We start from the raw sequence: 104,521 nt of genomic DNA, 5'->3' as shown, positions 1-104,521 counted from the left end.
GCTGTTAGCATCAAGGGAAAATTGGGTAATCTTGGAGTCAAGCATATCACCAGCCTCACATTCCACCAATCAAAAGCCATTAGTTGCCGCCTCTTTGTAGTATAAATAGACCTCTTCGATGGTTCTTTTGAAATACACATATTAGTTAGTCTTGTGAAGTAGTGCAATACTAAAACAACTTAGAGATAGCATGCACTCCGTACAAAGTGATAGATCTTTTAGAGAGAGAGAGGGGGAGGGAGTGGTGACGAAACTCTAGAAACTTGGCTTGCGTGGTAGTACATGGAGATAGGTAGATATGTTGTCTTGTCAATTTATTTTATGGATTCTCATTATCAAGGTGAGTGGTTTATGTAATGTGTTCTAAAAGTTCTTATTTTGTGATCAAATATGAAAACCATGAATTTTCGTGGATTTGTTCTATTTACAAATATCTCTCTATTTCAAGTCAAGTATGTCTAATTTGCTACAATCTTTCACACTATATATATATTGATTGGAATATTTATGAAGTATGTATTATTCATGGAATATGAATTAATTTGGAAATAGTATTGTGTGTTTCCACTCGGTGCCATAGCAAAGGGCAATTACTATTCATTTTTTTTGTTTTTTTCGTAAATTTTTTTACCTCAATAATTAATTTGGATAATATTTTCGGATAAGATTTCCGGGTTCCTATGTATCAAGACTATTCATAATCGGATAAAATTTCTGGATAAGATTTTTGGGTTCAAATTTTGGATGAATTTAAAAATTCAAATTTCAGATAAATTTTTGGGTTCAAATTTAGATATATTTCAAATTTCAAATAAGATTTTCATCCAATCAAATCAAGCCACGTAGCATCTCTATCTTGCCAAAATTTTCTATAAAACCATAGGCTCAGCTCATACCTCTCACACTACATCTTTCTATATTTCCATTTCTCATAGTTTATAATTCATACTCCATTCATTCTCAATGGAAGAATTTAGGAGTTGCTTGGAGAGGCAAGAGCGAGAAACAAATGAGAGAAACCGTAGAGCAGATGAAATAAATATGTTGTAAAGAGAAGTCGATGAACAAGTTATCATAGTAGTGGCTTTGCAAGATGAAGAGAACCAAGGTCGCCGCCGTGGTTCACAAGTCAGCCATCGCCAGAATGTGGACAGACATAGACATTATCAGGGTAAGAATCTTTTGGAAGATTATTTTATCTCAATTTCTTTGTACTCTGATGTTGATTTTCGAAGGAGATTTAGAATGCAACCCCATTTGTTCAATAAAGTCATGCATGATATTTGCAATTATGATGCATACTTTGTTCAAAAGTGTGATGCTGTTGGGGTTTTGGGACTTCTTCCGGAGCAAAGCTTACAGCTGTTATGAATGTTGGCGTATGAAGCATCTGCGAATCAAGGTTGATGAGATTATCCGGATGGGGAAGTCCACTACGTTGGAGGCTTTGGTAAGATTTTGTGTTCCAGTTGAAACTCTGTACACTAGGGACTACAGGTAGACCTACTCCCAAGAACCTCCAACGGCTTCTACAAAAGCCGAAGCTCGAGGATTTCGGGTGAATGATTGGTAGCATTGACTGCATACATTGGCAATCACTAGTAAAAATACCCTTGCGCGACCAAATTTTGGACGAAAAATTATTCGTCGCTCAAAGTCACTTTACGACGATTTAAAATCAAAACTTCGTCGCTCAAAACCTTGCGACAAAATTTTGCGTGGCGACTTTGCGCGACGAAAAACTATTCGTCACTCAAAGTCACTTTGCTCGACGAAAATAATTCGTCACACAAAGCGACTTTGAGTGACAAAACAATAAACTTCGTCGCGCAAAGTCCTTATAAAAATTTATAAAATAAAAAATTCTTTTTAAAAATCTTTGCATGGCGTAATCCAAACATTTCATCGCCTAAACCAATTTATTTTTGTTTTTTGTTTTTTATTTTGTATGCATAACACTTAAGAAATTAAACAGTATATATATTTTTATTAAGTAGCTTCAAATTTATTATTTTAGATCGGATCAGATTTTTGTTAGAAAAATATATTATTGTTGTTTGGATTGGGTTTTTGTTAGAAAATATATTTTTTAAATTGACGATCGAATTAGTTCATTGTATTCATATAGGGTCAAAGAGTGTAGCTGTAAAAATCATCAAAATCAGAGTTAAAATAACCGTCTAATCGTGATTTTTCATTTATAACCGTCGAAAAGTTTTGTCCCATTACTTGATCTCTGAATATTTTTTTCAATTTTTGGCGTATATGATCTCAAGTATAAACAAACAAGTTTGATGGTTGGATCATTGAAACTAGTTTCGTAGAATGTGTATGCCATGAAAACAATATATTCACTAACAATTAAGAGTTTATTTATACTTTTGTTAAATATAACATAAGATTTTGTGGTATCCACTAGTGTAAATATTTTAAATTGAAGATCAAATATAGTCATTGTATTCATATAGGGTAAAGGAGTGTAAAGGTAAAAAATCATCAAAATCGGAGTTAAAATAACCTTTAAATCATGATTTTTCATTTATAACCGTCGAAAAGTTTTGTCTCGTTACTTGATCTCGAGCGTTTATTTTTTCGATTTTTGACGTATATGATCTCAAAGTATAAACAAACAAATTTGACAGTTGGATCGTTGAAACTAGTTTCGTAGAATGCGTATGACATCAAAACAATATATTCACTAACAATTAAGAGCTTATTTATACTTTTGTTAAATATAACATAAGATTTTATGGTATCCACTAGTGTAAATATTTTAAATTGACGATCGAATTAGTTCATTGTATTCATATAGGATCAAGGAGTGTAGCTGTAAAAAATCATCAAAATCGGAGTTAAAATAACCGTTAAATCGTGATTTTTCATTTATAACCGTTGAAATTTTTTCTTATGTTACTAGGTCTCTGAATGTTTGTTTTTTGCGATTTTTGGGGTATACGATCTTGAAGTATATACAAACAAGTCTAACGGTTGGATCGTTGAATGGTGTGTGTATATATATATTTATTTACTTATTAAGTAGCTTTAAATTTATTTATTTTGTACGTATAACAATTAAGAAATTGAATAGTATATACATTTATTAAGTAGCTTTAACCTTATTTATATTTTAAATCATAAATTAAAAAAAATTATGTTTTATTATTCATAGCAATTATTTTTATAAATATCGTACTACAAACCAATTTTTCGTCTCTCAAAAGTTTGCGTGACCAATAGTAAATCGTCGCAAGCAAAACTCTAAAAATTTAGGTACCAAAATGGGATGCGGGATGTTTTTTTAAACAATTTAGACTTTTATGACCAATATATATTTTAAATCGCGCAAAAATTTAGTAGTACCAAAAATGGGACGTGGAAGTTTTTTAGACTTTGCGTGACCAATATGTATTTTTCGTCAAAAATTTCAAAATTTAGTAGTACCAAAAATGGGACATGGAATTTTTTTTCACTTTATGCGACCAATATATTGTTCGTCACAAAGTGATACGGTTTTAAAATGAAAATAACTCCTCCACCATTTTCTCAATGTCTTCTCTACTCTTACCTCTCCTCTCTCTTTCCCTCTCCCCAAATCCCACCATTTCTCTCACATTCACTCCTCTCACTTAATCTCTCATCATCTCTCTCTTCACTATCTCTCACTCTCACTCACTCTCTCATCTCTCTTTTCACTATCTCTCACTCTCACTCTCTCTCTCATCTCTCTATCACTATCTTCTCTAATTCTCTCACACTCACTTCTCTCTCTCATTCTCACTCACTTTCAATCTTGCCAAAAGGTATATTCTCTCCAAATTTTAAATTTTTTTCATTAATATGTGTTTTTGGAGTTAGTTTTGAGTTTGTGTGGGGTTGGGGTTGAGTAAAGGGAGGATTGGAGTTTGGGTTGGATTTGTGGTATAACAATTTCAGGGCAGATTATCTTTTCTTTTCTTTTTTGTAGGGAATTTGATCACTATTTTTCATATGTAATTTTATTTTGAATATGTCAATTTAAATTAAAGTAATTTAAAAAAATCATACAATTAAATTAAATTTAAAAAGTAAAAATTTGAATAAATTAATATCAATTTCAATTAAAGTAAAGAAAAAAATCATACAATTAAATTAAATTTAAAAAATAAAAATTTGAAATAATTAATATAATTAAATTAATATTAAAGAAATAATAAAACAAAAAGTCAAAAACCAAAATATTTCGTCAGAAATATTTGCACGACATTAGTATTCATTGCGCAAAACTCTAAAAATTTGGGTGGGTATAAAAAATGGGACGCGTGAAATTTTTTTAAAATTTTCATCATAAAACTTTGACGACCTAATGAAAACTTTATCGCAAAAGTCTTTCTTCAAGATCTTTGCGCGACGAAGTTTCTATTGCGCTGAAATTTGTGCGACTACAATGTATTTTCGACGAAATTCTCTTCGTCGCACAAAGTGTAAAATGTAGTAGTGAATGGAAGAACTTCCCAACTGTTTTGCAAGGTGATTACGGAAATAGAAAATGCCAAAAAAGTATCATCCTTGAAGCCGTTGCTGGCTTCGACATATGAGTTTGGCATGCCTTCTTGAGTTTCCGGATCCCAAAATGACCTCAACGTACTTTGGGTTAATCCCGGTCTTCAGCGATGTTTTGAGGCGAAGGCCACGATATCACCTATCAAGTCGACAATACAGTCTACCAGACGGGGTATTATCTAGCTGACGACATCTACCCGAGGTGGACCACATTTGTCAAATCCATTCCGAATCCCCAATCCCAAAAGCAAAAATTATTTGCTACCTATCAAGAAGGATACAGGAAAGATGTCAAAATATGTTTTGGCATTCTTCAAGCTCGGTGGTTGATTATTCGAGGTGCGGTCAGTATGTTTGATAAGGAGATCCTCAGAAGCATTATGATGACTTGCATCATCCTACAGAATATGATTGTGTAAGATGAGTACGATTATGATGATGTAGAGGTCTACGAACCAGATCTCATGAACACAGTCTTGACACGAATTTATGAAAGACCCATGGGGCCAAGTGGAGAACCGTTTGAGCAGAATCGTTGGTGAGGGATGGTCGTTTCATGACCCGAATAATAGATCGATATACAAAGATGCAATCTTCGTATATTCATGAAATCGTCAACTTGACTTGATGGAGCATCTATGGGCGGTGAAAGGCAATGAAGATGAATGATGGAGCATAAATGCTTTGGTTATGTTTTATTTAGTTATGGTTTGGTTATGTTGTTTTTTATTTATTATGGTTTGGTTGTGGTTTGTTATTATTATTGTGCCTTGTTTGTAGTTTTTTATTTTGTTTTAATTATGTTTTGTTTGTATGGAATATGTTGAATAAAAAGGTATTTTATTGAATGCTTTCTTTATTAAATAAAGAAATCCAATACAAGTCATTAAGAATTACTACTACTAAAATAAAATACATGAATTACAACAACTTTAATAGAAAACATGAAAAATACAAATACATAAAAGGTATGCCAACTAATTTAATGGTTTTCATCATTTAACCAATCCGTGTTGCTAGGCCCATTATCCTGGAAAAGTCTTCTTCTCATAACATCCCTTCGTTCTAGCTTGCAAAATTGTTTTGTTTCAGGGGACATATGGCTTGTATCCATCGCCATGGTTTCCCGATCCGTCTTGTATATCTCTTTTTTGAGCAAATACTCTCTTTCTTGTGCATACTTGCCTCAATTGCCATCTCGTTCTCTTGGCGTTTCTGCTCCATTTAAATTATGGTTTGGTTCTGCCTTGCAATTTCCTCCAAATTTTTTGATGTATTATTGCTCGAATTACCCGTTTTCCTTGCTTCGCAGCCTTTCGCCCATGGGCCTCGGCTCCTTTTCGATGGGTGAGTCTTGACTCATAGGGGAATTGATAGGTGAATCTGATGTCATTGAATCACAGAGTGGCGTCTCGTTTAACATAACGGCGGGACCCTTGGGAATAATTCTAAAGCATTTGTAATTTTTCACCACCTCCCAACATTCAGGATGGTTGAAACTTTTTTTACCTTGCCCAGTTGCACCAAACCACATCTGTACTTGAATCATCTATTTAAAAAAATGGAAATGAAACAAAAATAAAAAATTGGAAATGCAATTAACCTTACAAATAAATTGGAAGTGCAAGAAATATTAAGAAACAATTGGAAATGCAAGAAATATTAACAAAATATTGAAAATACAATAAATATTAAGGAAATATTTAAAATGTAATAAATATTAACAAAATATTGAAAATGCAATAAATATTAACAAAATATATATATTAGGACATTAAACTTAATAAAACGAAAATTACAAAATACTTATCTCGTTACTACAATTTTCCCCTCTTCTATAGTTGTCCATCGCTTTTCCAAGACATCTCTCCATTTTCCCAACTCTTTATTGAGAATTTTTCACTTACTGGACAATGTCATTTCCGTACAAGTAGACCCCGGAATTTTTTCAGAAAATTTGGCATGAATTTTTTCCCACATATGAAAAAATTTCATCTCATTGCCTGACATGAGACAATGAAAAACTTGGAGTCAAGCCTCAGACAAGGAAACATCTTCCATGGTGCTCCACGCCCCTCTGCTTTCGATAGAAGAAGCCATAAAGATAAGAAATAAAAATACAAGGTGAAAGGGAGGAAAATGTTGAGTAAAGAGTGAATAATACTAGAAGTAGAATAAAATGTATGAGGATTGGTGTTGAAAGTGAAGGGTATTGATAGGTATTTATAGAAGAAAAAAAATCAGAATTTTTTAGTTTTTTTATAATAAAAAATTTCAATTTTTTTCCATAATTTTATTGCCAAAAAAATGCCAACCGTTGGATTGGAGGAGGAGAAGCAAATCGGAGCGCTGAGGGCGTGACACCTGCCTTCTACCCGTTAGAGCTTGCGAGGGCTGACGTTCCCGCACGCTTGTTTAAATTTTTAAATCGCGCGATGACATCACGCCTGGCATCATCAACCTCGAGCTCGAGCTAGGCTAAACCGCCTTCGCCAAGACGTCTTCGTGGGACCCACTCCCAACCCGACTTGGGTTCCTCGCTAGAGATGGATTTTGGCTTTTTTTTTTTCCCCAGCCCGAGGCGTGGTCATACCGCTAGAGTTGCTCTAATGGGTACATATGTTATTTCTATATGGAGCTAAGACATTGCAAATATATTGTAAAAACAATTTTCCTCCTTTGCACGGAAATAGAGATGTGTTTGTCATTTGGAGCTTCCTGCATGTGTAATACAGGTGTCAAGCTCGATAGAACAAGTACAACCCCGAATATGTTGTTAAAGTATTTTTTTTTTATTTTATCTAAATCTTATTATATCTACTTTAAAATATTATTTTATAGAATTAATGTACTCACTTCGAATTATATGTGTATTATTGAAATCGAGTGACTTAAATGAGATAACACATGAAAATAATGCGTTCATTTCGACACAACAAATCCCTAGGTACTCGGGAAAATCTTCATATTTCAGAAACATATGCCTCCATGTGCATTATTTTGTCATCACTTTATCATGTGATTGTTGAAATCATTATTTTAACTCAACTTACTAAGCCTTACCCTCTATAAATTACATAGAAGGGTGCCTTCATCAAAGTGCGAAGTGTTCCGAAGTTTCAGAAACATGGTGAAATCAAGGTCAGCTATGCTATTGGTGTTGCATCTTTTTGTCCTTCATCTTCAATATTCAGAGGTTCAGTCGCTTGCCAATACTTCTTCTCATGGTAAACTACTTCCTCCCTAATTCATAAAAAGAAAGGAAAAAAAGGCAAATGAAAAAGAAAACAGAAAAAAGTGTGTAAGAAACATGCTTTGTGTACGTAGATGCACAGCAAGAAGATGATGGAAGACTTTTCTGTTATACATTTTTTTCGCTTACGTAGATGCATGTGCTATACTTTTAAAATCTCTTCGTGTCTTGACATTTTCCAGATTTTAGTTACCTGAGCTTTGTGTACGACGCCACGGATCCAGAATTGGAAGGATCATATGACTACATCATAGTTGGCGGAGGAACAGCAGGATGTCCATTGGCAGCAACTTTATCAGCAAACTACTCAGTGCTTGTTCTAGAAAGGGGCACTCTTCCTACAGAATATCCAAACCTCTTGATATCAGATGGGTTTGTATATAATCTCCAGCAAGAAGATGATGGAAAGACACCAGTCGAAAGGTTCGTGTCGGAAGATGGTATAGATAACGTACGGGGCAGGGTGCTCGGTGGCACAAGCATGATCAATGCCGGTGTCTACGCCAGAGCTAACACCTCATTCTTTAATCAGACAGGAATTGAATGGGACATGGATTTGGTTAATCAGACATATGAGTGGGTTGAAGACACTATTGTGTTTGAGCCAGATTCACAAACATGGCAAACTGTTATAGGAACTGCATACTTAGAGGCCGGCATTCTTCCAAACAATGGATTTAGTGTGGATCACCTAGCAGGAACACGACTCACCGGCTCAACGTTTGACAATAACGGAACCAGACATGCATCTGATGAACTTCTTAATAAGGGAGACCCAAACAACTTGCGAGTTGCAGTTCAAGCAGCAGTTGAGAAGATCATCTTCTCTTCCAACACATCAGGTATGTTTCTTTCTATGTTAATTTGTCATTCTGCACTCCTAAATTAATATGTATTATTTAAATCATTAATATGAAGTTATTCATTAATGCAGGTGTGACAGCTATAGGAGTAATATATACTGATTCGAATGGAACGACTCATCAGGCATTCGTACGTGGTGAGGGAGAAGTTATATTGAGTGCAGGACCAATTGGGTCCCCTCAACTTCTACTACTTAGTGGTGTTGGCCCAGAGGCTTACCTAACATCTCTCAACATTTCAGTTGTTGCTTCACATCCATACGTCGGGCAGTATATATACGACAATCCTCGTAATTTCATTAACATTTTGCCCCCAAATCCAATAGAAGCTTCAACTGTAACTGTTCTAGGCATTACAAGTGATTTCTACCAATGTTCTCTCTCGAGCTTGCCATTTGATACTCCACCCTTTAGTTTTTTCCCTACTACATCTTATCCCCTGCCAAATCAGACTTTCGCTCACATTGTAAACAAAGTTCCAGGACCTTTATCTCATGGTACTGTCACGCTGAATTCATCCTCTAATGTGAGAGTCGGTCCAAATGTGAAATTCAACTACTATTCGAATTCGACAGACCTTTCTCATTGTGTTAGCGGCATGAAGAAGCTTGGTGAGGTCTTAAGTACAGACGCATTGGAACCATATAAAGTTGAAGATTTACCCGGTATAGACGGTTTTAATATTTTAGGAATACCTTTGCCAGAAAACCAAACAGATGATGCAGCCTTCGAAACATTTTGCCGAGATTCAGTAGCCTCATATTGGCATTACCATGGTGGATGCCTTGTTGGCAAGGTGCTCGATGATGATTTCCGTGTTACAGGAATCAATGCATTGCGCGTTGTTGATGGCTCCACATTCCCTTCCACACCAGCGAGCCACCCTCAGGGTTTCTATCTGATGTTAGGCAGGTATGTGTACAGACTTACTTGCTAAAACTAGAAAGTCTCACTAATTTATTTGGGTTAATGACTTGTTTTTTATCAACTCTGTTCCATATTGCTCATTTTCATCCCTTTCAATTTTTGTGCTTTGCCGCAGGTATATGGGCATTCAAATTCTGCAAGAAAGATCAGCTTCTGAGGATGCTATTCATAATTTAGGATTCCAAGAGAATATCTTGGATTTACATAAGTCAACATCATCCTTCGCTTTTTAAATTTGATTGATAAACCTGAAATCTTGGATTTACGTAAGTTATCATTTTCCTTTACTTTTTAGACTTAATTAATAAACCCATGAGTTCTGTCTCAATTGGGATTAGGGTTCGGCGGGCAAACGGGCTTAGTCTCTTTCCATCCGCCATGGCTAGGGTGTATCTCTTTATGTCATATGTAATAAGTTTTCCTTGTAATGTCGTGATTATCTAAAAAATAAATAAAATAAGAATATCATTTCCTAGAACTTGCCGTTGCAAAACCTGTTTCAAAGGAAACGATGCCCTAAAGCTTATATACCATCCGTCGATGTTCTATTATTTTTTTTTCAAAGCCAAGCCAATCATCCACTCCTTAAACATGCAGTGGGTCATCCCAAGCCAACAATAAACTTTCAACCAAAGCCGAGCGTTTTCAAAAACCATTATTTTCACCCATGGAAACCATCCATGGGTGCCTTGGAACCTCTTGGCACGTATATTGCTTTTGAGCGTTGGACATTTCTTTGCTGCCTTAGAAAATTTTTGGGTTTGGGCAGGGACTTTACGGGCTTTTTTAGTTTTTGAGTCGGGTTGAGCTTTGTCTCATCGGGCCTCAAGCTACCTAGTTCAGACCGCGGGCCAAATGATGATCTCTACTTAGAACCACTTGGCACCGTTTCTTTTTAAAGAAAGAGGTTTAATTATTGTTTTAGCCCTATGAACGGGCGCTCAGTCTCACTTTAACCCTTATAACTGAAAATGTCTCACTTAACTCCCAAAATCTGTAAAAATTGCTACAATTTTCTCAGTTTATCAATTCCGTCTGTTTCCATATATAAAACCCTTAAGTGTACTGACATGGCATGAACATTTTACTAATGTTAGTTACCTATTTGAAAGTTTTAAATCCAAATTAAATATTAAAAAATAGATTTTAAATATTTTAAACTTTTTTAGGGTTAACTAAACAGACCCATCCTCCCCACCCAGATCACCCTCATCCCTCCCAACCCAGGCTGAAAAACTCCAGCAATACACAAACATAGATGATAACAATATTAATAAAATAAATAACAATTTTTATACGTCTGGTCGAAGAAAAAAAAAACACATAGATGATGTATCAACATATGGGTCTATTTTATTTCCATTTTTTTATAGCTCAATTTGTGAGGTTCTTCATTGGGGTGTTGTGTTCCCTTAGTTTTTAATATAGGTTTTGCAAATTGGATGATTTTCATGTGATTTTGTTTGATTCTGTGATGTATAGCGTATTTTCTTTCGGCTGTTTGATTTGGATATGCATCTTTTTTGTTAATCGTATTATTAGGCATGGGTGGGGGCTACTGGATTTGGGTGACGGTGGCTAACGATGATTGGGAGCATAGTTTAAAATATCGATAATATCGACGAAATATAGAAGACATTATTGTTTTTTCGGATCACATATATTTTGGAACAAATCCCTACACATATCGTATACATATCGATAATATTGGAAAATATCGATGTCCATAATTTCACTCACACTTCAACAATATGTGAAGACCCGTATTTTTAAAAAATATATGAAGAATAAATATTTTGCTGCCTATTTAGTTATATATTTAAATTGATTATATATACAGTTGTTTTACCATTTTAATAATTATATGTATTTTATTATATTAAATATGTATATAAGAAGCATGAGGTGGATAACATAATTAAGCTGGAGGTGGCACTATTTCCTTGGTTGCTTAAGGGACGTGTAAACACATAAGGTTGTTGCCTTGCTATCCAAGTGGCTAGCTGGCTTTACTTCATCAAAATATTATCCTAATACCAAATGTTAACACTTATCCTCAACCTCCAAACATATCAACCAATGATAGACTGATAGTTGCCGCCTTTATTCTAGTATAAATAGAGAGCTTGCATTTACAAGTTGTTTAGTACTATATTTAGAGATAACCTGCATGCAATATGATATTTGTTAGAAAGGACCAAAGAGAGATGTAAGGAAATTTGATATTGGACGAGATAGGTAAATGGGTTGTCTTGCCAATTTATTTTAAGGGTTCTTATTATCGAGGTGAGTGGTTTATGTAATGTGTTCTAAAAGTTCTTATTTTGTGATAAAATATGAAAACCATGAATTATCGTGGATTTGTTCTATTTACAAATATCTCTCTATTTCAAGTCAAGCATGTCTAATTTGGAGCAATTTTTCACACTATATATATTTATATATATATATATATATTGATTGGAATATTTGTGAAGTATGTATTATTCATGGAACATGAGAACTTTAATGTTGGGGTATCCGAGGGATAGATGTACCACACGGAGACATAGGGCAGTAAGGCCAATAGGGGTCAAGTAGTTGGTTACATGCTATGAAGGATAACCGAGATATGAAGGGATGATGTTGTTAATGTATGGTTTTTACTATTTTCTTTTGGCTTCTCTTGACAACTTTGTAATAGGATGTGTAATGTAATTTATCAAGCTCAAGTCTAGATTAGGGAAAACTTTTATTGGTGCTCTTCTCTAATCTCTGCTCTATGGTGGCTCAAGCAATTTCACAAAGGTATTGAGCATTGCATATCATTACATTAAACAGTCTTCATAAAATGATGACTAGTCATCCGTTTCTCAGATGACTAGTCATCCATGCTTCCACCTGGATAACAAACTGTTTTGTCCTTTTATTCTTTTCTCTCTCAATTTGCCAAGTGGGTTGTCTGACCTAAGGAATTCGTTGGACATTAAAAGCCACGAGATTTCTCATTTGGCTGTTGTCTCTTTTGGGGAGGAAGTTTTGGAAAGATTGGCTTGCGATCTTTCTCTTCTTCTTCCTCAAGAGAAAACCAAATATTTCATCTATGAGTTTTTCCAATTAATATCTTTTTGAAAAACTGCTTTTGAAACCCGAAATCTGCATCTAGCTACTTAAATCATCTTTCATTTATATCTAGGTCAGATTCAAGATTGATTTCTTCAAGAGTATGGTTTCTTGAAGAAATTGGTCTTTCTCCTTTGAATCCAAATTGGTTTCGGTTTGTGTTGGAGCTTGCAAGCTAGTGCCATGGGATGAACGAGCTGGAGAAGGAGCTGCCATTGCCATGAAGGACTGAGCTTCAAGCTTTGCTAAGTTGGAGAAGAAGATTGCACAAAGGAGGTATAGCTCATCTTCCTAAATAGACCTAGGAATTTCTTGAGCTTGCTAGTGTTCTTTGTAAGAATCTTTTTCTACTTAGTGGATTGCCTGGTCGGTTGATGACCCCCAGTTTTTCCCAATGGTGGGTTTCTGGGTGAACAAATTCTGGTTTGCATATCTGTAAATTTTCTGGGTTTGTGTTCTTGATAGTTGACTAGTCATCTGGGTTCTCGCGGTTGACTAGTCATCTTTATCTGCTGTTTGATGTTTACATGATAATGATGATTTCACACACTTTCACCATAGTTGTTGCTAGCACAGGGGATGCCTAGATTGACGGGTCCTTCTGAGTGCCTAGGTTGTCACTAGTAATCTTCTAGGGTTGCAGGTACATTGTGGCATGCTCTGTGTGTTCTCTTGATTGTGATTGTTCATGACTAGCAGTTGACTAGTCATATGTGTATTTGGTCAAGGTTTAAAGTGTGTGAAGATTGCTGTGTTGTTGTGTCTTGTTTGTGTGATTAAATTTACCCCTCGTCACCTAAGTACCATTTTCAATTGGTATCAGAGCGTCAGCTCTTAACAAAAATAGAGAGATCCTAGGATTTGTTTTGGTGTTTAGGTGTGCTCGTTATGGAAAGGGATCGAGATGCTGGATCTTGCAACTCCCCTCCCTATTTTGACGGCAATAACTTCGCTGCATGGAGAGAAAAATTTGAGATATTCCTTGATGCTCTTGATGAGTATGCAAGTGGGTATCTCACAAAAGAGTGGGTTGCTCCGGTCAAGACTGTTGAGGGTGAGGTTGTGCCCAAGCCTAGGTCAGAATGGACTGAAGCTGAGGTGTTTGCTGCATATTCGAACAAGAAGGCCAGAAATGCCTTAGTTACAGCTTTGTCTAGCACACAATTTGCACATATACAACACATCCCTAATGCTAAACAAGCTTGGGATAAACTAAGGGTGGTTCATGAAGGGGATGACCAAGTTAGAACCCTAAAACTTCAGATGGTGCTTGCACAATTTGAAGAACTTAGGATGTCTGAAACTGAGTCTATTTCTGAGTTCTATGGAAGAGTTGAGATGATCACAAATGAAGCCATGAGTCTAGGTCAACCCATTGAAGAGCTTCTTGTTGTTCAGAAAATTCTTCGTGTTCTACCATCTAGGTTTAGAGCAAAGAAAACCGCAATCATGGAGGTCCAAAATTTAAATGAAATTAAGCTTGGCAAACTTGTAGGAAAATTGAAAACCTATGAGATGGAATTGAATATGGAAGAAAATGACTCCAAAAAATCAAAAAGTGTTGCACTTCAAGGAGTGCATGTTTCCTCTCCGAAAGGTGGTGATAAATCCTCAGGTTTTGAGGATGAGATGGCCTTGTTTGTCAAAAAATTTAGGAGAATTCTTAAGGATAAGGGAAAGTTTGCTAGAGAGGGAATCTCTGGGAGTGAGAAACATTTTAGACCATCAACTGATCGGTTTAATGAGAGGAATAAGGATGTCAAACCTTTCACGAAAGATTTTAGAAAATCTGTCAAGTGCTTCACATGTGGAGGCATTGGACACTATGCTACTGACTGTGCAAACAATCAGGAAAAATACTCCAAAGGAAAGGACAAGGCCATGAAAGTGAGCTGGAGTGAGAGTGAAAGTGAAGGCTCTCAAGACGATTCATCTTCCTCTGATGATGATGACCAACATGTTGCCTTTGTTGCCTCTGTGCAGCCCATGTCTGATGAATCTGATTCTGAGTCAGATGACCTGTCATACGAGTCATTAGGAAGAAAATATGATTGTTTGTTTAAAAGACCTTGTCCTTGAAAGAAGAGAGCCTCAAACTTGAGGCAAATAACCAAGATCTACAACATGAAATTCTCATCTTAAAAGAAACCAAAAAGGAGTTGAGTGACAAATTTGAGTCTCTAGAAAAAGAAATTGATGCTCTTGTGTCAATTAGGAGTAACCTTGAGAACCAAGTTAATGTGCTCAAGGAAAGTAACATTGGTTTCCAGAACTCAAACAAACAGCTCCTAGGTGAATTGAATAAAGCAAATATGAAGATTATATCTATGACCATTGGTGCTTCAAAAATTGACAAAATGTTGAATATGGGAAAACTTCATGGGGACAAAGGTGGTCTTGGATTTAATCACTTTCGTTCTAGTTTGTCTAATTCTACCACTAAGTTTGTCAAATCAGAAAATCCAGTCACGGTTCCTCTTGATGTTCAGCAGGTTGTCAAGAAACCTAAGTTTGTTCCAACTTGTCACAGGTGTGGGTTGACTGGTCATATTCGACCAGTCTGTCATATGTATAGCAAAGATAAGACCAGAAAATTGTCTCCAAAATCTAAAAGGAATTCCAGATCTTTGCAAGATCAAGTTGATCATTTGCTGAATGAGGTCACTAAGATAGCCAAACTTGTCTCCCTCAAAATGAGTTCTCCTATTGTGCCTAAGTCGACTTGGATTGCAAGAGGTCATACCAAATCTCTTGTTGTGCTAAATGCTTTTGCTGCTTCAAATATCAATTCTTGGTATTTTGATAGTGGCTGTTCCAAACATATGTCTGGGGATAAAAATGTTTTCTCATCTCTCAGCCCCTTTAATGGAGGCACTGTGACTTTTGGTGGAGGTCATAGATCTCAAGTTGTTGGAAAAGGTACTGTTTGTATCCCTGGTTTGCCCGAGCTTAAGAATGTTAGATTTGTTGAGGGTCTCACATCCAATCTCATTAGTGTGAGTCAGCTGTGTGATGATGGAATAGTAGAAGTTAGATTCTCCAAGCATGGCTGCAAAATCATTGGAAAAGGTGGCAATGAGATTGTGAGCGTGGCAAGGTCTAGGGACAATTGCTTCTGCATTGATGGTGTCAATGATGCAAAAGAAGTAGTTTGCAACAAGGTTGTAAATGAAACAAGTACTTTGTGGCATCAAAGGCTTGGCCATGTTAATTTTAGAGACTTGCATAAATTGTCCAAGAGAGAGTTAAGTGGCTTACCAAAGCTGGAAAAATCTGATGAGCATGTTTGTGAAGGATGTCAATTAGGCAAACAAGTCAGAGTGTCACACAAAAAGGTCAAACACATTCAAACAAATGTAATTCTAGAACTTGTTCACATGGACCTTGTTGGTCCTATCCAAACCGTGTCTCTTGGTGGAAAGAAATATATTCTTGTCATGGTTGATGATTTCTCTAGGTTTACTTGGGTCTCATTTCTACGTGAGAAATCTGAAACTTTTCAAAGGTTTAAGTCTGTTTGTCACCTTTTGCAAAAAGAGAAGATGACCAGTCATCTGCCTCTTGTTAGAATTAGAACAGACCATGGCTCTGAATTTGAGAATTCTCAGTTTCTGAAAAATCCTGTTCAACACTCTAGGACTAAGCATATAGACATTCGGCACCATTTTATTAGAGATCTTGTGGAAGACAAAATTTTATCTTTGGAATTTGTTCCCTCTGAAAAAACAGCTAGCAGATATACTTACAAGGCCTTGGACTTTCAGAAACATGGTATACTTAGGCAATCCATTGGCTGTTGCTCAATTGATTGATTAGCTTGTCTGCTCCTTGTCTTCAGCACACTTCAAACAGTTGACTAGTCATCTTGCTTGTAGTTGCCTAGTCAAGTCCAAAATTTTTTGTGTTTTGATGTTGATATGTCACTGTTCATATCACTCATCTCTGTTGGTGTGCATGTTGAATGTTTTTGTGCTTTGTTTGACTTGTGCATAATCCCTTTTCTTGTTTTTGAGCTGTTAGTTGAGACCAAAATCATGCTATCTTGTCCTCTTGGTGAGCCATGTATCTCGGCTTCATTTTGGACTGTTCTTGTTATTATCTCTTAGCTAGTCTCACTCTCTTAGCCAATCTATTTCAAATTTAAAAAAAACAAAAAACAAAAAACAAAAAAGGGAAGTGTGACCAATGTAGTCACGGCTCTAGGAAGGTATAAGGTGGTTTGATTGAAGAATCTAGAGCAAAGAGCCGTAAAATTGGGCCATTCAAAGCACTTATGTTCGGGATGTGCAAGTACCACAAAATAAATCATCAAATATTTTGTCAATAGAGAGTGCTGATTTTTTTGCTGTGAGCCCATACTATGATCATGTCTTAAGAATGCAGTGTATACGTGTCTCTCAAGAGAGATCAGATATCATCTCTTGTGTCCCTTGGCTCTAAACCTCCTTCTTTCCTAAATATGCCTTGTCTCTGAGCATGAATTGCATCTCATTGCCTGTCTCTCAGAGTTGATTGTCTATGTACACTGCATATGGTTTTAAACTATTCTTCTTTTTCATTCTCTTTTCTTCATGTGTTGAAGACTTGGTTTAGACTATTGTGCTAATGCAACTTTGATCACTTGATATATGTGCTAGTTCATGCTTTATTTTTTTTAAAAAAAATCAAAAAAACCAAAATCATGTCTTTCATAGGGTCGATATTATTTGGTGTTTGTCATAATGCTGGTTTAGTTGACTAGTCATCTATGCTTATGGTTGCCTAGTCATCTGGGTGTTTTGCTTTGCTGTTCTTTCTAATATTGCCATAGTTGACTGGTCATCATATTTATGGTTGACTAGTCATCCGGCTCTGCCTGTGCCAATTTTGCCTGGGTTGACTAGTCATCTTGCTTGTGGTTGACTAGTCATCCGCTTTGTCTCCTAACTGATGCGTCTTTTTCATTTTCATTTTGGCTGTTATTTTTTTTCCATTTTTGGTTCTGAGCGGTTTGTTTTTTCTTTTTGGGTCGTGTCGCTTGCGTCTTTTTCCTTTTTAGGTATTTTATTTTCCTCTTCTTCGTCAGTTTCGTTTGCCTCTTATCTCTCTCTCTGTTCTCATCAGTCCCGACTTCGTCTCCATTTCAGATTTTTTTCTCCCTCTCACTGCTCGGTCTCTTCGCCCTTCTTCCATTTGTTTTCTCTTCCAAATTTCTTCCCACTGCTGACCATGTCTTCCTCCAAGCCTCTCCACACTTACCACCGTCACTCCAAATCAAAATCCCACGATGTGAGGTGGATTTCAATCCGTCAATTCCTAGGGCTCCTAGAACCCGTCCCTCTTCCTCTGTTCCTGTTGGAAATTCCTCTCCTTTTGTGTCTTCTGCGGCTGCCTCCTTCTTTGATGAGGTTGTCTCAAAGAGAAAATTTATTCCTGAGAGGTCTTACCAGTTTGATGCTATTCCTTTGGCTGCTCAGGAGTTTGCAAATCAAATTTTGGAGCACTACCACCTTCATGCCCTAAACTCTCTCTCTGGTAAGTTTAATGCCTCTGTAATTCAAGAATTTTACTCTAACTTTCCTGCTGATCCTAAGGAGTCAAAATTTCAGATAATTGTTAGGTCAGTCCCATTACTCGAGACCATCTGTTATCAATCGGGTCTTAGGTTTTCGATCGTGCCCTGGTTTTGATTATGCGAAATTTGCTCTTGCTTCTGCTGATTACTCCATTGATCTTTTTAAATCTATGGCATACACTGATCAATCCATGCCTTTGACTTCTAAAGTCTGCCTATCAAGTCTTACCTGTCACTGTTTTATAAATTTTTGTGGGACTTTATCCGTCATAATGTTCTCCCCACTGGGAACAATTCTAATCCCACTCTTGCTGCCTGTCAACTCATGATTTCCATGGTGAATCATGATAAAATTCCCCTTGGTGATATCCTTTATAATGCCATTCTTGGAAAACCATTGGTCATGGTACCAAGCACAAGGGGACTCTTGTGTTCCCTTGTCTGATTCAGCGCCTTTGTGAGAAAAATGGGGTGGTATTTCATGATTCCGATCATTGGCATCCTCCCATTGCTCCTTATGGCAAGGCCTCTGCTGCCCTTAGCCAGAAAGTTTCAGAACCTTTCTCATACATGTTGTCTTCCTCTGAGAATGCCTCTCTCGGAGCTCATTGGCTGCCAAGGAGGAGTATATTCAAATTCTTTTGAGCCTCATTCCATCCACTTCGACTCCTGCACTGCCTGCCTGCTATGCAGATACTCACCGCCTCCACGACTGCTTTATTGAGGACTCGGATGACTCTGTGGATTCTGGTGGCTCTTTGGTCTTTTAGCTTGGTGTTGCTCTTGGTTGTGTCCTAGATAGGAAGATTAATTCTGGATAGGTTGTGCATTTTGATAGGGGGAGTTGTTTTGTAATCACATTGTGAGTAGTCTGTGCATTTTGCTAGGGGTGATTGTTTTTGTAAACACATTGTGGGTAGTCTATGCATTGTTATAGGGGGAGTTGTTCTGTCCTGTTTTGAACAACTAGTATTTGACTAGTCATAAATCTATGTTCTGTACTGTTTTTAAACAACTGTTGTTTGACTAGTCATCCATCTATGAATATGTGCTGTTGACTAGTCATAAATCTATGTTCTGTATTGTTTTTAAACAACTGTTGTTTGACTAGTCATCCATATATGAATATGTGCTGTTAACCTTGTTCCTATATGCCTATCACTTTGTCGTTAATCCCTTTTATATGCTGTTTCTCTCTCTCTGCCTTTTGCACTTTCCTTATCAACAAGGGGGAGAACACTCTCAACCCCACATTGCATATTGTTTTAAAATTTCTGTGATAATATGCTTGTTTTTGTGCCGGGAAGATTGGTTGTTCTTGCAGGTACTTTCACTTCATCATCTCACTAGTCTCGGTTTTGGGTTGAGTGTTCTTAGAGAGTGTGTTGTCAAGGAAAGCCAAAAAGGGGGAGATTGTTAATGTATGGTTTTTACTATTTTCTTTTGGCTTCTCTTGACAACTTTGTAATAGGATGTGTAATGTAATTTATCAAGCTCAAGTCTAGATTAGGGAAAACTTTTATTGGTGCTCTTCTCTAATCTCTGCTCTATGGTGGCTCAAGCAATTTCACAAAGGTATTGAGCATTGCATATCATTACATTAAACAGTCTTCATAAAATGATGACTAGTCATCCGTTTCTCAGATGACTAGTCATCCATGCTTCCAGCTGGATAACAAACTGTTTTGTCCTTTTATTCTTCTCTCTCTCAGCTGCCAAGTGGGTTGTCGACCTAAGGAATTCGTTGGACATTAAAAGCCACGAGATTTCTCATTTGGCTGTTGTCTCTTTGGGGAGGAAGTTTTGGAAAGATTGGCTTGATCTTTCTCTTCTTCTTCCTCAAGAGAAACCAAATATTTCATCTATGAGTTTTTCCAATTAATATCTTTTTGAAAAACTGCTTTTGAAACCCGAAATCTGCATCTAGCTACTTAAATCATCTTTCATTTATATCTAGGTCAGATTCAAGATTGATTTCTTCAAGAGTATGGTTTCTTGAAGAAATTGGTCTTTCTCCTTTGAATCCAAATTGGTTTCGGTTTGTGTTGGAGCTTGCAAGCTAGTGCCATGGGATGAACGAGCTGGAGAAGGAGCTGCCATTGCCATGAAGGACTGAGCTTCAAGCTTTGCTAAGTTGGAGAAGAAGATTGCACAAAGGAGGTATAGCTCATCTTCCTAAATAGACCTAGGAATTTCTTGAGCTTGCTAGTGTTCTTTGTAAGAATCTTTTCTACTTAGTGGATTGCCTGGTCGGTTGATGACCCCCAGTTTTTCCCAATGGTGGGTTTCTGGGTGAACAAATTCTGGTTTGCATATCTGTAAATTTTCTGGGTTTGTGTTCTTGATAGTTGACTAGTCATCTGGGTTCTCATGGTTGACTAGTCATCTTTATCTGCTGTTTGATGTTTACATGATAATGATGATTTCACACACTTTCACCATAGTTGTTGCTAGCACAGGGGATGCCTAGATTGACGGGTCCTTCTGAGTGCCTAGGTTGTCACTAGTAATCTTCTAGGGTTGCAGGTACATTGTGGCATGCTCTGTGTGTTCTCTTGATTGTGATTGTTCATGACTAGCAGTTGACTAGTCATATGTGTATTTGGTCAAGGTTTAAAGTGTGTGAAGATTGCTGTGTTGTTGTGTCTTGTTTGTGTGATTAAATTTACCCCTCGTCACCTAAGTACCATTTTCGGATGTGATATGATCTAGATTGGTGTATCTTTTCATGATATTTTATAAAGTGTAAAACAACATTGCTTGACTGATATATTACATAATCTATTCACTGAGCGGTGGTTGTTTATCCCTCACCCTGTTTAATTTTTCAGATGAATTAGTTGGCAAGACAAGGACTAAACCAGTTGAGACTGCATTATATGAGAGTGAAAGAGCTTTATTTATTTATTTTAAAGTTGTAAGATTTTGGATCTATTTTTATAAGATAAATTTATTTTAAACTCATGTTTCGGCTTCTTTTTATTTTATTTTACTTTTCTCACGCATTGGGAGCGAGGTTTCCACCGACCCCCCGGTCTGAGCGTGACACAATATTTTTTCAAAATATTGCTATAATTTTGAAAATATCGATGTAATGGGAAAATTGAAAAAAAAAACACAAAGCACACAAGCAAAGGGGATTCGATGTCATTTCACTCCTCCAACGCCTTAACCACTATGTTGCTTATGTTTTTGTGATAATACGCAAAGGGAAACTCTATGTAGTACTAAGTCACTCATGTATCTTACTATGCAATGTATAAAGTGTCAAATACTGTAGTAAATCATTATATATAAATAATTATGGTATGTTTAATCTTCTTTCATTATTTACTACATATTTTCTACACTTCGCAGTGTTTGTCAGCTCACTATATCATCAACTTAAATCAGTTAAACTCATCATGCAATGTATTTTCTTTCAATTTTTTGTGATAAATTAATAGATAATTGACTAAAAAAAGCATCCTTCAAAGTTTCAATAAAAAAATTTCAAGTTTTTCTTACATTTTCGTGGTTTTTATTCAATTCTTGTCGATATTGATAATATCTCGGTAGTTCCATCGAAATTTCCGTGTTTTTGGACTATCGATATTTTAGACCTTGATTGGGAGTGGGGGAGGGATGGGTTTGGGGTGATGGGTTTGTGTAGTTAATTAACCCTAAAAAAAAGTGTAAAATATTTAAAATCTATTTTGTATGTTTAATTTGGATTTTAAACTTTCTAATAGCTAAAATTACTAAAATGCACATGTTACGTCACCACATTTAACGGTTTTGTGGACAAATATATATGGAAATGGTGAAGTGAGAAAATTTAAACAAATTTTAGAGATTCTAGGGGTTAAAGTGAGAAAATTTTAAATTCCAAAGGTAAACTAAGATTGAATGGTCGTTCTTGGGGTGAAACAATAATTAATCAAAGGCCTTGCTTTGGCCTTGGAAAGCCCTCGTGGGTGCAATGGAACCCCTTGACACCCTCCCTTAAAAGAAAAGACAAAAAGGTTAACAGAATTTTACCCCCACGAGATTTCAATTTTGTGAATTTACACCCCAACGTTTTAATATTCAACTAATTTACAATTCCGTCAATTTGACCGTTTGGTCTTTTGTTAAATTGATGAAGTGGCATAATCTAACCCTTTTTTTTAGAAGAGATGCTTTATTAAAAAATAATAAGCACCATAAGAGTGTACAAAGATAGCACTGAAACAGCTAATACTATCCACAACCCAAACATGAGAGACACGAATAAATGCGTGATCTTATAAAAGATTCGTGCCTGAACTGGTCTGAAGTGGTTTGTATTCAAGGTTTCTTGCAAAGATCTCAAAATGTAAGGAAGGATTTGTATTCAAACTTTAATTTAATATTTGATGTTATGGCAGAACAAAGCTAATCTATTTGTAGTAATTTTTCTATTGAAGGTAATTTAAGATACTTCCTAAAATGTAATCCCAAGGATCCGTTGGTTGTATGAAAGGTATCCTGCAGAGAGCTCAAAATGGAAAGAAGGATTCTTATTCAAACTTTCATTATAATATTTGATGAAGGGCTCGCTTTACAAACGATCAGACAAAACTTTGATATTCAACTTATACAAGAAGAGAATGAAAGAATACAAATTCTATCAGTTGGGAATCTATTCTTTCACGAGTTGTTTGCCCTTATCCTCATCGCTGTGGTGTTGATTGCTCTCAAAGCTTTGGCATTGTATATGTGCTGGAGTGTGAATTGCTCTCACAGCTATATTCACAGCGTTGTCTTAAATGCTGTAGAGCTCTGTGTGAATTTCTCTCACAAGTCTTATCACCGCTGGTCCTCGCAGCTGTTTGTGTGAGGCTGGAGTTGGAGTATGTGGTAGTGAGCTCAGTTTACAGATAATGTCCACTAATGAACATGAACAAACAGAGTATATTGTGTAGGAAAATTGTGGGCAACTATTAAGTGGCGTGTCAATGTGTTAGTGTTCTTAATCCATCCAAATTGTAAAACATGGTGACGACCAGTGGCGGAGTCAGGATTTCATGTGTGGAGGGTCGTCTCATAAAATATATATAAAAATTCAAACTCACAATACATGCCAAAGTAACCAAAGCGATCAAAACATCATATATATGGATATTACAACATTTTTCTTTTGGTAATCTACACATAAATTGGAACACCCATTAAACTCAATGGAGAGAATAAATCAAATTTCTGAAGGGTCTCATTTTGTGCTTTCATTGCCAACACTAAAAATCCCTATGTTCGACCTCCATGATGAAATCTTGTGATTAGTGTACGACAACACTATATGACAAGTTAATGCATTCATGTGATAATGCTTTCTGAATAGAATCACGTGCTTTCATCTCAAACATCAAAAAGCCCTAGAACGTAAAGTCTTATTCTCTATAAATTCCCAAGAAGGGAGAGCTTCTACGAAAGTGTGAAGGTGTTTTGAGTTATCAAAAACATGGAGAAATCAACAATGTCAGCTATACTGTTGGTGTTGCACCTTTTCGTCCTCCATCTTCAATATTCTGAGGTCCACTCGCTTGCCACGACTTCTGATCATGGTAAATCACTTCATCCGTAATTCAAAACACAAAAAAGGCAATAAAAAAGAAAACGGAAAAAAGTGTAAGAAACAAGCAGATATAGACTCCTGAGTAGATGCATGTGCTATATACTTTTGAAAACTCTTCGTCTCTTGAGATTTTGCAGATTTTAGCTACCTGAGCTTTGCATACGACGCCACTGATCTAGAGTTGGAAGGATCATATGACTACGTTATAGTTGGAGGAGGAACATCAGGGTGTCCATTGGCAGCAACTTTATCAGAAAAATACAAGGTGCTCGTTCTCGAAAGGGGCAGTCTTCCGACAGCATATCCCAACGTCTTGACTGCAGATGGGTTTGTATATAATCTCCAGCAAGAAGATGACGGAAAGACACCCGTCGAAAGGTTCGTGTCCGAAGATGGTATTGATAATGTACGGGGCAGGGTGCTCGGTGGCACAAGCATGATCAATGCCGGTGTCTACGCCAGAGCTAACACCTCAATCTATAGTGCATCAGGAGTTGATTGGGACATGGATTTGGTTAATCAGACATATGAGTGGGTTGAAGACACTATTGTGTACAAGCCAAATTCTCAATCTTGGCAATCTGTTACAAAAACTGCCTTCTTGGAGGCTGGTGTTCATCCAAACCATGGATTTAGTTTAGATCATGAAGCAGGAACTAGAATTACCGGCTCAACTTTTGACAACAAGGGAACGAGACATGCAGCTGATGAACTACTTAATAAAGGAAACTCTAACAACTTGCGTTGGAGTTCATGCCTCAGTAGAGAAGATCATCTTCTCCAATGCAGCAGGTATGTTGCATCATGCACTCCAAAATTAGTATTTTATCATTTTAAAACACTAGCAGGAGCCAAGGTCTGGAAGTACGAATAAAATTTCATTATTTTCCTTGGATTTGTTTGTTAATGATTATAAGCTTTTCTGTAATGTAGGTTTGACAGCTACAGGAGTCATATATAGGGATTCTAACGGAACGCCTCACCAAGCATTTGTACGCAGTAAGGGAGAAGTTATCGTGAGTGCAGGGACAATTGGGACCCCTCAACTTCTACTACTTAGCGGTGTTGGGCCAGAGTCTTACCTATCATCTCTAAATATTCCAGTTGTTCTTTCCCATCCTTACGTCGGACAGTTTCTTCATGACAATCCTCGTAATTTCATTAACATTTTGCCGCCAAATCCAATTGAACCCACAATTGTAACTGTTCTAGGCATTTCAAACGATTTCTACCAATGTTCTTTCTCGAGCTTGCCATTTACAACTCCACCCTTCGGTTTTTTCCCTAGTACATCTTATCCCCTGCCAAATTCGACTTTTGCTCACTTTGCTAACAAAGTGGCAGGACCTTTGTCTTATGGTTCTCTCACGCTGACATCCTCTAATGTGAGAGTCAGTCCAAATGTCAAATTCAATTACTATTCAAATCCGACAGATCTTTCTCATTGTGTTAGCGGCATGAAGAAGATTGGTGAACTCTTGAGCACAGATGCATTAAAACCATATAAAGTTGAAGATTTGCCGGGCATAGAAGGCTTTAATATTTTGGGAATCCCTTTGCCAAAGGACCAAACAGATGATGCAGCCTTCGAAACATTTTGCCGAGAATCAGTAGCCTCATATTGGCACTACCACGGTGGATGTCTTGTTGGAAAAGTGCTTGATGGTGATTTCCGTGTTACAGGGATCAACGCATTACGCGTTGTTGATGGCTCAACATTCCCTTACACACCGGCAAGCCACCCTCAGGGCTTCTATCTGATGTTAGGGAGGTATGTTAAATACACTTACTTGCAGCCACTACAAATTCTCAATAATTATTTGGTTGAATGGCTTGTTTGTAATGAACTCTATGCCTCATACTCTCCATTTTTGTGCCATGGGCAGGTATGTGGGCATTAAAATTCTGCAAGAAAGATCAGCTTCAGATCTGAAAATCTTGGATTCCCTCAAGTCAGCAGCATCCTTTGTTTTTTAAACTTGATGAATAAACCCATGCGTTTGGCTACCAAACGGGCTTAGGCTCTTTATATCCCCATGGTTGGTTGTACCTCTTTATTTTGTATGTAATAAATTTCCCTTGTAATGTCGAGACTATCTATAAATAAATAAAATACGAATCCCCTTTTGTAAAAATAAACCCATGAGATCTGACTCAAGTGGGATTAGGGTTTGGCTAGCAAACGGGATTAGGCTCTTTCTATCCCCCATGGTTAGCTGTACCTCTTTGGTTCCTATGTAATAAATTTCCCTTGTAATATCGAGACAATCTATAAATAAATAAAATACGAATGCCCTTAGTAAATATGTTGTTCAACGTGGGATCAAAACATAACAGTACGTTCAAGATTCAACAACAACTTTATCTAAATGAACTTACTCGTACGCTTATGAAGCCTAGGATGTTCCAAATTCCAACTCTAGGCTGCCTTTTTCTTTTCTTTTCTTTTTCTTTTTTGGTAATGACAGGCATTGTTTTTGTAACAAGCGTCATGATATTGGTAGGGAGTGTCATATGTAAGGTTCTAGACACTTAAATAAAGCGTGATGAATTCCTTTGCTAAGATTTTCTCTCTCAAAAGTGTGCAATTTTTGCCTTAAAGCTGAGATGGTGGGGGATATCCCTGTGTTAACCTACAAGTAACAATACAGTATAGTTTGCAATTTGCCTAGAACTCAGAAAGCACATAGCCCTCCACTGCAAAAACAAAAGCAATAAAAAGGCTAATTAAGTACTTTGGTTTTTCAAATAATTAATCTAACAATACAGATCGATGAGACAAACACGATTAAATCACTCATGAAAGTCTGAATTGAGATTCTCCAGTAAGTATATTTGAGTTAAGGATTGGTTACATTTTTCTAATCTTAACTATTGGATTGCATTCATTAGATGTGTAGGTAGATTTAATATGCAACATACATGCAATCCAACGGTAGAAATTAGAAATAGATAATCAATTCTTAACATAAAATACTTATTGGAGAATCTTCATATATATATATATATATATATATACATCTGTATAGTATATTACCATAAGCTTGATATGTATGATGTTAATCGAAGTAGCAACATTAGATATCTAATTGTGATGAACAAAATCGACAATTCCTGTGGCTCAAGACAACTAAATCAAGCATCGATTGAGTGGTCAAATGATTTTGGATTTAAATAATTTTTTGCAGGATTGATCTTTAAAGGAATGACTAGAAAATAGACTATTTGAATTATGAAAATACAACGTGGATAGGCCCCACATAAAGTGTTCTTATCTGAGAAATTCATCAACAAAGCTCTTTGTATATATACATATGTATATTTATAAAATATATTACCATAAGCTAGCTGTATGATGTGAATCGAAGTAGCAGTATATAAGCAAAGGACTCTTTCTGTCTTGTCTTTCCTACGACTCAGAATAAGAAAAAAACAGCTCCTCACCGTGAAACACATTGCATGTGTAAGCGTCCACTGCTGCTATAAATACAACCAAATAAAACAATGCACGTCTTTTACTCATATGTTTCATTCTTCTCAACCTCTTCAAGTAATAAATGATGCAACTGAAAATGATGGGGACTTCGATCTAGTTAGGTCTCTTTCCATGCAACTGTTTCATCGTGATTCTTTTCTTTTCTTTTCTTTTCTTTTTGCATTATTCGAAAGTGAGTTAAATTGTAAATTTTGTGTAGGGTTTTGTAGGAGGCTCCTATCTCAATGTACTAGGGTCACCAACTGGGCGGTCTATTGATTTTGGAGGCGCTATGGAGTAAAAAGTTGTGCCCTTTTACGGTGAGCACTAAGCTGCTTTTGTATAAATAAATAAAAATTAAAGTTTCACGTTTAGGTGAAGTGGATTAGTAGTTCAAGTAAAAGATGTCCAATATTAAAAGGTAAAGAAGATAAAAAAAAAACTTTAGAAAAAGCATGTGTCAAACATTCAAAAAGTCTTTTATGCTTCTGTAACTGCTAAACGAGGTATGTTTCGGAGGAAAAAAAATATTGACTTGCAGATCAATAGTCTCATCTCAGGTTCAAACTTCTTGGTAATATGTATGTGAGAAAACCCCCCTCCCAAAATATCACTTACTTTTTTTTCTTTTTTTTTAAATTGTTTTTGGAGTTGGACAACTGTTACATTGTTGAAATAACCAACTGAATAAATTCCACTTTAAATCATAAAAGCCTTTCCGAAGTGGAGGACGGCAAGATGAAATGTCGTTCTCTAAACACAGAAAACAAAAATATAATATACTGTTAGTGTGTGAATGAACATTACAAGAATGAGACTTTTGAAAAACACAATCTAGTTGATGTTTTGGATAATGCTCTTTTGTGTTTTAAACTCAATTCTATGTATATGTGGGTTAGACCAATCGGCCAAGGGAGTGTGTCCATCCCTTGTACTCAAGTTCAATCCCCCTCTCCGTACATTAGAGTAGAGTAATTTAGAATATCGATTCGTCAAAAAAACAAAAACCAAAAACTCAGTTCTGTTATTAGAGATCGGAGTTATGCCTAATTTCATTTAACTGGAAATCTTATTAAAAGCAAACATGGTCTGCAATATAGTTAACTATGTCATGCAAATAACTTCATTAAACATTTTTATATAAAATAAAAATATATATATCAAAACTACACCATCTTGATCCCCGTATTGAAAGTGAAGCGGAAATACACTATCTTAATCCGGATAAAACTTGCACTTGCCACAAGGTCATCTAGATTTACTATTTGTCCAGTTACTTGTTTTTCCAAGGAAAATTATGTCAACCATTAAGAAAATAAATAAACCATTACCAAATGGTCAATCTAGCAGGAAGAACATATTCTTGAACAAGACATATGAAGCTCAAGTGAGGCCCACTTCTATTAGAGAGGTGGTCTAATAGAAGTGGTCATCAACGTGGCTTAGGATACTGCTTTCCTCCTTCCCTGAAAGGAGTCATTCTTACTTTCAGTAAATTACAGTTTGACATGCAAAAATAATTCATCAAAAACACACACAAAAATATACGCACACATGTCAAACTGTGATTGATAGGAAAGTAAGAGAGCTCCTACTTCCGAGGAAGGAGGTAAGTATTATCCGTTTATAAATGTGGTAGAAATAGCATTATTGATTATTTAAATGTAAGATGTCATATCAATCACTTAATTATACAACTTGTAATTTATGTCTGCACTATGACAAAGCCCTAATTAATAAAGGTGACAACCAAGATATAGTTCGCCTCTTCAATTTTCAGCTAACCAACAGACTTGTTAAACAACGTCCATGTCCAAGGCCACCGCCCAAAACAAGAACTAGGATAAGCAGCTAAAAGTAAGGAACACACTAAACTTACAAAATTAAGAGCCAAATAAATATCAATGATGAAAAATTTTACATGTATATCAGCGGTTTACTCCAAAATCGGAACAAAAGAAAACCAGAGAAGATCAATTGACATAACTGCACTCTTGAATGATATTTTCGATCAGAAAGTCATTCCCCCCATTCTGACCTGGCTAGGCAGAAATAAGCTTTTAGATTTCCCAAAACCAATAAATTAGCCTCCTCCAGACTTGAGTGTGTTACTCAACCTACAACAAGAAGCATTTCATTCCACTAGGTTTTAGAAACCAAGGAAAACAATTAAAATATTTAAAAATAATGAAAGATAGTGAAAAACAAAGACCTAACAACTCTTTCATCACTACTAACTGTACAGAGTCTTAAAAGTACCTTTACACACAAAAAGAATAAACAGATATATCTATAAATATATAATCATGTATAAATTAACTGTTCCGGACAGTGCTAGCAAATTGTTCAAATAGCAAAAGTCAAACAGAACACATCACCAAGCAGGACCCAGGAATGTCTTACAATCATAGATTCTAAAAGGGAGTATCGATGAAACTTTTTACATGTATATCAATGATACTCGAGGTTTACTCAAATCGTTATCTACACCGTGTTAACTACTAAACTACCAACTAATGCTTTGTGGGACATGTGGCTGCAAATAATGGACTGAGTTGAATTGAGCACATAACCCGACAAGAATTTGCACAAATTTTTGCTCTTCATAAAGAAGTCAAGGCAATATGAAATCACTTAGATCAGTCTTATCTAGATTTAAAACTGCAGGAACTTTTTTTAACTGTGGATCAAAGTACAGTACATAAAAATATATAACTAAAGTGGAAATTAAACAATTGGAAAAAAATATTCTTTTACCAACTGAAATTTTGACATTTTGATGATTAGTAATGCATACCAGTCTAAGCCCTCAAATAGACCTTCCCCTTTTATGGCAGAAGTTTTAAAAATAGCCCACTGACGGTTTTTTATCTTGTGCAACTCTAAAGCCTCAGTAATTGCAGCATCATCAAGCGCACCAGGTAGATCCTACATAAACCAAAAGAAATACAAAAAGAATCACAAAGAAATGAAAAATTTATTGAATATATTTGAACTTACATAGTCTTGCTGTAATAGAAAAAAGCTTCACTCCTAGAGCCATAGGATGTACGCACTGCCCCTTAACTATTATTAAAAACGGTTGTTCTTTCTTTAACAAAGGCTTTCATACAGTGGTCAGCTTGTGCATGCATTTTTTTTTCCTGATGATTAAACAGGAAAGTTTTTGCCCAACCCGCAATTCTTTGTTTTTTTTTGGTCTGAACCACGCAATTCCAACAGACAATGGTACTAACCTGCTTATTAGCAAAAATGAGGACAACCGCACCTTTCAACTCTTCCTCCTGCCAAAGGATTCAAAAGCAGTAAGATGACTAATCAAATGCGCTTACAGACAAACAACACAATCAATAAGTAAAGCCAAACAAAATGGGAGGGAAAACAGAGGAACCAATCATAAATTTGACAAATTTGATATTAAAAGAAAAGGAAGAACACGAAAGACAGTAGCACTGTTCCTGAACACTTCAAACATAAAACTAACAAGGGACTGTGAGTATAATTTTTCAATACCAACCCAACACCCTTAGTCCTACAGAATATTCTATTAGAAAACAAGATGAGAAGAAGGGAGGGGTAGGAAGGGAGGGAGGGTGAGAGAGAGAAAAAGATGGAACAATTATGGAATCAACATCCAGGCAAGCAGTTTGATGTTACCAGAAGTTTCTCACATTACAATCAATGCCAATTCATTATTAAAATGCCCAAAAGCCCCGAGTAGGTCTGTTTCTATCCCCTAAATAATACTGTTTATTTTGATTTGATTTCCTTATCTTTCACATATACAGCCACAGAGAAATTACTATAATTACAAGGATATAGATGCAAGGATAAATACATAGCGCAGAAAAGGCCAATAATTGAAGCACCCAAAATTCACACTAAATTTGCCAATAATTACTTTAAATATGCAAATGTAATCCAAAACTAGTTACCTCTAATATTGCATGAAACTCATCTTTCGCTATTACCAGCCTGTCAGTGTCGCTAGAATCGACAACATAGATTATGGCCTGAGTATTTGGAAAATAGCATCTCCAATATGGCCTGTGGCATGAAACCATATAAGAAGCTGGTGAGCTTGTGGTTAACTTAAAAGTCAATGGGAGAAACAATGCAAAAGCAATCCATAGTGGCCCAACAGAACCTATACCTCAAAATTTGACAAATAGAGATTCAGTACCACATGGTAGCATGCTCAAAATGCACATCATACCAAGAAGTTTATTTAAAAATCCTTTTTCGTAATGTATTACATCCCGCGTATGCTCTGCTTATCGGAAAGAAATTCAAAAAAAAAAGAAAAAAAAAAGGGACAACAAACCTTGACCTAACCTGTAAGCTATCATGCATACTGCTAATAAAGGGGATTCCCCTCTTTGATGCCCATTTAATGAAAAGACTACAAAAACTCTTAATAACAGTAAAATTAAAAACAAGATGTTTCCCCACCAAAGTTTACTTACATATAAACCTACCATCCTAGTAATTATCTACCCCTTTCTGAATGTAAAATAACTCCACTTTTAAGCTAAAGAAAATGGCTATTAAAATATATGCCCTTCTTATTCATTGTCAAACCCTATTGTACAAGGACAATTACATATTTTGCATGAAGTTTCTAACAATGTGTGGTTGACATTAAAGAACTCTTAAATTCGATTAACTTGGATTGAGAAACAATATGTCAACATGTATTTACTTTTAAACTAACAGAATCCATCAAAATGTGCACATATTTACACAAAGAATTCAGGCATACAGAACAATCAAAGTGATGTACTAGAGAAACCACACAACAAATGGAAGATCAAATGGTAATCATACAACACAGCACCATATTGTATCGTAAAACTTCAATCAATCAATCAATCAATTAAAGTTCACAGGGAGTTCGGAAAGTAAATCCTGCTCATGTAAAATACAAGTGCATATTTGCCTTTGAAACTGTAGTAAAGATTACTATTAAAAAAGTGGTCTAATCAAGATTCATTTAGTATATCAGAACATTACAAGGTGTTATCAATTATAATTCTCTTGGAAATAACACAGAAAAATAATATTAGTATTATCACAAATTAGACAACCATTTGGTCAAAGAGAGAAATACCTGATACTTGTCTGTCCACCTGTATCAACACAAAGTACAAAACTCATCAGAACAAGATAAAATCATGACCCATCTCTTTGAATGAAAAAACAGAAATGACATAAGCAAGAGGTCAGTTGAAAACAAAAATTTTAAACTTATCACATAAAATTACATAAAAGCCGTAAGAGTTATTTTCCACCATCCGGCAGGATATATGTGCCAAAAAGATGATGGCCGTGGCAGACGATGTAGCTTAAAAGAAAATTCTACAACATAAAATAAATTCAAGAAGCGTGAATAACTTCTGAAGGAACAAAAGTAGTGTAAGAAAACTAAACAACAACAAAACGGTGCCAGACCTTAAAACTAAATAAATAAACCCCTCCAGATAATAATTCTATTCAGTGGTCAAGCTTTTGCATCCTCATAAGCTATCCATCACATTCCATAATAAATAAATAAATATGGAGAGTACACTTTTACATCACAAAAGTCAAAGTGCATACATTTTCGACTTTATATCATTCATATCAACTTATAAGTTTGTTTTCTGTAAGGACAAGCAGCAACCAGAAAGAGGGAAAAGGGAGGGGGCAGAGTGGGGCAGTGATCAAAGTTAGACCCACTTCATTTAATAACTAACCAATACATTGTTTTGCACATTTTGATAAAACCATCCTTTTATAGTGGTTGCATAAGAAAGCATCTAAGCCAATTATGAATAGCTTGAGTTCAACTCATGCTATCCTTCAATCCAGTTCATTAATTCAAGGCTTAACCGTTCAACAATTCAAGCTGAAAGTTGTCCCAGTAACCCAGGTAGACTAGTAGTAGCTTTTATTTCACGTTAGTATGCAAATAAAATCCATTAATCACAGTGATTTTAGAAATTTTACAACACCAGTGCACTAATAAAACAGTTAGCAAGGTAAAACCAACTGCTTTGGATTTGGATCTGGTTCTTAGGATCCTCTCAACATGCTCACCCCCAGCATCTGCTTTTCCTAACCCAGCAAGGATACATATTAAAAGGAAAATTAGAAGTGCTGGGGACTTAAACTTGAGGGGCAATACATTTAATGGTTGGATTTGGCACAAATGTTGAAATCAATAATTACTTTAAGTGAATCCAGCCATTAAATGCATTCTCCCTCAAATTAAGTCCTCAGGGTGAGCACTACTCCATAGGCAACGCCCCGTGAATGGGGTGCTGCCATGGCAACCTTAGTTCTTTTTCTTCTCAATATTGTTCTCCTATGTAATTTCATGCAAGGACACAATTGTAGGTAATTTTTACAAAATAGGGGTGGGGTGAGCATTTTGGAGTGGCAATATCACTCTCAATTAGCAATTAGAAGCATCCGCACAAAACTGAAAAAAGAAAACAAAATGGTTATCAAGCAGGCCTTAAGAACAGTCCTGTGATCCAGATTTAGAAGTGGATCCTATAGAATTTGAAGGATTTCTGGACACTTTGCTTCAAATCTGGCCTGGTAATGATTTCCTTATCCACTACGTACCCAAATTTTACATCATAATTATAAAGATAAGACCTACTAAGATATTAGATAATTATTCAAGTCTTTTACCTCATACAGAATGTTCCCCCTTAAAATTCATACTGACTCTTTAAAATCAATCAAATAAAAGTGCATCCAATTTCTGACTTCAGGTATATTCTTAATATAAGTCACTGTTCTCATACAATATAATAGCAAAGTAGCATATTTCATGTTGTGCCAATTGAAGATACGGAATAGGGAATATAGCCATACCGAGATCCCAGACTTGGAATTTGATGTTGTTATATTGCACTGTCTCAACATTAAATCCAATGGCTGCATCCAAGTAAAAGAATTGATTCAACAAAATATTCCAATTTTTAAACTGAAGAACATAGTAAGCTGCACAAACTCTCTAGGCTACCATTTACTTGGTAGAGTGACTTCGTAAATCAACAAGAACTGTCAAATATTCAAATTTTCATCATTCTCAAAAGTTGGGAGCAACCAAATACTTAAAAATCCATAAACTATCAAAATCAAAGAAACGAAAAGGAATACCAACTTGGGATCGTGGAGACAACCTCCCCCATCTGGAGCCGATCTGCAGAAAATCCAACAAGTAACCCCAAATTAACACAAACCAACTCCAAAAAATCAAAAATTATGAATATGGTAAGCGCAGAATGATCGAAATCGTACAGAGAATAGTAGTTTTCCCAGCATTGTCCAATCCAAGGACAAGGATCCGAGCTTCCTTGTTCCCAAACAGGGAAGAGAACATTTTAGTAAACAAAATGCCCATGTTCGTGTTGCGATTTGAATTCCCTCAGCGCATGAATGGGAACAGAGATCAACTGGGTTTGAGCCTTTGAGGGGTCTGAGATCGGATCTCGAACGCAGAACCCTGTACCTCCCTGCAAAACCAGCAGAGTGTGAAAAGTGTGATCCTGTAGAGAGCGAGGGAGAGAGTCGAGATTTGCATACCTGGGAAAAAAGGAGAGAGGGCCTGCTGAAGAGAATTGTTGCAAATTTGAGGAACCACTAAAAAGTGTGGTGGAGTGGAGATAGGAATTTTTTTTTCTATTCTTGCTTTTCAATTTTCTCTGAAAAACGAATCGAAATTGGGAAACATGAAAATTGGAAGAAACGCGGTCTGGACTTTGGAGAAATAATTTTGTCCGGTACTTGAAGCGCAGTACATAATCCTTAATTTCCAGTGGGACCGAAAGGCTTACGTGGCAAAATTCTACTGTGTGATGATCATGGAATAAGAACTTTTTGGTTTTCAAGACAAAAAATAAAGACGGAGGTCATCTATAGCCATGGCTATATCCCAAATATAAAGCCCTAAGACTACATTTAGCCGGTTTTGCCTTAGACCAAATTTTTTGTGGGTCTCATACATGTGCTTTTAAAGAAAATAAATTATCAAATGTAGGCAAGAGCACGAATCATCTCATGCAAATACATATCCAAAAGCTAACTATAAAAGAACTGACGTTGTGAATATATTTTTAAAAGCCTTTTAAATGTTTTTAATTCGTGTTGTATAAGAAAAATTTATAAAAAAAAAGTATTGGTCATCACCATTGGAAGTCAGACTATTGAAACCCATCTTTTTTTTTTTTATATTTATAAATGTGTAGTCGTGACTGTTGGAGGTCAGACCATTGAAACTCATCTTTTTTAAATGTTTTCAAGTGTTGTTTAAAAAATTATAAAAAATTATTGGTCATGGAATATTGTCTTTAAATAGTAGATTAATTAAATTAAACAATACATAGTCGTGGAATGCATGAGTGTTGTACCATAGTTTTTCTCAAAATAATAAAATATGAAGGACCCTAAAATATCTCTACATGGCTGGAGATGGAAAAATTTAGCGTTACAATATTCTTCAAAAAATTAATATTTTTGAGGGCTAAATATTTAGCCCTAGACTACATTTAGCCCTATGACGATGACCTAACCACATTATACTATAGGTTTGGGAGCTTTATTGAAATGGTTATGAGGGTTTCAATTTCATCAATGCATCCCAACGTTTTAAGATAAGTGTTGTTAAACAAACTCTAAAATTAATTAAGTACACTCTAATTTAAACTATTTATTAAATTACTAATTTACCCTAATATAAAATGACCAAAAAAAATATATTGAATTGTGAAACAAATGTAATTTTAATAAGTATATCCTACTCACTATATTCAAACGTCAGCGAAAAATCCTACTTTCAAAAACCTTAGTATTAACTCCAACAATTTGTTTCATGTTATTTAATAATCCATTGATGCAAACAAGTCTCATGGTACTTTCGTGAATCATAATTTATTTTTGGGTGGAATAGATACTGTTAAGATAGGAAGACTGTTAAGAAGAAATATGTAAAACAAAGAGAGCAGAGAGAATTTCAGAGATAGAGAAGAGACTTAAATAGCTCAATTGAGCACAACTACAGACTTTATATCAGCTGAGTTAAAGCCTTGTTCACGTGTTTTCTAACCTCTCTAACATCTCTAATATCAATACTAACAGTTTTCCTAAACTGCCTAGTCTAACAATATCTCAATCTTCTTAGCTTTATTTTCAATCTTCTACACGTGGCAACTAGGCATTGATATCTTTACATCCCCTCAAGTGCTTGAGGAGCCAAGCATGTACAATGCTCATGAGAATGTCACCGCAAATTAGGAGCAAGCAATATCCAAATCCGAAATACCGAAATTGTACAATTGTTATACAAACAAGATATCAGAAACACTGGATATGTGTTTGAGTTTCACTAAAAACCACCAGCTAATGCCAAAATGAAACCAATGGTTAATGGAACTACTACTGGCATTGTAATCATTATCATGCTAGCACATGATTTGTATATCCTGGAACTACGTTGAGATCAAAATGGAATGCGATCAAAGTGCAATTAAGGCCACCGAAGGAATGCGTTACTAAAGATAATTTCACCTTCATGAGAAAGGCCTTGCCATCATGTAAGGTCATTGCCTTTTTGAATCAAGCACCATATGCATGGCCCACAAAACGGCTTACTATATTCCGAGGCAGCCATCTGCAGGAGCAATTATTTCATCTTAAAGTGGGAGTTTAGAAATTGGAGAACCAATTGGAGACAAGTGGAGTCCTCTTCAGAAATGCATCCCTACTGTCTTTGATTGGTAACAGTTGATGCAGGATCTCTTGATGCCTATCGATTGTGGGAACCACATTCGAGGATAACGAGAATAGCTCTAGGACTGTGATGTGGTGAACCTCTATATAAGCATGACAGAATGAACAAGCATTATTTCTTTTTGTTCATTAGCAAGCATTATTTCTTCAGTAAGCAATTGAAGCTTGAATGAGAGCATACTTTCTTCGCATAAAATAAAAGTGTTGTATTCTGCAAGTAAACCATGAGAGCCAAGATGATAATGTCTTCATTGCACGCCAACACAAGATAGCTGATCTCTTGCATCCATTGAGCTATAGAATCCGAACCTTTCTTCATATAGAGACAAGTCTTCAGAAGAAAAATACTAAGCTTGGTTAATAGCAAACCTTTCTTTCAAAGTTAACCACATCTCCCTAAGTGAAATAGCAAAGGCAGACAAAGTGTTAATAGCATCAAAGCTTTGTCATGTAACTGCCAGACCTTATATGCTTCAATTTCCTCATTTCCTAATTAGAACCAACAACAAACACATGGATGGGAACCAGTCACAAAACCAATATGCCATGACATTCCAGCATCAAGTTCATTTTATTGCAAGTAATTAGTATCATCCAATTTGAATGGACATTACCATAGGAACTAGTGATGCAATAGAAGAGTGAGGAATCACTAACTGAGAGGCAGTCACATATTTGGAACAAGAAAGGAAATATAAATGAGATGAAAACCCAGAAATCCAAGAAAACCCAGAAGAGCAGAATGAAGAAGATAACCTGAGGAATTGTAGTCGTGGGCTAGAAATGATCGTTCTTGAACCATAATCGCAAGAATGCAACTCAAATGTCAGAGGAAGCAGAAAAACAAAGGAATGTAAGGTTCCCAATCGAATTTCACCATCGTGCCTTACTTCTCAATTGTAATTGTGCTATTTCAAGATTCAGCACAGGAGCACGTTGAAGAGAGCAAGAAGAATAATTAGAAAGGTCAATTTTGGAGAAAATCAAGACTAGGATTTCATTGGAGCAATTTTGCAAATAGCCTATAGGCAAAACTATTCTTTAAACTTCCAAGAAAGAGGAGTAGAGGAGAAACATGAAGAAACAGAGGTAATGAGAGAGGTCAAAGGTAATCCTGAAGTTGAGTAAGATAGGAAGAAAAGAGAAGAATTTAGGGTTGAGAAAGAAGAAAGTTTCAGAAAAAGTATTTTCAATAAGATCAAATCAAACAGGTAATAGGCAGAGGAAAGAACACGAAATTGGTTGATGTGTTTGTGTGGAGAAAGAAGCCAGAGAGAAAAACAAAGAGAGAGAGAAAGAGTGCAAAGAGGAAGAGCTAAGTAAGTAAGAACAATTCAGGATGATCCATTCTGATCATGTTGTAGGAAGACTATATTAATAGCAGAGAGAATTTCAAAGATAGAGAAGAGACATTGTATTTCTCATGCTCAATTGAGCAAGTCTCAGCTGGTACTTTCGTGAACCTTCTCTTATCAATTTATTTTTGTCTAACAATATCTCAACAGGTGGCACTAGGAACATTGATATCTTTAATAGATACCAGTGCAACTACAATGACGTGGGCGCAATGGCAGAGTAGAAGATCGTCTCATGTCCCATGTCATTGTAGTTGCACTAGAAACATAATTTATTTTTTAGGTGGAATAGATACCGATTGATGAAAAAAGCCCAAGAAGAAGTTAGAAGATGCATTGGAAACAAAGGAAAAATCAGTGAACGAGATACAGATGAGCTTCAATACCTCAAGATGATAATCAAAAAGACCCTGAGATTGCATCCTCCAGCTCCAATGATTATTCCAAGAGAAACCATGTCTCATTTCAAAATCCAAGGTTATGATATTGACCCCAAAACACTTGTCTTTGTCAATGGCTAGGCAATTGCACGAGACCTTGAGTCTTGGAAAGACCTAGAAGAATTCATCCCATAAAGGTTTGATGGCAGGTTCATTGATTATAAAGGGTAGCACTTTGAGTTTTTACCATTTGGAGCTGGTTGAAGAATTTGTCCTGGGATGTATGGGAATAGCAACACTACAGCTTGGACTTGGAAATCTTCTCTACTGGTATGATTGGAAAGTGCCTAATGGGATGAAGGAGGAAGATATCGACGTGGAAGAAAATAGGGTGTACCATCGGTATTTTTGGTAATTAAATAAGATGTACTTAGTTAATTTTACATTTTGATTTAAATATTATGGTGTACTTAGATCATAAGGTGTAGTCAGTTAATTTTAGGTTCATTTAACAACACCCTTTAAGATTTGTTCAATTTACACATTTTGTCAATTTGACAGTCTGATGTTTTGTTAAATTGATGACGTGGCAAGTGAGGGACCCCCTTCGTGCTGATGTGCCAATAAAAAAACAATAAAAATTCCTTAATTTGGTTAATGGGTTAGTGTTATTGGAGGGGTTTGGGTGGAATTGTTAAAGCTTGGAGGGGTTTGCTATGGACCCTGTTTGTATATGTGAATTTGCGCAAATCGTATAGGCAGCCTTCTCACCATCACCATCATCCACCGCATCTAACTCTTACGGGTGGAATAGGGGATGATCCAATAGCCATGGCAATGGAGGAATGGTGATCCTTTAGAGCACTTCCACCAGTTTGTCCTTTGTCATGGCAAGGGAGGACTAGGCAGCTACTATTCATGTGAATAGTGCTGCCCTTGCAAAGGTTGTGGGCCCCACCTCCCGCCTGGCACCCCTTGTTGTTGGAAAGCGATTTTGGGCCTAACTCCCCACCCTTGTTGCCGTAACTACTCTTAGAGGCCTCATAGTACGAACAAGGTCAAGTTAAAGCTATATGTTCCATCCCCACTGAATCAACCTTCGATAAGCAGTATAATGGCTTCAGGTAGTGTTTTAATTAACACAAAGATGGGTTCCTCACTTGCCACATCATCAACTTAACATAACATTAGACGATCAAATTGATAAGATGTGTAAATTGAACAAATCTTAAGATGTTAGGGTATAAATTGATGAAATTGAAATTTTGTGGCCCATTTCGATAATGCCCCAAACCTATAATGGGTATAATGTGGTTAGTCTAAAAATAAAAGAATAATTGCAAGATACCAAATTTTATACCAAATTTGAGTCTCAAATAAGATATCATATACCAAATAATCAGTTTTCAATTAATTAATTTCCAGATGCATTTATTGATGATTAATTTCATTCCAAAGGAAAAATAAAAAAGATATATTGAGTTAACACCTTAATTAATCCAAAAGTTGAAGAACTCATTATCCCACACAACCTGAGCATGTTTGGTATTCTATTTAAATCCAACTTTTTAAACTTAAAAATAGAATTTGAGTCAAAAGCTCAAAGAAATCTATTTGATAATAGAGGTATCAAACAAGGCCAATCTATTTATGAAAATCATCAAGCTTGGCCTGACCCTACTACCTTAGTCCATATGGGACCAACCTGGGCTCGTGTCGGGTCACTAAACAGGCCGATATGGGCCCTCGCCAAATTTGACTTACGTATTGCTTTTTTTTGACATCGTTTCAATTTTTTTTTTAATTATGTATATACTAACAAGATTTATTATTTGTTGGAAAAAGAAGCTAGCCAATAACTTTATTTGAAGTACATGTTAAATATAAAATAGCTAGATTATTGTTCAGGTTTAAAAAATTGAAACTTCATAAACAAAATCATTATTTTATTAGAGAAAAAAAATAGACTTGAGTTTAAGATATAAATATAATAATATTAAGTATTATTTTTCTCTAAAACAAATATAATTTAATAAATGAGCTTTAAACAGGCTAGCATGTCCCATTTGGCCGAATTTCCTTGTCCCAGTTCATCCAAAGATACTGCACGTGAGGTGTCGAGCCTTACTTAATCGTATCGTGCTCAGGCTGGCCTGGTCCGTTTGACACCTCTATTTGGTATGCCTATATTTGAAAACCCAAGAGACTTTTTGTGGGGCCTTCTAGGACATGGTTACTAGGTGATTCCCTCTTCAAACTCCCGTCAGGCTTGGCCTCTTTTTTTTTTTCAATTTTTTTATACAAGCGTTTATATTAGGAAAGGAATAATCGACCCTAAGACTTCGAGTACATAGTAAATATTGCTGGATCCCGAGCTTCTACATTTAAGCACTATGTATTTACCGCATTTTGCTCTATTTGAACCATTATAATAATCTAATGATTCAAGATATGACACATCAATTTTTAAATTTTGACACCCATCTATATAATTAATTCCAACTTAACATCGTTAAGTTTAAATAAATTAAAATTAATAATAATAATGAATAATAAATAACTATAAACCTCTTTGCAGCCACCCATGACATGCCCCGCCCTACCCTACCCTACCCACGGCAACCACTTTCCTCCTCACAAGCACAACCAACCTTCTCTCTATTTCTCTTCTCTCTCTCTCTCTCTCTCTCTCTCTCTCTCAAGCGTAGGTAGGATGACGCTAGGTTTTTAATTTTTTTCTTTATTTTTTTAATTTTTTTAATAATTATGTTGAGTTAATTGAATAGATAGGTGCCAAAAGTTAAAAACTGATATGTTATATCTTGAGTCATTAGATTATTAGAATGGTTCAGATCTTGCGAAATACGGGTAAATGCATAGTTGCTAATATAGAGGCTTAGGATCCAATATTGTAAACCACTAAAGCTACAAATTCCTTATAGAGCCGACCTTGTTTAAATTGATAGATAGGTGATCAGCGGTAGAGAAATATGGTCATCTTCGCATTACTTTTTGTCAAACCTTATTTCGAAGTCACCCTCACTAAGAAAAGTTCATGGCAACATCCATGCATGAGCCCAGTAGCTTTCCTATCTTTCAATGCTCGCACCAAAACCAACTACATCTCCATTGTCATAGATGTGCTACCAAGTAGAGCTAAGCTAGGTTTGGGTTGGGTTTTGAGCCCAAACTGAAAGCTTCGGTGGAGCACTTTCCGAATTGGCACCAAATTGCTGCACCATAAAACTGATGGCGTTGGTGTACCGAATAGACGTTTGGTTTCGATTCGATCAGGTTTCTAGGGGAGAGTTAGGTGATGAGGCTGTGAGATTTAAGGAGATACTTGTGAAAGGAGAAGAAATGAAGAGAATATGAAGCAGCGACGGTAGAGAAAGAGTGACAGTGAAAAGAGAGCGTGGAATAGAAGAGAAAGAGAAAAGAGAGAGGGAGACAAAGAAGACAAGAGAGAGATGAGGCACATCAAGTAGCAAACATAGACTTAGCCAAGTTGGCTAGAGCGAATGTGATCCCCGCTCTACACTTGATTTCAAATCCACCTCTTTATAGTTTAGATTAATTTAAAGTAGAATATCGTATGTGCTTGCCTCCCAAGATCTTCAAGATCGTGGTTTTCTAGGCACCGTTGGATCCTACGAGGAGGCATCAATTCTTGACATTGAGTGTAAGGTTGAAGTCCTCGATCAGAGGCTTAGAGGCCGGCGAAGGATGGTCATTGATCCCTCGTTAGGTGAATTTTAGGCCTGGGGTGGTTTTGGGGGAAGGGGGGTTTGTGGAGGGTTTGCAAAAATGGTTGAGAGAGGGTTACTAGGGCTAGGAATTTTTTTGTTTTTTGTTTTTTGGTTTTAAAAATACTATTTTAAAATTATTTTTAATGTTTCTTTTTCTTTCCTAAAATGCACTTCACGTGGACTAGTTGGACTGGCATGTTAGGATCTATTGTGGGTCCTGCAATTGCCATAGTAGCATTTAACGTTTGACCATACAATCAATCTAAGGGGAAGTGTGAATTGGTCAGATTTTAAAATGTTAGGTATCAAATTGATGAAATTGAAACCTGAAGTCCCATTTCGATACGACACATAAACCTTGATAGAGTAAAATGTCGTTAGTCCAAAAAATAAAAATAAAAACCCTCATTGTACAAAGATATCACAAGAAAAGTGATTACCATAATGGTAAGTTGGCTTAATGCGCAGCTATATGTCATAATTTTGACTCCCCTTGGCGTACTAGGTTTTGAAATATTTGATTATTTCCAAGCAGCCGAACGAACCCGCCGTTTGGCAATATTCAAGTTGTGAACAAGATTGAATTATTTGGTTTGGTTTGGTTTGGTTTGAGAACGAATTTTCAAAATAATTATTTAAAAACCAGACCGATTTGACTAGTTTCTCAATGAATATGCCCAACCCTATTACTAGGGGATTCATATTCTTTGCTCTGATTTTCTCAGCCATGATCTCCTTGACTTTCGTTCTCCACATGCCACCTCATTAAAATTTAGGGTTTTGTAAGGTGTGAAACTTTCCTTCCACAAGTTAACGGTTTTTTTTTCTTTTCATATTTAATCATGAGTAAATTGGGTTTTTATTTTAAGGATGATGAGTCCAGTTCAAATTCTTTAGATTAAATTTTAATGAGATGACATGTGGAAGACGAAAATTAAGCAGATCATGATAGAGGAAATCATAGCAGAAGATCCATATCATACTACAGGTGGGCATCGAGACTAAAAACCGAACACCGAGCGTAAGGAAAACTAGAAGAAGAAAAACCGTGTTGACTAAAAAGTCACAAATCGGACTGATCTATTCAAATCGACATAAAGGTGCGGTTTCACACCTTACAAAAGCAAACCAGACCAGGTGTGTATTTTTAAATTTTTTTTTAAGTCCAATGCTAAATTTCTAATTCCATAAATAATATTTTCCTAAGCCCAACTTCAAAGCACCTCTCTTTTCTAAACCCAATCATTTATCTTTGCATGAAATTGAGTCATTTGTAAATTTTCAAGCCCAACAAATAAAATTTTAATTGGAATTTGTATAAAATAAAATAAAATAAAATTTGAAATATATATTTAAAAAATCCGGTCCAAAACCGGAAAACTAAAAAACCGCACTAAAATTGGTTTAAACCGGACTGAACCATATCCGTTGAGTAGTATTGCTTCTGATTCCAGTGTAAAGTGAAAATTATTGGACCGAACCGTGTCCACCCCTACCAACTACCAAGTACCTACCCTTGACTAATTTTACATGGGACACAAACAGCAGCCTGCCTTGTTGAGTTTGGTAAACTTATTTGTTCAGAAAAAGATTAATTATTTCGACATAATTTTTCTGCTCCTAGTTGCTCTATTAGTCTGTGTATTTGATAATAAGCTAATAATACTGGCCAACAACAAAGATCAATAATCCACTCCATCGACTCTATGGGTCACAACTCACAAAAGGTTTTCTTCAAGGGCTTTCTCTTGGTTAACCATTTACTTTCTAAAGCTTATGCATCTTTCTCTTGGTTAAAGCAGTATGCAGGTGCTTGAGTCACTGAATCTGGCAAAACTGCACCAACCTCAAATGTCATCACCTGACTAGATATTCCTGCAATATGTTATCAAATATATATAAGAATAATGTTCTCTTGCTAGATATGTGCAATGTTATGTTCTCATACGGTCAATATAGCTACATACGTGTTCATAGACTCTCTGTATACATCTAAAAAACTAAACAAATACAAATAAGGTAGTATTCTCTTGTCAGATGTGTAATGTTATCTTATAAGACTGTCAATCTAGCAACATAAGTGTTAATAGCATTTCCTGGAAATAAAGGGAAAATGTAAACAAACATTGCAAGTAATTAAGATGAATCACATGCGTACCATCATAGAAATCCCAGCGAACTGGCCTCCTAGTGTAGACGTCCTCATAATACCAAATAAAATCCACCTTCTCCCACACATTGCAAAGAAACCCATCTGTGACTTCAGTCCCAAGATAGTGTGCCCCATCAAGAAGAAAATCAGGCCTAGGAATGCCAACTTCAAACTCCATAACCTCACATGCTCCATTTTCCCCTATGGTGTAGTAAAACGACGTGCCGTTGTTCCACTCTACGTCATACAAAACCTCACCCAGCTGCTTCTGAAATATATTGACGTTTCGGCCCTTAGGCCAGTCGTACCAGAGGTCACTGAGCTGCAGCTTTGTTGTGCTCAAGTTCATAAACAAAAGTGCATGGAATTGGTCTGGCCATGGGTTGGGCGTTGGGGTTATGTTTGAGCAAGTGACTAGCTGTAGTATCAGAGAGGTCGTTAAGCATATTTGTAGTGCCAGATTGAGCTGCTTCATCGTTCTCTCTCTGCTTCTTCTGGTGCTGGACCTTTTTTTTTGTCTTTTTTTTCTTTTTGGGGTTCTTATTTAGAGTTTTGAGTGAAGTGGATAATACAACTGAGCGGTGGAGAAGCAAAGATGTGTTCGCTTTACCCATAAACAAGAAGGGGCCCATCCTACATTAGTGTGTTCTTTTTCTACGGCATGAATTGCAGCTCATTGGGTTACATAGAGAATCATTATTTGTTTATGTTAAATTCTCTAAGCTTAGAACTTCAACGGTTAATTGTGTTTTGTTAATAATGTTTACTTACACGGAATGAGAATATTCCAATTTCTGACTTCCTAGAGTAGTTCATCCAATTCCAATTTCTTGATTCTCTTATCTAAGTTCCTCGCTCAAAATATATCTTTCCCCATTCCTAATAAGTAAACATGACATAAACTTAATTACACTCATAACTTTACTTGCATTTACTAATAGAGAAAAAAAAATTGTGATTTCCAAATTATACATAATCAAATATCTGAAAAACGAAGAATTAAATTGGTAATGATAGTTCATATCATACTATTCCTTTAATCCTAATCACAACTTCCCCAAGTCATGACTTAACCGATTTTAAGTAGACATGTTCCGAATCCACCAAGATTTTCTTTAAGAGGGTTTAAGCATATGCTAAGATCATCGAACTGCACATACTGGTCCAGACCAGAGAGATACATGCCAAACTACGCTCCATTTCATGCACTAGATATTTCTTGAAATAGAAAGGGGGAACTTCAACAGCAAATGACCAAATCACAGCTTAAAAGCTCAATGTCAACGCTACCATGGACATGCATTTTATATCATCCTATGCAAGCAAAATATGCAAGTTCTAGACGGTTACAAGGATCTGAATCAACTGGTTACTTGTATGTTTTTCGGAAACATAGAAAAGAGTGTCCTTTATTGGTAATGATTACAATATATATTATTTTTGTTATCCTACACTACGCTGCATGTCTACAAAACCGACTGGAAAAGCATCTCCGCAAGTTCCTGAGAGATTCCAAAACTTTATTGTTACATTGTATCTCAGGCAAAAATAAACAATCACTGGAATACGTAAAGGAAAGTTCTGTACTTCATTGATCGAAGGAATTGTTTTAAACAAAATGTATATTTCAAATTACCTGCTTGGCAGAAGGAACTTTGGGTTCACCCCATTCTATGGCCTTCTTCTCAAGATACTCAAAATCACCCTTACCAGCCTGTCCAAGGTGCATTACCGTGCATTAGCCATCTAGGCAATTTAAAACCAACAAATGAGACGAAGTGTTTGAAAATTGTTACCTCTATATGTGCGCCAATTTCTGTATCGAAACTCTCATACCGCTTGCGAACAAGCTCATCCAGAGAACCATCCTTAATGTTGTAATTCACAAAAGAAGAGATATAATACCATGATTAGCAAGTAGAAACAAACATAAGATTCGTTGAGATGTACATAACGGAGAGTCTGCACACACACAGGGATGCACACACTACCTCAATGAGCTTCACAACATTTCGGAGCCCACGCGCCAGGGTATCCATTCCACTAATATGAGCAATGAACAAATCCTCAACGTCTGTGCTTTCTCTCCGTCTAAAGAGGTGAAAAAGCAAAACAATATAAGAGGGCACTTAGGTACCAGCATAACAGATATCACAATATGCAAAGACAAATCAAATGTAAAGACAGAAACTGACAATTTTGCATCGAAGTTGAATCCGCCTGGTGCAATTCCTCCCTGTGATAAGGGGGAAAAAGAAGGAACACACACAGATTCAGCTCATGAAATTGCATGCCCAACTGATCACAAGTTCTTAAAACTTAAAACATTAAAGTGAAAAAGATTCATCTCTGACATACATTCTTTACTACAGTGAGCATAACCAGAGTTGCCTCTGCAATATCTGTGAGAAATTGATCTGTATCCCATCCTGTGACAATGACAAAATGACCATATTATAAATTTCATTCTTAGATTGGTTCAGTACCAATAAATTCAAAAAAATAATACAAGTATGGTATACCAGTCTGAGGATCTCCAGTGTTTGCATCAATATTTCCTAATAAACCATTGAGTCTTGCAGTTTCAAGCTCATGGTGACAGCTGCAAAGAACACAAAGTATTCCAAATTTTCTCATGTGTTCACAAAACTTTAGGGAGAAACATGAAGTAAAGATTTGCTTCAGATGAGGTAAGACACAAGCTGTGATGTACCTGTGACCAGATAGCGTGGCATGATTGCACTCAATGTTAAGTTTAAATTCTCCTACAAAAGGAAAAGGGATGCCAAGGTTGAGGATTACTTCTGAAAAATACCTTTCAATGGGTTTGCACTTCCAGTTCCAATTTAAGGAAGGATACTACACTGTTAAACAAAACTTTAACATAAATAATTCAAATAAATGGAGTAGGGTGCAAAATGGCATGTCCGACAGGAGTACAAAAACCAAATACAAAACACCTATTGTACCGTATGAAATTCCACAATTCATCTCATTCATACAGCCAACTCTAGAGCTGAAACAAAAACTAAAAGTAACAAAGTTAAGTGACTCATGAATATAGAGGGTATGTGAAAAATTCACCTATTAGGCCATATTTTCGAAGGAAATTTGCTGATGTTGCAGCATCCCAATCATACCTAACATAATCAACTCATAGGTGTAAACAAACAGATGAGTGTAAACCATATTAAATTACTAAGTAATCAAGCAAGCAGCATACTGGTGTTTGGTAGGTTCTTGAGGCTTGGGTTCAATCAACAGTGTCCCTGAATGGCACCGAAGGGAGAGAAAAATATAAGCTCTCGAAGCAAAGCAATTCATGAAAAAAAAATAAAAATTAAACAAATAAAAATTCAAAAGGAGTGTTGAGAAATCATTCATAAAATTTTCAGTAAATGTGAAAAACTAAGTCAGTTATAAAACTATCTGGTATAATGCATTGGTATAAATTTAGCACAAGCATACCATTGTATCCAATTTTCTTCTTGTAGGCAACTGCAGCTTCAAGAAACCGTGCCTGTAAATACAAACAACAGCTCATGCTAAGTAATGAGGGAGGCATCATTATGAAAACAATGAATAGATCACAGTAACATGGGAGCATAAATAAAACAGATCCCTTGGTCATTATGAAAACAATAAATAGATCACAGTAATATGGTAGCATAAATAAAGCAGATCCCTTGGTAGGTTTGCACTACAGTTGCCAAAAGATGGTTTACTCAAGAAAAGTTGAATTCTTATCGAGCCAAAAAAAATAATAATAATAAAAGAGACAGAAGATGAATGCATAAATGAAAGGAAGCTCATAGTTTAAAATATCTGCAAATAAAACACACCAGATGATCAAGCTCTCGTCCCATGTCAGTATTCAAGAGACTCTGGTAACCCTCACGGCCACCCCAGAAAACATAATTTTCGCCCCCTAAATAATGTGTGACCTGCAGGATATGTAACACATCACAGACATTTCAAAGAAATAACAACATTAAAAATTTACATACATGCAAACAATTAACTTTATTAATTGTTATTACACACACCAACACCCACCTCAATGGCTTTCTTAACTTGAGCAGCAGCATATGCATATACACCTACTTCAGGGCTGTAAAGCATGTTGAGTGTATTAGTCCATGCAATGAGTCCAAGAACAGAGTATATTAAATATTTAATACAAAGATTACCTTGTAGCACCACCATGCATGTAGCGAGGATGCAGAAACAGCTGAGCTGTGCCCCACAAAGGTCGAATTTTGCTTCCCTACAGTCACACAACAAGGAATTTAAATGAGGGAGATGACTTCTTATACTTGAAACATATGTGCACAAACAAGTTGGCATCTATAGAATAGACAAAGGTGTTGAAAACAATGAAAATGCTAAAATAAGAATGCTGGTTTTGTGAATACTTAAGACATTTTACATTTTTCACTTCACCTGGTTAGCAATTAAGTATAGAAAATTTTGAATACCAATGGGTTTTGGAGGTAAAGTACAATTGACTCCATTTGCAAAGTAAAGTGACTAGAAAAGGAACATCAAACAACCTACGAGCCCTGGCTAAATTGCAGTCAAAGATTTAAGTATTTCTGTCACGTCTTTAAGCCTTTGTAACAGAACTCCAATTTGCATGAAAAAGGATTTCCTTTATAATTTATGTGAATTGACTCATATAATCAGTTCCTGATACCTGAAGCTCCTTAGCAAGGGCCACCACTTCATCCAAGTTTTTGTTAGATTCCTGTAACAATCATACAAAGTAAATGAACACTTTCCAGTTTTGTGTCATCTGTACTTTCTATGGAAAAAAAAAATTGTAATCTCCCATCTCATACCTTCTTTGCTCGCATTCTAAACAGTGTCATAAATTTCAGCAGTAAAGTAACCTTAAAAATTGACTCACCTCCAAGGTTTCTCCATCAGGAGCTATATCCCTGTCATGGAAACACCACCTATCGACTCCAAGCTTGTTTATGAACTCAAAGTTGGCTCTCACTGCATTTTCAAGTACACAAATATAAATATTTCTTTAGTTGATATATTCCTCAATGCCAAATGCAGAAGATTTAAATAACAGAGAATACTCTTACTTCTTCTTTTGGCCATAGCCACAGAATTAGTTCCATCCTCCCATGGCCAATTCTTTGTAGGCGCACCAAATGGGTCACCTCCTGTTCCACGGAATGTGTGCCAAAATGCAACACTAAACCTCAACCAATCCTATGATTGTCAAAAAATTCAGTCACAAACCATTAACTGCTTGATAAATTAAACTTATTAGAGAGAAGAACCAACCTTCATTTTCTTCCCTAGAATTTCCTCTTCCGCATTATACCATTTGAAGGATAGGGGGTTCTTGCTAGACGGGCCCTGAAAGACGAAAAATATGTATGGTGTATATTTGGTGGAACATAACCACTAAGGTTCGGCATTCATAAATGCAACAGCTTTGTAATGAAAACTTTCTTAAATTAATAAGAAACAAAATGAAAATTTGGCCAAACAAAAACAATAAAGATATTTTTTTATTAAGAAAAATCATAAAGAAATTCAGATGCAATCGTTCCTCAAAATCAAGTTAACTGAAAAAATGTATGACTTATATGAATCTCATGTGTATAGGAGGAAATTATTCTAAACAAAAAAGGTCTATAAAGATAAGAGAAATGTTTCATAAGTCTTTCTACCTCATACTTAATTTTGGGAATTCCAGGGAAAAATTCCCCTTTCCATTCCTCAGAATCACTACACCCACTTTCAAGATCCGATGCAGGACATGTTTGCGGAACAGCAATCTGCGTTGAAGACAAAAGGGATGACAACAAGAAAAAATTTCTAGTGGAAATAATGTTTAAACAAAAAATATATACGTATATATATAAGAAAATATTGTAGGTAGAGGAAGACGGTTTACCACTCCAAAGGTAACCACATTCAAACAAAGAAGAAGCAACAATATCCTCCCAGCCTTCATTTTCATTGTCTCATGCAAATACCTCTGCAATATACAAAACAGACCAACCAATTGATCATTTACCATAATTACGAATATACACACAAATCATAATTGTATTCTGGGAAAAACCCATTATCAGTTTCACACAAAACCTCTCTCTCTCTCTCTCTCTCTTTCTCACCTAGAGACCCCATACAGAAATTTAGTGAGCCCTCTGTGGAGAGTTCAGTCATATAAAGTCAGAAGGACGACTGATCACCACCCATCAATTAATAAACTCACACTTTCCATGAGAAATTTTGGGGAGACCCACAATCATAATAACACAGAGGCAAACATTTATTCAATTATAATGGAGACCCATCATCAAAATCAGCACATAATAAAAAGACGGGTTTCCACCAAAACTTAAAAGATTTGATCTTCAAAGCAGAAAGGTTCAAACTTTAAAGTACCCAAAGCCTAGACTACTCACTTGTTCTTAATTATCATATCCAACAGTTTCATCGAAAACAAAAAGGCAGTTGAAAATCAACCACACAAGGCTCAGAGTATTGTCTACAAAAACAGAGAGTGAGAAGAAACTTACTGAATGAGATGGGCTCCCGGCAAGTGCTAAAAAACCAAAGTCTCTGTGTGTGTGTATATATATATATGACTGGTTTCCCAAAATAAATGCAGAAATTTAATTTCCAATTAGTTCCAAATGGGATTAGATTAGCTCACCCTTATCCTTCCATAGCATTCAGGACGGTTCAAACTTCCAAACCATTTGTTACATGTGTTTTGATTTACCAGTTTACCCTTCTGGTTGCTGCTTATTAGAGATAATAACAGTGGCAAATGTGTCACTTGACAAATTCTCGAACAAAATCAGGATACCATGCCAATAAAAACAAAAAAGTACAAGGATTATCTGAATATGTATGATAACATTACACGTGAGGAGGTAATTGTATCACAGGCAAAATTTCATTGGACAGCTGCTTTTATTTCTCGTTGGTTATCAAACAATTGGTCTTATCGTAAGAGTGATCCGTTTTTATCTTATAGTGGCAAGGATCATTGTCTGACTCAGCGGTGACGATATCAAATTATCAATAGCCAAAACAGAACGCTAATTAATTTGATGATTTTGCGGCTTATTTAGCAAGCAGTTATTTTCTTTTTTTAAATTAACGGTAGGCACGGGTTTTAAAGACTGTTTGTTTTAATATGGCCATGCTTGTTAAGATTGAATGGAGATTGATCCTGGAGTCCTTGTTTCGTTGGCTTATGCGTGACAAATAATTTGTCGATGAAGGCAGGGAAGTAGCTCCTTATGAGGAGGGACGACATGTAACAACCTGATCTTTAATTAATTTTTAATTTTTAATTTATTCTATAGGTATATTAATAATTAAACATTAATTAAGAATTGGATTGTTACACGACAAGTATCTTGTACTATAATGAAATGGAGGAATGGGTTCTTATTATTCAAGTGTAGGTGACAGGTTACATACTAGAAAGATAAACTCTATGTTTTCTTACAAAATGACTCACACTTGAAATTTATAACGAACTCTCTTTGGCACATCTGAGGCTAAATCCCTCAATAACCCAAATCTACACAATCTTATCTCTCTATGTGTAACCCCTACAAAATCTCTCTCTCCCTCTGTGATCCGCCCTCACCCTTCTTAAACGTGTGTTTTTGTGTACCTCTTGGAAGATGTGTTGAGCTCTTACTCAGGTGCTTGCTGCAACACCTCCTTCCTTTCTTAGGTTGCTTGTTCATTTTGGCTACGAGTTATGTTTTTGGCTAAAAGTCACTTTTGGTCCCTGTAGTTTGGCACTTCAACCATTTTTGACTGTAGTTTCAATTCCATCAATTTTGACCATGTAGTTTCGTATTTGTAGCAATTCAAGGACAAGTTAATACTCCTGTCAATTTCTTTGACGGTGCAAATGGCAATTTACTCAACCCAAAATCCTTGAGCATAGAAGCTCGTCTGAAACTCCCCTGATTTCATATTAGGCTTGAAATTGGTCATTTGGATTTAGGGTTCTTCAAAAATTGGGATTAGTGGTTGAATTTCGAGACCTAATATGAAATGGGGAGAATTTCATACTAGTATTTACACTCAAGGGTTTTGGGTTGACGAAATTTCCCCTTGTATCGTTAAAGAAATTGACAAGAATACAAACATATCCTTGAATTGTTACAAATACGAAACTACAATGGCAAAATTGACAGAATTGAAACTACATGGTCAAAAGTGGTTGAAGTACCAAACTATAGGGACCAAAAGTGACTTTTGACCTATGTTTTTCCATAGTTGTTTTTCTATTGCTTGCTCATTCATATGGGTGCTTAGGTGGTTTCCTTCATACCCCAAAACTTGGAGTATGACATGTGTAGTGGATTAAATTGGTTATTAACTGAACATCAAGTGACTAAGTATGAAAGAGAAACATATCACACCAAGCAAGAACAACTTAGTAAGTTGTAATTTACAGACTTAAAATATTCTAAGCTACAAGTACACAAAAGGACTTGCAATCCCCTAACACAAACACCATAAATAGAGTACCAAACCACCTCATATTTACACCCTCAACAAAGTAGTTTTGCAAGTAACATAACAAAGATGTCAAAAAAAGCTGGATCATAGCAAAAACAGCTAGCAAAGCAAAGTCTCCTGGCTCAGCTCCTTAAGATAGCTCAGGGATACTAACTAATTCATCCCTTTGCTCTTGTCCTGAAATGATAAAATAGGGTGAGCTTCACAAACTCCGTAGGAATAATAAAGTGGATCCATTAAAATCAAGATTCCAACACAACGTACAACTTTGAATGCATTCAAACAATTCAATGAATCAAACCAAAATCATGTGTTAGTACTACTAATAGGAAAATTAACAATATAGTGTAAGAGATAAAGTATGGGAGTTCCTTCTTGTTTCAAATACACAACACTCAACAAATGCCTTTTCTTGATAACCCAACATCGTATTCAAAAGCTCTAGTCATCGGTCACGGCAACCGCCTCGAATTGTGGCCACCGAGTAGACCACAAACTAACCCTGATTAGGTTTAGGTTCTTTCACCCTAGGGAGACACAATTCCTTCTTATTCCATTCCTTATGTCTAACCTTCTCAAAACGCTTTAAAACTCACAACAGTTCAAATTACTCCTTTCTCCAAAACCTTTTTTCCTCCCAAGCCTTTGAAGTACTTTCTTTGATCAAAACCACATTAAACTTGGGCTTATAAAACACAAACCAATACCACAATTTTCAAAAACTTCATACAAAACACAATCATCTTGAAAAGTAGACATAACACACATATAGGGTCAAACTAAATGTATTGCGGAATTATAATCAAAATTATAACAAATCCTTTATTACCCCTACCTCAGAGGTTTACAAACAGCTGCAAGTAACAACATATAGCAAATCATACCCAGAGCTCTTTCTTGTTTCCTTCCAACCTAATCACATGTCTTGAAGTTATAAAGGGATGAGAGAATGATAGGTTTTTCTTAAAGAGCAAGAGAAAAGAGAAGATAAGTGGAGCAGTTTCTATGTGAAGAAGAAGAGAAATGGTGCAAATGAAGAGAGATAAGGATCTCAACATAATAAGAAACAAATAGCTCAAGAGTTCCAAAAATTATTCTCACCTCCTCAAATCTTTCCTACCATGAGTTGCTTGATAAATAAACATGACACCTAACCAAGTAGGTGACAAGGATGAAGTTTTGAGAATTTTGTAACTTAAGCACATAGGGGATTAGAGTTGGCTTTTGACCACATTAAAATATACTTATAAGCAAACATCTCAATCATGGAATTGTAAAACTAAAACAAAAACTCAATGAAACTTAGAGCATCTCCAAGGCATATGTTATATCCAACGTGGCACTTTTAACATGTTGAAAAAACAGCTGAGACTCACTTCAACCGAAATGTTAAATCCTACGCATGGTGGCATGGAATAACATTTCTCTCTCCTGCTGTTATTTTTGGTTGTTTGACTTTGTGATGTTATTTCATTATTTTATTATTATTTTTTAATTAATGTGCTTAGAAACTAATAAACCAATAAATATTGTAATAAAATAATATTTTAATTTGACATAACAGGTGGAATGTAAAACTCTATTATATGTCAAATTGCCACATCAAATTCAAATTTAATGTTTGATATTTGACATCTCTAAGCTCTTAGTATATTACACACTCAAATAGAAATTAAGCAAATAGAATGCATGAGCAATATAGTAGTAGTCATGTTACCAAAAACAAGATATGCCTAAATTTCTCTAATAGAATCTTATTGAGCTTGCTTTATATGCCCATATTCTATTTTTTCAAGTTTATTGAAACTTGCTTTCATGTCCAAAAAAAACTTATGAAAAACAATAAGAGTTTTGTAGTTTAGGTGGTCAAGAACTTTTACCCATGCACTTGAAGTCCTAAGTTCGAATTTCCCTTTCTCTAATATCGCTTGTATAAAAAATATATATATACTTATAACGAACAAAGGCCCTCATAAGCTCCTAACGTGGCTAGATAGTTGTAATTGGGCATAAATTCAAAGCTCATTTGTGTGGGGTCGAGAAATCCCATTTGGCCCACTTGTTTAGTGGCTTAGGGTTTTGAAGTTATCCATTTGTTCATGTATGTAAGTATTTATTCTCATTTTATGGTGTGTGCACCTCAACATTTGGTAAGAGAAACTCTTTCTTTTGTTTGGGCATGGAGATCACCATTTGGAAACATTTGAGAGAGCTATAAGCATCTAAAGCGAAGGCAGTGTGACTCACATCATTTGAAAGTGACAAAAATCTTCTGTTTTTTTTTTCTGGATGAGTACCACACTATCTCTTATTTCTCTTTGGTTGATTGTTTGTTGTAGCATTTTGAGAGAAAATATCATTTTTCCCCTTTTGTTTCAGCTACTGCAAAATTTAGTGTTGTTCTCCTTTTTGATCTTTGGATTTGTGAGCAAGAATTTGAACTTTGCTCTTGGCTCATTTGCACGAAAGTGATTTGGATGTTTGTGGGATTCAAGTTTTTGAGAGTTACACACTCTTTTGTAGTCTCCTTTGTTATTAGTGCAATTTCCTTGCAGTCTTCAAATTGGACCTCCTAGGCTAAAAAGCTAAACCATTATAAACCTCTATGTGTTGCAGGTTCACTTGTTTTTGTCATATTTTGCCTATACTTGATATCCATCTTATACCTGACGCTTCTAATTCCACACAACATAGGTCCTCCATCGAGAACAGATTAGCAGATGAGAAAACCAAAGAAATATATTGACTCTTTTCCTTTGTTGTATGTAAACAACATCAACCATACACACGAGAAAAAACAACATAAAGCCCATTTGCTTTATATGGATGAATAAACTTGGCTTTAGGCCTTTCGAATCATATTCTTTGAACTGATTGATGAGTCTTATTGATCATATTGGATTTGATTTATAATTTTTGTTCTTTCGCCCTTGCTATGCTCTTGGAACCTGTTTGGTTAATGAAAACGAATTGATGGGAAATAGAAGATTCTTTCCCATGTTCAATTTGTGGAGGAACTGGAAACACATTTTGTTTAGTTTTTAATTTATACATGTAAATTAAAAATATGCAATAAAAAATTTAATTAATGCAGGTCTTGGTATTTTTAATTGTTAATAAGGCAAGATTTGTCATAGAAATTGTTGATACCAAATATGAATTGGGCCTGCCCAAAAAAGCTCATAAACAAAGTCTCTCAACTTAGGAAAGTGGATGGGCTCAAAAGGCCAAAAACAAGGCCCAAGAACCTCTTAATACTCATGCGGTCGGGCCCTAAGGACAACATGTGGAATAAATTGTCCATAGCGAGCCTAGCGCCTGCGTGCTTCGCCTTACAAGCCCACGTGTTGCTCCATTAAAGCTTCCACCCAAAGGAAATGGCTATTACTATTCACATGAATAGTGGTTTGCAAAATATGTTTCCATCCATTGCTATGACAAAAGGCAAATACTATTCACTTTAACCTTTTTTTTTTTACTTAAGCGATTAATTTAGAGAAGATTTTCGGTTGCCACATGTCAATATTTATTATAAAAATTAGAATGAATTTTTTGAATAAAATTTTTGGATGAGATTTTCTGTATGAGATTTTCACATAGGATTAATTTTATTTATATGTATGAAATTAATCAATATATATAAAGTAAAAGACAAAGAATTGTGAAACATTCAAAATACCAGAAAATGCCCTTAGTTAATTCAAACATTAAAAATTAAAAATATTAATTAAATGAGGATAATACAGTAAATTCACATTTTTTTCATATTAAAAAAATTAAAAAAAAAATCAGATAATATGTCATACTTTTATAAAACATAACTACTCATATTATTTTTCTTAATTCTAAAATACATAATAAAATAAAACTAATTGGCAAGGGGCTAGTAATAATAAAATTGCTAGGTATGTATAAAAAAAAATGTTTCTGAATTTTTTGGAATTTTTCAGATTTCTTTTCGATGTTTTTGAAAAAAAATTTACATTGCTAATGTCAATCCTGACGTCAACTAGCCCAAGCACAAGTTCGGGCTCGTTTTGCCTTTAGACATGTCCAGTCACGTGGGACTCACTAATTGCCTGGACAGCTGAAACCCACTGGAACTCGCGGCTGGGGCTCCATGAAACCATGACTATTCCACTGAAAACTGAGCGCCTAATCCAACCGTTTAACATCTCAATAGCCAATTCCCTGATTTAAAGATAACAAACTAACATAATAATGCCACGTTTCACAGTCAAAACAACGGTACTTGAACCAATGAACACACGCCACCTCTCATAAACAGCATGGCATCATACCATAGCTCGACTTCGACTAGGACTCACACTTGACATAGTCCAAAACAAGTTAGATTCCAATTTCGCTTTTTTGTTGATTAGTCTTCAAACGGACTAATATTGTTTTGTTTAGAAACTCATTATTTATAAGAGGAAGCTTTCAATTGGTCTCCTCTGATATTATAACCAATCAAAAGAAAAATATTCAACCATTAGGATTAGGATATGAGATCATGCAATTTGATTTGGTTTAAAGTTGGACTTGTGCTTGTGGTACCCCGTATGCAAACAAACAAGCCAAGTCATCCAAGTCTCCTTCGAGGCATGCGTTGATAACATCAGCAACAACGTAAGGGGTTTATAACTGAAGTGGTGAAAATGAGTTATTTATGCATCCAAAATCTCCTTCTTTCAGCATCGCTTGTGTTATTTTTTTTTTTTTAAGGAAAACAACATATTATCTTACTATATATAAAAAAAAAAACATATTATCTGACTAAGGAAAATAACGTATACATGCGATGGTGACTGGCATCTTTGTAAAAAATTTATCTTCGCAGCTAATGGCTTCCATGGTCCATGGCCCTTGAAGCTACTTCCCAAATGATCCGTGTCCCCAGTAATTGACTAGAAGGTTGATTAATTAACTAATATACCCCATTTTAGAGATAAAGAAACAAAAGAATAAATTAACAAACCCAAAAAAAACATTATACCATTTTATTTCTATAAACAAACTCCAAAAAAACCTAAAACTGACAGCAAATACATTTATTTAGCTCAATTAATGAGATGAAAAACCTTCATTACCCTTTTAACATTAAATTAGTTATCAAATTTTCCTCTCTTTTTTTTATATTTTTATATTTTTTTATTTATTTTTATGGCGTTCATATCATAAAAAGTCAAGGAGGTTCACGCCCGCCTCCCAGCCAACGCTGCTACGCCGCCCAACATGAGCATGACCATGAGCATGACAAATTGTTCTTCAAAATTATGGCTTCCTCTCTCTCTCTCTCTGCCTAATTTGCAGAGGTCTTGTCTAAGTGTATTGAATTTTTTTCAACAACCCAAATTTGCTTTGTTGTGAATTTAAAGGCCAAAAATAGCTTCTCAGTGGATAGATGCTCAGAGAAACAAATGCATCAAAATTAAGACTGGCATTATTTGTCAGTGTGTAATTATTCCTCCACAGTGAGGGGAATTGGACTTTCTTCCCTTTTTTTTAAGTAAAGACAACATTAAGGGGGTGTATTCAATTTAGATTTTAAAAGATTTTAAGAAGTTTAGGGGGCGTTTGGTATCCTATTCAAATAGGAAACTCAAAAACTTTGATTTTTCTTTTAAAACAAGGAGTTCTTAAATATATTTTTAAGATTCAAAAACGTGTTTGGTATGCAACTTGAAAACTGTTTTCAAGTCTTAAAAATTTGAGAACTTAAGTGTTGTTAAAAAAAACTGAAAAAACAAATATTTTTTGTTTTTGTTTTAATAATTGGGGTGTTTTTTTAGTTGTTCTTGAGTTTGAGTTTTTAAAAATAGGGCTACTAAACAGGTTTTCTTTGTTTTAGACTCAAATTTTGTTTTTGAGTTTAAAAAGTTGTATTCAAGTTGATTACCAAACAAGCCCTTAAAAGTTTAGGTGTATTCAATCATGATTTTATAGAAGTCTATTATGAGTGTATTCAATTTAGACTTTTTAAACTCCATTCAAATTTGGATATATTCAATCATGACTTTAAAAGACTTCATTAAAGTTTGGGTATATTTAAAAACTCATTGATTTTAAAGGAAATACAAAAAGTGGTGGATTTCGTTTGATAATAGACTAATTTTAGGCCTGACAAAATCTTTGCTTCCCCATAGAGATTTTGATAGATATATTATTTTTATTCTCAAGATATGATTTCACCACTTCTACTAATCTTATCATGACTATCACCAGAGCCGCCCTGCCGCCACCACCACAATAATCGTTGTCCCCTGCCCCCAGCGCCACCACCACCCATCGTTGCCCCCACTACTAGCCCCACTATCACCACCTCCACCACCACCCTTACCCCTACCTCCATCACCACTACCACCTCCACTATCAGCCACCGTCATCACCACCACACCACTGCCAGCATCATCACTATCACTACTCTGACACCGCCACCGCCACCATCTCCACCACCTCACTCCCACCACCACCATCACTATCACCCCCACCTCCTCCACTACCTCACTCCCACTGCCACTGCCACCACCACTACCACCCCCACCCCCACCTTCTCTACCACTACCTCCCCCACAAAATACCATCACCACCATCACCATCACCATCACCACCACCCCATCGCTATAAACTTCATTAAAATCAATAATAAAATTCTAACAAACTTAGTTAAAATCTATACACAAATTCAATCAAAATCTATATGGAGTTTGTAGAATTCAATCAAACTCAATTAAATTCAATTAAACTCCATCAACTTTATAACTCATTTAAAATTTAAATTGAATACACCCTCCTAAAATTCCCATGAAAACAAGACTATACCTATCATGATTTTGACAAATCTTTCACCTTATGATAATTCTAAAGACCCTCATCATAGCTTCATCAGCAAAACTCCGATGGTTGGAATAGGCTTAGAGTGCATGCAACATCATGATCAGTCAATATTCTAGTTAAGGTCAACGAAAAGGAAAATGAGACCATAGCTCATAGCCTCATACCTCAAGATATTGCGTGTTGGAGGTATGAGGCTACTGGTCAAACATAATTACTGAGTCTTAGGCTTGTGGGGACGTGCTTGATGTGAAGTTGGGTAGGTAGATACATGCGCATATGATTTTTGTTGGTGAGTTTGCGACGAATTTGTATGTAGGAAACATCATGATTGATATACATGTGATGTGTGGTTTTTTCGGATTGTGGGCGCATGGTGTTTGATGAAATGCTTAATAGGGATGTGGTTTTTTGGACCGAGTTAATTGTTGCTTATAATAAGGTTGGGGATATGGGATCAACTCGGGAATTGTTTGAGGGGGGCATGGATGGCAATAATTCCTAGTTATGCCATATTAATTAAAAAAAAGATATTAACATACATATAAAGGGCTCGTTTGGTACGTCGGACTATATACTATATGATTCGAAATAATATGAGGAAGAGAAGTTCAATATAGGATACGTTGGTTAATTCATGTTAGCCAACGAAAAACATAAACAGTATGCATAAAATGATGAAAAGAAAAAAAAAATCGAAGACTAAAAACAAAACAAAACGAATCTCTCTCTCTCTCTCTCTCTCTCTCTCTCTCTATATATATATATATAATATTATTCTTTTCAATTGTTATCTTAGTTTCTAGTTCTCAACAAAGTGGAAAAGTGGAAAACAACAAACAAAAATTGGAAACATGGACAAAGAAAAAATTCATAACCTAATTTCCACAAAAATTTAATAAAAGATGAAATATATAAAAAAGAAAGAAGAAGCATATTGGAGAGAGTGAGAGATGGATACCTGGAGAAGAGTGAAGAGAATAACCCGTGGAGAAAAACCCTAGGGAGAATAAGATGAAAAGAGCGTCTAATTTTTCTCGTAGAACGCGTGTTCATTTTCCTTAGCTGTATAATTAAGCGTGTATTATCTAAACCAGGGTGTGTGGGTTGTATTAGTTAGTCAGGTAAGGAGAGTATTAAAAGCCCAACTCGTATAAAATAGTCGGGTAATTAAATAATACAAGTTGACACCAAACACCTGACATGGACTATTTACTCATATCCAGAGTCTAATACGCTGTACCAAACGAGCCCAAAGTGTATTAATAGTTATAAAAAGTGTATTAATAGTCATAGAACGTGTATTAACAGTTATGAGAAATGTATTGACATTAAGCTTGGGTTGCGTGATTGATATGTGTATTACCAGTCATGACGACTCCTTGGATTGCATGATTGATTGATTTTTCCCATTATTAATTTTTTTAGGCTTATATACTGTAGTACCTCTTGAAACTTCAGTCAAATCTCACTTTACCCTTCCAAAGTTAAAGTGGCTCCTTAACCCCCCTTGACCTTGATTTTGTGTTCTACTTTATCCTCACCCTTAAAGCCATTTAAAAGACCGTAAAAAATGTTGACGTGGCAATGTCATTATGGTAAAAGCACCTACGGTAGCCAATTGTTGAGTGCAGTCAACTTCCTATGTGGCATAAAAGACCCCACAGGCTTTTAAAATCCAAATACAAGCAACTCAGTTCGTAGATTTGTCCAAAAGATGAAGCTTCTCAGTCGAAATAATTTGGGGATTAGGGTTTGGAGTGTGTAATCGGGAGAGAGAGAGAGAGGGAGTAGAAAATCTGAGGAGTGAATATTGCAAAAGAATCAAAGAAGAAGAATCAAAATCTTGGGATAAGCGAGAATATTAGAGAGATTGAAAAGGACAATGACGGTGCCAAGAGAGAAAGAAGGTTCTCAACTCGTGTAGAGTAAGTGGCCCTTCTTTTTTGAAATGGAATCGACAAAAGGGAGAGATTTACAGAGTGTGGTCCAAGTTCAAGCTTCTTTATTGTCTTCTTGCTTTGTTGGATAGGGCACAACAAAGGTGTCTTCTAGACTACATAAATTTGTTAGAGATATATAAGTATGAAAAAGAGCTTGGCTACTCATAAGTCCATAAATTTACACAGTTATGTACTCTTTATACTTAGTTTTTGTTGGAGAATTTTATTTTAAAATGACTAATTACTTTATTTTCTCAATTTTCAACTTTCCAAAGCAAGTAATTGGTTTTCAACGAAAATATGATTTTTTGGTGGAATTTTTGTACAAGACTAGTTAGAGATGAAAGCTAAGATCTTGAAGATGATTGTGAAAATTTTCTAGAATTTTCGGAGCAGCCAATGAGAGCAATCTTTGAAGTTAAGTCAGCATAAGGTCCAATCTTGTCAAAACTGTGCTTCTGTGGAAGAATGATTATTTGAAAACTTTTATGATTTTTCCTCAAGGCGTGCGATATATGGTTAGAAAGATAAGACAAATACCTACAATTTACATATTTTTTTCAAATTTTCTTGAAGGAGGAATGACCCCAAACGTGCATTCAAAAAAACTGACGTGTTATCCCAATCAAAGTAGGAAGAGGAGTCAATTACTTACCCATTTTAGATTTATGTTTAAATTAGGTTTTTCTTTATTTTTGGGCTGTTGTCAAAGCCCAACTAAGGTAAGAATAGATGTGTGGTGTTTTATTTAAGCATGAGAAACAACTCCTTTGGGGTCATGCAAAGACTGGGAGAAATTGGAGAGGCTAGAAGAGTACCTCAATCGACTAAGTTTTATTTTGGAAGAATGATTATTTGAAGACTTTTTTATTTTTTTCTCAAGGCGTATGATATATGGCTGGAAAGATAAAACAAACATCTACAATTTACATATGTGTTCCAAATTTTCTTGGAGGAAGAACAACCCCAAACGTGCGTGCAAAGAAACTAACGTGTTATTCCAATCAAAGTAGGAAGATGAGTCAATTATTTACCCATTTTGGATTTATGTTTTAATTAGGTTTTTTTTTTTTTGGGCTATTGTAAAAGCCCAGCTAAGGTAGAAATAGACGTGTGGTGTTTTATTTGAGCATGAAAAACAACTCCTTAAGGGTCACGCAAAGATTGGGAGAAATTGGATACGCTAGAAGAGTACCGCAATTGACAAAGTTTTATTTTTTTCTTCCTCATGTTTTTGCTTATGCTGAATTCTATGATTATGTATAACTAATTTTTTGTTGCTAAGGCATGATGTAGCCCTAGTATGATAATCTAGTTTTCTTATTTTACCTATCTATTGATTGCCGTTTGATGTTGGATTCTTAATCACTGTGCTTAATAACTTGGTTTATTATCTTGATGCGTGATCACCGCCTACACTTTTAATTGAGTTAATCAGATGTAAATTAGAGTAAATAACATACTTAATTTGAGGCTTGCTTCTTGTGATTAGGATTTGTAATTCATCTAGGGTAAATACCATACTCCTAGGGTTTACATGCTTGTTGGAGGTTTTAACTAATCTTAATGAGTTTCTATGTGTTGATATTTGACCTAAATACCATAGGTGAATTGCATGTAGGAATATATGAGTTAACCTAAATACCATAGGTAATTCATGAAAAAGGAAACTAAGCGGCGACATCAAATGGTTAGTTAATAGGTAGGTGAATAAGAGGCTAGATTGGATTACTAGTGGTGAATTCATTGTCCTAGTGCTTTTATCAATTTGAATTTCTCATCTTGTGTTTCGTGACTTTCTACTTGTTTTGTCTTTTAATTTCGTTGTTAATTAAATTGTTCTTTCAAAAAACCCTTTTGTGTTTACGTGAGTATGCTATGTGTTTAATTTCTTGTTTATATAATTAGAGTAGTTAAAGTATTTTTTGAAGTAAATTAGGTTAGACTAGTTGGAAGTTGAACTCAATCCTCGTGGGAATGACCTCGTATTTTCCATACTAAATTACGATTGACCTTGTGCACTAATGAGTATAATTTGTGTTTAGACTAATCTTTATAATCTCCATTTTTCAGGTTGTCTAAAATTCACAATACGATTTTGGCGCCGTTGTTGGGAATTGTCTTAATCAACTACGATTTAGTTCAATCTTAATTTAGCTTTTCAATTTTCTTTTTGTTTATTTATTTTATTTTATTTATTGTAAAATTTACTAGAAAATTTTAGATTATTGGAATTGATTTGTGTTTCTTGTTTGTCTTGTTTATTAAGTTTGGCTTAGTGTATGATTGATAGACGCTCTCAAGGTCAAGACCTCATACTGTTTGATCCTGAGATTGAGAGAACAGTTAGGGAACGAAAAGACAAATTCACTCACTCACTGGAACATCAAGAAGGCGGAGGTTCCATTGAAAATATAAACGAGAAGAGTGACAAAAACGTTGGGGAACAACAATTAGCGCAAGAGGAAGCAATTGAACGAGCACAACTTTCTTGAGCTATGAAGGAGTACTCCATCCCAACTATTTCCAACACTTCATCATGTATTGTAGTACTAGAAGTCAAAGCAAATTCATTTGGACTCAAGTCCAGAATGATTCACTTGTTATCATCTTTCTATGGCAAGTCGAACGAAGATCCTAACATGCATATTCGGGAATTTTTCGACATTTGTGACACCATCAAGATCCTAAATGTCTTTGATGAAGTGGTTAGGCTGAAATTGTTCCCATTTTCATTAAAGGATAGAGCCAAAGCTTGGCTTCACTCACTGCCAGCTGAATCCATTAATTCATGGGAGGGATTAGCATAAAAATTTATCCAAAATTTTTTCCTATGCAGAAAATGAATAAGCTTAGAAGACATATGATGTGTTTTACTCAAGGAGAACAAGAGCCATTCTATGAAGCTTGGGAAAGATTTAGAGAGTTGCTGCAAAAATGCCCTCATCATGGCATTATTGATTGGATGTAGATGCACTTCTTTTATGAAGGACTTACGACTGCAAACAAACAAATGGTTGACTCTGTATGTGGAGGTGCATTGATGGAGAAGACAACTCAAAAGGCATTTGATCAATTTGATTTGCTTGCCAATAATAATCAACAATAGGGCAGTGAAATGACAAAGAAGGTAGGAATTCATGAAGTTGACACAAAAACTACGGTTGCTGCTCAAATTTCAAGCCTTGAGAAAAAACTTGAAACTCTTATGAGCGTTGATATTCCACCTTCCCCACAGCAAGTTTGCGCCATTTGTTTTGACCTAACTCATCTAATGGAACTTTATCCATCTACTACGCAAGGTTATGAGCAAGTTCGCCAAGTTAATTCGTTTCAACGACCTCAGAATGATCCATATTCGAACACTTATAAGTCGGAGTGGAGTAACCATCCAAATTTTTCATGGAGCAACTAGCAACAACAAGCTAGTTCTAGCCATCCCTTCCAGCAGCAAATGCAGCCTTCAAGTGAGCTTAAGAAACCAGCGTTGAATGACTTAATTGCACAATTTGTACAAACTTCACAACAAAATCAGAATACTATGCAAGTGTCCATCACTAAGTTAGAAACTCAAGTAGGCCAACTTGCAACTATTGTGCATGAGAGGGCGTAAGACAAATTCTTAAGCCAACCCGAAATTAATCCTTGAAATGTTGAACATGTCAAGTCCATTAGAACTCTGAGAAGTGGCAAGTCATATGATAGACGAGAAAAAGCCACGACAAGTGCTGGAAAAGAAAAGGAAGGTATAGAAGAAACTAAAGGACTACTTATAACACCTACCCAAGGCAAACCAGGTGATTCCGAAAGAACCACTAATGATGATCAAATCGCCCCTATAAAAGAAAGGATTTATGTTCTCCTACTTTAATTTCTAGCAGCCCAACGAGTCCATAAACAAAAGAAAGATCAAATGGATATTTTGGAGATGTTCAAAAAGGTCCATATCAATATTCCATTGTTGGACACCATCAAAAAATTTCCTTCTTATCCAAATTTTTTGAAGGATGCATGTACAACAAGAGGAAATTCGCATCGTATGAGAAAGTGTTGTTAATTACAGAGTGTAGTGCGGTGTTGCTCAAGAAATTGTCTAAAAAACTGAAGGACTTATGAAGTCTTACAATTTCGTATATTATTGGTGATGTTCAATTTGATAAAGCATTTTCAGATTTAGGCTCAAGCATTAACCTTATGCATGTTTTTCCCTCGCAGCATTCAAACAAAAGTTCCATCACAATCTCATAATTTATTGTCCAAATTTCAATAAAATAGCAAATCCAAAACCTGCCTCTGACTTTGGACACATAAAGAACCTCCGAAGTAGGTTGAACTCTGTACAAGAAGTCTGCAACCGAGCAAGCCTCCCACAGTAGCAATGAGGTGTAGTAACAGCCAACTCTTCTTCTTGTGAAGGTTCTTTCCTCATCTTCACACCCTTTAATTGAAGAAAGATGGCGATTTTTTTTTTCTCTAGGTATAGAACCTTAAATCCTTCAAATGGTGGTAAGTAATTTTTATGGGTTTAGAAACCCTTTCATCGAAGAAGAAGAGAGTGAATTGTTAACTGGGGTCCACTTCACCCCTTCAGCTGCTAAGATTTGGATTTTAAAAACCGGTAGGATCAACTATGCCACAGAGGATGCTGACTATGCTTAGCAATTAGCCACCGTAGGTGCTTTTACCATAATGACCCTGCCACGTCAGCATTCTTTACGGTCTTTTGAATGGCGTTAATTGTGGGGGAGGAGGGGAAGGGAGTAAAGTGGAACACAAAACTATGATCAAAGGGATTAAGTGGGCTACTTTAACTTTGGGGATAAAGTGAGATTTGATTGAAGTTTTAGGGGGTAATAAGCCTTTCTTTTATTTTCGTTTGGGTTTTCTTTTTTAAATGTAGGCTGAGCTTGTTTTGAGTGTTTTGGGGTTTTTTGTTGTTGTGAGTTTTGGGGTTGGGCTTGTTTTAAGAAAATTGATGACAATTTTGTAATGTAAATGAGCTTTGGATGTGTTTCTAAAGTACATGTCATATATGGGCTTTTTATAATTTGTGCCATTATATTGGGTAGTGAAGCTCCCTTTTATTTTTATTTTTTTCATTTTGTAAACGAACAATTTTAATTTTCCTATTTTTTTTATTGGCAAAAATATTATCTTCATATAGCACCCACAATCAGTGCCGCCCCTGGACAAGGATAGGTAGTGCGATTGCCCTAGGCCCACTATCTAGAGGGGGCAAAATTTTAATTTTTTATTATTATTATAAAGAGGTATATTATATTTATTATGTATAGTTTTAATATTTTTTTATTTTAAAAAAAGTAACATGAGTTATTTCAACTCTTTTAAGCTCTAATTGATTACAAATTTGAAAATTTTAAGTTTGTTGTTGTGGAGGGGCATTTCTCAAATTCCAAGTTATGTTGTTCTTTGTTTATTATTTGAAGTATTAAGGGGGTGTATTCAATTGAGATTTTAATAGATTATAATTACATGATTTTAATGTAATAGATTTCAGCATGATTTGTAATTACATGATTTTTCTTATGATTTTAATAGATTGTAATTACAAGATTTTACTTATGATTTTAATTAATCTAGGACTTTCTTGTATTCTAAAAAGTAGATTTAACCGAAGTGTGGATTAGATTCGGGTTAGCCATCTTTCATCCATTAGTTAAAGGATGCCAAGCCTTTAAAGAAGCAAAAAGTTGAACTTACACCAATCTTAGCTCAAGTTATCATTACTATATGTCATGTATGGCTTTCTTCAAATCATCCCTGTTCTAGAGCTAAAACCATAGTGGTCCCAAACTTCAAACATAACTATCATTAAACTAAAACCATACAACTATTAAGTTTTGGATAAAGAACTTGGTCTGGAGCTGAGAATTGACGTAGGAACAAGCTACAAGAAGGAAAAATCTTGAATTAATTGAATTTATAAATATTACAACAGACAAGTTAATTGAATCAATTCAAATAAGAAATTAGACAACTGAAAACAAGTCAAAATGGTCCAGTTATGACATGATACTAGTACAGAACACTTGTCACTCAAATTGATTCCACAAATTGACTAAAGAAAGACAAATAAATCAAAGGAAATAAACGAGCTGAAAATCTATTGAGAAAAATGCACGCATATTGCATAAATATGAACAACTATTGAAAGCAACGTATCAGAAATTATTGTTTAGATATTTGAAGGTAAGCCATCTGAGTCACCTTTTTTATTGGGCAAAGAGATTATCCATAAGATCAAGGCAAACAAACAGTATAGACATGAAGCCAAAAGAAAGGCAGGAAACACCTCTTGCAACCAAACAATCAGGAGAAAAAGAAAACAAGATAGACTAGAGAAAGCAAAGAAAACAAAAACAGCTATCTGAGTCTATCCACTAAATACAGAAGGATCGAGTCTGGTTAAACCAAGCTCTTGTAAAGCATGAGTACCTTGTTTATCTTCATTTGTTCATCTTCCCCAAAAACAAAAAACGTGAGAATCAGGCATAGGAGGGTGGGATTTTTTTATGGGGTTTGGTATTTATATCACATACTCAAAAGTCTCACACAACACACCATTTAACGAAATACCTCAAAATTGGTAAGTTTTTGAATACCGCCGTACTTTTTCTTATCTTTTTAAAGTCTTAATTGAATACCACAAGACTTGGATTGATTATTTAAAAATCTTAATTGAAATACCACCAAATTTTTATTGATTACTTTAAAATCCTAATTGGATACCACTGGACTTTTAAGCTTCAAAACAATCTATTAAAATCTCAATTGAATACACCCCCCCTAAAATTTCATTAGATTTCCTTGTACTATTTCTGATTTCAAGTAGCAATGATCCTTGAAAAAACAACAATCTGAAATCCAAAAAAGAAAAATAAATGATTGAATTGTTACAAGTATTTATCTTGTTTATGCATTAGATTTGAATGTATCAAGCATAGCCTCTTATTTTAGATTTTTATATATTGAAGTCTGAATTGATAAAATTTATTTGTCTTGAATGTTAAAATTTTAATTAATTCGAACAAGTTAAATCTAGATTGAAAAATGAGAGTGAGTCTAGCACTTAAGTGAATATATATATATATATATATATGTTGCACTGATACTCCTAACTAGAGGGGTATACTCATATTTGATACTCAGATACTCGTATATGATATGCCAATACTTGTATCCAATATACCGATACTCTCATCAAATTTGCGGATATTTGTATTTGATATGCTGATACTCCTACTATCTTCCGATATAGTTAATTTTAAAAACTCCATTTGTAAAGACCCAACCTTTTCTTCTTCATAGAAGCTAGGTCTTCATTTCATTTGAGAGAGAATAACCAGAAAAGTAGAAGAAATAGGAAGAAGGGATTAAAAGCTATCATATCTACCTCTGGTGATAATGATGAACGAAGTTACAGATTTAAGAAGGGCTTCTGAATGTTTTAATTTATTTTTTTTTTGCTTTTTTTTTTTAATGATTTGAACAATCCTATGAGACTTTTATTTTGTGTTTTGTTTATGTAGACTTGTATTTTGTGTCTAGTTTTATGTTTTGACTTATGATGGATGATCATAACATGATGCATGCAATATTAATTTTTGCTATTTATATTATTTTAATCACCGTATTGGGGCCATATCCGTAACCTAGTTTTTAGAATTTTTCCATATCACATCGTATCGGTGTATCCATACTAGTACCTATACCCGTGCAATATAATTTAAGGGCCTAATTTTTTTACATTTACCCTGGACCCTAAAAAATTCTGGAACGGCCTTATAACAATATTATTCAACTAGTTTGGTGGTTCAAAAAATATTTTGATTTGAAACTAATTTAAAGCATGCTAGCAGCATGACACATGATGGAAGTTACTCTATATGGAAATTATTGGTAAAAGAGAAAAGGTGTTAGGGGGTGAGATGGAGAAAATAAGTGTGTGAACTTTAAATTATTGCAAAAAGAGAAAAAGTGTTAATGGGTGAGATGGAGAAAATAAGTGTTAATTTGTACACGTTTCATGTGGTTAAACTTATTGAACTTTTTGATGTCTCACGTTTCATGTGGTTAATTATATATATTTTATTTCTTTTTGTTTTTGTTTTTGTTTGGCAGGAGTTGATGATGGTAGTGGTAGATTTACTTGGAAAGCGTCTCACATTCGAAATTTTTCTTTATGATTCTCATGGATTTGTTGAGGTGCCCTGTTTAGCTTTTTGAGGAATCATTTCTCATGTCTTTTTCCTAAAGAATGGAAAATAAAAATTACTTTCCTATATTTAATTTGTGTGGAATTGAAAATCAAACTTCATTTAGTTTAAGACACGAAGCTGCTATTTGTACTTTATAAAATAAAATAAAAATCATCGTTCACCCACACTCAGTCATTGAATTAATTTGTGGTATGTTTACTAATCCGTAATTGGATTATAAGGAATTGAATTGAGGAGGAGTTGAATTGAGGATAATTAGATTCCGGATTTCTATTGAAATTTTTTACTAAACCATATAGATTGAGGTGAGTTAGATTCCGAGTTCCTATTAAAGTTGTTTACTAAATCATATGAAATTGGGGTAGGAGTGATGTTAATTACTAAAATGTCCTCGTTGTTAGGTTAAAATAGATGACAAATTTGGAATTTTTAAAATTGTGTGAGGATGTAATGGGTAAAAAAAATGAATTCCTAGTGGGTTAGTTCTTCAGGAATTAGAATACCACCTCCCATCCAAGAATTGAATTCCTCCAAATTTAGAAATTTAATTCCTAATTTTGTATGGGTCCTATTTACTTTTCAATCCCTTGATGTGAAGTAAACGTATAAATCCTCCATACGTGAAATCCAATTCCTGATAAGTAAACATACCATAAATGTATTATGATAAATTAACACAAGAACTCTCTTAAGATATATATCGAAGATCTCATATGACTGTTAGTGTTGAAGATGATTTCATGGTAATACCAAAGTGAGTTGCTGTAAAGGTGTAGTAAGTGACATTCTGAGAGAAGGTTTTTAGAAGGTCACACTATAAAATTGGGTTATGATAGGGAGATCAATTTTAGATACCACCTTGTGTATCATCTCTTTAATAGAGGTGGAACTCACCAATACAATAGATCCCACGCTCTATTAGAAAGATAGTACACAAGTTGGTATCTAAAATTGGTTTCCCTAGTATTTTCCATATAAATAAAAATTTATATTCCAATTATTGCTGCGTATTAATTGCAAGTAATCAAAAGCCTAAAATTAGTTGACACTCAAGGGGTCACATGCAGCATATTGATTTAGATCCAGAAAATTGCTTCCGATACCAAATGAGAAAGACATACGTGTATCACACTCAGCAAACGCCATACAATAATTTTTTCTCCAGCACATATAGATTTCTAGGGAAACGAAGTTCTAGAAAAATAATCCTATAGTTTTGTTGGTTAAGAGTATTTACTCCTGCATTCGAGGTTCTAGCTTTGATTCTCTCATCCTTTAATATAGCTTGTATAAAAAAAAACGACCCTATTTATTTCTTTTTGATATATATATTTCAGATATTTTCTATACAGAACTAATTAAATGAGTGAAATAATTTAAAAGCAAGTTAATAAGCTAATATTGCATTATATTATTACCAATCATTCACCAAGTACAGTCTGTAAACAAAACTTGGTGCTCACACTTACAGACGAAAAAAATTCATAAAAATGCTTGCACTTTATATAGCTGGCAAATCAGGAAGTACTAAGAAATAAATTTTCCATGTGTTAAAAGAAATGCCACAAAGACATGAGCTAAAATAATGCAATCCCCCCAACATATGATGCTGAAAATGCTGAAAATGAAGCCCATGTCATGTGTATACAAATGAGATTTTTCCTGCAAATTAATTAATGAATTAATTATTACTTGTTATGTAATGCCAAATTAATCAATCATAATTAATAAGTAACACTCTACCATGTGGATGGAAACCCAAATTTGCTAGTCTTAAAGGAAGTTGACATTCAAAATCAATTGATAATGAGGAACTAAACTCGGACTGAGTCCCATAACTTTTTAACTTAGGCGAACATTCTCAACAACCCTTGGTGGGGAGAGACAATCAAGTATCTACTGAATTTGAGAATTAAATGCACTCAATCAGAGATCCTTCAACAAACTCCCATAGTATCTACCTGCAAATTTGTTATTAGTATGAGAAGAGAATTAATTTGTATAAGTAAAAACCCATGACTAGGATCCAACTAGTTACCTAATTAAGCATAAAATCTGATTTATTGTACTTTTATTTCAACTAAGCCATTATTGCATTTTGTATATTAATGTAGAATCAATATGAAAACAAAAACAGATATGTCTTTTTTTTGAATTAATTTTGAAACATTTTAAAATTTAACAATAAATTCAAATTTAAATCGGTTTGTTTAATAAAATGTTTATGTTATTTTCTTTTAGATACCTAATCAACACAACTCCCATCAGGTGCCAAATAATGTACAACATTTACAATACCTGTGGGAAGTACCTATATTTTATTTAAATTATTGTTACCTGTAGCATGCATGCATATCTTCCATATTTTTATTTTTATTTTTGTAATTTTACGAGATGTGAGAGGGAATGACAACTAAAAGAAATGGGGTGGTTGATATGCTATTAATAGGGAGTATATTAATTACAATTATGATAGTTAATGAAATGCTTGAAATAAATTATAAATAAAATATGAAGTTTGGTGGCAATGATGTAAAAACATAGAAATACTACAACCTCTTATATCCTACCCAAAGATTTAAAAAAGGAAATAGAAATGATCTATATTAGCTCTTATGACAAATATGAGAACTTCTGTCAAGAAAATGGGAAAGTTCGTATTGTGTTCCAAAAAAAGAAGATAATGCTTTCCTCGTTGTTTATTGATGTTGTTTAGTCACAATCTAATACGCGTGTTAAACAATAATTAAAATGAAAAATAAATGCACTTTTGAAAAAAAAAATAAATGTTAGTTTATGGTTGAGTCACATTAATTAATAAATAACGTACGTGGTCCAGGAAAGATACATGGTCCAAGGAAGAGCTGATGTTTATCTAAAAATTAAAAAAACCTCAATTTCAAGGCTGGTTAATTATTTGCTTGGGATTGGGACTTCTTCAAGTTGTATGTATAAATTGATGAAACATCAACGTTGTCTGCTCCATCTAGCTGTTGTCATTCATAATTATTCCAACGGGTCTAGTTCAGAGATAAAATACAAAGTCAAGCCAGAAGCATTCACATTCTACATTTCAACACTGGTAACAAATCAAGAGGCTACAGTTCTTCCACATACCCCAAAGAAAAGCCACCTACGATTATAATATGTAGTAATGAAGTTCACAGATTTTTCTTCCACAAGATAAACAATCATATAAATTCCTAAAGTCGAGATCACAGTTTTCGTCCATGAAAATAATGATAAAAGTTTCTTTCACGTGCTTAAAATCAAAAAGGTAAACGTGTGGTACGTGATAGTTTTGCATATTGGAAGAGATGGGCTTGCCTTCAAATATGACCATTTCTGTACAAATGGTGCCATGCACAAACCCCTAATCCTTGCAAACTTTTTTTATTTTTCTAATCTAAACAACGGAAATGGGATTTAAATTCAGATGCAGAGTAGGAATTCGCTTAAGCCAACTTAACTAAGCTAATATATGCCGCCCTTGTAAACTTTATATAATAGAAAACTATAACTATATACTTGATTTCATTTCATATGGATGAGAAACAACGGTGGATTTAGCTATGAGCTAGAGTAGTGCTAAATTTGGTGATGAAAAAATTGTATTAACCTATATCCAATGGGTTTTTTAATATTAGTAAGTTTTTCTCTTAATTTTTGTTTAATTTCCAATTTCAATTGTTATTGTTAGCTTTTTATGATTAGGGTTTGGGTGTTAAATTTTGGATTTTATTGATGACTTGTCTTTTTTTTGGTTTAATCTATTTACTTGATCTCTGCTTTTATATAGTTTAGTTGTCTCTTGGTTTTGTTGAAGCTTGTGATTGTGCAATTGTAGATCTATATGATTGCACTCCCTACTTCTATTTGTACTCCCATAAAATTTAAAAATTATTAATTAAAGAATTGTTGCTACCACTCATTTCCTTTGCATATAAAAAAAAAAAAACCTATAGCCTATAGTCAATTAACCATGTAAACCTGTTATGGATTTCCTATAATAAAAAATTAGCCCACCCCTAAAAAGTTTCATGGGTCTACTTTGATGACAAATCTTCTGCTCCAAACTTTGTCTGATAAGAGTACAAATAGAAATTCGATTTTTCACAAACAAAGCATAAAATTACATACTAATTATCTTATAAAACATAAAGAATGATTAAAATAAGATTGAGACACGACTCTAATTTGAGTATAAACACCATATCAACATATAAATCGTATACGCAAAATCCTTCATTTGGTGGTCAATTATAATATATAAGCGCTGTGCAGAGGGCAAATTTGAACATGTGTTTGAGTTTAAGGATATTAATATGGGTTAGGCAGCTTAATTTCCTTTGATAATTAACAACATTGCATTCCGCAATTGGGCTTTGATTTTCCTCACCATCATTCTAAGATATTTAACAATATTGATATTGTCCCTTTTCTCCTTGACCATATCTACTGGAAAAACCCTACTTATCAACGGCTACCTTCCATTCAAAACACGTTTACCGTCCACGGTCCATACCAACTAGCCAACTAGTCATTGAACTTTCCAAATTCCATGCAAGGACTGACTCTGTGTCTCTCTCTCTCTCCCCACAAACACACCAAAGGAAAATGAGTTCTCTCAACTGGTAGGACTCAGTTATTAGAAACCACATGTGCTCTGTCAATTGTAGCCCTCATATATAATCACACCACCTCAGCCATTACGATGGCAGCTAATAAGCACGAGCTACTTCCTGAATTCGATCGAATGTTTTTTGTTTTCGAACAAGATTTACAACAGCCAGGATATAAGGAGCATTTGCAGGGGATTTAGGAGGAACAGAGATATTGTTGGAGAAGAAGGCAGGGGATTTGATTTGTTATTTGGCTTCTCTCAGAGTTCAGAAACATGGGACTTGCCAGCAACATAGGGAAGTACCAGCTCGGGCGGACGATTGGAGAAGGTACTTTTGCCAAGGTTAAGCTGGCACTGGACAGCACCAATGGCAAGTATGTTGCCATCAAGATCCTGAATAAGCATATGGTCATGGAAAGCAATCTCAAGAATCAGGCAAAACTCAAAATCAACCTTTTGATTTGATTTGTCCGTCTGTTTGTTTTCTTGGACAAAAAGAAAAACTGAACAAACTTGGTGTCCCCAAATTTCAGGTACAGAGAGAAATTAGAACCATGAAGCTTCTAAACCACTCCAACATTGTGCGGATACATGAGGTATATATCTTTAGCAGTTACAAAAGTTTGGTATATACAAATTTTGAGTTCAATGAATTTAGAGATTTTGTTTCGAATTTCGATTATAGGTGATTGGTACAAAGACCAAAATTTACATAGTAATGGAATATGTATCTGGAGGTCAACTCTCAGACAAGATGGTGAGACTCATCTACCCTTCATCTCTGATCCAACGAGAATTTTTTGGGTAGCTAGCTTTTTCATGTGTATGGTAATTTGAATTTCTTTTGTTTTTTTTTTTTTAAAAAAAAAAAGATGTATGCCAAAAGATTTAGTGAAGGAGAGGCAAGAAAGCTTTTTCAGCAATTGATTGATGCAGTGGACTACTGTCACAACAAAGGGGTATATCACAGAGATCTAAAGGTGAGCAAAAACTAAAACACAACCATACGCATCATTTTGCGAAAATTCTAGACAGGAGGTCCAGGAACTGACAAGGACTATGGCATATTATACAGCCAGAAAACTTGCTTTTGTGCGGTAAGGGGAGCCTGAAGATATCCGATTTTGGACTAAGTGCATTGCGTAAGGTAGAGACAATTTTGCAAATTCCTTATGTTCTTGAGCCATTATTTATTTACAAGTCCTAAAATCTGTCAATAAAAATTGGTGCTTCGCTGAAATTCTGATGATCAACAGCCTGGTGACCTGTTGTCAACAAAATGTGGATCTCCAAGTTATGTTGCTCCTGAGGTATGTAGTAAATCGAATTACGTTTTGTGAAGTTGTGCATAGAAAGAAAAATTATCAGCTCAAAATGACTAACCATTGTAATGTACAAAATTCATACCTGAATTTCACTTCGTTATGTGGTTGATCGCTTTCATTATTCATGAACAGCTGCTTGTCAATAAGGTCTACGACGGAGCAGCTGCAGATGTTTGGTCTTGTGGAGTGATTCTTTTTCGAATTACTTGCTGGTGATCTGCCATTTGATGACGCTAGCTTGATGAGTTTATATAGAAAGGTATACTTCAAAAGCATCCAATAAGCAAATCCCCATTTCGAATACAAACAAATTACCTGTATCTGAAACTTCTGCCCATGGATAGATTTGCAGAGCCGATTTCACATTTCCACAATGGTTTACAGAAAGCCAAAAGAAGCTGATCTCCAGAATACTTGATCCAAATCCTGAAACGGTATAGTTCTGCCACATTTGTTCGACGCTTTAAAGCATTTTTCGTTGAATAATGCAACATTTACCGTGTTGACTGATTATATCTTTCATAGAATACATTGTCTGATATGCTTCCTTTATCAAAGCAGAGAATAACAATACCAAAGATCATGGAAAATGAATGGTTTCAAAAGGATTATGTGCCTTCATGTGGAAACAATAGTGACGATAAAATACACTTAGATGATGTCAATGCTGCTTTTGATTCAACTGAGGTAAGCTCCACCATAATTGCACTACAGAGGAAATGCTATAATCACACTTTTAATACCAAATGTCATATTTGTGTTAATGTTGTTATTTGTTCCTAGCAGGAGAATGACATGGAGACAAAAATCCCAAAATCCGCAAGTTTTATAAATGCATTCCAATTGATAGCCATGTCAAATGATCTCGATTTGTCAGGTCTTTTCGAGGAAGAGGCAAGTCTGCAATGAAAAGAAATAGATTTGCTATAATATCTATCCTGCTTTTTTTTTCCTTTTTTTTGGGCGTATAATGAATATTGTTGAACTGCAATCTTAGTTTAGGATGAAAACAAGCAGAAAACAAGGATTGGATCCAAGCTTACGATTAATGAAACCATAAAGAAAATAGAAGCTGCTGCAATGGATGTGAGCCTTACGGTAGAAAGAACGAAAAACTTAAGGGTACAGGAAACTTATATTATTGCTTTCTTTTTCTTTCCTGTTTTCACAGTTCCTGCAAACTAATGATTTCTTTTCATCAGATGAAAATGCATGCAAAGCAGATTATGAATAGATGCTCTAGATCATATGTTGACATATCAGCAGAGGTGAGTAATTGTCATACATTTGTCTGACTCATATGATATGAATGAAGGATTTTAATTTCAATCTTTTGTATGCTGACGAACTCGAGTGGAAACTGGCAGGTGATTGAAGTTGCTCCGACTAATTGCGTCGTAGAAATATCAAGATCTGCAGGGGAGCTCAGAACATACAGAGAAGTATAATGACCATATCCATGAGCTGGTTTTTGCATTTATAATTAAAAAAAATTGTTTACTTACTCAGATAACATTATGTTGAAAATGTTCAGTTCTGCAAGAGTTTATCAAGTCAGCTGAGAGAGGAACCTGCTGTTTCATCACAAATGCAAGAGTCTGATGTGGTCAGCATTCAAAGCCAAAGTATCCCCAAAAAAGAAAGGTATTATTTTGCAATGATCACTACAAGTATATAGCATAGATTGCTGCAGCTGGCTGACAAACTATTTTTCAACCATTATATGCAGCTCTGAGAAGACAAATTCCAGAAAAATTAAAGACCACCGTGGCTATTCATCGTCTTGAGTAGCTTCTTCTTTATTTTTTTGTTTTTTGTTTTCTCAAGACCAAGTTACTGTAAATGCAGATTAATAAGAACCATAAAAAATAAGCCTGATTTCTGGAAAGCTTTTTTGCTTGCTGGCCGGAAGAAAAGAAGAGCAGAACGTTTTGATTGCTTTCAATTCTATTGTGTATTAATTTTTATGATTTTTACCCCTTGTACTTCTCAGACAAAATATGTTACCTGAAGATGACAAGAAATAAAATTTACAGTCACCTTGATTTGTTGAAATCAGATTTATATATTTGTCCAAAGATAGATTCATATTCAAGCAAAAACAGCTTTCTTAAACGATCCAAAAGCACTATTCTCTACTTGTTTACAAAACACGTCACAATCCAAATGCACTATTTTCCTGCTGTGACGAAGGCAATTTTCGAAGATTTATAAGTTCTTGCCTTGATTTTTTTTTTTTTTTCCAGAGCAGATTTGATTATTTATCTACAACGTGACTCCATATTCAAGCTCCAAATATACTTTCTTCAACAATCCAAATCAATATAGCTTAAACTAGTTCAGCATAACAGATCATATTTTAAAACCACTATACCCTGTTTTCTCCATTAACTAATTGACCTATTGTATCCCAAACTAATAAATTTATATCATAATCCAAAAAACAATGCAAATCTTAATACAAGCATGAAATTGAAGTGCCATGTTGGTGGTGGTGCATGTCAGGTATGGGGAATGCTGGTGGTGGTAGCAGTGGCAGCTGTAGATTGGTTCCGGTGGTGGTTGGTTTTAGTGTTGAAGGTGGCAGTTACGGTGGTGGTGGGGCCCTTTTGGGGGTGGCCACAACAGCGTGTAGGTGGAAGGGTTGTGATGGTGGCATGGCATTACCAAGTGGTGGAAGCAAGGGAAAGGTAGTGGCAACGGTGGAGCCAGCAGCAGAGATGAGCGATGGAGAGGGGGTGGCGCGAGTGGTGCCAACTGGTGAGGATGGTTGGTGCCGTCGCAGAGGGCAGTGGTGATGGCAGCCGTGGCATGCTTATGGTAGTGGTTGCAGTGGATGTCGTCTGTGCTTGTCATGGTGAATATGACTTCTTTAATTAAAAAAATTATCCTATTACATAGAACTCTTTTTTCCTCAGTTCGGTATAGTTTCTACTGCTGTAATTGGTTGGTTCTTAAGAAAGGGTACTGGGACCATACAGCCTCAAGGCTTTCCAGTCACTGAGTTAATTCCTACTAACGTTAAGAGCATGATTATCTTCACAACTTCCTCAAATGTGGCCAAAATTTTTGTGCCAGACTAGACTGGATATATTCAATTAAAATGGACATGGGTACAGTCTGTTGTTTGGTGGGCTTAAAATACATTACAGACTGGACATGGCTCTTGGACACCAATCCAGAATAACAAGGGACTCCAAACCCATCGATAGACATGGGTTTACAATGAATCTAAGCGCCTCGTCTCCCCAGCCTCCTTCGCATCGTCTGTACTCTGTTATCTAGTGGTTTGCCTTCTTCTCTCTTCTATCCTCTCTCACCTCTCATCTCCACTCTCCCCTTGCATTCGTCTGTACTGTTGTGATTTTTGCATCGAATTTTTTGTTTTTTCATATAAAAATTGATATTTATTATTATCTTGATATGAGATTGGGTAATGGTTAGATCTTGATATAAGTTTCAGTTTGGATTCGATGCCATGGGTTCTCTTTTCGGTTTGGTATTGTGAGATTTTTTGTTTTTTCCTTGTCTCAAAAACTGGGAATTGTTATTACTCTGAGGCTACAATGCATCAGAGATCCCTCTTGCATTCAATGTCTAATCCAGTCCATTGTTTGGTGCAAAAGTGAACTGCAATGGACTTAAAATCCCAGCCAATCCAATCCAGTACTTACATGTCAATCCTAACCAGTCCAAGCCAGCCTACCAAACGAGGCCCTCAAGTACAATAAGAATAACACAGCCAGTGTGACTACTTTTTCTAATACAAAGTTTATCAAAGTTTCAAGGGCCAAGGAGATCAATTACAAACTACAAATATAAATTGAAGGCTGAAATAATTCTTTAAGAGTACATTTTGGTTACACCGCAAGTTACGTAAATCAACTTATAAATGAAGTCCAGCACAAACTCAGACTCATCTATTCCTGGTTTCAATTTAATTACAAAAGGCCAGTATAAGGGTTTGATTACAAAATAAAGGTATTCATGCAGAAACTAACAACTTGGACATGGCTTGCAACAATAATGAGAGCTTACATACATCTCTGCATTTACATTTGACAAATATACATCACAGTATCTTCATAGGTGAAAATGTACATGACAAGCTTTAAAATTGATAAATTTAATAAAGCAGCAGCCTAATCCATTGTTGAATCACGTATTGGAAGAAATAAAAAATCAAACTTAAAGAAGACTTAGAGAAGGAAGTAATCTATCATATGGAAAACCACATCTGCACCATCAGAATTCAACCAGTAACTCTTCACCTGTATGGGCATGAGGGAGTGGATATATATAAGAAAAAGAAAACACACAACACCAAATCTTCTCTATGACAATAAATTTGTTACTAGTATAGTTCATTAGGAACTTGGACAAGTTCTATGACTTAAAAGGGGTTAAAATCTAGAAACTAACTTCTACCATATAGCAGTCTGCCTATATATTTGCTCAAAAGTTAAAATGCTTCCTTCAGTATTTTGTATAAAACAAAAAATTATATGTGTACATGCTTAGCCTTCAGTATTTTGTATAAAACAAAAAATTATATGTGTACATGCCACCAATTAGTCATAGCCATAGAGCCAACCAAAACTTGCCTGAATGGTATTATGAGCAATATATCGTTGTCGACTTTTTTGAAAGCTGACATCCACACGTTCCCAAGGTATCTGAGTAAGGCCTCTAATCATCTCCTCTATACACAAGAAACGAAAAATACTATTTAAAACTGGAAGTAAACCAGAAAAGAATTTGAATATATAACATAAGACAACCTGAAATCATTGTAAGAAACAGTACTCTGTCCTGAAGTCAATTATGAGGGAAAAAGAGAGAACATGTGTAACAGGCGGTAAAAAGCATGTTGGAAAGGAAAATTAGTATGTATCTGGCACTGCTGCACTCAGGCAACTCTGACTTCAGGTTTTGAAGTGTTGTTTAAGGACACATGAGTTATGTCATTCTCATGGCATATAAACCCCAAATACAGTAATACAGCAGAGCCTAGAACCAGGTGAATTGCGCAGACAGCTGACTCCTTTTCATCATCTGGCCTGGTCGACCCAATCATGATATTGAAGGATGGGACCTTTTCTCGAAAAACGAAATATTATAGTTATAAATGATGAAGAGGTTGTAATTAGTTTCCCCTTCTGTGTCTCCAATGATGACCACTCCTATTTCTCTCCTTGTCCAAATAACCGTGATTCCAGTGTCTATTAACATGATAGCGTGCAGAATGCATGGTTCAACAAGAAGTATCTATGTACGTTAACACAATATAAAGACTACTACAGAATACACCACTGATGTCCTACTTGCCCATCTGCTAATTGTTTTACCATTTCAAAAAAAATGGCCCATGTCTCTGCAAAAGGCCCATTGCTAGGCACACAACTTAAACAGTTTTGTCCTTATTGGGTGGAAAGACATAAACTTAGGACCTAACCAGCCACACAATCTGGCCCAAAGCCCAGGTCCCTGAGTTATTCCAATAGTTAAACACAACCAAGCAGATAAAAGTTTGACAAACCTTCCAAGTCTATTTTTTGGTCTTGAGCACATGAAGAGGCTTTCATATGAATATCATCAAATGTTTCTTGCTTGACATATACAATATGCGGATATCTCTCATTGGTTCCAAGTAGATTGGACTGCAAATAAGCAATGAAGAAAAAAGTACTGGAGTGAGTTTGGAACATAACCGATATATAAACTGAACAGGCATGACGTGGAGAGGGAAACAAGGAAGCCTTACCTTCGGAAGTTCATCTTGACGCCGGATTGAAGATGTTCTCCACCCAACCATATCTTAAAAATCAGTGAACTTAAACAAGACATTCATGGTTTTAAACATATAAACAATGTATGAGAGATATCAATATTTTCAAAGCAATATAAACCCGAAAAAGGATACGATCGTAATTTGCATTAGCATATGCCACACGGCGCTTAAATGCACGTAATGCTGATCTGCGCATGCCAGAGAAAAATATTGTATTACCATTGACAAAACTGATTATAATTGAATGTTTATGAAATCAATGAGCATTATGGACATAGTATTACTAACATGAATTTTAGGTCATCAGAGTCATTAACCATTCGAAGAAGAAGAGGAGGTCTGCCATCATCATCATCTGTTAGGAAGAGATGCTTCCCGGATCTCCCAGCAATAAAGTGTGCAGTTTGAGAAGCTCTTCTCTCAAGAAAAGGAAGACCACAGAGAAATGGGAGCTGTGGAAACAAAGTTAACAAAACAGAGTTAAAGTTCACAAAACAAATGTGATAATCAATTAGAAATAGAGGTGTATGATAACAGTGCACAAATTCTCTACATTTACTGAGAAGATTCTCTAATATAGAATGGAAGTAACAAATACATTAGGAAGCCTTCAACAACCAGCCACTTGTCAACACTACATATTTCAATGCTTATCTTATCAGTTTTCAAACCAAGCATATCCTTCAAATCCCAAAACGAATTACTAAAAATCAATAGTAAACAATTGAATGATAAATAAGAATGTAGAAACTTGAGAATGTAAATAGAATATAGAAAATAACTAAACATATAGAAAAAAGAAGGCTCTTTCTGTGTCTCTGTCCGTCTCTGACTCTCACTCTTCCACACACAAGCACACACAGACTCTCACACACACTATGAAAGGTTCCCTAGCCAACACCTTTGTCCCTCTCCCTCTCTCTCTCCCTCTCTCTCTCACACACACACGCACACACACACACACTATGAAAGGACAACAGATTTCTAGCAAACACCTTTGTGTGCATAAATGTTCAATTTTTGTTTATCCATAGCAAACACAACAATTACTTGATCTACCTGTTTATTTCCACTATGAAAGGACAACATCTTTCTAGCAAACACCTTTGTGTGCATAAATGTTCAATTTTTGTTTATCCATAGCAAACACAACAATTACTTGATCTACCTGTTTATTTCCACTATGAAAGGACAACATCTTTCTAGCAAACACCTTTGTGTGCATAAATGTTCAATTTGTGTTTATTTCCATAGCATGTTCAATTTGTGTTTATCCATAGCAAACACAACAGTTACTTGATCTACCTGTTTATTTCCCCTTGAACCAAGATGTGGTGTTGCGAACGTTATAAAGTTCATTGGTTCCAGTCCAGCAATTGTACCGTGGTGAGGCTGGTCAAGGGATTGTGTCAAATTATTTGTATGCCCTTCAATTAAGCAATTACCATTATGACCTGAGGGTTCAGATTTTGGACAACGTTCGTAGAGCCTCCCGATGGCATACCTTGCAACCAACCCTCCTAAAGAGTGAGCCACAAATGATATTTTCCGCACCTCAGACCTATTTCTGACAACAGCTAATACCTGCATCACATATTATTCTAGAATTCAAGATTTGAATAAAGTTCAAATAAAAACTTTCTAACATTGGTATTTGTCTTTGCAGTTTTCTTATATTGGTGAGTACTATACATGTCATTTTCATTAAAAAAAATACCCATTTGAGGATAGTTTCACAAACCAAGGGAGCTACGCTAAAACATGAGGACAAATATGCTATTTCCAAATACCTCTTCAGCTAGCCTTTCACCCATCATGTCAACACCATCAAATGTCATCATTGAAGAGTTACATTCACTGCCTGCAGGCAAAATACCAAGTCACAAAAATCATGCATTCTGGATAAGAATGATTCCTACACTAAATTTGCAGCAAAGGAGGAACTTGTAGAATTTGAATGTTTTGATTATTAACAGCTTTTATACCATATTACAGCATCAATAAACAGATATCAGATACAGAAGAGCATCGACAATTATTATTATTATTATTTTCAAATGAAAGACAGAAGCCATCTTGCTTTAACTTTGCAAATTATTATCTCGCTTTAACTATCTCAAATCAAACTTTGTTCGGATTTCCTGGTTTATACAAGACTATAGATGGGCTAAAACATAACAAGGTTTAAGCAAGACAGATGTCATCTCAGCGAACAAATTCAAAATTCCTCTCCCATCTTGAAACACCAAAGTGTCATCGAAAGGAGCCTCAAGCATTGTATTCAAATTATTTGATTTGAACTTTGTGTTGTAAATTTGTCTGTGTGAATGTTGGCTTGTTTAACTCGAAAGGTTCAACTCAACTACACCTTTGATATAGTTTCATAATTGGAGTAATTGGGAGTTGGGGGGATAGGGGTACTCTAAGATGAATTTTCAAGCATGGACAGTGGAGGCAGGGCCAAGTTGCAGATGGTGGATGGCCATGCCCAATTCATTGGGAGCCAAAGATAATTCATTTAATTGATTTCATCTTTGATTTATTAATGGAGAATGCTACTTATCCCAACTTACATGTCCCAAGAAAAGGTGCCACACCCTTGCTTAAAAAAGAGAACAATGTGTAAACTCTAAAGTGAGCATACCATGAGTGCTGGAAAGGAAACGTTGGGAATTAAAGTTGGGTTGTTTACCATTGTCCCTTATTTGACCTTCACTGACACGTTCAATTCGTATGAAATTTAGTATAAGGTGGATGGAGGAAACTACTGCCAGATGTATCATGTAGTTCAGATTCAGAACAGACTTAGAAAGAGGGTTCTTAATCATATTTTTCATTCAGTTTTGCCTAGGATTTTAGTATACGCAGTCAAATCCAAACTTGACCTTCCACCAATTAAATAAATGTTTACAAATAGAAAAGAATCTAATATATTTAATTGCTTAGTATATTCGGTGCACATGTAGAGAGGAAATCATAAGTGACAAGAAGCACTCACGGTGCACAATTACTTTATCAGGAAGCTTGTTCACAAACTGTTCTGCAGCATATCTCCAGTCTGAAGCACTGAAATCACAGAAAAATTTCAAATGAGATGCAGCAAAAGCATGCTTAAAAAATGACAAACAGCATGATTAGTCAGGGAAGGACAACATAAGAATTTAGAATATTTACAAAGCTAAACTGGCATATCCGTGCTTCATAGAAATGAGCTAAACCAAGCCAAGTGATGGGGTGTTTAGGCTTGGCTCGACATAAATGTACTCGAGCTTAGCACAAGCTTGGCTTGAATATTTCTTTCCAAGGTTGAGCTTGGTTTGGTTTGTATGTGGGATGTGCCAAGCTTGAGCTTGTCTTGGCTTTGCTTGGACATAAGCAAAGGATGAGTCTTACCATGAGCCATCCGGCACTCAAGTCGAACTCAAGTGGCCTCGTTGTGATGAAATTTGAACTGCTCACAAGTTTTGCAAATCAAGCATATCAAAGTTAAAAGCTTGATTTGTATTTTTTTTAACAAGCTTAATATTTTGCTTGATTTTGGCTCGTCTCTTTCACAGAGTCGAGCTGCCAAAAAACAAGCAGAGCACAATACAAAACCGACGTTTCTCTTAGTCTACAGAATAAAGCATTGAAGGCAACCTTAATTATCTTTTAGATTGCTTCATTCCAATGAGGCATACCATTTCCAATTCTACTTTAACAATCACATATATAACTATAATTTTACACATATCACCACATATACTGAGATTAAAAAAAACAAGTACATTTTATCAACCCACAAATTATAATGGGAAAGGCGAACCTGCCGATGATTCCATTGACCATAATGACAAGATGTTCAGGCACAGCGCCGCCCTTGGGGTGGGAGGCGAAGACATCCTCGCCGCCGCTGTCGATCTCCACCTTAATCTCCCGGCGGCTGGGGTCCCTGAAGCAGCCTCCGCCGCCTATAATTCGGTTGAGCAACTCCATCCGGGTCCGGTTTACCCACCGCCTACGCTCAGAGGACCGAAACCCTAGGTTGCCGCTGCAGCAGAGGGCCTCGCAAGAGCGGTGCTTTCGGGTCGGGTTGGCAGCGTGGACCGTGGTTGCGGAATGGAGGGGAAAAATGGCCGCGATCATGTGTTTTAGAGAAAGAGAGAGATGGAAGGTGCTGTCAATGAAAAAGCGTTGAGTAAAGTATGAGCAGTGAAATGGAAGGTGCTGTCAATGAAAGCAGTGAACGAATGTAGGCGCGGAGATTACCGGTTTTTTCCTTTTTTGTTGGTATATTCAGAAATCAAATAAAAAATTATTTAATATTGATCCTTTTTCTATTTTTGTTTTGATTAAATCAGCTTTGCAAATGGTCTGTTCATATTGTGAAAGATCAATCCAGTAATATAAGCACGTGGTCTTGACACGTGGTATTATTTTTGGGCATTTCAGTCAATGATGACCCAGCTAAGCGCCTGCTCTGCTGCTGCGTTTGTTTGTTTCTTTTTTTTTTTCTGTTTTTAATTTTTTAAAATTAAATCTTTTAGTTAATTTTTAAATTATTTTTTTAAAGTTGATACACTAGTTTTAGGTGATTTACAAGTTAATTGTTGACGTGGCAAATGTAAACGCTCCACTTTATATGATAAATGTTTTCATTGTTTATAAGAAGATAACACTTCGGAGAGAGAAATCGTACTTATCAAAAATGGGCTTCATAGAAATCGGCTTATGTCGAACCAGCTTTGTTTCATTTAAAAAGGGGCTTTGATTTAATAGTTAAAACTACTTTGTACCATAGCATTTTGATGGACACTACTGCATTTTTAGTAAAAATGTTATGAAGGCTCTTTTGAATAGCATTTCAGAAGAAAAAAATGCCACTGACACTGGAGCAGAGGTTCCATTAACCACTGACATTGTTTGATTTTCATTAGAAGCTTGAAAATCATGTACACATTGTTTGTTATTTGCCATATGGTCTGTAGTGTGAGGACGATACAGTGCAAGCGCATTCCACATACTTTTCATTTTTGCTAGATGCTCAATGAAGGATTTTCCATGGTGTGACATCCCAGCAATATCTTTTTGCAATTGAAAGACTCGAGCAGCATTATTTTGATGTCCATACATCTCCTTGATAGATTCCCATAGGTGAAAAGCAGATTCTGAAAAAACTGAAAATTTCTGCAATTTGAGGTTCTGTGGAATTCAAGATCCATGACATAACAAGTTGGTCTTTAGAAAGCCAATCCTTGTACTTTGGATCATCAACATTCGGAGCTGAAATTTTACCATTTATGTAACCCAGCTTTGACCTTCCTCCTGTTGTGCGCAGAAGCGTCAAGTGACAAATATGAGACCGATGACAAAATTCGAAAAGTCTGCCTCTTCTAATAGCTATTCAGTATGGATGTTAACTTAAGTGCTTTCAACAACATACTCACATCCATGATGGCTCCAGCAGCCTCGGTAAGGGTCGGCGATATGTCGAGCAAATCACGCTTGCGAAAGTATATGAGTTGATGAAATTCTTTCTCATTTTGCCATGGTTTCTCGAGAAGCAAACACACAGAGCACATACGAAATACAAGAAGAAGAAGAAAAAGAAGAAGAACAAAGCAAGAAATAGAGAGATGAAGATTACCACTGAAATTTCTATTCCGATTTCAAGAAACCATGCGAATAGCGAAACGATATATATATATATATATATATATATATATATATATATTTTAAAAGAGTATAGACGGGTGGCAATACTCTTTAAATATTTGAATTTATTATATGTAATGCGTAGAGCCGCTCAATATTTGAATTTATTATATTTAAAGAGTATAGCCAAACGGCTATACCCTTAAAAATATTCGAATTTATTATATCGTCATGAGTATAGCCGCCCGGCTATACGCTTTAATACTCGAATTTATTACATTCAATAGTATAGCCGCTCGGCTATACTCTTTAATTTTTTCCCCGGCCTCTCTTCTCCCAGATATATTTCTCGGATTGAGTCTCTTTCCCTCTCCCAGATATATTTCTCGGACTCTACAACTAGAAGAAACTATGGGAAAGTTATGTTTCTGTTGGGGGTTAAAAAGAATAAATACCAGCGAGACTTGTTTTTAGGACATGGAAAATTAGATTCATGGATTGGCCTAACATTTTGGAACACTAAAGTCAGAAAGAATGACTGAGAAAGCTAATAGATGGAAATCATTAGAATGGGAGGTATCAGAAAGAATTTAAATTCTCCTTTTCCAATATCTCATGTATAAATAATAAAATTAAAGAAATAACTCAAAAATATTTTCAAGAAAACTTAAAACAAGGTGTAAAAGGTGATATAACGAGGTTTAATCTCCTTGATGAGGTGTATAAGGTGGTGATGTGGGGGTTATATCCCATCCAAAGATGTCAACATACAGCCGATAATTAGAGCACATAATAGTTTTAATTTTGTTTAAAATAAATTGATGAAGCCAGTATACGGTTTTATTTGTTCAATACATTCATTGACAATGTATATAACATCTATGAACAGTTTTCCAAAATGGTATAGTCATGCCTTACTAGCTCTGTTATTTTTTTAATTTTCTTTTAATACATTGTGATATATATAGTCCCCTTCTATTGAGGGACACCCTTTAGGGTCCACTACGAATTTTTTTTTCAACAATCCAAACAATCTATTTTTAAATTCTACATTTATAGATCATCCTTGCAAAAAATTAGGCAAATTGAAAACTATTTCGACATGCAATTGTGTCTTACAAAATCAATGAACATGGTGCTTAAAGAAAGTAATAAAATTTCAATAATTCATTTGAGTGGTTAAATGATATCAGATTCAAGTGATTTTTTGTAGAGATGATCTTTAAATGAATGTCTACAAAATATACAGTTTGGATTAGTAAAATACAATACGCAGTGGGCTCTATAAGGGTGTCCCTTAAATAAGTTTATTTGAAAGATCCCTCAATAGAAGCTATATATATATATATATATATGCATGACTTGAAGCTATATATATATATATATATATCAATCCCTGATTTTCTTACTTGAGAATTCCTGCTAGATGCACAATGGCACCCAAAAAAGATAAGCAAAAGAATCAGCAAAACAACCCAAGCCATCCCTACGCTCCGAATCCTCCCCCATCCATGAGTCAAAATAAGCCGAAACACCCAAACAGTTGGTCTTTTCCTTGTTGCCCTCCAATCTCAGTTGCCACACCAATATCAGTTGCTAATAGATTCTCTAGTTTAGGTTCCGATTGGCCCAAATTCGCCCCAGATTATCAAATCGACCTTAATCTCGCTGATCCTTTTGATTGATCCTCAACCTGGTCCCTCGCCTGCCTTCAAAAAGACATCTCCTATATGCCCAAAAGCAATTTTCACATGTTTGTTGTTGAGCCTGTTATGATATTAATTCTGATCCAGTTGCCATAGCCATACACTATTTTCCCCGGGATTTCATTATATGCGCCCAGTCCATACAAGTCTCTCAAGTATTATAGAGATATATTACTTGAAACTCAGTCAGTTGAAATTAAGCCGATAAAGGATCGTGATCACCCTGAGATCATCATTTATCATTCCCTCTATATCCACAAAGTCATAAGTCAAGATTCTTTCAGTAGCCACCCCTATGAGTTGAAAACCCTTTAGTCAAAATTGCAATATAATTATTCTGATTATATTGAAGCCTGGTATTCTATTTTCCTCCACCAGGACTTTAGTCATTCCTGGTTTATAAATTTTGACAATAAGTTCAAATGCTCCTTTCCCTACTGGTTCCTCTATTGGTGGGAAAAACATGGTCTAGTTGATGAAATTCTGCTGTTTCACCATGAGCTAATTCGCCATTTCACTAAAAAAGCCAAGTTCTCCAAAGTTGATTTATTCTTCCCAAAACAGTTGATTTATTCTCCCCATACAACCCTATATATATATATATATATATGCATGACCCAAACACTGAACGAGGAGTGGTGAGATTTTCAAAAAAGATCAAGTTCATGGGAAGGGATTTGGTAAATACAACTTGGTTAATAACAATTGCGAAAACTTTGCCAGATATTGCAAAATTGTAGTTAGGCATCTGAGCGAATTTAGAACAAGTTTATTTCCAACGCTTAGTTGCTGCTTTTTCTTCTTCCAAGTCTTCATCATGCCTATGCGTATATGTTAAGTTAATATATAATTGGTTATTGCGTGTTGAAAATGATTTTTTATTTCTTTTTACCTTGTTTTTCTTCTTCATAAGTTAATGTTAGTTTTTGTTGCCAAATTAAGTGTGGCATCAAATGATTCACCTCTTTCTTAGAACGTGACATTTCAATACCCAAAAAGAACTTAAGGTTCCCAAGATCCTTGATGCGAAAATGGGTATGAAGGAAACGCTTTAAGGGAATTGATGCCAGCAAAACTATTTCCCCTAATCAGTATATCATCAACATAAATCAAGAGAGCAACAAAAGACTTCCCTCGTTTGTTGGTGAATAAAGAATAGTCTGCTTTAGAGTGAGTGAAATCAACAGCTTGGATGGCTTCTGCAAACTTAGCGAGCCACTATCGGGAAGTCTATTTGAGACCATACAAAGATTTGTTGAGGCGACATACTAGGTTCTCCCATTGGTGCTAAAGACTTGGCGATGGAGTCATATAAAGTTCTTCATGGAGATCACCATAAGGGAATGCATTGTGAACATCCATCTGGTGAAAAGTCCAAGAGTGGGCAGCGAAAATAGCAAGAAGACAACAAACAATGATCATCTTGGCTATGGGAGAAAAAGTAACGTGGAAATCAACCTCTTCAATCAGTGTAGCCCTTAGCAACGAGACACGCCTTGTACCACTCAATAGAACCATCAAAATTATGTTTAATTTTGTAGACCCAACGACAACCAATGGGATGCTTGCCAGCTGGAAGAGGGGTGAGAGTCCAAGTATTATTAGACTCCAAAGCATCAAGTTCAAAAGACATGGCCTGGCGCCAATTAGGATCAAAAGTTCTGCAGCATAGGTACTCCTGCGACGTAGAGATTAGTAATAAAAGCAAAGTGTGCTGATGTAACACCCCGACTCCAAATTTATTGCCCATTTTAATTCATTTGAGCGAAATTACGAATTTACGTGAGATAGGGGTATTTTAGTCATTTTCTTATTGGAAGGAATTTGGGAATTCTGCCATTGCGTTGAGTCTGTAGATGCGTAGTAGGCTTGAATCGAGCCGTCGATGGCACAACTATAAATATTTGAAAAGGGTTTTGTTAAAAGTCAAAAATAACCCTCAGCTCTCTCTCTCTCTCTCTCTCTCTCTCTCTCTCTCTCTCTCTCCCGCTCTCTCTCTCTCTCTCTCTCTCTCCCCCCTCTCCTCCCTGCTCGGACGCCACCGCAGCCGGCCACGTTTTGGCCGGCTATTCATTCATCCGCCACCACTCGGGTTGGGACCGGTCCTAAAATGACCGGACTGGCCCCACCCGTTTCCGCGTGCGATCCGAATTGCGAAGAAAAACGGCCTTTTTAACTAGATTTTCCGGAGCTCGTTCCGGCGATTCCGGCCACCAAATCTTGCGATCAAGGTATGCTTTCTCATCTATTTTCCGAGCTCTAACTGCCTATTGGGTAGGAATTGATCAATTTGTAGCGTAGTAACTCGATTTCTGGAATTGGGTTTCGCCGGATTTCGAGGGGAGATTCGCCACTTCCGGTTAGTTTTTGGGGTATGCCCAAGAACAAAAGTGACGCCAAATTAGGTGTATTACCTAGGGTAGGAGTCTTGGCTCTTGATTTGGAAGTTTTCCGGCGATGCAATATCGTTTTGGACACACGCGCTGCCGGTGCGTGTGGCGCACGTGGGCACCGTGAGTTGAGGGGAATTTTGTCCCACTGCGATCCTCTCGATGTCACGAGCGCGTATGTGTGCTCGGATCTCATTTTGGATACCGTTAGAGTCCCGAACGGATATCGCATATCGCGTATTTTCCGGGTTCGCTAGGTTTGGACCGATGGATGGTCCTGAAGTTATAATATGTTGATCTAGGTATTACCAGGATTGTGTAGATTCAACGGATCGTAAAATGGAGTCCCGGATACTCCGGAAATGCCAACCCTAAGGGTAAGGTTTAGTAACCGTCCGATCGTGCGATCGTGAGCGATCCGACCATCCGATCTAGACCAAGCTTGTAGGACGTATGTCCTAAACCTTGTAGAACCTATAGGAACTGTTATATCTGAATTTGGAGGTTGTGGGCCCCTCGGGCCTGTTTGACCCTAGGTTGACCGTGAGACTTCCGAGATAGTCTTACCTTTCTTAGAGGGTTAGAATGACCTTAGTGACAGGTCTTGAGCATTGTTGAGTTAAAGGGATATTGTGGGTTAGGATATAAATTGGTGAATTTAAATGGGGGAGTTTATGGAATGCTTTATTGGTTGAGGTTATTATAGGATTAGAAATTATATATTATATATTTAATTGTGTGGTTGTATAAAAGTAAATAAAGGGATCGAATGTTAGTTTATAGTGCTATACGCACTACCCCACGTTCCCCCCCCATATTGTGATTATGTTGAGGCCTTTAAACCCGTGCGGCTGGTGAGAATGTAGCCAGATCCCAAAATGAATAGTACAATGGCTGGTGAGAATGTAGCCATGCCCAAAGTGAACAGTACGATCTGGTGAGAATGTAGTCGGCCCAGAGTTGAGGTCGACGCGTCTTTGGATTAGCCGGCGTGTTGATGCACCCATCACGTGGCGGGTGCGTCCCACGATGAGGAAGATATGATTGTGTGCGGGCTGATGAGAATGTAGCGGGCCCGGTGTTAAGGTCGCATCCTTTGGATTAACCGGCGTGTTATACGTGGCGGGTGCGTCGACGTATGAGGGGAGATAAGATTGTGTGCGGGCTGGTGAGAATGGCCAGGCCTAGTGTTGAGGTCGCACGCGTCTTTGGATTAGCCGACGTGTTGACAATACGAGGCCGGGTGCGTCCCGTCGTATGAGGGGAGCTATGTGATTATGTTTGGTGTGTTGTGATGGATAAATCCTAGAATGTATGAAAGTATGGCGGTAATGGTTTAGTTGATATTAGGAGCCAGGATTGATACGAAAGAGCTACGTGTGGCTTGATCCCTTAGTAGGGTACGTAGGCAGCCTGAAGTTACTAGGTGCAGCCACAGATTAGACCCCACTTAGGTGGTCTTATTGAGATTGGTTCGGACCTCGTTGTTGGTCCCGAAACTTGGTTGAATTGAGGCTTGTCCTGGGACTAAGTGAGTGAAGGTGTGCATAAATAGATTTTGAATTTATTATATGCATGTTTGATGCATTAAGTTATTTTAAAAACATTGTGGGCAGTTCTGCAAGAATCTTTTGAAGGCCGGAGGCCATTTATGTAAATTGCACAAGATTATATTGTGCGTGCTGCCGGTTGAGTTATAAAATGTGTTTTATGCAGGTGGAAATTTTGGGAAATGTTCAATTTACAGAGAGACTACTGAAATTTGGCGGAGTTTCGTGCCCTTAATCCTCTCTCCAGTAAACGAGGACATAGATTTAATAAATGTCGGGTCTCTCGCAGGTTCGTCTCGAGTTCCAGGAAATTGTCTGTCAGCTGAAGTGTAATCAAGCAAAGGATATCGAGTACCTTTAATGGGATCCTGAAGACAAAAACGACGAGTGTGGAGGTTAGGACAGGTGACTTGGGAACATATAGTATCAAAGGCGCACATTAGGAACCTTAGCGGTTCATTGGTGGGTTTCAGTATTGGAGCTAGTGAAAGAACCTATTCTGTGATAGGTTCGAATGGACGGGAAGGCGGTGGTAGTGACTTGCACTGTTAGAACGAAAAGGAAAAATGGTTTCCTCAAATAAGACATCTCTACTTGTTAAAACATTTTTGGGTGTAAATAGATTTTAAAAACTCTAGGATCAAATTTCCTAGTATGGTGAACATTATTGGCATAAGCAAGACAACCAAAAACCCTTGAGATGGGAGTAGGAGGGTGGCTTACTGTATTGATGTTCAAAAGGGGTCTTTTTGGAAATGAGCAAGGTAAGGAGCCGGTTGATAATGTGCACGGCTGTGAGGATGCATTCCCCCCAAAAATAAAGTGGTAAAGTGAGCTTGAAATCGCAAAGCCCAAGTGGTCTTAAGGATGTGGCGATGCTTGCATTCTGAACACTATTTTGTTGCAGTGTGTAAATACAAGAATGTTGGTAAATGGTACCATGGCTCCCTTAAAAACTCTTACAAGGGTAAGAACTCTCCCCTATTGTCCACATGGATAGATTGAATGCTACTATTGTATTGTGTATGAACATAGAATAGAAAAACTTTAGAATCCCTTGTGCCACATTCCCTGTCAAATAACCTTTTTTTCCCTGGCTTGACATATGAAGCAACATCATCTTCAACCAAGTGCTATGATTGTTTCCATTCAACCGTATGGTGAATGGGGCAGCATAAGTATAATTGCGAACTATAACAATTGGTTGTGCCATGTCAAAACAATTTCGAGTTTTGAAGCATTGGAAGCACCAGATTTTATGGGCTGCGGTGGGGTTGTCAGGGATATCTTTGAAAGTCATGAAGAAGAGAGAACAAGTTTGAATAATTGTAATTGATATTATATTTCTCCAAGAGGAGGATATAAATACAACCATTGTTTCTTCAATTCTCATTTCCCTATTTAGAAAAATGGAGACGCAATAGAACGAGAAAATAAAATAGAAAGCGAGAGAGAATAGAGGTAGAAAGAAGTAGAATTGTCAAGAAAAAAGAGAGGGAGATTGAATTTGTGAATGCGGTGGAAAATTGGGAAACACCTTACATTTCTAGCAAAAGCTTTGGTATCAAGATAGGGGTTTCTTGGGGACTTTTACAGAGATTGATTTAATTAAATTTCGTGAGCATTATATTATGCATGGTACTATTTGATTGATGTTCCTTGTATTGGGTGATTACGTACTCTTAACTATTTGAATAATGTTGACATAATTATATATGCATTTGTGATGTTTTAAATGGCTACGTTGTTCGTGAAGGGCATAATTATATCATGTCATGGAATTTGGCTAGAATTTAGGGTTGAGAAAATAATGGTGGAAAAGAGGGTAATGGAAATAGTCTTTTGTGTAGTTGAGTTTAACTTTTGGCAAGAACCAGGTCTCAGGGATCCCACAGTGCACATGGTTTTTATTGGGTGATTCGGGACTGACGATAGGGAGTTAGACAAGATGACTAACAAAAGAGGAATTATGGGATGATTGAAATGGGTGCTAGTTCATATAAATGGGCATTCGGGACCAAGTGGTACAAGCATGGTATGAAACGTGCAGGTCTGCTTATCCAGTTATATGAATTAACATGATTAGATGAAAAGCATTCATGCATTATTAATAATGTGATATTTCGCTGTGTGATTGTATGTCACTTAATTTAATTATATTAATTTCCATACAAAAAGATTTATGTCTCTACTGAGCTGTAGTTTTGCTCACCCCTAATAGATTTTGCAGGTACTGAACCTAAAATCTAGAGCTTGAGATGATTTTGGCATATCTATAGAGTGTATTGTGTATATACCTTGTGGATGAATAATGAACTACTATTCTTAGTGAACTCTTGAGTAATTCTAACTTTAAAATAATGTAAAATTTTTAAGATTTCAAATGTTGTCGTTTCCTGTTGAATATTCTATGTGAAATATTTATTTTATTTACTTAAATGTTTCTTCATATTTTAGTTATAGTTTTTATTAAATTCTATAATTAAGATGTGAATCATGTCTTAACCCAAGGTTACGTAAATCCATGGGTTGAGGCGTGACAACCACACTCAAAAAATTCCCCGTACTTATCCCCATATCCGTTTTTTATCCTTCATACCTCAACTCATTAGTGTCGAATCCCCACGAAGACCCTTATTTGGGGAAATTGTCATCCCTTTCTTTCTCTCTCTCTCTGCGTGGCGCCGCTCATGGTCCGACCCACCCTGTCGCCGCCCTCCCACAACCTATGCAAGCTCCAATTTTGTTGTTGTTCAGGTTTTCACAAATTAAATTTGCAGAAATTAAAAGGAAAAAAAAAGATCACAATCCTAAAGCCTAAGTGAATAAGGAGACGAGATAGAGAGGGAGGTCGGGGAAGGTGCGTTAGGGGTGAAGAGTTTGACATCAACAGGGTTGCGTCTTGTTCTTCACTTCTGTTGTTTTGCTCTTCTTCTTTCTCTATCCCACCCAAATATCTCGGTCCCAAATGAAACATGAAGCCTATCCAAATCCAAGAAAATCTCCAATGTCTCTCTGAATTTGGCTAAGCCTTTTTCACACACACATGCTCTCTTCTTAGAGTAAGTCCACTGCAGTCTGCCACTGGGCAACATGCCCCCTAGGTGAGGTCTCGGACCTCCACGAAACAATTCAGCTCGAGCAAGCCCTTGGTCCCACCAGCTCCGGGCAAGCCCACGGGCAAATCCTGCTGGGTTGTTGCCCTCGGGCCGATGTCATGCATTCCACAAGCCAACAGTAAAAAAATTTGAAAATCAGCCGATGTCGTCTTGACCCACTGCACACAGCCCAACGGTTTATAAGGCGCGTGGCTTCTCCGAGCCTCCGATCAAAAATCTTGCCCAATCCAACGATTGTCCAATTTTAAGCTTAAAAAAAAAACAAAAAAATTCTAGAAATTTTTTCTATAAATACCTACCAATATTATTCACTTTTCACACCAAATATTCATACAAATTCATCTCATTCCAAATATTTTTCACTTTCCACACCAAATTTTCAACTGCAAAATTTCATTTGTGCAAAAATACAAATGACCTCTTCCATTGAAGCTGGAAGGGTCATGGAACAAACATTCGAAGAGGTCAAAATCTTGGTCACGAGGTAAAAAAAATAAAAAAAGTACCGTTTTATTCAATTTAATGTCATTATATTTATATATTTATATATATATATTTCTTGCATTTCCAATTTCCTTTTTTTTTAATAGATTATTCAAGGGAAGAACAAAAAAGAGGAAAACCATTGCACATAGCTTCTCAAGTGAACAATGCCTGTAGTCGAGTTCCAGTGGTGCATTCCGTGTCGGAAATAATGAGCACTATTACGTCATCGGAAGAAAAATACTCCCCTAACGTCGTGATCCGGCGGAACCGCCTCCGCCTAATAATGGAGTTGTCCTTATACTCCATTAAGTCAGACTATGAGGACTGGGAGTTTTTCAATTGTATGATAAGTGAGTTTGTATTTTCAATTGTATGTGTGAGATGTGAATTTTATAATAAATATGGACACGTGGCAACCAAAAATCTTGTCCAAAAATTTAATTTGAAAATTTTATCCGAAAATGTTATCTGAAATTTTAGGTGAGAATTTTATAATAAATAGTGTCACGTGGTAACCGAAAATATTATTTGAAAAGCTTATCAAAATTAATGGTTCAAAGTATAAAAAAATAGGAAATAAAGTACAATGAATAGTATTTGCCATTGCCCTAGCCTTTTAGGGTGGAACAAAAAGGCAAGGCTGCCACTATTCACATGAATAGTAGTTTTGCCTTGCCTTGCCTTAGCCTTAGCCTTTTGGGTGGACATGCTCTTATGGCTTTGAATGTATGCTAGTTGGCCTGGGGAGAAGCGTGGAGAGAGGAGGAAGGGGACAAAAAAACAGAGAGGGGGCAAATGGAGTCAGATGGGTCTGTGGGTGGGGATAGGTTTTTAATTTTTTTTTTCTTCTCATTCTCTTGTATTTTTCCCAAAGAATATAATTATTTTTAATAATTTAACATAAAATTGGATGAAAATTGGGGGAAATTGGCTAAAACAATGTTCATATTTTTAATTTTATAAGAAAAAAAGATATTGGGTCCATTCAAAGTTAGGTACAAGTTTAGGGGGCAAATCACCAAGCAAAGTAAATTTTAATGGTTCCAATACAACAACCACCAAACACCAACAATAATAAATATTGTAATATTCCAACAAGTATATATTTAAATTTCTTGTACTTATTTGTTTACTTTTCTAGCATATATTTGTCTATGAAAAATTATCATTTTCTAATTATTGAAACAAAAAAATTGCCAATCGGGTCTAGGCTAGTGGCCGCAACTAGAAAACATCATATTTTCCATGGAAAAAAGCTCGGTCTCAAGTTGAATCACATGACCCTTAAATAGTTTGTGTGTGAGAAATCATCTCTTCATTAAAAATAATACAATAAATAAATAAAATACAAAAATACAAAAATTAAATCTTTGGAACCTAGTTTACTTGCCACAATATCTTGATTGTACCTAAAGCTTTCTTATGCCACGCATCATGTTCTAGAGTGCACCATGGTGGGCACAATGTCCCCTAATAAAACAAAACAGAGTTCACGGACACAACATTAGCCAAATTCACGAGAGCACCTTCAATCATACATAGAGACTTATATATAATATGCCATGCAAAGAAAACCAGAATCCACAACACACCTTCCAATTATAAGCTCCCTTGTGCTCCAGACATTCCTACTGCGTGTGGTTCTTCTTCCTCTCCTCTCCAAGCATATGCTCCCAAACGAGACCTAGGACAAGCTGAAAAAAAATGAAGCCCCAATTCCTCATCTTCCTCTTTGTCCTCTACATTATTCTCACTTCCAACTCTATTGTTTCAGGCACTTCTCAAACACGTTTTTTCCAACAAAAACCCAACAACGAGACCGATACTGAGGGTCTCAAAGCAACTATGCTGGGGTTGCATAGGAGAGTCCCTAGAATTTTTGTACCAACACAATTTGGTCAGGGCAGCCAAGTGGGAGATGCCTTTGATGTGGGACTTTCAGCTTGAAAAATATGCTCAATGGTGGGCAGGCATAAGAAAATCGGACTGCAAGTTGGAGCATTCGTTCCCGGAAGGCGAGTTCAAGCTCGGAGAGAACATATACTGGGGCAGTGGCTCGACTTGGACGCCGAGTGACGCAGTGAAGACATGGGCAGCTGAAGAGAAGTACTATACTTATGCGACAAACACGTGTGAGGCTGGGCAAATGTGTGGGCATTATACTCAAATTGTGTGGAAGAGTACAAGAAGAGTTGGGTGTGCTAGGGCGGTGTGTGATGATGGAGATGTGTTTATGACTTGTAATTATGATCCGGTTGGTAATTATATTGGGGAGAGGCCATATTAGTAACGCTCAATTTTAAGATACACACATCTTATGTGGGTATGGGTTTAGTTAAGAGCTCTTCCCACTCTGCACCTGAGTCAATAACCTCTTTATAGTTTAGATTAAATTAGAGTAGATTATATATTGTATAAACAATATATAATATTATATATGTATATGGTCATCTAGCTAGGCCCTAGGTGTGGGCCCAGTTAGTTCATGTGGTTGAAAATTACAAAAGCCAAAGTCTTGTACAAGTATATATATATGGCTGCCAGTGTGAATTAAATATGTACGCTGCTAAATATTTTAAACCAGGAGCCTGTCTTGCATTTTGACCGCATTCTTCCAACCCTGGCTTGGCTACTTGGTGCGGAAAGTCACACCTTATTGCTTGCACGTTGTCCTTATTCCTTGTATATGAATTCATCAGAGCTACATAAAATTTATAATAAAAAAATTCATGGCCGTAGAAAAATGTATAAAAGAAAGAAATTGCACTACAATGAATTTTCCTAATAACATATTCTTAAATATAAGATAACAATGTATATATGACTTTATATATTATTATATATTATTTATTATTTATTGGGGTCATGAGAGTGAGACATTGTATGAAGGACATGCATGTAACTTTACAGTCTGCATATTCATTATTCAGGCCAATGTGGATTGTTAGTTATCCATTCAGCCCACATCTTGGACCCAGTTTCATTTAAAGGAAATAACAGCTAGTTTGAACATCAAACTAGCTGGTATTAAAAAAAATATAAAATAGCCGGCCTAAACCGGGAATTGGAAGAACCGAACCGGATGTTAGAGGTTTCGATTAGTTAACTTCTTTTAGTCATATCAGCCAAAAACAAACCGAATTGGATTGAATGCATAGGGCAGTTCTGGTTATGATTTTAGGCAATAATTGAGCCAAATCGAATCGCACCCATCCCTAGTTTGAAGCGAAAAAAGTAATGGAAGGACTAAAAACTCCTTCTACCTTAAAACACTGGTTTAGGAGCTATTTTATTAAATTAAGTTGATATGTTTACATGATTATCATGCAGTATAATTATATTGAAGGAGTGAAAAATCGAATAGATTATCGACCTCAGGAGGAGAAATGAATGCTCTAATTACTTGAACTTACATATGTTAAATTGTTAATGAAGCCCCGATTATGGATGTACTCACCCCTCAAAAGAGAAGGAAATAATCTACCGAACAAATGCACCAACATTTCTGTCAAGCATTCTTATCTTTTCACTCCAAAGATATGTAATTGCCTTTGTGGTCTTACAATGCATAAAGAAAACTCATAAAGCTATAGACTCAATCCTCAAGGTTCATGCCGCTTAATTATATAATATAATCCTGTAATATTATTAGTTATAATTAAATGGAGATTTGAAAAATCCACATAAATACTCTCAATTGTTGCCAGCCTCAAAGGCACATAAACAGCATGCAATTTCTATGAAATATTCAATAAGGCCTTTCTCCAATATAATTCCCAGGAGGGTCATAGTTGCAAACCATGAACACACCTCTACCACCCAGACAAGTTACTCTAGCACACCCAACTCTTCTTGTGGACCTCCACACAATCTGTGTATAATGCCCACATTCCTGCCCTCTAGCACAAGAATTAGACCAGTAATTGTACCACCTGCTCTCCGAAGCCCATGCCGTCACTGCCTGAGCCGGCGTCCACCCGGTGCCACTACCCCAGAAAATGTTCTCTCCATAAGGGCCGTTTGAGTGCCTCAAAGCGCAGTCGTATCGCCTTTGGTTTGCATACCATTGTGCATACCTTGCCAACTTCGCATCCCAAACCAATGGCTTCATTTTGGTGGCTGACCGGGCAACATTTTGAGGAACCAAAAATTGGTTAGCCTGGCTTAGGTCCGGGCTGTGCCTTGTTGCAGCATTTGTGCTTGAGATAAGGACCAGAAGAATTGTGGTGGTGAAGTAGTAGTACAATGCTGCAGGCATTTTGTTTTGTGAAATTCCAAATATTCTTTTATTTGAGAGAATTTGGGAAGTTTGTGTTATAAGTGGGTCATTGTGTTTATTTATAATTTGGAGGCCGCGGTAGTTGGATTTTTGGGGTATAAAGTGTCAACTCTGGGGTGGCACCCATGTTCGATGATGATTGGCACATTTGTTTTTGTAGGGGACAAATTAAGCCACAAAAGTTTCAATTAATAACCTATACTAGAGCATGTGCTAATTGATTTTTTTTTAATTTTTTTTAGAATTACGAAAAGATAATAAGAAAAGAAAAAATAGGATCTATTATCTGATTTTGTTTTTAATTTTAATTTTTTTAATATGAAAAAAATATAAATTTACTATATTATCCTCATTTAATTAATAATTTCAATTGCTAATGTTTGAATTAACCAATGATATTTTCTGGTATTTTGAATGTTTCACCATTTTCTTCCTTTTGCTTTATATATAAGCGCATGCGAGGGGCTTTTTTTAATTTAAAATTTAAAATTTATTTTAGAATAAAAAAGATAATGGGTAGTTGTGTTCCATAAAAATATGATCCATTATATGTTTTTTCTTTAATTTTAATTTTTTTAATATGAAAAAGTGTGAATTTACTATATTATCATCATTTAATTAATAATTTTAATTCTTAATATTTACATTAATCAAGGACATTTTCTGGCATTTTAAATGTTTCACCATTCTCTGCCTTTTGCTTTATATATATAGATATATAGATTAAATAATTATTTCTCCAATTTCATATAATTTCAGGGTGGGTTGCCAAAATAATTTATACTCTAAATTTATGATAGATTCTTCTATCACATTTAAAGGAAGAAACTGATGTTGAATATTTTCAATTAATTAATATTTATGTTAAAGGATTAGAACCTTGGAGGAGGCATTAAAATAAGAACAAAGATTTATTCTCTTCTAGAAAATTTTATTTGATTAACAGTTACTTACCAAAGTGAAACCTATTTGTATGAAGACATGTTCAAAGGTTTATTGGTATCAGTATAATATGGATTTTTTATTTAAAAAGTGTATGTCAACATGCTGGTTTTGAGATTTGAAGGGCTTGTGCGAAACTTAAATTGAGGTCCTCATATAATAAGGAAAAACTAAATATAAAAAAACTAAAAAATTAGCATGACTTAATATTATAAAACAACTTGTTTTAGCTAAATTCATCATCAATTAGCATGCAATGACAATCACAAATTCATAAAATTTTAAACTTTTCAATTTGAGAAAGATAAATAATAAGTAAGTTCAGTACAAACAATAAGCAAAGAAAAATGAATTTATCAAGAGCTCATCTTTGAGATTGAGCCAATTGCTCAATTTTTCATAGTTGTTTTGTACATCCAGAATTGTATTGCTCAATTTTACCGTTATTTCATGGATTGATGTCAATATTTTATATGCAAGCATGATAACACCATTTTCTCCAATAACACAACCTCTTCTCCTAAGACAATCGGGTAGTTGGCGAGACATGTGGGATAATAAAGCTCTAGTCACTCTATTGATTTGAGACCAACAACCCCAGGGAGGGTCTTTGCTGTTCTTTCTTTTTTTCAACATTTTGTATTGTTTGGTGTCCTATAAATTGGTGCTTTCATTGAGACAATATTATGTACTTAAACAGGTTTCTCTTCTTTGGTTATCTAAGTTAATTATCAGCTTCTTGAAGCTTCTTTGGCATGATGATTTCTATAGATGACTTGAGCTCTTTTTGGCCCCTTGTAGCCTCCCCTCGTGCATGTATTGATGGTTTACAAGACTCCAAGATACAACCCCTGATACTCAATCTCAAGGTCTGCTATAAACATATTCATAGTTGGATAAAAGTCTCTAAGTCACAAAACTGTTGCCCAAAAATAATAATATCGAAAGTAGAGAAAGTATGCAAGTAAGAGAAGAGAGAAATCAGATTGTGGTGTTTTTCAAATATGAATGAGTGACTTTTTATAGGCATCCAACAATTATAACATCCACATACAATTTAAACCAGAAAATTAAGGCAATAAATAAATAAATAAACTGAAAATTCAATTGGTATAACCTCATATAAATAGGAAAACAGCCAAATGAATTTAAAAGAAAATTTAAAAACAAACGTTTAAAATTTTAAAAGCCTTAAATATCAAAAAAAACTTATTTACCCGAACCCACCACATGGCAATCTTTTTATAATAGGGAGTTTCACTAAAACACCCAAAATGGAGGTTGAAATTATAAAAAAACCCAACACCCAAAACACTTTATAAACACACCCAAAACTCATCATTACACACACTTAAAACTCATTTATAAACACACCCAAAAAGTTGACTTTGGGGTTAATTTTGGGTGTGTTTCTATATTTAAATAGTATTTGAGTTTTTTTATAAATACATGTCTAGGATTGAGTTTATTTATAAATTTGTATTTATAATATCATCATCACCATCATTGCATACAGATGGCAGTGGTTGCTGAGAATGGCTGGACAAGCATAAGCCTGCATCTGTGACAAACATCGAAAAGTGGGTTTCCATTTATTTGTGGTGTGCCTATGAGATATATATTTAATTCATCAATATATCAGACTGGAGGACTTGTTCGTTTGACAACCAAGTATTCCATCTACCTTTCTATAGCCACTGACCCTTCTGCCCTCATCTACTTGTTCCTCATATATAAGTAAGTCACAGTATCTACAGCTAGCAAGCACAAAGCCAAGACCATCTAGCAACTATGGTAGGAAACCCCAAACCCCAAACTCACCATGTTGCCGTTTTGGCCTTCCCTTTTGGGAGCCACGCAAGCGCTCTTCTTGACGTTGTTCTCAAACTAGCTCCAGCTTCCCCACACGTCCTCTTCTCCTTCTTCACCACTTCTAGAGCGAACACCTCCCTCCTCTCCAAAGTCTCGCTTTCGAGCTTCCACAATGTTGAGCCTCACGACGTGGCGGATGGGTTGCCTGAGGGTTTCGTGCCCTCAGCCAACTTTGAGGAAGCTATCGGGTTGTTTTTGAAGGCGGCGGCCGGTAACTTCATGAGGGGTTTGAAGAACGCCGAGGCGGCTACGGGTTTGAAGGTCAGGTGTTTGGTGACCGATGCGTTCTTTTGGTTCGGGGGAGATATGTCGGAGGAGATCAAAGTGCCCTGGGTGCCAGTTTGGACTAGTGGACCACGGTCACTTCTTGTTCATGTAGAGACTGACTTCATACGGGAAAGGGTTGGAACCGTTACCGGTAAGCAATCAATTTCATTTAATTGCATTTTGTGAGCATTTATATGTTTCTGAAATGTTTTTTTTTTGTTTTTGGCAACTGAAATTTAGATATTAAGTTCATACACTTTATAGTTAAACCAATTTTGGCGAA

At 35.8% G+C, this 104,521-nt stretch overlaps 11 protein-coding genes, 2 long non-coding RNA genes and 1 other non-coding gene across 16 annotated transcripts in view; 6 read left to right on the top strand and 8 right to left on the bottom strand.

Annotated features, from left to right (window-relative positions):
- The first annotated feature begins 7,651 nt into the window (after positions 1–7,651).
- On the top strand, positions 7,652–10,060 carry LOC103323460 ((R)-mandelonitrile lyase 3). The gene is made up of 4 exons (XM_008225457.2): positions 7,652–7,766; positions 7,975–8,634; positions 8,727–9,567; positions 9,698–10,060. Exons 1-4 carry the CDS (start codon positions 7,667–7,669, stop codon positions 9,813–9,815), a joined length of 1,719 nt encoding a protein of 572 aa, XP_008223679.1. The 5' UTR covers positions 7,652–7,666; the 3' UTR covers positions 9,816–10,060.
- A 3,512-nt stretch (positions 10,061–13,572) lies between these two features.
- On the top strand, positions 13,573–16,496 carry LOC148920079 (uncharacterized). Its single transcript, XM_089044536.1, has 3 exons — positions 13,573–14,167; positions 14,282–14,705; positions 14,900–16,496. The coding sequence occupies exons 1-3, from the start codon at positions 13,573–13,575 to the stop codon at positions 16,494–16,496; spliced, it is 2,616 nt and encodes an 871-aa protein (XP_088900662.1).
- A 7,200-nt stretch (positions 16,497–23,696) lies between these two features.
- LOC103323458 ((R)-mandelonitrile lyase 2) lies at positions 23,697–26,041 on the top strand. The gene is given in 5 exon segments (XM_008225456.2): positions 23,697–23,802; positions 23,951–24,557; positions 24,559–24,605; positions 24,747–25,584; positions 25,700–26,041. Coding segments are annotated over 5 exon segments (1,686 nt in total). The 5' UTR covers positions 23,697–23,699; the 3' UTR covers positions 25,791–26,041.
- A 2,880-nt stretch (positions 26,042–28,921) lies between these two features.
- ARF3 (ADP-ribosylation factor 3) lies at positions 28,922–35,055 on the bottom strand. 2 transcript variants are annotated; one of them, XM_008225455.3, is made up of 9 exons: positions 34,870–35,055; positions 34,585–34,799; positions 34,448–34,486; positions 34,156–34,218; positions 32,399–32,417; positions 31,224–31,335; positions 30,525–30,572; positions 30,086–30,216; positions 28,922–29,405 (listed from the first exon to the last, which is right to left on the bottom strand). In XM_008225455.3, exons 2-9 carry the CDS (start codon positions 34,685–34,687, stop codon positions 29,372–29,374), a joined length of 549 nt encoding a protein of 182 aa, XP_008223677.1. In that variant the 5' UTR covers positions 34,688–34,799; positions 34,870–35,055; the 3' UTR covers positions 28,922–29,371. The 2 variants fall into 2 exon arrangements, with proteins under 2 accessions (XP_008223677.1, XP_088901512.1); XM_089045386.1 differs by having other exon boundaries at positions 34,444–34,486; positions 34,870–35,046.
- Positions 35,056–44,079: 9,024 nt separating this feature from the next.
- Positions 44,080–45,277, bottom strand: LOC103323456 (uncharacterized protein At4g14100-like). The gene is made up of 2 exons (XM_008225454.2): positions 44,714–45,277; positions 44,080–44,430 (listed from the first exon to the last, which is right to left on the bottom strand). Exons 1-2 carry the CDS (start codon positions 45,180–45,182, stop codon positions 44,330–44,332), a joined length of 570 nt encoding a protein of 189 aa, XP_008223676.2. The 5' UTR covers positions 45,183–45,277; the 3' UTR covers positions 44,080–44,329.
- Positions 45,278–45,973: 696 nt separating this feature from the next.
- LOC103323455 (xylose isomerase family protein) lies at positions 45,974–51,466 on the bottom strand. 2 transcript variants are annotated; one of them, XM_008225453.3, is made up of 21 exons: positions 51,259–51,466; positions 50,628–50,711; positions 50,401–50,508; positions 50,009–50,083; positions 49,804–49,933; positions 49,617–49,708; positions 49,404–49,454; positions 48,898–48,974; positions 48,764–48,818; positions 48,550–48,651; positions 48,176–48,227; positions 47,931–47,976; positions 47,792–47,847; positions 47,421–47,472; positions 47,230–47,309; positions 47,066–47,136; positions 46,903–46,943; positions 46,699–46,798; positions 46,504–46,575; positions 46,344–46,421; positions 45,974–46,209 (listed from the first exon to the last, which is right to left on the bottom strand). In XM_008225453.3, the coding sequence occupies exons 2-21, from the start codon at positions 50,691–50,693 to the stop codon at positions 46,174–46,176; spliced, it is 1,440 nt and encodes a 479-aa protein (XP_008223675.1). In that variant the 5' UTR covers positions 50,694–50,711; positions 51,259–51,466; the 3' UTR covers positions 45,974–46,173. The 2 variants fall into 2 exon arrangements, with proteins under 2 accessions (XP_008223675.1, XP_088903300.1); XM_089047174.1 differs by lacking the exon at positions 51,259–51,466 and adding an exon at positions 51,145–51,251.
- Positions 51,467–53,130: 1,664 nt separating this feature from the next.
- LOC107880483 (uncharacterized) lies at positions 53,131–54,397 on the bottom strand. Its single transcript, XR_016124483.1, has 2 exons — positions 54,072–54,397; positions 53,131–53,413 (listed from the first exon to the last, which is right to left on the bottom strand). It is a non-coding gene; the product is annotated as an uncharacterized LOC107880483 (long non-coding RNA).
- Positions 54,398–64,861: 10,464 nt separating this feature from the next.
- On the bottom strand, positions 64,862–64,968 carry LOC148920078 (small nucleolar RNA R71). The gene has a single exon (XR_016124808.1). It is a non-coding gene; the product is annotated as a small nucleolar RNA R71 (small nucleolar RNA).
- A 1,165-nt stretch (positions 64,969–66,133) lies between these two features.
- Positions 66,134–68,524, bottom strand: LOC148920077 (uncharacterized). The gene is made up of 2 exons (XR_016123715.1): positions 68,470–68,524; positions 66,134–67,921 (listed from the first exon to the last, which is right to left on the bottom strand). It is a non-coding gene; the product is annotated as an uncharacterized LOC148920077 (long non-coding RNA).
- A 6,327-nt stretch (positions 68,525–74,851) lies between these two features.
- LOC103323454 (CBL-interacting serine/threonine-protein kinase 21) lies at positions 74,852–78,257 on the top strand. The gene is given in 16 exon segments (XM_008225452.3): positions 74,852–75,312; positions 75,411–75,473; positions 75,563–75,634; positions 75,750–75,857; positions 75,953–76,024; positions 76,134–76,187; positions 76,335–76,397; positions 76,399–76,461; positions 76,547–76,636; positions 76,764–76,889; positions 76,989–77,096; positions 77,205–77,324; positions 77,405–77,470; positions 77,570–77,644; positions 77,737–77,846; positions 77,932–78,257. Coding segments are annotated over 16 exon segments (1,410 nt in total). The 5' UTR covers positions 74,852–75,150; the 3' UTR covers positions 77,990–78,257.
- Positions 78,258–80,217: 1,960 nt separating this feature from the next.
- Positions 80,218–86,241, bottom strand: LOC103323453 (uncharacterized). The gene is made up of 10 exons (XM_008225451.2): positions 85,799–86,241; positions 84,992–85,059; positions 83,784–83,854; positions 83,299–83,577; positions 82,282–82,445; positions 82,126–82,181; positions 81,967–82,019; positions 81,742–81,862; positions 80,807–80,904; positions 80,218–80,473 (listed from the first exon to the last, which is right to left on the bottom strand). Exons 1-10 carry the CDS (start codon positions 86,116–86,118, stop codon positions 80,402–80,404), a joined length of 1,302 nt encoding a protein of 433 aa, XP_008223673.2. The 5' UTR covers positions 86,119–86,241; the 3' UTR covers positions 80,218–80,401.
- A 12,218-nt stretch (positions 86,242–98,459) lies between these two features.
- On the top strand, positions 98,460–99,406 carry LOC103323452 (pathogenesis-related protein PR-1). The gene has a single exon (XM_008225450.2). It carries the CDS (start codon positions 98,797–98,799, stop codon positions 99,163–99,165), a length of 369 nt encoding a protein of 122 aa, XP_008223672.2. The 5' UTR covers positions 98,460–98,796; the 3' UTR covers positions 99,166–99,406.
- Positions 99,407–100,485: 1,079 nt separating this feature from the next.
- On the bottom strand, positions 100,486–101,186 carry LOC103323451 (pathogenesis-related protein PR-1-like). The gene has a single exon (XM_008225448.2). It carries the CDS (start codon positions 101,134–101,136, stop codon positions 100,627–100,629), a length of 510 nt encoding a protein of 169 aa, XP_008223670.2. The 5' UTR covers positions 101,137–101,186; the 3' UTR covers positions 100,486–100,626.
- Positions 101,187–103,849: 2,663 nt separating this feature from the next.
- The window catches only part of LOC148920076 (flavonol 3-O-glucosyltransferase F3GT2-like), a 3,062-nt gene continuing 2,390 nt past the window's right edge, over positions 103,850–104,521 (top strand). The window contains exon 1 of the mRNA XM_089046678.1: positions 103,850–104,389. Within this exon, the coding sequence (XP_088902804.1) occupies positions 103,891–104,389 (499 nt within the window). The 5' untranslated portion in view covers positions 103,850–103,890. The remainder of the gene's footprint in view (positions 104,390–104,521) is intronic.

Source organism: Prunus mume, linkage group LG2, assembly GCF_029339155.1.
Source record: "Prunus mume cultivar Tortuosa linkage group LG2, ASM2933915v1, whole genome shotgun sequence".
NCBI classification, from domain to species: domain Eukaryota; kingdom Viridiplantae; phylum Streptophyta; class Magnoliopsida; order Rosales; family Rosaceae; genus Prunus; species Prunus mume.
The sequence above is the reverse complement of the archived record's forward strand: the minus strand, read 5'-3'. Positions and strand labels throughout refer to the sequence as shown.

Bases quoted from the DNA above. Each gene is read 5' to 3' on its own strand.
- LOC103323453 (XM_008225451.2), bottom strand. From the start codon at position 86,118: ATGATCGCGGCCATTTTTCCCCTCCATTCCGCAACCACGGTCCACGCT. The intron at 85,060-85,798 runs GTTCGCCTTTCC...CTGTGATTTCAG, and splicing joins GTCAATGGAATCATCGGCAG to TGCTTCAGACTGGAGATATG. The intron at 82,446-83,298 runs GTAGATCAAGTA...TTGTTTCCACAG, and splicing joins GTTCAAGGGGAAATAAACAG to CTCCCATTTCTCTGTGGTCT.
- LOC103323451 (XM_008225448.2), bottom strand. From the start codon at position 101,136: ATGCCTGCAGCATTGTACTACTACTTCACCACCACAATTCTTCTGGTC.
- LOC148920079 (XM_089044536.1), top strand. From the start codon at position 13,573: ATGGAAAGGGATCGAGATGCTGGATCTTGCAACTCCCCTCCCTATTTT. The intron at 14,168-14,281 runs GCAAACTTGTAG...CCTCTCCGAAAG, and splicing joins TTTAAATGAAATTAAGCTTG to GTGGTGATAAATCCTCAGGT. The intron at 14,706-14,899 runs GTCATACGAGTC...TGTGTCAATTAG, and splicing joins GATTCTGAGTCAGATGACCT to GAGTAACCTTGAGAACCAAG.
- ARF3 (XM_008225455.3), bottom strand. From the start codon at position 34,687: ATGGGCATTTTGTTTACTAAAATGTTCTCTTCCCTGTTTGGGAACAAG. The intron at 34,219-34,447 runs GTTGGTATTCCT...ACTTGGATGCAG, and splicing joins GGTTGTCTCCACGATCCCAA to CCATTGGATTTAATGTTGAG. The intron at 29,406-30,085 runs GTATGCATTACT...TTCTTGTTGTAG, and splicing joins CTATTTGAGGGCTTAGACTG to GTTGAGTAACACACTCAAGT.
- LOC103323452 (XM_008225450.2), top strand. From the start codon at position 98,797: ATGCCTTTGATGTGGGACTTTCAGCTTGAAAAATATGCTCAATGGTGG.
- LOC103323460 (XM_008225457.2), top strand. From the start codon at position 7,667: ATGGTGAAATCAAGGTCAGCTATGCTATTGGTGTTGCATCTTTTTGTC. The intron at 8,635-8,726 runs GTATGTTTCTTT...TCATTAATGCAG, and splicing joins CTTCTCTTCCAACACATCAG to GTGTGACAGCTATAGGAGTA. The intron at 9,568-9,697 runs GTATGTGTACAG...GCTTTGCCGCAG, and splicing joins TTCTATCTGATGTTAGGCAG to GTATATGGGCATTCAAATTC.
- LOC103323455 (XM_008225453.3), bottom strand. From the start codon at position 50,693: ATGAAAATGAAGGCTGGGAGGATATTGTTGCTTCTTCTTTGTTTGAAT. The intron at 49,709-49,803 runs GTAAGAGTATTC...TTGAAAATGCAG, and splicing joins GGCTATGGCCAAAAGAAGAA to TGAGAGCCAACTTTGAGTTC. The intron at 46,799-46,902 runs GTCAGTTTCTGT...TCACCTCTTTAG, and splicing joins TTCAACTTCGATGCAAAATT to ACGGAGAGAAAGCACAGACG.
- LOC103323456 (XM_008225454.2), bottom strand. From the start codon at position 45,182: ATGAAGCAGCTCAATCTGGCACTACAAATATGCTTAACGACCTCTCTG. The intron at 44,431-44,713 runs GTACGCATGTGA...AACATATTGCAG, and splicing joins TCGCTGGGATTTCTATGATG to GAATATCTAGTCAGGTGATG.